This window comes from Molothrus aeneus, chromosome 4, assembly GCF_037042795.1.
Source record: "Molothrus aeneus isolate 106 chromosome 4, BPBGC_Maene_1.0, whole genome shotgun sequence".
Lineage (NCBI taxonomy): Eukaryota > Metazoa > Chordata > Aves > Passeriformes > Icteridae > Molothrus > Molothrus aeneus.
In genome coordinates this window covers 29,487,575-29,631,753 of record NC_089649.1, presented here as the reverse complement: position 1 = coordinate 29,631,753, position 144,179 = coordinate 29,487,575, and the positions used below count along the sequence as shown (strand labels likewise).

The 144,179-nt window shown below is 39.4% G+C and overlaps 2 protein-coding genes across 2 annotated transcripts; one reads left to right on the top strand and one right to left on the bottom strand.

Annotated features, from left to right (window-relative positions):
• Positions 1-55,501: 55,501 nt before the first annotated feature.
• GATB (glutamyl-tRNA amidotransferase subunit B) lies at positions 55,502-97,778 on the top strand. The gene is made up of 13 exons (XM_066549137.1): positions 55,502-55,668; positions 57,565-57,715; positions 71,428-71,541; positions 74,586-74,784; positions 75,765-75,887; positions 78,780-78,893; positions 79,959-80,043; positions 80,404-80,448; positions 82,385-82,574; positions 89,043-89,176; positions 89,564-89,642; positions 94,930-95,064; positions 97,322-97,778. The coding sequence occupies exons 1-13, from the start codon at positions 55,502-55,504 to the stop codon at positions 97,448-97,450; spliced, it is 1,665 nt and encodes a 554-aa protein (XP_066405234.1). The 3' UTR covers positions 97,451-97,778.
• Positions 97,779-109,036: 11,258 nt separating this feature from the next.
• On the bottom strand, positions 109,037-143,291 carry FHIP1A (FHF complex subunit HOOK interacting protein 1A). Its single transcript, XM_066549021.1, has 11 exons — positions 143,190-143,291; positions 141,199-141,825; positions 136,352-136,510; positions 134,147-134,233; positions 123,618-123,785; positions 121,347-121,426; positions 119,838-120,025; positions 118,299-119,339; positions 114,697-114,875; positions 114,271-114,409; positions 109,037-110,229 (listed from the first exon to the last, which is right to left on the bottom strand). The coding sequence occupies exons 1-11, from the start codon at positions 143,289-143,291 to the stop codon at positions 110,012-110,014; spliced, it is 2,988 nt and encodes a 995-aa protein (XP_066405118.1). The 3' UTR covers positions 109,037-110,011.
• Between the last annotated feature and the right edge of the window lie 888 nt (positions 143,292-144,179).

Genomic DNA, 144,179 nt, shown 5'->3' with positions numbered 1-144,179 from the left:
TCTGTTTAGGGTTCAAAGTTATGGGTGTTTAGAAACATAATTTTCAAAGTCACATTGCTTTATGACTGTTCATATGTCTAAAGACTAATTAACTGTGACAAGCTGACCATTAGGGAAAAGCATTCATACACAAGATGACAGATGTTTTAACACAAATATAATGCCAACTTAGTAATATATTAAAAAAAAAAGATATGACAGGTTTAAGTTTCAATTCATTGGAGATGTTTCAGACTACAATAATCGCTTTCAAACTGATGAAGCCTGTTAAACTAGGAACACAGTATTCCTTATTTAAACAGTGATTCCATTCTCAAAATCGAGTGATATAAAGATTTTACTTCTGTGCACTGTGACCTATTCCCTATCTCTATTCAGCCATGACTGAAAAAAGGTTTTACTGCCTTTACTTTAATTTTCCCTAGAAAAATGAGGGACAACAGGAAAGAAAAACATAGGACATAATTTCAAATATTTTTTGATGAGCCACGTAAAATAATCCCCAACTTTATAATCCTTAATTCTAATGCCCCACAAAACTGACCTTATGTTTCTATTTCAGAAATAAAACCTGGAATATTTGAGTGGAGAAAAAAACAAGCAAACTACACCATATATTTTCCTTTCATTTTGTATCCCTAATACCAAGAAAATGAAGGTTTTCCATAGTAGTCACCTATCCTGTCTTACTCTTCTACATTAGGGAAGTTTTGCAAATATGAGTTATTCCAAACTGCAGATTATTCTGGAAGCATGAGAGCTGTTGGGACAGCCTGGCGGGTATGTTTTTAAGATGCCTCTGACCTGACTGTCACAGCTTGGCGTCTGAGCTACCACAAGCCCAGCTCATGCCAAAAATTCCAATAGCTTTCTAAGGAAGTATTACAGCATCCAGCATCTATTGTAAGAAAGCCATAGTTGAATATTTTTCTTTAAATGCAGCAGCTAAGCTCATGTCCAGAAGCTACAGGCATGACTGCAAAAATGTCATGAGTAGCCGAGGCAGCATTACACTTCTGTAAAGTACAGGGAGGAGTACTTTATGGCTAGTGCTTCGTGTGTGCAGCACATTCTCTCAGGATTTTGATTTGGAGGGGGATTTTTTTGAGGATTGAGATATGTTTATTTTGTTGCTTTTATTTTTTTAAGATTAAATGTTTTTGTGGCCAACTAAATGGCAGTTTTCCAATGGGAAAGACTGCCCTCACCTTTTGTCCGGGGCAAGGAAAATGAAATATAACAATTAAGTTTCAGTTGTTGGACCTCATGAAAAGATGCCCAGCTCTGGTCTGTTACCATGCCTCAGAACATAATCTGAATCTAACAAAATTAAATTCCAGTTAATGGTTAATATTTATCCATCCAGATAGTATTCAATCACCTCAAGCCTTGGACATACAAGCATTCTATAAGATTTCTAGTCACAAGATTGTACCACAAAAATCAAATTTTGTAAAGCTCCCCTTCTTGCAACTGTTCAGACTCGACAAGAGCTCACAACACCCCTACAAGTGCAAAAAGAAGAGCTTGGTTGCCACAGCATTTCTCTTACAGCCCCTGAGCCATGTCAGCTATAGATTAAATTTCAATACAACCCAATGGTTTGGGTTTTTTTTAATATTTATTCTAACAAACACCTCTGAGATGCAATCCCAGCATCATCTCCTGTATGGGTCAATGTGCAAAGCACAGAACAGGAGAGAATAACTTGCACTGTGTGAAGACTGACACCGTGGAATATATTCTTATACCACTTTGTGGTCAAGGAGAGTAATCCTTCATATTGTTTTCTTGCATTGAGATTACTCTAAGGCAAAAGGAAAGGACATTGCTTTTCTTAATTGCTCTACCCCAAATGCACATTTTGCTCAATGCAATAGCTCCTGCTTTTTTCCCCCCATTAAGGCCAGACTCCACCCAAAAACATTCATGTCCATGAATTTGTTAGCTCCGTATATGTTCCTTTTGTGGAATCTGGCATCTATATAATAATCAGAGACTATCTTAAGTACTGCACAACAGAAAGTATCAACCATATTATACAGCAATAATGACAGTAACAACTGCTTACAGAGGCTTAAACAATTTTTTAAACCCTGTTTACACCGTGTAGTAGCTCCGAACAGTGGAAAGCTGAGGTAACTTCACAACTTCCATACACTGCAGCAGTGCTGAGACTCCCCTGGAGGGAGGAAGACGTGAGTGAGAAGGAGAGTGCAAAAAGTACAGCAGCAGGGTATAAAAACAGCCCCCCTGGAATATTTATTATAAATAGGAGTTAGCTATGGGACCTCTCTGTGTAGTTTATTTTCTCCAGATCATCAAGTTTAATAGCACTCAATGGACAGTCCTTCCTAAATTCTCTCAACTTTTTTTTTAACCATTCTATAGCTTTTCTGAATGTTAAAAAATCCTTTAACAATTGATGGAATCTAAAAATGCAACCAGTCATAGTGTAAAAAAGCAAAAAAAACTCACTTCCTTTTGTTTAAGTTTTCAAATCAACAATTTTCTAATTTGTATGCCATGGAAAATAGTGTGTGATCTTTCCCTGGCAGGTTTTTATCTTCTTATTTTACAGGTCTTTGTCACATTCTCATTGACTCTTTTCTAACAGGTGCAGCTTTAGTCTCTGCTCATGTAAAAACTATTCCATATCCCTCTTCATTTATTCCTCTCCTACTGCATGTTTTTCAGTTAAGCACAGTTAAGTACACTTTTACTTCATCCCATTTGCAGTTCATTCATAAATATGTTAAATGGCAAACCCTCAGACTCAAAATGCTAGAAGGAAGATTCTCAGTTACCTCTCTCCATTGTGAAAGCTGACTATTTTTACTTCAGCTTCATTTTCTGTCAAGTAACTATTCATCCACAGGAAGACATTTCCACTTACTTCATCAAGCTTAATTTCTTCAAGAGTTGTTTATGAGGGCTCTTTTCAGGAGACCTTTGAAGAATCTCAGTATACTGCACTAAGCAGAGCACACACATTCATGCTCATTGACAAGTCTAAAACTCTAGGGAAAAAAAATCTAGTTGATTAGTGAGGTATAATTTTTCTTCAAGGTGTGCATGGGATAAAACAAATAAGAAATTTCTTTTATAAGCATCTTTAAGCCATGCTTATAAAACAAAATTTGATTTCTTTTCTACCAATATGACCAGAGGAGAAGTCAGATCTTCTGGGGAGTATTTTGCTACAAGCCCTTAAAAATTTGCATAAATTTTCAATTCCATGTTCTGAGGCCACTTTAAGTAACAGATTTCACCTCTTCACTCATTAATTTCATGACTGAGAGATCTCTTAAAACTCATTATTGGATTGTGTCCACCCTTGAGATTTGTAAATATTAATTTTATCTTTTCTTAATTTCTAAAATTACATATTACTGCTAAAATCTCTCTCAATGACAGTTCAACAGGAGTAGTTCCTCAACCTGCCTCATGGAGACAAAAACTCCAGTGTGAGAATACGCTCCTCAACTTGACTACAGGCACTGGAAACTGAATGTGATCATGCTGTATCTTAGACTAAAGCAGACTGCACCTCTACATCCTCTTACTTATTGCAGCTTGTTCTCTTTGACCCAAGTGCCAGACTTGTTCAATTTTCAGTAGGATTTTTTGGGTATATACAGGTTTGGATGGGTTTGGGTTCTTTATGGAAAGCTGATGTTTGGTTTTTGGCTGGCTTTTTTGGGGAGTTTTGTTTTAGTTGGAGGAGAAGGGGTTTGTATATTTGTTTCTTTTTTTTCTTTCTTTTTTTTTTTTTTTTTTTTTTTTGCTTTTATACAGCATACTGTATATGCATAATGCAAGCAAAATAACAAGAATAATTGTAACCACATCTCCCGACCTCAGTGCCAGGTGTATAGTTGCAGAACAATACTAACTCCAGTAGCATTTCTCTAAATTTTCACTGGTATAATTAAGGCCAAAATTAAAGTAAAATAAAATTAAAATAAATTTTAAAAGAGCAAACCCAGAACAAAAACCAAAACCAAACAGCAGTCATACAATGAATTTCAAATTTTACACAATATAATAAATTTATCTTTGTAGTAAGAGGATAGTTCCGGCCTTTTGATTTTAAAATTATAAACCAACCTGGCCTTGAACATTTTCAGGGATAGGATATCCACAACTTGTCTGGGCAACTTGTGCCAATGTCCAACTATTCTGACAGTACAGAATTTCTTCCTTATATGTTTCCTTCCTTTTATCTGAGGTTTATATGTACCCTTACTTTTTCAGAGAATGCATCCCAAGATGATGACCATTCAGCTACAATTCTTTCTATTTTGCACAGAATTAAGGATAAAGAGAAAAGAAAGTCTTGCATACCTAATTCTTGAATGACCAATATAAAAAAAAAGTTATAAACCCAATAGTAGTTGCAGGGGTTTTCACTCCTGGGACCAGAACTTTGGCTGTGACAAAAACATAAGAATGATCTCTGACATATATATGAGGCACTTTCCTCTTCCTCTAATCTTTGTTAGAATTTCCTCCAATGCAAGAGTACTGTGCCCTCAGAGCATAATTATTTCAATACTCCTTTTAAATCCCTGCAGTTGTACATCTTTTACTACACTGAGCTTCAGACAAACACTCAGCTGCTACCTTTGCATAGACTGCATTAGGAGCAAAATTCTTTGCTAGGATCTTTATTAAGAAACATCTGAAATTAATGTCAAAGCATTCAAAAGAGGCTGTTTGACAAACTTCTGAATCACTGCAGTTAAAAACTGCATACTTATTTCTGTTTCTTACCCATTGCTGTTTATATTTTCTAATTCTACTGATTACATATACTTAAAACATTTTAGTTTTAAAATACAATTACTTAAATTCAATTGCATCAGCAGCTGAACGATCTCTCAAAATTCTGGAGTCAGAGGTAACCAAGTTTAGGTATTTTTCAGACAAATTGGCAAGGGATTAATTAAATTTCCAACATTTTGTTTTGCTTGTTTTGAACCCAGATAAACTTTTGTTCTTTTCAGTTGACTTGCCTTCTAGCACTTACAAATGCAAAAAGAGAGATCAACATCATTAGCATTCTTTGCACCCCAACAATATATTAACACATTTTCCTTACAGTGTGTACAGAATTATTCTGTACATCTTGAGGACTATATAGTAGTACATGATATTTCTGCAAGAGTTTTATGAAGGCAAAAGCAAATAAGGGGGAGTGAACATGACTTTTATCATCGCACAGCATCTTAGGCAATTTTTTTGTCTTAAATTTCATTACAAAAATTGGTAATAGGCCAGATCCACATCCTATTGCAGCAAAGGCAATTGCCACTAATATCAACAGGAATTGAAATGTTGAATATTGTTTAATAATATTTTATGAAAGATCCTTGCTTATAAACATCCTTTAAAATTGTTTCTTATGTATTAATGCTAAAACTTGGATAAGATTTTATCTACTTATTTATTAGAAACTACCTAACTACCTACTGTGGCTTTTCTAGTCTGGAATATTTGGAACCTCTTGTTCAAATCAGTACCCCATTTTGCTGCAGTAGCTCAAAATATTTCACTCTGACCACTACACATATTGTGAGGTCACAGCAATGGGACAGACAGAAGGAAAGGAGAAATTTATGGCTCCCTACTACTATTTCCCTACTACTGTTTAGTTAAAAATGTAGCTGCTTTTGCAGAGTTGCTTGTGCCTCCCATCCTCAGGGGATAATTTTTTGTTTTTCTCAGAAACTAATACCAATCCTCAAAACTACAGAACCGTCTGAATTGCATGATGCCTGTTCCTTTTCAGGACCTTTTCCTCTGTATGTGCAATAGATAAAAGCTTTTCACCCCTTTCTCTGACAAGGCAGACATTAATAGGCAATGCTGAACAATTCCTCATATTGTACAGCTAAGCTTTTTAGCAAAAGGAAAGGCATAAGCAGCTCACAAAATAAAACCTATAAGGCTAGTGTCTCACTGACTTGATTTAAAACTGCAGAGTGACAAAGGTTCTCACTGCAGAACTTTTTTTACAATAGTGTGTATGTGTATATAAATACAGACAAGACAGAAATGAATGCTCTAAAAATAGTGAACTAGAATATTTGGAAAAATAAACTACATGCAGGGTGTGCTCTGAGTATCCAAGCACTTCATCACAATATAACACAAGGTTAGCTGAAATAAAGACAATGGTCCTCAGCAGTTTTCCCTACAGACCAATAATTTGTCAGCACAAATGACATTACTGCTCAGAGGATGCTGAGGTTGATATTCGTCATTCCCCAATGGGCAAAGAAGACAAGGTTAATTCTTGGGATCTCGTCTTCCACATAAGAACTCCATGCTCCCTCCACAATACACTGCCTTAACCAATGGAGTTTATGACCATGTTTGTCATCTGTTTCTGAGCTTGAGCCTTTTAATCTTGAAGCTAAAAGAATCCTCTTGCCTGCAATATCTGAGGCACATATATTCCCATGCTATAAAAACCAAAATTTACTGCTAAACTTACTCCAGTGTCTGTGAGGAAAAACTCTGCTTGGAGGTGGCTGGCTCCATGGACCTGTCGGCTGTCTCCATGATCTTGTTGGAGAAAGTCCATAGGAGAGCCACAAAGATGATCAGAGGCCTGAAGCACCTCTCCTATGGAGGCACACTGAAATTGTTCAGCCTGGAGAAGAGCAGGCTCCAGGAAGACATTACAGCAGCCTTTCAGTTCCTAAAGAAGGCCTACAAGAAAGCCAGAGAGGGACTTTTTATAAGGGCTTATAGGACAATAATAAGGGGACTGGATTTACACTGGGAGAGGGTCGGTTTAGCTTAAACATTGGGAATAAATTCTTCATGGTGAGGATGGTGACCTGGAACAGGTTCTCCAGAGAAATTTTAGATGCCCCATCCTTGAAAGTGCTCAAGGCCAGACTGGATTGAGTTTTGGGCTACCCAAAGTACAGTGGAAAGCTCCCTGCCAGTGGTGGGGGTAGTTTGAACCAGAAGGTTTTTAAGGTCCCTTCCAGTCCAAACCATTTAAAAAAATTCAAATATATAATAAAGGAACAAATGGATGGAGTTAGGGAGGACATCTTCAAAATAACTGAATCTGAGCATTCAGTCTGAAGCCTCCCCATCACCAGAAAGATTGCTAAGCACAGGGGATATACTAACATAGCAGGAGTAGTCCATAGCTTCTTATCCAATAGCATTTAGCAGTCACCATGTCAACACTGTACAGTTTTCATATGTTCATTAGAGACAAAAAGTGAATGCTACATCACAAGCAAAGCAGGATGACTTTCAGGACCACAAAAAGAGTCAGTGTTTCAGAAGATGCATACAGGACCCCTTTTTCTGCTGTATGTGAGAATTCTTAAAAACATTACTATTAATATTCAGCATATATTCCCAAGGAGTGTCAGCAAAATGAGGATCACTCCCCTCTTTCAGCCTTTACATCAAGAAAAGCCATAGCAGACAAAATTCACACAAGAATTCTGTCAGTCGGGTGCTGAAAAATCTCTCCTGAATCTCAGCATGACATGGGAATGAAGTAACTCCAGGTCACAATCTGGAATGGATTTTCTCACTGATCAGGAGTGAAAGGGGCTAAAAGGCAAAATAGTATTGGGCAAAGTCAGACTGCTTTGTACTCACTCTGAGCTCTTAGAGGATACTTGTGGTTACAGACAGTTAAACTAAAGAATATTTTCCATTGCTGATAGTGCCCTTTTCCAGTGCTGTTCAAATCCTTTAAGATTTCACAGTTTAGCTAATCCTATTTCTTTTTAAGTCACATTAAGCCCTTCCATGTGTCTTATGGATAGTGAAAAGAATGAACACATACCTTGCAAAGACAGCAGAGTAAGTCTCTCACATGAGGAGAAATGAGCTGGCTAAAATTCAAAACTACTTTTACCTTCAATACCCAGCAGTGAAAGCCATGGTTAAAGGATTGGGCAGTCTCCAAAATACTTTCCAACTCCATTACTACAGCTCTTGGTTATGCTAGGTCCCATCAACTGCCTAAGCAATAGACTTTGCACAACACCTTTTTTCCAGTGTTTTGACATCAGACATAATAATTCCTTTACCAGCCAGAACACAAACATTCCAAATGCCATTGCTGCTGAAAACTAAAAAGAAAAAAAAATTATAAAACACAGAACACTTGTGGGTGTGCTAACAGGGTTTGACTGAAGACAGTTTTGTCCCACCATTCTATTCCAAAGCCATACACTGCTACAACCAGACTATCCCTAATTTTTTTTTTTCTTACATTTGAGCAAGATTTTGTGAACAGCAAATACCTGGAGTTTAAAAGCCACTAAGACAGAATTTAATTGAGAAGCTGAAAGATAGCCATACTCCATTTCCAAGTTCCTGAACTCTTAAACCTACCATTTTTGTTTTTGCTATAGAAAGTAATACCTATTGTAACTGACATAAGTGACTGAACCCTGTTAAACTTTTCTTGCATACAGCCATATCCTCAAATCTGATGCTTTACCTGCTGAAAAATGCTGAGTTTCTGTACATGAAACTTGACTGCATATCCCAATATGCTATTAGCTTTTCAAATACCACAGAAAACTAATTTTCTAGAGATCATTATTCCCTCCCAGACCATAAACCTTGTTCTTTCTGAGCCACTTAATGGATATGTTTCTCACTGCTCTATTCAAAGCAAAATAATTGCTGTACATTTCAAGATTATAAACGTCTTCTTTTTATACCACGAATCATCTCAGAAAAGTTTAGTATGCTATATACTGGGACAGGTCTCTCTATTATCTCTTATAACAGTAGAACTCTACTGTGTAATGCTCTGACTGCTAAATTCCAGTGATAATCAAGTATGAGTTGTAGAAAAAGGATGCTCTGTCATTAACACTGCACTGACCAACGCAAAACAATGCTTTTTAATAATTGCTTGTGTTAAAAACAAACCCTACCTACAATCTGTTCTTTCTGGGTTTGTGTGCTTATTTATGTTGTCTATTGTAATTATTGTATGGGAAGACATATTAGTTGAACACATTTGAAGCCACACTTCAAGTTTGCCACAATTCTATTCCTTCAATTTTAGAAATTCCTATTCTCAGAATTACAGGAGGAAAAAAAAGACCCTAGGAATTGTAAGATGGATAGCAGTTCTCTATGGGCCTGACTCCTCTTAGACCTCAATAATTCTATTAGTACAAAGGAAATTAAATCTACAGAAAGTTTGATCTGAATTATCTAAGCTTATACCTATACATTTAATTAAAAATTTAAGACACTCAGCACCTTGCATAAGACATTCTATATTTATCCTGAAGGATGAGACATTTATCTGTAAACTGAAACTAAATGTCTCCTGGTGAGAAATCCTAGTTAAGTGTACCTACCACAAACAAACTGCTAAGTAAGTGATGTCCAGTTATACCTGGAATAAACAATTTAGTCTAGCTAGAATGAAGACAACCCAGAAAAGACTACCTCAAATGAACATATATAGGAGTGGCTGGGATTCAGACAGCCTACACCAAAGCAGGCAAATTTATAATTGATACACATGATCAATGGAACAGAGATGAAATAGAAAATGGTTTGTTGAATAATTACCTTCATCATCAGCATGTTTGAAAAACAACCATGATTTCAGAGATGCTAAGAAGAGACTGACTATATGGAGTATGATTTACAAACAACAGCCATGGAATAGGTTTTGTTTGCCTGGGCATTATTTGTTTAGAATTTATAGGACCAGACTTTTATCCCTCTAAGAAAAGGAGCAAGGAGGTAACAAAATAAATACGTAAATAAGCCAATGATCACATTTATTGTCCATTTATTGTCTGATGCTCAGTGCTGTGCTCTCCTATAGATAACACAAAACTTGTGTCCATCCTAAGTTTAGGCTGTACAGTCACATTCTCTTCTCTTTTGCCAAACTTTACTATTTTAAAAGACTCCTGCAATGAGAGAAAGCCCTACCCACTAAAGTGAAGACAGAGGTATTATCTGTATTTTAAGTTTACAGAGCGCTATGCATTTCAGTTTTACTTCCTTATTAAATTGCTAGTCTAGAATGATGTGGGGAAAATCATAATTTAAAAAAAAACATAAATGAGGCATTTATTTGAAGCAGAAATCTGTGCAGGAGGAAGATGACAAGAGCTAAGCTACATGTTTTTCTCTCACTACTATCTTGAAAAAATTTAGACATTGAAAATATATCCTAAAAAAAAAGGAAGGGCTGCTGTCCCAGGAGTCCCTTTGGGTTCCTCCTGCCCCCCATATTGCTAAGGATTAAAAGAAAGATTAAGGCAAAGTCAAAATATGTTAATAAATATCTGAAATAGGGGTTAAATAGTAACAGTCTGTGTACCCTCAAGTACCAAAAAAAAAAAAAATCATACTTTCTTTTGAAAAAATTTCAGTCACTCTAATTAGCTACCAGTCTCTGGCTGCCAAAGAAGGAAGTAGAACTGTGGGCCATTTTTCTGAGTACAAAAGGCCAAACTGGAGGGCTGCTCTCTATGCCTAAATTCAGCCAGAGAGGGATTGTGCTGTTCCCCCTAGAGATGAGATGCCACCGTGTCACCTGATGGCTGTGCTCAAGAGAAGGTGAAGAGGGAAGGGCTCTGCCACTGTGACCACAACCTTTGGCAGCCTGCTGGTTCAACCTAGAGCACAGTGGAGTCCTCTCAGTGGAGTCCTGAAGGGAGAGACTGCAGGTCAGATATGCACCGTAATGAGCTCATAAATATAAAACCAGCTAAAATAACATTCCCAAATTGCCTAAGCTTTGAAAAACTTCTTCATTTTAGGGCTTTCAGCAAATACCCCAAGTCACTGTGGTGAAAATGAGCAAAACCAATATTACTCTATGTCAATATTAAATCCAGAGGTGGAATGAAAGGGGAAAAGAAAATAAGGAAAGAAAAAGAACAACCCAGGAAGAAAGCAATTTGTTCTAGAGATTGAATGCACTGCCAATCAAATCTAAGAGCTCTTCAATCTGAAAATTACTATCTAATAACATAAAAAATGCAGAATTCATTTAATTTTTACAAGTTATTATGAACAAAGTGATATTTACTTTTTTTCTTTGAAATATATGTAGTAGCTTAAGTTCCATGCATTAATAAATAAAAGAGTTGAGAATTCAATTTTGAAGTGCAATAAGCTCCATCCAATTATTTGAAAAAGTTTCTCCACTAAAGCTTAATGTTTTGCAAACATTTCATGATATTGACAGGCAGACATAACGCCACTATGAGTATATGGTATGTACCATGTCCAGGTGCCACCTTTTTCAGCTCCATTTCAGCAGTAGCAGCATGGCAAACCTTATCTCACCTACACAAACCAAGTCTGACACCCCCTCAGTTGCCTATAAAAGCACATTTATTACCACAGAGTGAGAGATTTAAACCACATCTGGCAAAAGACACTAACAATGCTTCTCCGATTTAGAGTAGCAGATGGTGATAGCATAGCTGAAAACACATTTGGCAGGACAAAGAGTCATCTGTCCAGCTATTGAAGCCCCACCATTAGTGGCTAGCAAAATTCAGTTTGATTGTGTGAAATGAAATCAAAACAACTAATGCTTGGGAATAGTTTGACTGCTGGACTTACTGATTATATGATAGCAATTCTGACTGTCTAAAATTCTCCATAGTATCCCTCTAAATCCTTCTTTTCTTCAAGATATTGGTTTTCTTTCTGCAGTTTATTTGCTTTATAAGTGATAGGCTTGGATATTCACTCTTGTTATTTTATATCCACTGCAGCAACTTATAAAGGCCCCATTTTACAAAACCAACATTTTTCTACATTGGCACCATGCTTATATTAAGCTTCATTGTACAATTATAAAGAAATTATTGTTTATATAATAAATTGTTTCTAGAATAAAAATCTGCTTCCTGTGCTGTCATGATGCCTAGGGAAGCTATAATGTACAAAATTCTTTTAAGGGATTCATAGTACCATGAAAACAATGGAAGAGTTTTCCTGTTGGACAGTATAGCATGATCAAACAATCTGTAGAGGTGTGCAGCTTGTTGCATATTGTGTTTGACTTAGCTGTACTTATTTCCACGTAAAAATCACTATTTCATCAACAGCAGCTGTCATTTTAAATTAAAATTCAAACTTGTCTTGTTTGCAGTCTAACCCATTTTCTCTATATTAAAGAGCATGCACAGTTGTCAGCGAGATCATGTGAATTTCCATCAATACACAGGGTGCAGAAGTTGTAAGTAGAGCATTCCAAATCTACATAAAACGAAGCATAAACCTTCTGAAATAGCAATGTTATTTACACGCAAGTTCACCCCAAGGATGTCTCTCTTCACAGCACCTCTCATTCTGAATGCCTGTTGTCTCCCCCTCTTCCCTGTCCCTGCATACAACTTCCTCTGCTCCTCCTTAATCACTTTCTCTGCTTCAGTAGTTTACCTTCTCTCTGGATTGCTTGAAGATGAAGCTTTTAAAATACAGCACTTACATGAAGTATTCTTAAGCACAGCTCTCCTTTAATAAACAGCAACAAAGCTCTCATTAAATAAAAGGAAAATCTTTTTCTTTGTAACATAGACAGACTCAAGTACAAGCACATTCCCCAAATGTAAAGTATGGCCAAGATATTATAAATTCTCAGACATTAACACAAATCTGAACCTAAAAGATATGGATAATATGTCCAATCTGGACAAGAATACCACTAAGGATTTACTTTTATAGCTATTACATGACAAATACAGCACAGCCAGGCTAGACTGCTGATATTCCTTGTCAACATCTTCCTGGGCATGCTCATGAAGAAAGAATGTGAAAACATTTGGCAATGCTGCTACAATTTTAGCACATCTCCAGTTTCCTACTTGTTTTGGTATAACTTTTAATACAAATGACTGAGTCAAAATTCCTATATTAAAATTAGGATAAACACTTGAAAATGTGCATGTCCTGTTTGATGTGATATGCAATCCATCCTTAGAACGAAACTCTCCCACTCATAAAAGCATACCTTGGTAGTGAATAAAACACTCCCCTCTTCCCACACATGCACAACTGGACATCGACTTTCAAAGCCAGGAACACTCTTTGCAGCAAGGATCAAAGGAACCATGTGAACTAAAAAGCAGGAGATGGAATGAAAAAAATTCTCCATGGATTTGAGCAAGAAATATGAGTGTTCCATCCCTATACTTCTGAAAGCACTTTACTTGGGGCACTCAGAAAAAGCCTCTTTGACCTTCTATAATCCAGAACACTAATTGTTGGTTTGGTTTTCAAAAAACACCTTGTCCAGCTTGAGCTCAGCACTAGCTGTGTGACCTCACTTAATGACACACCTATCATAGACATCTACATCATGGGAAACAGAGACAAGCAAGGGTGCTGGCCTACAGACCCAGTCCCACAGCCAGGGCAGCTGGGAATAGCAGTGTCCTTAAGAAGCTGTGCCAACATTGCCTTTGAGACATATTTGGGAAGTGAAAAGGCAGAAAAGCCTCAGCAGACATCTGGAATTCCTGTGTGGATATATAATCACAAAACCTGAATGAGAGACCAAATCAAGTGGACCTGAAGGTTCTAGCCACGTATGCTTAACCTGATTTATCAGGTTTCCAAATCGTATCCTTGTGCTGTTTTATCTTACACTGCAGAATCTTCAAGTACACAGCTGGCTTAAAACACAGTCAAAGAATCAAACTACTAATCCACTGTTTATTTCTGCCATCCAAAAACTGAAAAATAACTCACTTGAATGGTCTAGAAAGCTCCATGATTTGCTGGACAGTTTATTATTTCATATAGATGTCTTTTCTGGTTTGTTCAGAGCACATAAAACATGCATAAGCCCTTAGTGTCTATATGCACTCATTAGATAACATAACACCAATCAGCCTTCTCATGAGCAACTAGAAACCTAGCTGGATTTCCAGGGTGAACATCCAATACTGCTAAATGAGAAATCAATACAGCTCAATAGCGTATTTTGCAAGACAAGTGCTGCTTTTACTCCTGACCCCATGCATGGAGCTTAACACAAATATATCCTACCCGAGCAGAGAATGTCTCACCTACAGTCACAGCAGAGAACATGCTGTACAAGCAGGATAAAATGTCAACTCAGTCAGATATTTGATTGCATGTACTTGATAGAAAAACAGACTTTAATTTCCCTGTAGCAAACAAGATATTCTTGGGAAACTTGAATATGCACTTGAGTATCAGCTAGCAAAGATACTGTAGCTTATACAAAATGAATCACAGTACAACAATTTCAAACAGGAACATTCATAATTTTAAAGCCAAAGTCAGTATTGTACATAGTAGTTGTTGAAGAAATATTCCTGGAAGATAGTACAGCCAGAAATAGAAGTATATACATTATATATAAAGCCTACATTGATCAAAGACTGCACAAAAGAGTTTGTCAGATGGAAGAGAATCACAGTGGTGCAAAGCTACTGATTTTAATATATCTTTAGAAAAGACACTTTTTTTCTTTCATCTATATTATCAATGTGATGTTCTGCTCTTGAGATTCAGTGGGCAATGTAGCAGAGAGCCCACAGAACACACCTACACGGCACATCCAGTCTGTGATGCAAGGCTTTCTCACTGTTTCCACAGCCCCAGCATTGACAGCTGCTTCTTGCTGTGCTGTGCTGACTAAGAGCATCTCAGGCTGCAGCAAAGAGGAAAACACTCATCTCAATACTGACTTAAAGCATATAGTTCAAGAGGGTTTTCTACCTCTACAGAGGACACTGCAAAGGGGAGAGACTGGTTTTATTATACATTATAGTCTCTCAAAAATTACTAGACTCTTACAAAATAAAAGACCTTCAGAAATATCTTTTATTTGTGGTTTGTCTAAAGTTATGTGTAACAAATACAGTACTGGAACCCTCACAGTTATAGCCTGAGTAATGCAATTTTTGACCCTTCCTGCAACCCTCTTGACATGAACCTCAATGTAGATGACAACAAATGTATTTATTTCTATGTGTATACATTCCCTCACAGGTTTTTCCCAAAAATCTTAACTACAGCCTCTCTGGCCTAATATAATACACATTCTTGTCCCAGTTCAACAGTAACATGCATATGCCAAACCCATGTAAATTCTGCACTCATCAGTAAAGTTTTGTATCCGCAGCCATTATCTCCAGGCAGTCAGGCAACACCAACAGCGCCACTTCCCTGCCTTTCATTGCTCATGGTGTGACCTCGTGCTTGCCCCCTTGCATTCTGCCACACATGGGCTTACTTAATACAGTTTTCACACACTCATCTTACTTTTCTAAGTCTGGCAAAATGCAGTTTCAAGGGGTCTTACGCTCTTGGGATTTTCATGGGTGAAACTTCACCAACATACTTCCTTTTTTAGAGTTTACTGTTACATATCTAGAAGAAAAGTCTGGGGGAAAAAGAGGACTAAGGGGCAGACCTGTTTTTAATCCTTTAAGTATGGGGAGAGAAAAACTCAAGCTTTTAGACTTGCTTAAGTGCCCCTGTTGTAGCACAATGGAAGTTCTGAAAATTTCAAAGAAGAGTCAAAGAATGGTGATGGTTTTCTTAAGTTTCTTGGATGAAGGACTTTTCTCTGCCAGGGGGCAGACAAGTAGAGAATGGGGGTCTCCTGCAACCTCAGGTCCCTACAAAAATAGTACATTGAAGGCTGTAATCACTTTATTAAACTGGGATCACTCACCAAGCTTTCTTTGAAAGCAAGAAGATAGGTAGCCAACTCATCAAATTAAAATCCAAAATTATAAAGACTGATCAACCCACTTGCTCAGTAAAGCTCTAATAGGTATGAGTTCAAGAACATCTAAGCTTTTTATGATATAACACAAGGGTATATCCCAAGAAGGGTCAATTTCATCACAAAATCACTATCAGATTAACCCAAGTCAGCTTTTTCCCAGAAGATTTTCTATTCCTGAGGCCACATCCTTCCTCAAAGATCTAACACTGAGCACTTCAATCAAAAAGAGAGATGCACACAGGCATGCAAACAGTACAAGTGCTGCTCTACACTGGAGATCTAGGCTTTGCTCTTCTAAATTCAGACTCCTCCTCATGCAGGGTCACAAACAAAGGCTCTGCAGTTTATCACCAGGCAATATTTGGTGTCTAATGCCTTGAAAACTTCAAGAAATGCATAAGAAGGTAGAAAAAGGAAAGAAAGAAAGGAGGGTCATCTTCAGTCACAAAACATCTTCCTGTTATAAAGACATATCTGGAATATGTTCTTGAATAACTCAGAAAATTGTGTCCAGTCTCTAGAACTGTTCTGGCTGCAATAGATAAAAATTTCACTCAAATCTGCAAGTGATCTTGACATGAAATTTAATTGTAAAAATATCTAGGGATTTGAGGTGAGGTTTTTTTAGAGGTGGGTTTGCTTTTGGGGTTTTTTTCTTTTTTTTCCTAATATAAAACTCCTATATTTAATATTGAATACTCAAAGAAAATAAATACATCAATTATATATCATAAAATACTATCTACATAATAAATAATCATTTATCTTCAAACTTCATCAATTTATTTTCCGTGTTTTTTGAAAGCTACTTGAATGTGACTCTAGGGCAAATAACAATGAAAAGCTGGCAGTATGGAAATGCTTTCACTGTCTTACTTAGCATCACAGTCAAGAAATAGCTACACTGGCATCCTTGCCAACTAGGTTCATATGTCAACTGCTACTCAGATTATTTGGAGGCAATAGTCCAAAGAAGCTGTCTTAGTGAGGACTGCAAATTACTGGATCCTTATTCCCCACTTCAAAAATACTTAGGAGTACTGTATGAAGCATCAAATGAAATAAAATTTAGGAAATACCACTACTATATGGGCCTGGAGCAATGCAGCTCCAGAGTTATTAGATTTATTGAAATTATTTTATCTGAAAACCATACACAAAAATCCAATTAAAAATCTACATTAAGAACAAAAACTACAAGGTTTGTGTCTCAGCTTCAGCTCCCCTTCACAGCTCCAGCATACATAGGTAGCTGTGTTCATGGTTAAAAAACAAACGTGCAGGTTCCATTTTTCGGACCTGTTTACAAAAAAACATATAGATCTATGTAAACTCTTCCACAAAAACTGTTTAAGAGAGAGGACACTTTAATTTAGAACCAAATCAAGCTCATGCGTGGCCAGCTCTAACAATGAGCAGGGCAAACGTGAGTCCGTTTGTACCTTGCATCTGTCCCAAAGGATGGCAGAGAAAGGATCAGAAAAAATGTTGTGCCAGCTCCCCCCAGTCTCAGTTCACTGCTTTCCTCCTGTCCTTCACAGGATCAAAAAGATGCTATTTCAGATTTGACAAAAAGATATGTATATCCTTCTTTTGATCTCTTTGGATTCTAACTTTCAGTTCCTGTCCTCCCACACACACCATTTCTGCACGGTGAAACCATGCCAATACCACTCAGAAGACTCCTGCACTCCTACGACCAGAAGCTAGACGTGCATTTCATAAAGGTTAAAATACTGATGCTGAACTGATCTGAGTAGTAGCAAGACAAATACAGTATTCCCTACCAGATTTACTAAAATTTTTGAGAACAAATGAAACCCAGTTCCATCCCACCAGGGAAAATAGGAATGTATGTTCTGGGACAAAACCCAGCAAGGGCACTCTTGTAAATTGATGGTGTTATGCTACAATGTATTAGAAGAGTAGCAAGAAACCCAAATACTCTACAAAATTGAAACACATGCAAAATATTCCAGCTGAATTTGTCTCAGTATTTAAAGATCAAAGATAAAATTATTTCAGACAGGATGCTTCATTTCCAGACAACATGCTTAAGACTAAAAAAAAAAAGCCTGTTTTAATTAAGATTTTGGCACTGGCTTTTGAACATCACAAGTTTGTTAATTTTATGTAAAGCAAAATAAAATTATATTCTCAATGGACTTCAGCAAATTAAATGAAAATATTTCCAGCAGCTAACTTGAAAAAGGATATCATTAAAGCACTGAATTCAATCTTATCTGTAGTTACCACTTAAACTTCTAGTCACGACACATTCATTCAAAACAAAATAGCAGATTGTAATGTGGGCTGATATCTGAAGGCATTTCATAAGCATACTCATGCTGAAGTCTAAATTTTACATGATCACTAGAGAGATTACCTTTGAACTACTTACAAAAATGTTTAAATGCTTTTGTTCTGTTTCTGAATTAGCATGTGGCATTGGAAAATTCAATATTATTTCTTACCATTTACTTCCCTTGACTAGTTAGCTGAAATAATATGCAATACAAAACTGGAGATAATTTTCTCTTCAAACAGGAGTGGTATTAGAGGCAGAAAAAAGATCATTCAGCTATTCAATTTACATAGCTTTCAAATTTACTGTCCAAAAATCCCAGGTTAGGGACATAAAGAATAGATGTAATTGTCATTTGCTGCATTAGGATTATGATTTTTCTGTTTGTACTGGGTAACACTGATAGTTCAATATGTTGTTAAATGAAAAAATTGCTTTGACACTTGTCACTGTATCTTAAGCTAGAAAATGAGTGTGGTTCTTAATCAGAGCAGACAAAAGTACTGTACTGTTTGATGAAAATTACAATTTCTAACTGGCTCTGTGTAAACCATTCTCACCTAATGCCAAGCCCTTAATGATAAGTGCTGCTAGGAAACACTCCTGGGCAGCTCTGTGCATGCAGTCAGTTAATTACGACTTCAGTGGAGAACAGTTCATGAGATTATGTACAGTTGCAACACAATTAACTTGTTTATCATTTCTTACATACCTGTAATGTTTGTCTATGTGTGAAGCACAGCTTGTTTGCATATAATTTTAACCTTTGTTCAGAGGGTTCCAAATCTATAAGGGTTTGTATGCCTTTTCTCTTTAATGGGAAAATAGGCTAAATCACAGTGTTTACAGCTAAGCTTTGTCTCTGTCACTTGGTTTTATGATTCCATATATAAAAATTAGCTAGATCTGTGCTTACTTTAGCCACCTGCTGAAACTCCAACACCAAAATACGATCTATAATTGGATATACAAAAACAGAAGCCCTGAAATTATAGCACAGGCCTAAAATTTGCAGCAGGGATAGTGAAATTCTGCAGCAGTGTTTATATGTGGCTGTCAGTAGTTTTAACACCCACAGAATCTACCATTAGCAGTTTAAAAAGGCCAAGAAATAAAAAAAAAACCCTTTGCACACAACTTTCTAATTTTAGCAGGTTTAATTGTCTGTCCTTGCAGGAGCTTTTCTCTATTCCCTCCACTGTTCTAGGAGAGCATGGACCCCATGCTCTACAGGAGAAATGCATGCTATCTTCTCCACACCATGTTTAGGAATCTAGGTAAAGGGGAGATAAGAACATTTAATTCCTCAAGGCTTCCTCAAAATACAACTGAAAAATACTCTCTTACAGCATGACAACAACATTTTTAGCTAATATATTTTTTAAAAGAACCCATTTCTATTTACTAGCATGTACTAACCCACTTCTATCTACTATACTTCTGCAGTGATTAAAATCCATATACAAGACACAGGTAGTGAAATAGTCTCTTCTTCATATATAGCCTTAGTTTGTAGCTTTATTTACAGAATGTCTCAGCAGTTCATTTTATAATCTCCTACTGAGTATAACCCCAGAAAAGCTCCTTGTACAGAAATACTGGCAGAAGTGAAGGACAGAGTTTTTTTGGACTTTAGCCACTGCATCACTTAAATTCAACCAAATTTTGACTCAACAATACTAGTGGTTAGAATAATAGCAATTACTTTAATTGGCTGTCACTAGCGGCTACAACACACAGGAGTTCTAAATCCATTGGAGAAGAATAAAATAAAATACTTCTGCTATCAAGGTACGGCATGACATGGCTCCGGCACATCCTGGCAACACTTGATACACTACATTTGATACTGGAGACACATCCAAAGCTCACTCATGTTCTAGATCTTACAGACCATGCTCCAGGTGACCTCAAAACTGAGGGCAAACCTCAAAATTCTCCAACATATATTGGGGATCTGATCTAAAATCTCAGAACAAATTTTGCCCCCAATGCTGATGTTGAGCAGAGAATTTAGACTGCAACATCTAGGAAATATTATGCTGACTATGTAGAGCTCTGGTATGACTCAGAAGAGAAGGACAAATCTACTGCAGGCTCTTTTGAATTTAAAGCCCTAGAGGAAAACAGTGTGTTTTGTACATGTTTTGATGTTTGTACAGCCTCTACTTCTGACAGTTCCATTTCCTCTGGAAGCAGAGAAATCAGTCACAGCTGTTAATAGGGCAAGGTAGAACTGATAAAATTATTAAGGATTTTCTCCTTTCTGCCAGTCCAGATAAGGTGGTGTTGACTGGGGAGCTGCTCACACCATTTCCACAAGAACTGAGAATAGCTTTGTCTCACAGAAAATATGGAATGCTCTGGTGTTTTTGCTTCCTCTCTCTCTGGCCTCCAAGAGAAGCAATGGTCCACAGATGCCTAGACAGGTTACAATAGTGCAACATACAAAATCAAAGAAAACCAGTTAAACTGAGGGGGGGGACTGTGAAAATAAAGTTAGTAACCAGAGGCAGGAAAAGAAAATTACAACTTCAGAACCTAAGTGAAGCTGGAAGCTGCATATCACAAGGACACATGAATGTGTGTCCTATCACTTAGCTACACAGTCCAGAGGGGGCTGCTATAAGCACCAAAAGCACATCACAGCATCAATCTGACAGCCAACAGCATTAGCTAACCTAGGAGAAGCCAGGAGCTCAAAAATGGAGAAAGTTTCATTTTATATTGTTAGCACATGTATCAGCTTAAGCACCAAGCCAGTCAATGTTGTGCCTGTGAATGCAGGGACTGACAATCCCATTATTGACAGGTACTTGTGAGTCTCTCCAAATGCTGTGGTACTAAACATCACTGACCTTGGGAGTTGTAACACTCCAGGTGTGCTTTAGCACAGGCAAATCCTATTTGGAGGTTCACTAGGCCTGCTTGGGGCCCAGATAAGAGACTATTTATTCACATCTCCTTTCTGAACAATCTGATCTTCTGCTTCATGGACCTGTTTTCTGAATGCTACAATATTTCCCTCACACCTCAAGCTGAGCAGATAGAGAAAAGTCAGCTCTATCAAGCTCATTAAAGTACCCTTTTGGTTTTTCTTCACTTAGTAGCATTTAGGCTTCTCAAAAATCTTCAGTCATGGTAGCTTTTATATCATTTATACTTATATACTAGAAGCTTAAGCCTCTAATCTATTTCCTCACATTTGCATCAGTCAGAGGGCACAGCAACTGTCACTTACTAATGCTTATAAAAAGTACATTTTAAGCTATAGTAACTGACTGGATAATTTACGAGTCCTAATATCTTAGCAGTAGCAATGCTACTTTAAAATTTACTTTTTTTTCATTTCTAGAGAAACTACAGTATTATCATGGCCAATTAAAACAGTATATTAGCTCAGAGGTTTATTACATTGTATCTTTATTCTCACTCTCATCTGGGACCTTATTGGACCCCTTCTTTGTGTTCAGAGGGACAATCAGCACTGTTTAGTGTGCACAGCTTATCAAGGATGGTAAATTTGCTAAAAGCACGTTTTCCACTGCACAGATTCAAATCTTTGGCCTACCTCGTCTTTCACTGCTTCCATCCTCCAAACTCACAGAACAGAACTTCAGTCCCTACCACTGTGCCCATCGTTACATTTGTGCTTCCCAGCATCCTGTTACTCATCCTTTTCATCTCTGAGTGGAGCATCTTTCAGTTGTCCATTTAACCCATGACCTTGTCCCTGAGAGTGACCGTAGGGAATGCTATTTAGAAAACACAAGAAAGAGTAACACTGCCTGCAACTCATTCCTCTAATAACAACAGAATTCCTCTTTCAACCTCAGAAAGGGTTGCATAAGAGTGGCTAAAGGATACATCCATGCCTAACCCTTTGGTATCCATTTATAGACCTCCTGTATGTTATTTAATCTAATCTCTTGCAAATCTGCTGAAATTGTCTGCTTCTGGAACATGCTGAAAGGAGGTTGTACAAGTTCACTGCCTGCTGTGTAAAATACCAGGGCTTCATATAGTGCCAAGATCCTGCCCTTGTCTTATTATAATAACCCCATCTTGCTGGTTCTTTTGGCTGCTGCACATTCAGCCAGCAATTTCAGCAATCTTTCAACTGACTCTGAGATATTCCCCTTGTGTTGCAATTGCTTGTTCTGAGCTGGCTTTGTGTGGGAATGATTTGGGTGACTTTACTTAGATCCATTAGATCATTTTAATCTGTTCTGAAGCTTAATCTGCTGCCTTCCTCCTCCACTGCTTCTCCCTCCACCCCTGCACTTCCTGAGGTCCTGCTGGAATTCCTCATCCTTAGCATACCACATCTGACCTCTGAAACAAACTTAGTGACTACACTCTTGGGGACTTCAATGTTTATCTCCTCTAATTCACTGACTGTGATTCCTGAAGATTCCTCTCTTGCCTCCTTTTCAACCCATGAAGTGATGACTACTATTACACTCAGATGCCATAGCAACTGAGCTTCTTTGATTGCTGAGAAACCTTCACCTAAGTCCTTGCTGTTCTTTCTAGAAGAGCAGAGCAGGAAGACACTACAGAATTTTTTTCTCCTCTTCTCAATCATGATGCTCAAGTTTCCTTGAGCAAGTGAAGCACAGAGCAGCAACACAACCAACCTGTTACTTCTGAAGTGAGATTAAAAGAGTGAGATTAACAAAGACAGAAAACTGACTACTCAGAATTCTGCCCCTCCCTGCACCTGAGAAAACATTGTTAAGAGACATCTTTCCCCATGTTTCCCCAATAGTGACTTTGATCATTGGCTCTATTTCAGGCCATGCAAATTAGATTGGTAGACAAATTGAAACATGTAATCCCACCTTAACTGAAACCTCTTCTCCTATTATGAAACATTCACAGAATCAGAAGGTTGGAAGAGACCTTCAACATGATCGAGTCCAACCCATGCCCTAACACCTCAACTAAACCATGGCACCGAGTGCCACATTCAGTCTTTTTTTTTAAACACATCCAGGGATGGTGACTCTACCACCTCCTCAGGCAGACAATTCCAGTACTTTATCATGCTTCCCATAAAAAACTTTTTCCTAATATCCAACCTATATTTTCCTTGACGCAGCTTAAACCGTGTTCTCTCATTCTCATTCTTTAATTCTCATTCTGGAGTTGCTGTCTGGACAAAGAGACCAACCCTCACCTGGCTACACCTTCCTTTCAGGGAGCTGTACAGTAATAGGGTCACCCTGAGTGTCCTTTTCTCCAGGCTAAACACCCCCAGCTCCCTCAGTTGTTTCTCACAGGCCTTGGGTTCCAAGCCCCTCTCCAGACTTGTTTCCCTTCTCTGGACACGCCTGAGTGTCTCAACGTCCTTCCCAAACTGAGGAGCCCAGAACTGGACACAGCACTCAAGGTGTGGCCTCACCAGGCCAGGAAGCTGTTGGCCCTCCTGGCCACCAGGGCACTCTGCTGGCTCATGTTCAGTCAGCTGCTCACCAGCACCTCCAGGTCCCTTTCTGACTGGACATTGTCCAGCCACACCATGCCCAGCCTAGAGCGCCACAGGGGGTTATTGTGGCCAAAATACAGGACTTGGCACTTGGATTTATTAAACTCCATCCTATTGGACTCCACCCATCCATCCAACCATTCCAGGTCTCTCTGCAAAGCCCTCCTACGTCCCAACAGATCGACACATGCTCCCAGCTTAGCGTCATCTGCAAATTTATTAATGAAAGACTCAATCATGTTGTCAATAAAAATATTGAACAGAACTGTCCCCAGCACAGACCCCTGAGGAACACCACTAATGATTGACTTGCATCAGTCCTCACCAAAAATACTCCTAAGACCAGGCAATACCATATTTGGATATCAACCCCACCTTGTGAGGGCACATGTGGTAACCACACACAGTTCAAGGAGTCCTGACAAAAAACTGGGTTCCAACAGGAAAAAAATTTCTGAAAGTCATACCATGAAGACACAGCTCTGCATTGCATGCAACGGAACTGAACACTGTAATGCCTGTGGGGAGGAAAAAGACCCATAGAATGAGAGTAGGAAAGAAGCAAGTAGGCTAGCATTTACTGCAAACTAGGAAGAAATCTGCTGACTCGGAAGAGAGAGAAAGATGTGGGTCTTTTTCCTCATAGTCCGATACCTATACAGGCAAATCCTACTTGATTCCTTTTATGAGAGGAAGGAGCATGTTATCCAGACATACATATTTCTTTATTAAACAAGTTCCTGTATGACCAAGCCCTTTTCTTTAAGATCAGAGAGAATCATGCTATGTCCATGTCATTCTTTGACCTTTGGTAAAATAAAACTACAGGTACAATATCAATTGAATGTACCCAAATAATCTCAGCAGTGTTGTTAGAGAGATAATGAAAGTGATGAATTCTTCATAAAAGCAATGCTTGAAGTAAGTAAAAAAGAATGAAGAATAGTGTTTACTTCCTTAATGAAATTGTGGCATTGCCTTCAGGAGAGTGATTTTCTTCAGTGGTGTCTCTTTATCAGCAGCTTCATCTGTTTGCTGAGTTTGACTGTTGGCCTCAATTGGGATGTGCACTTGCTGCTTGACTGGCTTGATGACCTCAGCTTCAATAGCTATGGGCAGCAAAGGTCAGGAGTTTATAATGCTTCCTTCACTTCCTAAAATGCCAGCTTCAACTTGCCTAGAGCCAGGGGTTCATATACATACAGCACATAATTACATTTTAAAGGGTTATGGTTGAGAGACAAGGGAATGTGTGCATTTCAAAAGGGGAGGCAATTATTCCTGGGAAACAGTCACTGCTTTCAGTTCACCCTGGGAAACAATAAAAACATCACCTCTGCATCATGCAGAGGCATATGTTGAGCGCCTTGCAAACGGAGCCTTACTTCTTCATCCCACCAGATATTAAAACACGTAGTGTCCTCAGCTCACCTCATTTTGTACAGCCACTACAGCACCTGAAACTGCCCACCACATTACTGCTACAGCACATTTCGTTTCCTTTAACTCTTTTTTTTTTCCTAATGACTGTAATAAGGCTCATTGGGTTGAGTAGGGGTTTGTACTCAAGCAGTTAAATGAAATTTAAGATTGCAACAAAACGTACAATGCATCAGAGCTGGCATTCTTAACAAACACTGTTTAACAGGAACATTATTATTTATGGGGAAATGGTTCTGAAAATAAACTCCTACGCATGTTTAATGTCTTCTTTCCTTTATTTTTATTCTATGCAGCAGGAAAGATTTAGAAAAAGAACACAATCCAAAACAATGAAAAATGACTTAATGCCCAGTAATGACTAACTATATGCAAAATTGCTTTAAAAACCAAAAACCAGTTCAAGAGTTCTTCAATCAACTATATATCAATAGATAAAACATGACAAAAATGTTCATTCAGAAGAATTTTAAATTAAATTTCAATCTAATAAGGGCCATTTGTCTTCTTGATGACTTATATCCAGGAGTGAAGAAAACACAATGTAAATTCTCTTCATCACGATCTCTTTTTCATTTCTTATTTGCTGATGTATATCACATTATTGAATTTTAGAAAATGATGAGGAGAAGAATTGGTAAGTGCTTCACCCTGCAAACTTTCATTAGTTTTTTTTAAATTGGCATATTTGAATATGCTCAGGTTTCAAATAAAGTTGAAGTATTTCTTTAATTAAGCCATTTTAGCTCTTAAAGTTAACAGAAAGTCACCTGTAAAGACCAATCTAGGCTGTGTTTTCTTACTTGGTTCCATAAATCCGCAATTACGTGCCAACAGGTCACTCCAGAAACTACAAGTTGCTCTTCTATAGAGGAAAACAAACATGGAGGGGTATCAAATACTACACTGCTTTTAAGAGGAGTTGCACATTCAGATCATGAGCCATGATCCCTAGTTCTCCCATGCACAAGTACTCCCTTGTTTCTCAGTATCCAGTGGAACTATGGAGTGTGAGATTCTTGAATTTGGGGCTTGACTTGATAGTGTCATTACATGAAAAACTGCAACGTACCCAGCATTGATCCTTGTGGGTCCCTTCCAACTAAGGATATTCTAATGACTTTATGATTCCGACTTGTAAAGTATCTTCAGTTAATTTAACTTGCAAATCTGCCAGCTGCAGTTAGGTCCATCACAAAATTAATTCTCAAATCAATAATGGACCATAGATAAAATTACACATTCATCAATATGAAAGTTAACCTACTTGACGTTTATATTCCTTAAACAGATAGTTGGCATGTGTCTTTTCTATGAATATTGACAAGTCAGAGGTAAAACACTGTTACAAGAGTTTATGGTTAATGCTATGACAGATGATTTTGACTGATAAATCAAGTTGTAGACATGAGATCTTCGATTTTCTATTACTTTCTACCACATACTGTAATATGTCACATCTCTCTGCCTCAGTGTCCCCGGAAGGGAAACATCTTCTCACCTCACAAAGTGCCGTGAAACAAAATCAATTTATAAGCCTCATGTAATCTAGAAAGCATCAAAATAAGTGGAAGACATTCAGCATTCCTAATAATGCTAGTACCTTGCAGGATCACATGTGTGCAGCTCCTTGAAGATCAAATACATAGCAACAAATTTTAATCTATTTGAAGGCAAAGTTTACCTTCAAAACTTAGAAGAGAAGTGTTATGTACTTCTCACTATTAGTCAAAGCATCATGTTTCTGTTTTACATCATAGCAATCACAGTAAGATCTCCAGATTTGTAAATGATAATAAAATTAGATTGAATAAGAAAAGTAATATAATCAGATTTCAAAGGATTTGGACCATTTTGGTAATAAGGCCAGCAGATGGCAAATGCATTTGAGTGTAGAAAAATGTAAAATAATTGGTCTGCGAATATGTGCTAGGAGGAATAATCATAAGAAAAAGCATTATTTTGGTGGGGGGGAAATAAACCAGAGAAAGAGGGAAGGAGGCTGTGAGAATGGTGTGGTTTAGTCACACCCAGGGACGAAGCACCACGCAGTCACTTGCTCACTCCACACCTCACCTGCCCTGGGAGAAGGGGTAATGGTACTGGAGCATGTCCAAAGAAAGGCAAGGAAGCTGGTCAGGAGGCTAAATCACATCAGGAGCAGCTGAAGGATCTGGGGGTGTTTAGTCTGGAGAAAAGAAGGCCTAAGGAGAGACCTTAGAGCTCTCTACAACTACATGAAAGGAGGCTGTAGCAAATGGGGTTCTTCTCCCATCTGACAAGAGACAGGGCAAGAGGAGATGGCCTCAAGTTGCACCAGGGGAGGTCTAGATGGTGAAAATTTCTTCTGTGAAGGCTGGTCAGGCACTGAAATATGCTGCCCAAGGAAGTGGTAGAAACACCATCCCTGGAAATGCTCAGAAAATGCATAGATGTGGTACTGGGACCCTGTTTAGTGGTCAAGATGCCAGGATTTGTTAGGTTGAGAACTGAACTTGGTGATCTTAGATGTCTTTTCCAATCTTAACAACTTTGTGATTCTAAAGTGGCTCAATTTAGATCAGATATGAGGATTTTTTTTTACAATGAAGGTGGTGAAACACTGGAAGAGGTTGCTGTAATGGATGCCCCGTCACTCAAAACATCCAAAGTTAGGTTGGACAGAGCTCTGAGCAACCTGACATTATTGAAAATGTCCCTGGGCATTGCAGGGGCATTGGACTGCATCATCTTTACAGTCACTTCAACCCCAAACTATTCTATGAATAATAATAATATAATTTTTAAAAACCCAAACAAAACAAAACCAAAACAAGGAATCCCAAATCAAACAAACAAAAAAACCAGCCCAAACCAAAATACCCCATACCCCCAAAAAACTGGGGGGAAAAAGCCCCACAAGTGATGCACAATACAACTGCTCACCATCTGCTGACCAATGCCCAGCTCATCCCCAGCAGCAATTGAACCCTGTCATTCAACTCCTCCTGGATTACGAGCATGACATTTAACATGGAATAACCCTTTGGCCAGTTTGGGTCAGATGTCCTGGCCATGATACCCTGACACTTCCTCATCAGCACAGCACAGAAAACTGAAAAGTCCATGACTTAGGATAAGCACTACTCAGCAACAACCAAAACATCAGCTTGGCATGAGCATTATTCTCATACTGAATCCAAAACACAGCACTGCTTCAGCTACCAAGAAGAAATTAATTTTATCCCAGCTAAAACCAAGACATCAATATATTAGCTAATTTAAAAATGTTAAAAGGATTTGGTAAAAGGAATTTATTAGAAACTACAAGGTATAATGCATGTGAGCCATTTTTTACAATCAAGGGATTCAGTCAGGAAATTATTTAATTAGGTAACAGAACCAACTAGTGTGAAAGTGCAAGTATAAGCAGAAGCATTCGACACCTAACAGGACATATTTGGTATCACGTAGTATTAAATCTAAAGTCAGTAAGGCTCTTTGAAGATCAAGTGCACTAGGATATAACTACGACCTTTTGAAGTTTGAAACCACAAAGAAAAACAAGCCAGGATGAAATGAGAAACACTAACATACCTGATTAATATTCAATATCCCAATGAAGAAATAACTTAGGAGTGTGCTTGTATATGTTGCAGGGTCCTCATCTAAACTAGGCAGACCAAGGACTCTAAAAACAGTCCTGATGACCATATTATCTGTTGTTCCAGAGTGAGTTTCCCAATTCTGTTCTAAAACAAAGGTCCCTTTTCTTAATATAAATTTCATTTAAAAGGCTGTAAATTTAATTTTTTCATAAAACCCAGAAAATTTACACCCAGATTCTCTAGTTATAAACATCATGGATCACAACAGCATGAAAATAATTCACATAGGAATAAAACCTTGGTTACAAGCACTGTCTTGTCCTAAAAAGACAGACCATGATAGCACCAGAAAGTTGTCAGTTCTGGGTTGCAGCAATGTAGAAGTATTGCAGGGTTGCCAGTTCTGGTACAAAGTGGTCCTCTTAAAAATGGAGACAATACAAATGGGAAGACAAAAGGCTAAGTTAAAAAGAAACATGTGTGGAACACTGATAAATAGGCACAGCTACACTTAAAGAATGTTACTCCATGTAATCACTGACATTTCAGGACAACGAAACTTATGCACACAAGTACAGGCAGTCGTTGCCTATTTTCACTGAAAAAGATGGCATGGATTTATGAAAAAAATACCTATTTTGTTACAACTATAGTTATTTGTTTGTTGTTTTTCCACACACTAAAAAGGTAAAAATATCTAATTTTTGAAAATTCAATCTTGTTTGTGCCATCAGGCACATTCACAGGTCCACAGAACTGGAGCAGGGTTCAAGTCCAAAGTTAGAATTTACAGAACAGGAAAGCAAATAAAAGAACAGCAGAAAGGCTGTAAAAAGCAGACAGGCGGGATTAAAATCTCAATAAATATTAAACCCCACATTTCTAATCCCAAAATATCATTATTTCTTGTAATAAAATGGCAAAATTCTTCCCTTACACCATTAATTTCCCTCTCATCTGAACCTGCTAACTTTATTTCATGCTGGCACTATCATATGAAAGCGCTTTGAGTGCTTTTCTCTGATTGCACTGGCAGAGTTATACGAACCATTACCTATCATTACTTTTATTTCAAACCTGTCAGTTCCTCCTCTTTGTAGCCAACAAGCTGTAAGAAGGGAAAAAATGCAGTCTCTGTCAGGGAATAAAACCACACATACAAAAATGAGCTGAAAGGAGCACCTGAACAAAGGAGAAGAGAGGGTGAAGGAAGAGAGAGATAAGAGATTGATAAATCTGCTCACCCTCTCTGCAAAGGACATTCTACTCTCCTGCCATTAGAAAGTAATAAATAAATAAACCCATAACACTAACACACAATGCATGCTAGATGTGGCTTTTGCCCATGACTCTTCTTTATTCTGCCACACCATGTACTCAAAATACCTCAAACATTCCATAAATATGATGCAAATAAAAATAACATCCATGCCACCTCCTCATGCATGGGAAAATGCACATAAATTGAGCTTGAATACATGAGACGTTGTGAGCTCCCCTCAAAGCTGTGTGTATCTTAGGAGGTGCTTTTCAGCAAATCCTTTACGAGCCACACAATGAGCAACAGACAATTAGCGTTAATTAAACAGCCCCCTAACTGCAGTGCTGCCAGGGACAAGTTAATGACCTCAAGATGCACTTGGATTTGAAACTCCTTTCCCTCTGGGTGCATGCCAGGCTGCCTTACCTCTGTGAAGCTGTGGCATGCTCCAGCTGCTAGCACACACATATGGAATGTCATTCCCATTTGGAGTCACATGCACCATTCTCCAGACACTGAAGGGCATTATAGAAAGGCACTGCAGACACAGCTCCAAGACTAAAACATGCCAGTAAGTTCTGATTTGTCTGCTTGAAACACCCAAGGAAGCCACATGCAATGGCAAAGTGACAGCATACTGAGAGGCAGACCACCACGAAGGCAGCCAACTTAATGCAGCAGAAACACATTCCAGAAGCTTATTTATCACACTCAGTGCCCCAGGTTAGTACCACACCTGCCTCTTAACATCACAAAAAAAAAAAAATCAGCAAATTAAAAAAAAATCTTAAGTAAAAAGAGTCAAATCTACCACCACTGCTTCCCTCACATTGTTCATGTTACTCTCCTCATGTAACACCATGGAATCAACACAGGAAACTGAGGTGTCCTACTGCCTCTCAGAAAGTAGGAGACAAAGGAATATAAATGATCAGTTATCCCCGTGAATCTATAGTGGAAGTCACTGAAAATGACCAGAGGAAATAATGTCATGAAGTAAAAAACAGACAGCTAAACTCACAGCTGTTCCTAATTTGGGCATTATCTACAGACTAGACTGCAAACATTCATCCTTGGTATTCAATCAAACTGAATTAACTGTCAATATAGGTTGGAGCTTAGTAGGGTGTTTGACAACTTTTATCTCCAAAGGAGAAGATGGAAGCATGTGGAGTATGTGTTAAAGAATGAGGCTGGAGCATCTGCCATGGCAAGCATGCTACTGGGCAGCTGGAGGAATCCAAAGAGCTGGCTCAAGGAATCTATCAAAGAAATGAACAGGCGGAAAACTCATGCGACTTCACAAGCAAGGATGGGCAGTGGCAGAACACATAGGGATTGCTGAGCCCAGCTGGAACCCCAGAGGTCATATGATGGCACAGAAAAGGTTCATATTTCCCATCTTGTTCTGAAAAATACACCCATGCTCTACAGCTAATATATATGCTCCTCCTGGGCTGTGACTTACCTCAAGAAAACAAAGCCTAATCTGTATGCAGACAGTAGTAATATTTTTCCTCATGGTTGTTTTTTGCTTGTAGGATCTCTTCTTTCCCTCCATCTGTCTCAAATTACATAGTTCAGTTAAAACCCAAGACTTGAATCAGTTGTGATTTTGGTGGGGTTAAGGACAGTAAGGTATTTCCACCTCTTTTCCAAGAACTAGCTAATGGTAAAGTCAAGAATGTTAAGATGTTGGGAGCTTCTTGTCACTGTGATAGAAAGAAGGACAAAGAAAACCTGTTCCAGAAGCACATATGGTGCCAGAAAAAATCTGAAAAATAAAGTAGTAGCTCAAAGCAGAGAAAAGTTATGATAATAGCAGTAGAAATTTCTTGCAGCTAATATGCAGCTTGTCACAGCCCCTAAAAATCACAAGTTATTAAGTATGAAAACTAGAATGTAATAATGACATTTTGCATTCCAGCCAAAACAGAATTCTGTTTTGAATTTTATTTTCATTTCAATAGATGAATAATGCCCACTGAAGAATACAGACTGTGTACAAAAGACCCAGGTAAGTTCAGGTACTTTCATTTAAAAAGGAAAAGAAAGAAAGAAAGAATTTTCATGCTTAAATCCAAAAGTAATCAGTGAGAGAGAAAGAAAAAACCACCCTCATTCAGAGGAACAAAGGAAAAGACCATGGAGAAAAAAATAAAGAGAATTGCAAATTGTACTGCATTTAAAACATTGTAATTTGTTCACATTAAGCTTTGATACATGTGAAATTCCAAATACAGCTAAAGCAAAATGCAGCCCACTACGGGAAAAATTAAATCTTTAATTTGCACAAAGATCCGCTTGTAACAAACATATCAAGGTATTGTCTGCTGCATTACATAGAGTCAGAATATATCAAGTCTTCTTATTATTTCCATTATTTCATTTGAATTACAATTGCACCCATTGTCCAGGGGATAATTTCCAGAGATTCTATCAGTGTTTCAGAGGATTCAGAATCTAAAATAGCAAGCAGCATACACAAGAGAAATGGGAAAATATGAAAGCATATCAAGTAAGTGTTGGCTTCTTCTACCAGCTATCTATCTAGAGAAAAAAGTAACACCTATCTGGTACAAAACTCACATTATCACAGGCTTGGTGAAAATCCATCATGTGTTCATAAGATTTCCCCCCCTTTAAAGAACTGCATATGGAGGAAATGAGAACTGCCTCAAATTTCTGTACTTCCAATAAGGCTCTGCTGAGTGGCTCTGAGCTCCCACTATGCATAGCCATGAAATCAAGACATCTGACATATCTAACATTCTGAGCTTTCAGCAGAGCACGAGAAGACAACAGTTAAGGAATATGCTTTCTGGAAGTGCTCCATCTCGTAGTGCTTCACTGAGTGGCACATCTGCCACACACTTGCACTTTCTCGTGTGGACTGCAAAATAGGATAATGCTGACAGACACCTCAACCAAAACCATTCGCTCTTTCTCATTTGGCCTTATTTACAGAAACAGAGATGTTAAAGTGCTGCCTTGCAAATAAAAGAAAAGCCCAAAATGCAATAGGTATAAGTGAATTGTGTTTCTTTCAGTGGGAGTCATTGGAAAAGTCATCTCTAAGTTTTTCCAGCAGTCTGACCTGTTTGAAGCCAGTGCTGTAGCAAAGCTCCTAATGGGACCAGGGAGCCCAAGTTGTGCACGTGATGCTTCTCAGCTACAGCCATGAATTTACTGCTGGAATACAAAGAGAGAAAAAAGTCAGGTGAAGTTCTCTTCTGCAGCCTGTGTCCTCTAGGAGGTTTGCAAACACACAAAGTGGCAGCTTATGGATGGAAAGGAAAGCTGTAGTCATAAATGCCATCCCTTACAGCTACAGTTATCATGGTGCATCCACAGCCGAAGCCATTCTCTTAAACACTGTATGAACAAAGATGAAGAAGGAAACATAAGTCCACTATCACAACTTGAATGAGAGACAGCAGATGACAAAAGGGTAAACCACAAGGAAACAGTGGAATAGCAGTGGTCTTGGCATAACCCATCTGCTTACGTGGTAGGTAACTTTTGCAGAAATAAACATTTCAGAAAGGCTTTGGGGGAGAGTTTGGAGGCAGTCCTGCATCTGTTCATGAAATCACAGAACAATAGCATTAAAAAAGTTTTAAAGACTTAAATGGTTTATGGAGATTAGCAACCGAAGGCAGAAATAAATGTTTTAATAATGCAGGAGATGAGATATGCAGGAGAGAATAAAGAGCCTTGAAAACAAAAGACAAACATCCTACATTTAATGTGACAGGTTAGGTGGAACTAGCCGATGAAGTCAAGGAAAGAAGTGACAGAGGTCAAACTGAGAGCTAAGGAAATTCTCTTTAGAGTGGTAATTATCACTGACAGAAGTGGCTCAAACCTGCATTGCCAAAGCTAGAAGGATTGTTGGCATAATCAAGGTATACAAGACAACGCTATAAGAATGGCCTGGAAGGCTGAGGGCTCTGTTTCAGCTACACTGAGCTTCAAGAGGTGAACATACAGGTCCAAGCAAAGATCAGACAGGACAAGACTTTAGTTTCCTCATGGAAGGTGTAGAACCTGGGTGATGAAAAGACACAAAAGTAAAGTGTGTGCATTTCTATTCTGAGAATTCTAAAAGACAGAGGACTAATAAGAGGGAAGCTTTTAGAGATTATGCCTATGAATTATGGTGGTTTTGAGAGGGAAACAAAATGAGGATTCAGGAAGTACAAGACAAGAATTCAGTGTATTCTACATAAGAGCCATGACAACACATTTAAAGGAAATATCATTGTTGATCCTTATTAATTCTCAGTCCGTATGAGCCTCACTATTATTCTGCATGCTTGTGTGTGCATGCATTAAAAACCAGGGAGAAAGTAGAATCTCAACTAACAGACTGCTAACTCTTGACTGAAAAAAGGAACCTATTAAACATCACAGGGAAAGCAAAAGAACTTCACAAACCAGCCCACAGAGAATGGAACATGCTTGTCAAATTTGAAACTGTTTTCTAAATACATTAGTAAAAGAAAAAAAATCAAGGGAAAAAAATCTCAAGTGTCACTTGCCAGTTTCCTAAATCCTATACGGGCTTCACAGAATCACAGTATGGCTTTGCATGAGAGGGCGTAGGGAATCCATCACCTTTGGGCAACGTATTTCCATGTTTTACCACCATCATTATAAAAAATTGCTTCATTATATCTAATCTAAATTGACCATATTTCAGAATCACAGGCAGTTTTTTTGGGTTTTGCATCGTAAATCCTTAAGAATGTAGCAATGGACAACATAAGAGCTTCTGAAGATCTGCTATCTCCATAACAGCCTATGACTACTTAGAGAAGCAGGATTTTTTCAAGCTCACAGAGTCATACAGAGCCTGAAGCCCTGAGGCAGCAGAGCCAGCCAATCTGATACCAACACTGTTATCATAATTTATGAAAATTTATTGTGATCAGGCCACTGATAAAACATCTGTTTTAAAAGAGTGCTATGCCAATCCTTTAAAAAAGTAAGGAGCAGAATCCAAAGAACAATCTCATCTGAAGTCCTGGAAATCATGGAACACCTCTTCTTTGAATACATTTCCAAACACACACATCCCCAAGGAAGGTAAACAGGAAAATCAGCATTGAATTATTAAGCTTAAGCCACACTTAGCCAACCTACAGACTAACTATCTGTAGAAAGCAGAGAAAATAATCTCTGTAGAGTTTAGTAAAGTTTTTGGAAGCTGAACAAATATGGGCTGGAAGAATAGACTCCTATGTAGGCTGAAAATAGACTGGACTGCTGGGCTCAAAGAATACTGCTGGGCACCAACTGCTCAATGGCTGGCAGTCAAAAGTGAGAAATGTTTGCCAGTGATTGATACCAAGATCTGTATCATTTAATAATGCCTGGGCAATAACAATGAGCTTCCAGAATAGTGCAAAGTTTTGCACCTGGGGCAGAGTAAACCCATGCTGGGAAGCAGATGGATAAGTTTCAGCTCAGAAGAAAAGGATCTGTGAGATACAGCAGATACTACCCTGAACAGAGACTACAAATGCTCACTCATAAAGACCAAGGCAAACTGAACACTCGACTGTACTGGCGAAACAATGGGAATTATTACCCTCCTCCACATGGTGTTGGCAAAAGCTTCAGGAATCTGTGCCATTTCCAGGTAGGTATGGAGAATTTGAGACCATGCAGAGAAGGAGCATGAAGACGGTCATGGCCTTAAGAGAACATGATTCTTAAGAACCAGTTGAGGCAGCTGGGCTTCTGTAGTTCAATGAAGAGGCTAAGGATTGCTAGAAGAAATACAATGCCAATGGAGTCAAATTATCCTTGACAGTAGAAAGTGAAGTAACAAACTGTCTTGACCACAGTCTGCAGCTTTGGAGATTCCAAGTGGACATGAGGAAAAACATTACAAATTTGTGCCCTAAAGCCATCAAATTTATGCTAGAGGATCAACACATTTCCCAGTCAACCACCTTGTACCCTAAGTGCAGACAATTATGCCACCAACCTTTTTGTCAACACAGAGCTTCTATCTGACTATTAGATTTGATAGGCCAAACATCTCCTGAACAAACTGAAATACCTTTCTTAAAAAGGCATTATAGCAAACATTCAATCAGCATAAGGCCTCCAAAACCTGTACTGACTTACTCTGAATGGTTTTTTGTGCAGGAGATGACAGGAAAAAGGAGTAGAGATTGAAATAGGGAGCATGTTACCCTTCCTACATTTATAATATCCTGTGAAGTTACCACAAAAAGGGATTTGCAGGTCTGAGCTGTCATTGCATAACATTTCAAAGCCACAGTCTTCTTTCTGTGATTCCCTTCCAGCCCAGATCTGTAAGTTTCCCACTCAGAGAAGGAAAACCCAAGGCCCTCTATTTGTAGCTACACACTATGCCTGCAGTCAAACTGTCAACATCTAAGCACTCATGTAAACAGGTACATATTTTAATTCTTTCTCCCACAGGCATAATAAGTATTATTAAGTCTAGGGAAGACAGCAGATTTTTAAAAGGCTTTGGTTATATCAGTAGTAAGTTTGAATGGTTTTTTAGTCTGCTGTAGTAAGGCAGTAAAATATAATAGCCTCTTAACTGACACATTGTTATCAGTCTTATTATGGCTTTCTTCATGTCTGTCAGTGGATTATGGTAATTTTTTTAGTCACAGTTCTAATCAAAGTAGAAGACTCTGAGCTACTGACAGCTCAGGAGAGATATAACTGCTTACATAATAGTGTCATGAAATTCTAACGCAGGCAGAAACTTCAGCATCTCTCCAGTCCAACTCTCCTCCTAGTTAAACAAAGCAACTGTTAAAACAACAGGTTCCTTTTCATTCCAAAGGAACAAAGAAAATCCCATGGTTTCCCTCAAATTACTACAGTATTCATAACAAGAAACCTTTTTCCTCCAGGCAGCTGGTGTGATGCAGTCTAGAGATGGCTTTGTGATCAGGATTGTAAACTCATCTTAATATCTACCTGTCCAAAACAACTCTTTGCTTATTTCCGAAGAGCTGGTCAAGTTAAACCATTACCCCACATGGGAAAAATTCCTTTGTACAACTGAAACACCACCTTCTCATTCAAGCAAGCAAGGTGAAATTTTTCCTTCAAAGAACCAAGGAAGATCTTGGTGCAAGTGTTATCCAGGGGCTTAGAAGGGGAGCAGCCAGGACTGTATCCACGTGCAGGGGGGTGCAGTATGTCTGAGCAGGTGCTGGATTGTATCTTGTGAGGATTTCTGTATTCCTCAAGCTTTGTGGGTTTCTATGGAAATAGATAAAAGATCAGAAGAAGATCCCAACATTAAAAATCTTACAGAGCATAAACCGTTTGCTTTCTAAAAAAATATTGTTAAAATACATAAGTATTTCCAGTGTAGTTTGCACTGAACTTGAGGGCCACAGATTGAAAGCTGATTTGATGCATAGATTTAGAGTGTTTATATAAAACACTACATGAAGGTAGCTCACAACATCTCTCCAAAAGAAGTAAGAAAGTAGAGGAGCTTTCACTTCAGGTGTACCTCACATGCCAGCTGCAGCAATGGTCAGTGACCCACGGTATCCATCACTGCAATCACTAACGTACTTCTAATTGGCTACTAAGAATGAGATTCTACAAGTGCTTTAATCACAGCTGATGGGACCTCGAAGCTTGAAGTACCACCAATCAAAACAAACCAACACCCCCAACAAACAATAAAACAAAACCAAAACCTAAAAGAACCAACCAAAGAAAAAAACCCCCACCAAACAAACAAAAAGACCAAAACAAAACAAACTAACCAAAAAAAAGCCACACCAAAACCCACAAGACATCAAATAGTAGACTGGTAGCACAAATCGCACCAGCATTCTTCACCACTGCTATTACAAGAGAAAACATGAACAAACAAAACAGCAATCAGGAAAGTAACACCTGCTTCTGTTGTGGAAACCAAGAATAACAAATTCTTGAAATTAGTGGGAATGTTGCCACAGCCTGGTTTTCATTCATTTGCCCTCTGCTTATAAAGGCAGGTTGTTAGTGTCCTGAAGCTTGATCTGATGGTGAGTGACATTCCTCCAATAAAAAAATTTCTTGCTTTCCTCAGGAATACGTTGGATGTCAGAACACTCTCAGGCACAGGAGCAATGCACTGTGGAGATGTCTGTGAAAGAACCTATTCAGAATATCTAGCCATTCCTGAACATGACAGAATGGGTCTCAAATACATTTGAGTATTTCCAAGTCTTCTCTTTCTCCTTCAACCATCTTTTTATTTCGTTTGACTTACTATAAAAAGCCAAAATTAAAAACAAGCCTGGGCAAGTGAGCTAAAGATTTGATATTCACATAAAATAATACAGGCAGGTACTGAAATGCTGCCTGATGCTACATTTCTATTATCCAAAATAGCACAAATCATGCCCAAAGAACACCTTTATATAGCAATGCAAAACACTTCAAAAACAATGTTTTTTTTTTTATTCTGGATGGTGCAAGCTGAGAAGAGTCTTATTTTCTAAAATCTGTTTAAGTTCCTGGCTACTTCAATGGTCACAGTATTATCAGTCAAGTATAATAAGAACTCCACAGAGCTTCATGAGTCACAGTATTGGATACAAAACCAACTGATGTCAAGGTGAAATATTATCTTCTCATTGACTTTAAAGGGTTTTGACTCAAGCCTATAGCAAAAGACATGAAGTGAAGCAACACAAAACACTTGAAATATGATAAACCACATCTTAAGATTAAAGACAAATTATTATATGATACAGAATCTCCAGCACTTACAGCTTATCCTTGAAGCATTTAATGCTATTTTCTATAGTTTCTATTCTGCAATGAACTAAGGTTATCAGCAATAAAGATTTCTGTAAGACATTTCACCCTGCTTTTGTAAATCCTTAACCTTTTCCACCAGATTTTGATATAGACTTCAATATCATCTATCCTTTTTAAAAGCATACTAATTTCAGAAACTATTGAAACAAGCTTTAGCATAAACAAATCAAAGTGCAACTTGAGAGCAGAAAGCAGTCAATTCCAAAATATTTTCAAAATAAAAGTGAAACAGGGTTAGCTTTTGTGGCTGAAGGAAAGCTGTTGCAAGTAATAAAATGGGGCTCAAATTATATACCTTCTACTAAAATCCTTCTTTTTATGAGCCTCAGAGTTTACTGTCAGAATTTACTGGGGGAAGGGGAGAGAGAATCTAGTTGTTCAGTAAACAAGTTCTAACTGACCAGCACTACCCAACATGAATTCTAACTAGTGTCAATGAAGTATCTTAAAAGTAGTTTTGAATTGGTTGGTGATAGGCTCTGGGCAAATACTACATGAGCTTTTTTAATTTTTTTTAATGCATTCCTTGTGAATAAGAAAAATCTATCCAAACGGGAAGAAATTTTTTCAAAGCTCATATCAATACTCATCTTCTGTTCATTGCTATAAAATTCCACCACATTAACATATGACATAAATACTGTTGTAACTAATACTTCAGATTAGTTACTGCCCAGCAGCAGTGAGATATCAATAGAAGCAAGGATTGCTTTTCTAAGTGAAAGCCACAGCAAATGTCAAAACTGAAAACTACTGAGATCTAGGATCTAGTCATGTGCCACACTGTAACACACACTAATTCCAAGTTCTGCTCTGACCACACCATGCCCCTATCTTCTAATCACACTTGCCAGCCTGGCTCTTCCGTGCATGTAAAATAACACATTGAAGTACAACAGGATGCCATCTTGTCTTCCAAGTCCTGCCACTGCACAGCAACGCAGTAAAATTAACATTTTTAGTTTGCTTTCCCCATGTGGTAATCTCTGTCTTCCCAGTGACAGGCTTCCTGTGGGGGCATGAGATAATTTAAGGTGCTGGAAGGTTTAGCTGACAGCAAAACATGTACTTCCCACTACCACAGGAAGGACAGCTACTGACTGCAAAACTCACTCTAAACCATGCCCTTTAAAGATAACTGGCCAAATGCTATCAACTCCTCTGAATTCCCTGGAATGGAATTTATTTCCCCCCCTACTCTGCTACCACCCTTTAAGGTTCTGTTTGTAAAAATGGCACAGAGGAGGCAATTTAATTTATGCTGATGTGGGCCCAATAAAGGAGAGACAGCTAGCAGAAGGAGCTAAGAGGAGAAAGGTAGAAAGGTATACAAATTAAATATGGATTACTTGACATCAACTTTCACTAATGTATTCAGGGAACTCAAGACTTAGTCCTAAGAGATTGAGGCTTGGAGGGGGTTTTGTTTGTTTTGGGGGGTTTAGTGGAGAGCGGTGTTATTTATGCCTGATTACTCTATTGTTGGTTTTTTTGAGTTAAGATTCAGTAACAGAGAGCAGTCAGCTTTGAAGGTCACTAGATAAGGACATGACACTAAAGTGTTTTTCTTCCTGCTGTTTTCCCTGTACAGTGCACCTAAAATAACAACATCATCATATGCTACTTAGTGGAATTGAATCAATTATATCAGATGCTGTGTTGTGCTCAAATACATAAAGCCAAATAATGAGCATTTGGCTTATTGTACATCCTTTTCAGGAAACTTGGTCTTGTGGGAAATTGACAACCAAAACAAAACACCACGTTATAGCCTGTGGGGCTTCTGCTCCCTTCTGCTCCAAAAATATGATAAATACCATTGTCTTTCATTGTGGAGGTATCCCCCACTAACACAGGCTACTGCTGATGGCAGGGAAGCATAGAATGAGCCACCTGTATGCCACACAACAGATTTCTGAACAATACCACTTTTAGAGAGCCAGAAGTATCAGGCCACAGATGGTGCTTTAAAAATCATTTCTAGGGCAATTTGTTGCATCTCACCTCAATCTTTATTTTTGCAATTATGCAATAATATATGCAAATCTGTCACTGAATTGTACAACAGCTATCATTCTTTTTCACAAAATCCATGGCATCACAATCATAGTAGTAAAAGATTAATAATCCACATCATTGTCTCTTGAGCCTGCAACACCTCCTCAGATCAGAGATCAGCTGGACAGTGCAAGTCAATATGTCAGACATCTTGGTCCCTATGGAGGTTTTAACATTGTTTACTGATGAAATATGCTGATGGAAACACCCAAGTTACTGAGAGAGGAAAAAGTGCTTCAGGTTTTGGACAGTTCCTAGACTCTTGGGACAACTGGGACCACTTCAGGCTTTTCTCTTCAGTGTTGCTGTTTTTTTTAATTCCCTGCTTAGAAGATTTAAAAACTTGCTGCTGCTCTTTTTTAAGTCAAGCCTCTGAACAAAATCTATGTATGCTATGATCTGAGAGGAGATCATGTTCTTTCCATTAAATCAACCAAGGTTGCACTGTAATGGTTTCCCAAGCACTTTGGGCACAGGAGGCCTTACAATCTATTTATCATATACAGTTCAAGTGCCCCAGCCAGGTGGGCTACAAAAACTTTGTAATCATTTTGCTAATCATTTTCATCCCTCTCTTGTTTTCCATAAAAGAATTTATTCTCTCTAAAACCAGCTCTTTAAATACATACATTTTCTAACACTCAAAGCTACATGCATATTTTAATCCTATAAGGGAACATTCTGAAAATGAAATGACAGAAAAAAAAAAAAAGAGTTGAAAAGGTCATCACATCCCTAAAATTCTATTTGCTTCTGAAATTCTAACGGACAGTTTTGGACCTGAAAGGACAAACCATATTGTGGTTCCTCCAGGAAATTTTGCAGTCACCACTGCTGCCTGTGAGCCCATTGTAAGCTTGCACAGATTTTCAAAACAAGTCTACTTTTTCAACTATTTCAGAGTATTGGGGGGGGGGGGGGAGGGGGAAAGAAAAAACATTCTACTCAAAAGAGAAATCCTAATGTGCCACTGAAAAGTCCATTCAACTTAAATACTAGGAAAATTCCCTAGAGAAGGCTGACTCACCATCTATTTTTTAATTGCCATCATTAAAATTATATCTGTATTGCAAGTATTTCTCTTACATGGAAATTAATAGAATCTGCCTTCTCTCAAGCAGAACAATTAGTCCATTCAGAAAGCCTACATAATTTCTAATAGCAATTTGAAAGTGTTTATACGGTAGATTTATACACTTAGGTAGGGATAATTAACTGCTTAAAGCAAACAGTGGAGGACATCTTTCTAGGTATCACTTGTGTTGGGAGAATCTGGAAGCTACATTGGATCACAAATATTAATTTAATAATTGTTTCTTTGTTTTAGTACCATAAAATAAACATAGATGTTTGTGCCATTTATAGCCATAAATATTAGCTGAAAGAAAAGTGAAGTATCTCTATTCAGCACCAGTTAAGCCAGAATTCCCATCAAGGTGTGACATTTCAAGAAAAACCTAGGCCACATGGAGAGAGTTCAGAGAAGAACAGAGATCAGGAACCTGAAAATACCAGATATGAAGGAAGACAGACACAGGACTATTTAGCTTGAAGAGATCAATGGAAATGTATTAGTGAGAGTCTTACTGGATTATACAGGACTGCTGCAAAGAGAAAGGGATTCATTTGTTCTGCATACCCACTACAGACAGGACAACAAGAAGTTATCTTAATCACAGGAGGGGAAAAAGAAAAAAAAAAGAGTTTGTGGTAAGCAAAATTTTGCATTAGTGAAGATAGTGAAAGACTAAAACAAGTAGGAAATACCTAGTACCAGTGGGCCCTTGAGAACAAGGTAGACAAACACCTGTCAGGAGCACCATCAGACTACAGGCCCAGACACAGATGACTTCATGTAATTCAACAGTATGTCTTGATTTTCTGCATACTCTTTTTCCTATTTAAAGTGTTTTGCAGAATGTATCTGTTATGCATTTTAGTCCATCTCTACTTTTTGGCCTGCCGTAGTACAAGCGCTTATTCGCTCACTGAAAGGTACAGCAAGGAGAACCACTAGGTTTGAGGACTAAAAAAAACATGCCTAGTTTTAGCTGAAATAAAGTCTATTGGATTAAAAAAATATAGGAAGTACCTGAATTTGGGAGGGGAAAAAAAGTAATACAAAAAAATGAAGTAATAACTTAGGGAGTACAATGCACTATGAGGTTTCTTGAGGGGTTGTACAGGCCTGAGAACATTCTTGCTAAACCAAGCATATGCATAATGTGGCTGAGAAGCCATACATCAGACTTGTCAATTTATGCAGGATACTGTATTTTATTTCTCTTTCAAAAAATTTGAAAAGCTAGGTAAATTCTAGAAAGGCACATACAGCATCTGGCACCTGACACTTACATGCACTTACTAATTGTACTTAGGGACTGAAATAAAGGGAGTTAGGAAAGAAATTTCAAAAGTGACAAAAAAGAACTCAGCATTATTTGTATGCCCTATCCTTTCCTGGCTTCATTTTTCAAATAAATCACTACATTTAGCAGATAATCTGACTCCCTTCTCAAAGTGTTTAAGAATTTGTTCACGCCTTACACATGATTTAGCAGCTCTAGCATTTATTCATGGAAGGAGGAGGTGGCAGAGAAGCAGGAGTGAACTAAAAGGTTTGTCAATGGACAGCACAGCCACACTAATAAGTATGGGGGCAGATGGCGCAAATATTTTGGTAATAAATAATAATTGTTTGAAGCCTTGCATACAGGCAAGAAGTCTCTGGGCGTCTCTATAAAAAAAGCTCTTGCATCATTGCACTGATAAACCTCTTACTTCAATTATGTTATCTACCTTTCAGTAAGAACTAAAAAACAACAGGATTCCGACAGGCTCCAGCAGGATGAACGCTACAAAGTTTCAGGCAACTCCACACAACAAACCTAGCAAATTTTATGTTAAATCTTGCTACATTTTAAGCATAGTTTTGTTGAATGTTTCAAGATACATGTGTACACTTGATTAAAAAGTCTCTGAGTGTGAAATCTTACCAGACTCTGTGCAAGGAACTATCCAGGGCAAAAAAGACTGAAGGTTTGCTCCAAAAATATTTTTTCACCCATTTTTGAGACAAATTGTGGAATGAGGTAACAATTCTAGTCCAATAACTATTGTCAGCATATGAAACTTCATCTACTCTTGCGAAGGACAGGGTCAAATAACATATTCATAAAGAGTAGCAATTTACACCTCAGTCTCACTGATTTAAAGGATCAGAGTGAGGCACAGAATAAGTGAATAGCTTAATTCTACTGCTGGAGCAAATGTAGAAGCAGCACAACTGGAATCCTAGACAGAATGGCAAAACCACAACTATCTCAGCCGGCCCCAGCACATCAGCACAAACCTGCCCGCTGCCATGGCTTGTGCCAATACAGCAAAGCACAGACACGTGCCCCGTGCCCTGCTGCAGGGAAGTGGTGTCTACACCTGGCACACAGGTGAGAACAGGGCTGATACAGCAAAAGCCACCTCCCCAGGGGCTGTGGCACGGGTGACAATGTTTCTGTTACCTACACCAGAGACTCATCTAGTGACCGTATCCAGATTGTGTCACACTGTGGGTCTGACTATTTATTTTTCTCCTGCATGAAAAGGGAAGAAGAGGCAGGGCATTCAGTTCCTCTCTCTTAAGTAATTTCCCTAAAGGCCCATTATATATAAATAGATATATGTATATTTTCTACATACATATATACACATTTCAATAAACCACATTTCCTCTGCTGACTATATTTTCTCTCTATTTCCATTCCAACCTAGTTGAATGGGTTGTCAGTCACTGTTTGGCTAACTCTGACTTGTCCCAATATGTAAATTAGACTCCTCTCCCCCCCTACTTTAATTCCCTAGAGTGGTATTTTTCCTGTATTTAAATAATTTTACTACTTATTACTTGGACAATGAATCCAGACCTGGGTGTTTGCCTATGCTAATAAATATATAACAATGAAATGAAGATTTCTTCTGCTAGCACAGTGACATGAGATAAGAAGTACAACGAGAGTTCTAAGGTTTACTAATGATGTACTTATGAAATGTGTGGGCAAACTGTGAAACTGAAGGCTAAAACATCTTTGAATCTTGATCAAAATAAAAATATGCAAAAATCAAATCAAAACCAAACATGCAACATGCAATGCTCAATTACTGTACTGTACCAGTAGTAATTGCTGAGGGAGGTCAGTAGCCCAAGCAGGAACAGCCCAAGTCATAGGACATCAGGCACTACATTCACCAGTTTACTTCCAGACAGCAGAGCAGGTGCAGTCCATTCATAAAATCCTCATAAAATAAACAAACTTTCTGGACTGAATCCCAACCCTGCCTACATTCACCTAGCTTCAGCTGCACCACAGCTCTGTTTTCTGCCACTGATTATGGGAAGAAAACATTCAGCCACATCCACACATCACAAGCACAAAGCACTGTAGAGAAGCAGCATCAATTCCATTTCTGCAATAGGACTTGACCAGTTTCTCTGAAGACCAGGATTATCAACACTCAAAGGAAGAACAGTAATGCTTCATTTCTTCAGTCATTTCTTCATCCCACTTCTTGAGCTTTCTCACACAACTTTGTGACAATCTGCTTACAACTGCAATACCTGAATGGCCTTCCCTAACTGGAAAATCCTCATAGATTTAGTGCTTTTCTGAAGGTCCCACTCCAGGGCCCCAGTATATTTCTTTTGCAATGCCAATGCTACTGCCTCCGAAATCAAGGCCACTGGAAACAATGTGAGCCTGAACCTAGACCTAATGTAACTGTACTAAAAAAAAAAAAAAAAAGGAGATACAACTCCATAACATCTGGGTGGTAGATTTATATTACTATTATCCTCTAGATAATTCTCTATAAAAGCTGAAAAATAATTTTATATATTGGCTATCTCTTATGGAATTAATCTCAGAGAAATAGCCCAATGGACAAATACTGAAGGTCAGTTTTTCTTTTTTTTTGTTAAATAAGCAGGTAGATTAATAGCATTAGACAAGCCTTGTTTAGGAAACCTAAGTCAACAGTACTTAAAAAGCAGAGTGCTGGATAGACAGTCTCAGCCATCTTAGAGCAGACAGCATTTCTCAGCATCCTGAACCACTTGCTAAGTTACAAGTGGAGGGTCTTCTCCAGAGTTTTTGAGAAAGCTACACAGAGTCTGGGAAAAAGAACTGCTGCTGTTTACAGACTGCACTGTTGGGTGGCAGTGGCACTAATGAAGATTGGTGATGGAAATCTGCTGGGCTCATCCATCCATCCTAAAAATCCAAGTAACATTAAGAGCTTTCAATTTTCTATCCCAATATGTACTTTTCTGGCCTAGCTTGGCCTGCCCTCCATCTCATGTTAGTGACTTCCAGCAATTGCAGGGGAAGTCCAGTGCAATTATTTCAGGTTTTCATCATTACTGTGTTGGTTCTGCTTCTCTCTATCCCCCCTCAGATGGATTTAGAATAGCAACCTCTAGATTTCTGTGCAGCAGCAAAGAACTATAAAGGTGCAGCTATATTCTGTCCTAGTTCCATTACAACTAGAGACATTTCTGTGCAAGTGAAAAATAGGATGGATGGCAGAGAAGAAACACTGTCTGCCACCACTATCACACAACTTGTTAAATTTGCCTCACTAATACCAGGACAGATTGTGTAAATCACCTGCCTAGTAAATTTGGTCCCTCGAGTTTACAGTTTGGTATAAACTCCAGCTTGATTAATCATGTAGCAGATCCTTAATCCTGCCCTGTTCACTCAAAGGATAAGCACTAGATATTAATTTTTTAAGGTTCTCTTTTTACAAGCTTCTAGAGGCCCACGTCCATCTTTAATGCACTTTATGAGTTCATTCCTAAAATCCAACCATCTGACCGATTGAAGCAGGTTACAGATGCCCTTGAGCCCTTTGAATAATCACAGTATGCTCCTGACTTGGTTTATTTCCACTTCTGTCGAGAGCATTAAATCAACAGCTTCCGTTATCAACTGAAAATACCTAGTGCTAACCTGGGATCTCAAAGATTCAATTCTCTATGCCCTCATTATACTTACTTTGCAACATTCATAAGAGTTAGTTCAGTATCTTGTAATTCTCAGCTACCTTTTGATATTTGGTATTTAATTTTAAAGTCCTAGCTTTGAGACTTTAGCTGGGAGTTTGGTAGCTTCATGAGAAATCACACCCCTAAATTTGACTTTATATTATGAATTAAAGTTAGTTTAAATAAAAACTGAGACTCAAAATCTTAGCAGTTTTGGAAAAATAGAAGCCAATTAACACTTACTATTAGTTTTAAAAAAAAAGGAAAAGAAAAAATATAGCCTTACATCCTTCTTGATTTAAAGTCAGTCTTGTGATGTGATTTGGGGGGGGTCTCAAGTCTCAACACTAAGAACTGCCCTTTCAATGAATTCACATCCCATGAATTTGGATCCATATTTAAATACACAATAGAAATTCAAGCCTGAACAGCTAAGTGAATATAGCCACACTGTGAAGAGATAAGCTATGAATGAATAGCTTAATTGGACACTTGCAAAATTAACTTGTCAAAAGTAATTACTCTATACATGATCCAACTAGAAATGTTTTATATCATCCACAAGTTGAAAGAGTATTTATGCTATTCCTTGGCCTTTAAAAGATACATTTACAATATGCTGATTATTTACTAAGCTGCTATCACGCATTTGCAAACCTTTCAAGCATTCTGGTAAAAAGAGACAATAAGTTCATTTCTGAAGAGGTTGGCAGATAGGCTGACTATATTTTTTATGAAAATTCTCATACTTTCTTCTTCTTACATTAGAGTAAAAACATCCTGGCTAGAGGTATATGCTTGTTTTCTGTGTGTAACAATAAAAATGGATTTAAAATTAAACAGATGGAGACTGGGAAAGACCAAGTAAACATAATCACACAAGCAAGTGTCCATATTTCAAAAGACTGCAAGGAGAAAAAAAAAACCCCACAAAACTAGACATGCATTGAGAAAGAAGAGTCCAAGAGGAGGTAAAAATCTCTCCCTCACAGGACCTAAAAGAAACAGCAAGCTTTGCATAACCCATACAGATGTAAATAAAATGCTTCCTGAACTAGTTCCCATCTAGTACCAAGAGACAGGAGATCATAATTGGAAAAATAGAATGTGCTGATACACAGATATATGTCTTTCAGTCATGCATAAGGCAACTGCACACCTATTCAAAATAAGGTGCCATAGAATTTCCACCTCAGTAACACAGGAAGACACAATCCAAAGCATGCCTTTGAGGCCATGTAACCTTCAGATATAGCTGCTACTGCAGGCCTGGCCCACCAGAAAGATTCTTCTTCACATGCAGTAATAACACAAGAATTGCCTCGTGCCTTGGCAGAGAATCCCTTCTCCTACAGATACCACCCTGATGGAAAAGGCTTCCATTGCCATCACTCATGCATTGCCTTAATCTACATGGTAGCAGGAAACAACCGAAGAGAGATCAAAAGCATTGTTAGAACAAAAGCCAGCAATGGATTCTTATGCCATTACCATTACTTTTGGCCACTACTGTGAGCATCAGCAGAAAGAAAATACTTCTAAAGAGAAAGCTATGCTACCAGCCTATAAATGCTAACATCTGGAAAGGAAAGAAAGACATATGGCAAAGCTGGAAAGAATAGTCTCTAAAGTCCCTCTGGCAAAGTTGTTATTGCAACTATCCAACACATGCTACCTCCTTTGGGTTTGTTTTAGCAATGGCTTGGGGACTCACACCCAAACTCTTACTCAAATCCCCCAGAGCTCTCTTTGAACAAGTCCTGTAGAAGCAGCCCTTTGACACAGTCTGAGTATCCTGTGCTGCTGTGCATTCCCTGCATGTGCTGCTATCCTGGACAAAGCAAAGAAGAAATACAAACTTCAAAGATTATCCAGTGTATTAAAACTTAATGAGCCATTGCCCCAATATGTGCAAAGCACACAACACCTCTTACATTCTGGCTTCAGACTGCAGTTACTAATCAGCTACTGAAGCACTTCAGTCCCAAAGCAGTTACTGACTGATTGGTTAATAGAAGTTCCTACAGAGAGAATTTCACTTCTATAATGGAAGGATTTCATCTAATCTGAGATGATGAAATCACTTGCTGAAGCACTTCAGTCCCAAAGTAGTTACTGATTGACCAGTTAATAAAAGTTTCGATAGAGAAAATTTCACTTGCACAACGGAAGAATCTAATCTCATCTAATCTGAGGTGATAAAAAAAAAAGAAAAAAAAAGAAAAAAAAGAAAAAAAAAACCACAACCCAACATACAGGACAAACTTCACATAAAATCAAAAGATCCCAAGCCCCAACTTCCTTCCCCCCCACCCCAAACCACTTGAACAACAGAACCAAACCAAATACCAGCACTTTATTATTTTCCTTACCTTTAAAGTAATACTAAAATAGGTATTCTACTATCAATGTATTTTATACACTGCAACAAGACTTTAAAATGCCTGCTCTCCATAAGACTGCACAAGCATTCATACTTTTTTCAAATAATAAGTTGGAAAACAAACTCTGTGATATAACATGCACAAATCACCACGAGTCTTCAATGGGCCAAGTTATTCCATGAGCAAGGGATAACTCAGGTCAAGTTCAACAGAAGGGAGAACTCCCAGGTGAAGTTCATAATGAAATAAAAAGGCTCTGGTTAGTTACCAGCCATAGTTACTGGGGGGATAACAGTTCACACCAGTCAGCATGAACTGATGGCACCACAGAAAGACCAAGGACAGAATAAATTACTCATAAGGAAACCCTTCACTGAACTTTTTTGGCAGTACTAGATACACAAGTAACAAAACAGAAAATATGTTTGTACTGCTTCTGTGTGTTCTGGCCTGTTTTATACCCAAAGGCTCTCATTTCTCCAGCTTGTCACAATCTGTCTCCACCTGCAAGCTCCCAGTTAATGTCTGTGACTAACAGATTATCTTTACCAGGTCCATGGAGAAATCTTAATCTGGATGCAAAAGCAATGAGTCTGAAGGAAAGAAAAAAAACCCAAAAAACCAAAAACATAAAACCCCCCAAAACTGCATCAAATTGTGAGATGAATGTTTAATTTCAAGGGCACTGCCATCCTCTTTTCTTTCTCAGGAAGAAGTGATGGTTACATTTTTTATTTCACTGTAAGAAAAGTTACCAAGCATATAGGTATGGCATAAATACAGTACAGAGGGGGAAAAAAAAGCCAAAGACACATCATAAACATTCTTGTCACTTAATACTAAAAAGCAGAACATAAACCCAGATTTTGCTTTGAATGCCACAGGCACTGTGTGAAGATGAAGACAGCAGTGCAACTATGCAATTAAAGAAAGAAAAATTTATGTTCCAGAGTAAAAACATTATATCCAGCAGGACAAGGGTTTCAACATCAGGCATTCTTCAAGCCTGCCTGGGTTAAACATAACACAATGTATGGGTGTATACATTTGAAGGCAAGGAATACAGAAAAAGTTTTGAAAATAGTGAGCTAACTCCTAAATCAATCCTAAATACGTAAAAAGAATCCTAAATAAGTAAAAATTAAGTAAAATGGAAGTCTGTGTTCCTGCAAAGGGAAAAGATAGGGCTGTCTCACTTCAGGACCTGCAACTTTATTCAATGTTTTGGAACACTTACCTGCAGTATTTTCCTTCATCTACATTTCTGCTGTGCTTTTAGTGAAGTAATAAATCACAAAGTTCCATCTGGACAACAGTTTTAGTTCACATCCTTATTGCTTTGGACAATTAAAATCAATCCTTAGCATTAAGAACAATAAAGGCAGCCCTTGGAAGCATCATACTAAGTTGTGGAATACAATTTTTTTAAATATCACCTTTTCAGATTGGCTTCAACCTACTAGTAATCTCATGTTTTAAAGAAATTGCTCACTTCTAAGCAGCAGCTTGACAGAATTTAACATTTCAGACTATCTTTAGACTGGTTTTGATTAAAAAATTAATTTTAGACTAAATTAATGATATTATTATAACCGGCTTACTCCCAGCATTACGCTGCTTGACAACTCCTTCAAACTATTCCTTAACTTTATTCATGGCAGAGAAGTCAATAATAATTGAAGGCATTGCTGATTCCTAATACTATCTCCTAGTCAGGGAAAACACTTTGATGCATATTCTCAATTTGACTGTTCAGCTAAAATTTTTCTTCTTTAACAAATTTAGCATAGATCTTTGTGTCTATTTTTTCCTAGGTTGGGCTGTCAGCTGGAATCTTATAACTGAGAATATGAAAGTTCTTGTTTGATCATCAGTTATGTGAAACTGTACACTGCTGCGATCTTAGATCCATGACTTTTATATATATATAAAGACATAGACAGCCTGCAAAACAAGAGTTATGGCTCTTAATTTAGGAAGCAACAGGCCTCAGATATAACAGCTCTTTGAAAATTTCAGCTGAAAATTATAAGCAGAAGAACATTACATAAAAATGCAATGCAAATTAAATACAAGAATAAATTAGTCTCACTTCTATATGCTTTTCCTTCCATTCTTCCTTGTTCTAAATGGACTAAAGTAAAAAACCAAAAGCTAGAAAGACATTTTAAAGGTTTTCTTGCAGATACCAATACAATTAGAGAGAACATACTAGTAAAATTTAGATCAGCTGATATATTATCAATCACTTCCTTCTGCATAATAATCACAGACAGTCCTCACAATAAGTTTATTTGACTTTAATACAGATGATTTAGCCTAGTTTCTGCTGTTTCCAAATGTCATTTCCATTGCTAGAAAAATATACTACAAAAACAAACCACTATAACATATTCCTGATAGACTAAGCTGTATCTAAGTATAAACCTGACATAGTTCCAAAATTACAACTCAAACATTTAGAAAACATTGTGCATTACAGCAGGTCCAAATCTAATAGAGTGATCACCCTATAGGTAAATCATATGGATTTTCAACTAAAAGAAATAAATCCTTAGGCAACTAGGAATCATACTAAAGGTAACACAGGCTCATAATGTAGATATTCCAACAACTTAATCAAGATGCAATACCAAGACAGCAGCGGTATGCTAGGAAATCCTCTCATGCCTATAATAATGGAACTTCACACTAGAAAAACAAGGATTTAATTTATTAAAGAATAAGATTAGGGTAGTACTCACCCTCAGACAAGGTTAGTGGCACTGGGCTTCCTCAACCACTACCTCTGAGGTTTGCACAGACTTCAACTAAAACAATCCCAGCAGCTACTTCACTTCCAGCTCAGGGTTCCAAGACAAAGGGCTGTAGTGTGCCCCTAAGTGAGAGCTTTCAGGATTGCCAGCACCTGATTCAAACACAGGTGTAGCCAATGCTCAGTGCAGCTCTCCCAGGCAAGGCACACCAGGTGAAACCAGTACAGAAAGGTGGTAATACACAGATATTACATTGCTGATCCAAGGTTCTCTTCAATTACTCAGCCTTGAGGAATAGTGAATTCACCTTCTCCACCAGGACCTATATGCAATTTACATGTTTTCATTACTGTTCATAGAAATTGCTTGTGCATTAATATTTCTCCTGGTGTTTTATTTGCTATCCATGTCTGGTCCTTATTTTTCAACTTGTGAGTTAAAAGAATTTTGCTAAATAAAATGGCACTACGTCCCAATTAGGAAATTGATGGCACTTTGATACAACAACCCTCAAATCATGAGGCTGAGATTCATACTACCCAATCTCTCACTTCATGTATGCATACCCACATGGTCAGCAGATCATACAAGGCAGCCCTCTTAGGTCACTAAATACTTTCCTGTGGTCAAAAGAAATATCCTTTCCCAATCCTCAAGATCAAGTACACATTTTTGTATTTGCCATGTCCCATTACTGGTAGATAGACAAGTTGAATCCATATTCCAGACGGAAACACTTTATTGTCACTATTAGTTCAAAGTTGCAAGAAAAAAGAAAATTTCTCTCTTTATACCCACAGAGAAAAAAAAAAAAAAAGCTTTCAAGACATAGAGGTGATCCTTGGGGCCTAAAAGTTTGAAAACATCTCTTACCATAGCTTGCTTACAGACTTAGCAATCTGCTTTGTTACTCTTCCCTGCAGGCCAGTGTCTGAATTTTTGATGGACTATGGATCTACTCTTCCAAAAGTCACAACCTCTGCTTCAAAATCTAGCAGAGATTCCTGTCTGTTCCTTATTTCACATGCCGAAATAAGACACTGCAGGCAGCCTCTGAAGTATCTAACAAACACCCCAGTCTGAATATCCCATTCCCTGCCATACCAAAAGGAGACCTCACAGTCCCCAAAAGGAGTAAGTATGGGTGCTAAGGATGACTTGCAAGAAAACAGATTTTAGAGCTCAGACCCTAAAAACTAAAATTCAGAAGGATCTTCTTTCAAATAAATGGGATAGACTGCTTGTTTTTGGCTTAAATGATATGCTGTTGGGTTTTTGCTCTCTGCAAAATTCCAATTTCCTCTCAGACATTGGTTAAATTCCTACAGTAACAAGAGACTCAGAGCAAACTGTCCCCTGGGTCTACCCTCTCTAAGATATGAGTCTACATAGTGCTGAACTATCATAGCACCAATCTTTATGCAGTGCTATTTTCCTATTCCAAACCACAGCATGATCTATAAACACACTGCAGTAAGGAACAAATATGTAGCCTTTCCCACCTCAAAGTAAGCTGCTGGGAAAGGCAATTATTCCCTGTGATTGACCAGCTTCCTGCATATGGATGTGTGGGTTTTCATTTATTACCTACTTGGTTACTGGCAAAAGGCTGCAAAGGTTGTTCTAATGGGATTTTTTTCTGTGAACGGAATTAAAATAACACAGAGATAATTTAAATCGCAAACAATGGCACTTCCCAGTCTTCCTCTCTCTGTAAGACAATATCTAATACAGCTAAAAGTTCCAGAAAAATTGTTTGTGATGGATTTCAACCTTTTTTTGCTGTCTACTCCTTTCTAAATAATATGTGGAAAGGGCAGAAATCCATGCAATCAAGGCAGAGTAAGGTTTTAAGTAACGTGACTTTAATATTCATTAGGTTTTAACTTCTTAGCGTCTATTTATGAAATCTTCTATTACATCAGGAGAACAGACTTAAAAGAAAGTCAAATAAACTGAAATTTACAATTTTTACCCCAGTAGAAGCACTTTGGAGCTATATTTAGAACTTAGCCTGACAGCTGGGTTGAAGTGACCTGCCAATCCCTACACAGTATCAGAAAATAACTGCATCCAGAGCTCATGAAGGACAATTGTACAGAGAATAAATTTGTTGCAGAAGTAAAAACCACATACTAAAGCTTCAGTCTGAAAAACATTTTTCATCACAAGACATTGCATAGGCCTCTGCTACGTCTAAATGAAAATGGGATTTTCCTCAAATCAGAATTATCAAAAGTTCTTCATTGGCTCAAAGACTACTACACAGGGAATTATATTATATATTATATTAATGTGTGAAGAAGTTTCCTACAGGAGAGAAGGAAAAAGGCAACTCCAATGTTCTTTCCATCTCCACAACATGTACAAGATGACCTCTGGTCAGTTCTTGTCAATTGGAAAGGAATTTTACCTTGGTCACTCTTTGTTGTACAAGGGGAAGATATTTCCCAAGAAAAGGAATGTGACAAATTAATTTTAAAAAGGTATATGGTACAAGTAACTATACATCAGTGTCTGATGAAAGGATCTCTCAACTGATTCTTCTTATACAGCACTTCCAGGTAATTTATTAAAAATACAAACATATCAGAAAATCACTGCTACGAAACATTGTTTATAAGACATTTTCTTAAATTATTTGATTGGGCGAATTATCTTCTGCATGATTCAGAACCATTCAGCACCTCATACTGGATCTTGGGAAGACAAGAGGTTGCAAAGGTTCCAGGATACTTCCAAGTGCCTGTGTGCACCACTGTCCTCTGCTGGAAGCGATCAGCCTGAGTGTGTGTGTGGCTGACCATCACAGTGTGTGACTGGCACTCACTGAGTGGGACTGACCCTCACAGTGTGTGACTGAAACTCAGAGTGTGTGACTGACCCTCACTGAGTGTGACTGCCACTTAGAGTGTGTGACTGGCACTCACAATGTGTGATGACACTCACTGACTGTGACTGACACTCAGTGTGTGACTGCCCAGCCTCTGGTGGCAGTCACTGACACAGTGCACAGATGACATAAGCAACTACAGCTCACATTCATTCCCGTTTAAGCTCCACACGCCTGCAGTTTGGGATGCAATGCCATTACTTCTGTTATCTGTGCTACATAAACATGAGAGATGTTTGCAGATGCCCTGGACAAGGCCCTTTATTCCCACAGAGCACACCCAGGCCCAGCCGGGACTGAACCTTGCAGCCCTACTGAAAGTTCAGCTGCCGAGCTCACCGCGTGGCACTGCAGCATTTGATGCCCACGGCCTGCACACGGCCGCCGACAAAACGGCAGCGGGTTTTCTAAAAGCATGAGCCCAGAAGAAAACCACATTCAATGCACCTTAAGGATCTGAGCCCCCTAACGCGTTCTAAATAGCGGCCAAGCAGCGATGCCACGGCTCGCTCCAGCATTCCCGGGATAAGCAGCGCACCCGCGGGCCCACCTCTCGCCGGCGGGGCGGTGCCAGGCCAGCGGCCTGACGGGAGTTGTAGTCCGTCCGCACAACCCGCGCTCCGCGCAGCCATCTCGGACTGCGTTTCCCAGGGGGCGCTGCGGGCGCCGCTCCGCCGCTGGCGGGGCAATGGCGGCCCTGGTGGCCGTGGCGGCGCGGGGGTGCGGCGGGGTCTGGCGTCGGGCGCGGCAGCGCGGCGCGGGGCAGCCGGGGCCCGGGCCCAGCCCTTTCCCCCGCGGGCAGAGGGCTGTCGCCTGTAACGCGAAAGGCGGGGCGGTACCGGCGGGGAAGAGCGGGTACGCTGCCGGGACGGCGCGGGGAGAGGGGCCGGTGGAGCTGGTGGTGCTCTGGAGCCCGGTCCGGGGCTCCGGGCTTGGGCACGGCAGCGGCGGTGACAGCGGCGGGGCCCGGTGTAAATTGGGGCGTGTGAGCGGTGTGAGGCATTGGTGCAGGCAGCGCGCGTTTCTCCCGCATTCCCCGAAGCGCGGTCGGTCGGTGATTGCCGCGGGCGGGGCCGTGACCCTCCGGCGCGCCGGGCTGCCAGGAGAGCCGCAGCTCGGCCAGCCCGAGCGCTCCGTGTGCCGGGAAACCACAGCGAGCGCTGCTCCGGCTTTCCTGAGCGCGATTTCCAGGGTTACTCCAGCCCAAAAGAGGCTTTCCCTTCCAGAGGAGCATTGTGAGATACGGGCGGTGTGCCTGAAGCAGAGCACTTTGTTTCTGCTGCAGCTGAAAGTCACGGGCTGAACAAGTTCTCCTGTTCTCTGGTGTCCCAACGAGGGTGTGCACAGCTGATCGCTTCCAAAAAGTTGTGCAGACAGCGGCAGGAGTGTGCTGCTGATTCTTTAGAGACACAGATAAACATAATCCGTGAACAAACACGGCAAGAAGCTGTAGGTGCCTCACCAGTGCTGTTAGTAGGATTGAGGGACTGACTGGTGCACGTACCTTTATCTCTGAGTGTAAGCCAACATGCCGATTAGGCAAAACCTGGTGTAATTTTTAATACCATGATATGACAGAAAGGCATTTCTGAAGAATACAGGAAGCAATGGAATGAATTTGTGTCCAAAATGTGAAAGAAAGCCCACATTATTTCTCAAACCTCGAAGCATTTGTATGATCAGCTGAAAATACTGAAGAATAATACTATTTCAATGAAAGAAAATGTATTAGCTCCTTTAAACATCTGACCTTAATCTTTCATGATAATATTCTTCTTCCTAAAGCATCAATAGAAGTGGCATCTGCATCACTAGTTTGGTGTTTGTAGGGATGTCCTCAGCTGGTGGAGGGCAGATGGAGAACTAAAATCTTGGCAGTGTAGAATGTTCACCTCTGGAAGGAACACTGTACTTGATATATTTGTCTGATGTTTTCCCATAGCTTGCTTGTCTCCTATAGCTGTCTGGGTACTCATACAGCTGAAGTGTTCTGCCACAGAAACGTGATTTCATCAGTGAAATATTATTCGTGCCACTTCATTTGTACAAGGCCAGATAATTACTTACAGAAACTGTCAAGCAATTCATACTGTAAAGGTGACCTTTTTCTCTTGTCCATATAAAGGTTATGGATGTGAGAATTGCAATTACTTTTTAGATTATATGGAGAAGCTTTATTCTGCAGAATACATTCAGAGAACAGTAGCTCTCTAGTTGAAATGATGATTTCTCTATTACCAGATTACTAATGTTTATGCTAATATTCTACTAACGCTGCTCTGGAGAGCCACCTTTCCCAGCATGCAAGTGTCTATCTGACAGAGAATACATAATTTATTATGCCACCTGTCTGTTGGAGATTTATCAAACTACCTGAGAAGTAATTCATATTTATGATGATTTGGGGATTTTCACAAGGCACCAAATTAGAGTTCATCCAGCATGCAAGTGTGCCTCATTAATTTCTCTGAGATTTCTCACGTAAGGAAAAGTTAAAAGTTTTAAACCATTACATTTTTTATGATATTCTTTTTTGCATATAATGAACACTGCCATATATTCCCCCTAGCCTCCGTTCTCTAGTAGTTACAGTGTAGATGTATTTGAAACATTGTTTACAATTTTTTTACAATTACAGTTTAATTTTTTTCCATAAAGTAAGCGTTCCTGATTCTTCTGTTTCTAAGTTTCCACGGTTTTTAACGTCATCTGTATGTAAATTTTTTCTCCCTTCTCCTCTTTCCTTTTCAGCCTTGCTCCGTGGGTACCAGTTGTGGGTCTGGAAATTCATGCACAGATCAGCTCCAACTCAAAACTCTTCTCTGGTTCCCAAGTCCAGTTTGCAGCACCTCCCAACTCCTTGGTGTCTTTCTTTGATGCCTCTTTACCAGGAACTTTACCAGTAAGTTAAGCTGCATTTTCATTTATGTCAGGATTAATGTCCGACAACTTTGTGTTTGCTTCTAATATTTTTTTCTTTCCAGGATTTGACTAAAGTCATATATATGACTACTTTTCCTTACTTTTCTGGTTTCTGTTTGTTTCATAACATGAGATGCCTAGAATTGTTTCTTTTCCATTTCCTCACTCCCTAGTTACTGCCTCAGATACTTTATATCCCCTCAAAGGAGAAAAATCAGGAGTGTCTCTTCAGCATAGTGAATGGGTTGTGGTATTTCTTTGAGGCCAGAGTGGGTGTGTTTGCTTAGTATGCCACACAGGAAATTCCTTAAATATGAGAGATGCCTAAAGCCCAGTGAGAGAAGAACATCTTAGATTTCTGAGTGGCCATTTGATGTTATTTTGCCATATGTTTGTTTATGTAGCTGTCATTTGCCATTTGGAATGTCTCACTGAGGAGTTTCTTTGCTTCCTGAATAGAAAGTCTCCAATTTAGGAAAGTGTCAACCATTCCTATTTCCAGAGCAAAGTAATTATTAAAAAAAAAAGTAATGTGTGTGAGACATTGGGGATTAATAGGTCAGAATAACTAGCTAGCACATAGCAATAAGGTTTATTAGTGAAAACTTAGTAAGTGTTTGAATTCACAGCTTAATTATAACTGTGATGGCTATGACAGTACTGCTGTGGAATTCTCTGAGTATCTAACAAGTTTAATTTAAAAATAAAAGTTAAAAAATTATAACATAAGCTCTTACAATACAGTGAAAAAAATATTTAATAGACTTAGCATTGCCACATGCAACAACTCTGCAGAGACTAAGATGGAGTCTAATTATTTAAAGCAGAAACATTTCACTGACTATATTCATTAAATGTGCAGATTTGAATTTCAGTTATAGAAATGTATTTTTAAATCTAGTTGAAGTTTTTCATCACCATAAAACAGCCTCAGATAATCTAAAATTGAGAACTAATTTGTGGCTGGGTTTCTAGGGTCTTGATATATGTCATGATCCTTAAAAGGAGAAATTATGTTATTATTATTTTATTTTTATTTCTGTATTTGCAAAGGTACTGAAAACTAAGGAAGTGAAGTTTAGATGCTGATAAAATTGGGTCTTTGCTCTGGTTGCAGTGGCAATTCAGAGCTGAGTTTCAGATGTGACTATATGGAGATAATGGGAATCTTATGTAATAATTTGGTTTTAGAAGAGTCTAGCTAGACTTAAAGACAGAAAATTAGTTCCTTTCATTTGGGGGCAGGACTAGGTTAGTCAAAAAATCCAAAAGAGTTCAAGATTCTGGTTTTGGACCTGCTATTTAACCTTCTGTTAATGCACAGAAATTCTCTTAGATTGTCTAATGCTTATCTTCAGTCAAGTAGAAAAGCTGTTCTTGAGTGAACAAAAATGAATATTTATGAGGAGGTTAATTTTTCTCCATGTTACTGTTTATTAAGGGTTCAATATATGTGTGTGTGTCTTTTTTCTTTATTAATGAGACTTGGTATGACCTTTGTAAGAAGACCCCAGTACATGTGGGCTTTGGTAAAGAAAGTAACTGCACCTGGGAAGAAAAAATCCAGAATAGTTAGGTTAATTTTAAAGTACTGATGCTACATTAGGTTCTATTAGCTGCTGTTATCTATACAGAGAGAGGAAAGATTTTTTCTTACTATAGTACTGATGAAAACAGAGTTGAAAGTGGATGTTACAGAATACATGTTCCTGCATGTTAGAATGTGATGCAAAATCCAATCAGGAGTCATAGCTCTATTTTCCTATTGTACCTGCTGCTGCTGAGGCCTGCATTTGCTCTGGAATCAGATGGGCTTGTTTTCTCTGTGTAAATTTGTACATGACAATAGTATCTGAAGCAGAATTGAATTTTGGTAAATTTTGAAAGATGGAAGGTCATTTTTGAAAATTCAGAGTATTTGTAGAATAAAAACAAACCAACAAAAGCCATTTTAATAAATGTTAGGTTATTGACTAATAAGAGTACTTGGAAGATAGATATTTGGCCTTTCATTTGGACTCTATTTTGTTGAAAAATAAAAAAAAAAAAAAACAGCAAAGTTTTTATACAATAGTTGTTCTGAGTCTAGAATAGAATGACTGTTGTTTTAACCTGAGAACTATAGGGACAGTTTTCAGTGTCACAAGGATTTAAATTTACTGTGTGACAACGAGATGGCTGTGATAGAGAACTGTCCTAGCATTTGCTCCTTCACAGTGGGACCAGAAATGATGGTGCTGAAGGGAGCTTTTCAGGTTGCTGTGTATTTCTGGGTCACAGTAAGTGTTGATATGAGCTTTTGCTGTGCTCTACACAGGAGAGGTGAAACTAGAAGAATGTGTTTAGCCCTCCTCCTGCTTTCCTTTTTATATTTGCTTCCTGTAAGGTTAATACAGCTTATTTTATCCTTCTGCTGCAACTAGGCCTTGGGAGGGTCATCACAGTGGTAGTGTGTTGTTCTCATAAAGTGCCTCTGAGACAGGCAAGAGGAGCTTTGCAGGTGCCCTCCTATTTGGCATGAGACAGAAAAAATTATTATAGAATCATGGGATGGTTTGAGTGCCAGGCACCCTACAGCTCATCTGGTTCCAGCCCCCCTCCCATGGGCAGAGACTCCTTCCACTAGAGCAGGCTCCTCAGAGCTCCATCCAGCCTGGCCTTGAGCACTTCCAGGGATGGGGCAGCTACAGCTTCTCTGGGCAGCCTGTGCCTCAACACCCTCACAGAGTAAGGAATGTCTTGGTAACATCTAATCTAAACCTGCCCTGTGTGAATTTAAAACCATGTCCTGTCATTACAAGCCCTTGTAAAATGTCCTTCTGGCTCTCTCAGGCCCTTTTTAGGTACTTGAAAGTGCTGTAAGGTCTCTCTGGAGTTTTCTCAATGCTGAACAACCCCAACTGTCTCTGCCTGTCTTCATAGGAGGGGTGTTCCAGCCCAGTGCTCATCTTTATGGCCCTCCTCAGACCCTCTCCAGTAGGTGCATGTCCCTATTATGTTGGGGGTCCCAGAGCAGGATGCAGCACTCCAGGTGGGAACTCACAAGAGTGGAGTAGAGGCGCAGAATCCTCTCCCTTGCCCTGCTGCCCACACTGCTTTGGATGTAGCCCAGGCCATGGTTTGCTCTCTGCACTACAGGTGTGCTTTGCTGGCTCATGCTGAGCATTGCCTCAACCAGCACCCCCAAGTCCTTTTCCCTGGGGCTGCTGTCAGTCCATTCTCTGCCCAGCCTGTATTGGTGCTTGGGATTGCCCTGATCCAGGTGCAGGATTTTGCACCTGACTGTGTTGAACTTCATGAGGTTTGCACAGGCCCACTTCTCAAGCCTGCCCAGGTCTCTCTGGATGGCATCCCCGCCCTGCAGCATGTTGGTCACACCACACAGCTTGTTGTCATCTGTGAACTTGCTGAGAATGCACCCGATCCCCCTGTCCCTGTCACTGACAAAGGCATTGAACAGCTCTGGTCCCAGCTGAGACCACCTAACACCACTTGTCACTGGTCTCCACTTGGACACTGAACAGATGACCACAGCTCTTTTAGTGCCACCACACAGCCAATTCCTTGTCCACTGACAGTTTGGGACTACATTTGACTTCATACGTTTAATTTCATTTCATTTAATGAAATTTGCAAAAGCCTGGGTTTTTTACCTTGGGAATGGACTTGGCAATGATCTTGGCTTGGTATCTTCAGAAGACCTATTTTATACATGGTAGCAGGTAGTGCATTACACCTGCAAACTGGACTAAAATTCTTTTGAGGATCCATAAAAGTGGTATTGCCCTCCCAATCTGGTTTAGGCTCTGAAAATTCTGAGAGGCTTTAGAAAGGTTTTTAAAGCTAAAACTGGGCTCACAGAAAAAGAATCCATGATTATCTATTTTTGTGATGGAGGTGGCTGACTAAAAGTTAATTATAGCTCAGCCACAGAAATAAGATAGTAGATCTAGCAGCTAAAGACTGAAACCTTTTTGTCAGTGATTAGTCTTTGTCACACATTTTGGGTTTGTCTCTGGCATGACTGAAGTGAAACCATGATCCTATTGTAGGCAATCCTTTGTAGGTAAGTATATAAAGAAATAATCTAGGATTTACATATCCAAAGTTTAAATTAATAAGATTTGAATTAATATTAGCCCTACAGTCCTAAATATTTTGAATTTTTTTAATATCTTCTCATGTGTTTGAATTTCATTCTCCTCTTAGTGTGAACAGCATCTGTTTTATCTTTTTTTTTTTACAACAGACTTTTCAGAAACACTTGGGGCAAGCAGATCACTCTTTTGCATGGAGGAGAGCAGTGCTAGAGCAGCTCTCAGCCCTTGTTCCTTCTGGCACTGAGCTCTGGCACCCTCAGCTCCAAGCCCGGGCTCATCTGAAGCTGGCAGTTGCCAGTGCAGCACTGCAGAGTGTCTGGGAGCACCTGGATCTGGCTGTTGCCTTGCAGTGCTGGGCTGGTGAGGGGCTGCCCAGGCATGTGACAGGGCTAATAATCAGTTTGGGATTACAGAGGGTGTTTCCATCTGTTCTTGGCAGTGGCAGGTACCCAGTGTTTTCCCAGATGTTTTGGGAGATGGATTACCAGACTTAAATAACATCTAGAATTCATCAGAATATACAGGATTTGTCTGATGCGTTTGCTTTCAAAGGCTTTGAGAGGTTTGTGTGAGATTTTGGTGGATCTGTCAGCTATTCATACTGGAACAGAAACAGCATTTGAGACCAGAGTTTATACTTTACAGCTTGAAACTAGATTTTTTTTTGTATCCTGTGCCTGTTAAATCTGATGATTGCAACAGCTGCTTTACCAACTTGTGATTTCAGTTTTGTTTTGACATTCATGCTGGCATGCAATATGAATTTACTCCCTTCTTCTACTACTTTGTTTTGAAAAAAAACCTGCTTCTTAGCTTGACTTTTGGTAACTACAGTTCTAATTGTGTGCACTTTTCATGGGGAATTAACAATCTTCTGATCTTTGTATGGATGTTTTTTTAGTTTCCATTACATACATCTTCTTCTTTTCTTTGAAACTACGTGATGGCTAGGTTTTTGTATCCATGAGCTCTCCTCTAAAAATAAATTAGTGGCAATGCCTGATGGAAAAAGTGAGTTCATGCTTGTTTTAAGCCATTTACCTATGTCTAGGTTCATTTAAACTCCTCATCACTTATTTCTCTAAAACTGTAGTAATTATACTTAGGAGAAAAAAGAGGACTTTAATAGAATTTGATGGTACGTTTCTGTTGCAATCCTTTCTTTCCTGATAATATTTGGGTTTGTAACATGCTTGGTCAGTGCTTGGGAGTCTTTTCTTGCTCACACTCTTTTTCTTGCTTTCTGGACTGCAAGCTTGCTGGGCTTGCAGTCCAGAAAGCTTCTATAAAGAAAATACCAAATAATTTAGAAAAAGAATAGAGGAGTGAATTAGGCTTTTAAACCATTGCTCTCTGAGGATGCTTTTGTGGTTCATAGACCCTTAAATGTCCAAGTTCCTGCTGAATTAAAGTCTGCCTACCAAATTTCAAACTATTAATCAGTTCAAAGCTGTTGTACTGGTCAGAAGGAGCCTTTGAAAGATGATTAGATGCTGGCCTCAGGTGACTCAGGACTGGGTTATGGTGCAGGTTGTTTCTCATTCTGTTTCTTTGTGCTCCATAGGATCATTCACAGCCCCAGGGTTACCTCTGGTACCAAACTCCTTCACTGGTGTCTGAGAAATGTTGTATTTCCTCCATTACTGCAGCTGCTTAGCTCAACTTTATATCATAGTTGGGGCATTTTTTTCTAGAGACTCTCTGCTCTTGTGTATTGAAGTATTTTGTGACATTTGTTGCTCCTCTCTCAAGCTTTGGAGATGTCTCTTGTAACATTTTCTCTCACTTTCTGCTATGTCTCATATATTTGGGAGTATTTCTGACCCTCATTCTGGGTGTTTTAATCTTTTTGTCAAAGCTAACAATTCAGGTTAGGCTGTCTCCTTAGCACCTCAGTAAGTGTTGAACTCTCTGTTTGTTCGTGTTGGCTTTACTGTTCATCCTTAACAGGTCCCTGTGGCTGATGCAAACTTGCCTGTTAGAATAGCATTGAGTTGATACAACATCTTGTTATCACCTATTTCAGTAGATCCTTCAGTGCATCAATGATGTTGCCTATATTTTCTCTTACCTCCTTTTCTGTTGTTTCTTTTTAATCCCTTTTACCTTTTGTTTTACACAGGTTTTTTTCTACTTCTAAGTGGGGGAGAGGAGTTGACAGTATCTTGTTTCTTTCTTTCACACAGTCCTATTACTGCAATTATTCTGCCATCTTGGACACTTCTGAACAGCACAACTGCATGATGTATCAGTGTGCCTCTTTCTGAATTCATTTGGAAATTGCTGCTGAAATGCACATAAACTTTTTCTAGTAGCTTTTCTCAGTGGGTGGGAATTTCTTTAAGTTGGACCTGAGAGGGAATTTATTGTTGCAAATTTCTATTACCTCTGTTATCAGTCACTTTAGGTGTTCTGACATCCTTAAGTTTTTTATTTGATTTAGTTTTCTCACAGTATGTAGACAGTTTGGTTCCAGGTGTCTCCATCTGAGGAAATCCAAGGTGGTGTGTTGTATATATGTGTATCTTAGCAGTGCTCTCTTAAGCAAAAGTTCCATGGTTCTACCAATATCTTAGCATTTTAACTTTGCAAACTGACCTCTTGCTACTTCATTCTTCTTCTTAGCAATTGTCTCGTTGAAGAGTTTAAAAAAAAATGTGTTTAGGGAAGCATTGTCTGACAGTAATGACAGATAATTGTAGACTGGGTCTTTGTTATCTTATGGTTAGCTGTCTGGTGAGTAATGTTGCATAACTGTCAGGTTTTTGTATTTTGTTGGAAACTTATCTTGGCACAATTAGGCTGTAATCAATTCCTGGGGTAAAATTAATTTCTTTGTGTTCTCTCTGATTATCAATCACCTTGCCACCTTAAATATGACTGTATTTGATTTTGAGAGGATTATGTAAACTTCTGCAAGTGATTTCTGTTAGTTACATATGCAGATTTTGCCAGAAGGATATTGTTTTCTATTTTTCAAGAAATGCTTGTTTTGAAATTTTGCTGCCAAGTTCAGCCAAATTTTACTCCAAAAAATTTTAGAGGGTTTTTACTTCAAAAACCCTTGTAGAGGGTTGTTACAACTATATTAGCAAGCATATGAAGAAGAAGTTATCAATTTAGTCTCCCCACTGATCTCAGCTTTTTTTGGGCTGCTGCTCTTCAGATACTTGTGACACTTTGTACTCATTTTGGGATGTTTGATGAAATAAGGAGAAGATGAGGGAGTCACAGGAGAGAGATTTTTGGGGTCACTGCGTAAGTAAAACAAACTAGGGATATTATTTAAAGGAAATTAGTCTCTGTTGGTTCTGCTATTGCAAAACAATTTTGTTAAAAGCAAATAATTTCTGTTTGCTCTCTTACAATTTCTCTCAAATAATTTGTTAATAGTTCTTTGCAAGACTTGTTGCATTATGTCACCTATTGTTTTCCCAAATTAGTAGAATCTTTTATCTATGTGTAAAAGACCACTTCTGGTTTACTCCTAATTTGTATATTGTGCTCACTTAAGGGATCTGGGTCAGCCTGCAGGGAAAGATGGCTGAGAACAAATAACCATGTTTTGGTAGATAGCTGTTGGGGAAAAAGGAATGAGGGAGTCAGGGCAAAGGGCTGAGAGTTTAGTGTGTGTTTGGTGTGGGCTCTGGCACCCTTAAGTTTTTTATTTGATTTAGTTTCTCACAGTTTGGTTCCAGGTGTCTCCATCTGAGGAAATCCAGACTCTCAGACACACAAAAATTGCAAGGAGCAGAGGGCAGATAGCCAAGACTTTGGAATAATACTAAATGGCAGTAAATGGGGTTCAAAGGTCAGAATTTGTTACAACTCAGAAAACCACAGAGCTGGCTCTCACCAAGCCTATGAGCAAAGGAACATCTGCAAGGAAAAACGGGGTAGGAGTTTGTTTACAGACTATTTTGTCCTAAATGCTCTGAGTGTCTTCATTTAAGAAATTAAACAATCTATGTTGTGTTGAAGAAGGCAGATGATATTCACATTCAAAAGCCTTTTTTTTTTTTGGAACTCAGTGTAGGAAGAAAGGTCTGAGATGGTTCTCCTTAAACATCTTGTTGCCTTTGGGTTTGATCGTAACTTATAACTTAAGTTTTACCCATTGCACTGGGCAATGTCTCCTACCTGCAGCAGCAGTGAGATGTTATCACTGGATCTTCCTGCATGAAATGTGCCCTGGATCACATAGCATTAGCAGTGACTTAAATTCCAGCTGGCATTAGAGAGGGAGCATCCTTATGACAGGTCAAAAAATGCCATGTGGCAGATGCAGAAGACTAATGTCAGCAAGGAGAGCTTGGATGTTAGAGAGGTCCTGGACTTCTTTATGAGAGCACCACATAAGCACAGCTTTTGGTTATGAGTTTCATGAACAACTGTATCACCATTGCATTGTCCTGTCTTCTCTGTGGGTTCTCCTGCTTGGAACTGGTCCTGCAGGGTAGAATATTTTGGTTTTAGATGCTGCTGATGGGATCAAAGATATGATCTGGATAGGCTGCTTCCCAGAAAGCAAATTTATTCTGTTGAGACCATTGAGCAATTTGCCCACACAGTGGTCTGAATAGATTTTTCCTTCTGTGTTTCTTCTAGCAACTCCTGTTGGGCTGAGAAACCTTCAATTCTGTCATTATTGAAATATCTTTGTACCTGGTGTAATGTTCCATTTTTCTTGCTCCCGGGGGTCAGCATTTCTCTCTACTGCTGCTGCATTTTTCTGGTTATCACTGACACTGGAAGATGCTTCCTCCATCCTAAGCCTTGTGATAAAAGCTCTTCAGCTTTGAGCAAGTGTGCCCTCTTACTCTGTTGAGTACACCTGAAGTAGTGTGTTTGGGAGCTGGGTGCTTGTTAATGGCAGAACTGCCTAGTTTTTAGATATGACAGGAATCATTGTGTGCTGCATCACCACAGGCCAGCTTTGCCACTAGACAAGGTTAGCAATAATATGTTTTGTATAGCACTCTATGGGTTTGGTACCAGACTGTGGAAAGGTAAATTTGCAAAATGCATTAAGTATGTTTAATGCCCCTCATAGCTTTTGCTGTTGCAGCTTCTGAGTTGCCATTTTGGGCTCTTAGGCTGGAATCTCTTTTGATAATGCTAAGATCTCAATTTAAACTGTCTGGTGCTCCTTCCCCTTCTTTCTTGCCCCTTTCCTTAGAGATAAGAACATAATGTTCATACTGGGGCAGCAAACATGCTGTGAAGTAGATGCTGGAATAAGTGCAGAGGAGACTAAACTGAAGTTTTTAAAATTTTCCCTGAAATTTGAGACCTCGGGTTTTGGAATGTGGGTTCTTTGAACACCTAAGAAATTACAGGGCTTAAGTTGTCTTGTTTTTTAAATTTTACTGCGTCCTTCGGGGGATGGAGTCTGATTGTAACCCATTGAAATAAATTTGGGAAACGGTCAGCTCTTGATTTATTGTATCTCCATTCTGTACATGCATAGCTCCAGTTGGTCCCTTCTCTGTGTGTGGGAGGATGCCAAGGCAGAATGCTGCAGAGCAGTAAGTACTCATCTACAGAGTCAGACTGAACAGCCTCAATTACACTGGGACTAAGTACATACAAGGGTATTCTATTTTGAAGTTTAACTCATGATTGCACTTCAAAGAACCATATATTGCAGCAATTTGGTGCTTTTAACACAGCTAGAATAGTAAGACTGGGTATATCCATTAGTAGAAGCAAATAAAAATCAGAGTGAGATGAAATAGGAGTACTTGAAAATGTGATTAGATATATCTGTTGAGGTTTCTAAAGATTGGTGTCTGGTCTACAGAGAGCTGGCTGAGTACATTGTACTACTTCCTTCTTTCAGATATTATTTTGAATGAAAAGGAGCTAAAATTAAATATTTCTTAGATAAACAGTCCTGTAGTTAATGTGATTAATGCTGATTTTTTTCCATGATTGTAAGTAGGACTGAAGGTCTTAAGATAGCCAGTGAATATTAAATCTACTTTATTAAAATGTGTGACCTAGAATAAAAAACTTCACAAATTTCTGGGGAATTATTTTGATTTTGCCATTTTTAGTACAAGGAATATTTTCTTCTCTAAGATAGACTTCCTGAGTGCAAATGTTATTGCAGAGATGATTGGTTTTTTTGTAAGAGTTAGCAAAAATAAACTTTTTTCAGGAGAGTTATTTAGATATTTTTTCTTTTTCCCCCAATTATCCTATACAATACCCATTAGCAAAACAAGAAGCTGCCTACCTACCCTCTTTAAAATTTAAACATGGTAATTTACTAAATATAGAAATGTATATCTTTATGTAAAAGGGTGCCAACTTTCTTTAATATATTAATATAAGGACTAAACCTCTTGTTAAAGAAAAAGCTGTTAGAGAATTGCTTTTGGTGGGAATTTGTGCCATCAAAGGTATTGTGTATAGTTTTGAATAGCTATTGAATATTGTATTTAAAACCAAGGTCTTGACTAAACTGAACTTGGAAATAAAGATAAATTCTTAAAAGGAGTCTTTCCACTTGTGGTCTAGATGTAAAGAATAGACAAGTAGCAGAAACAGATCTTGGTTGGACTGTTCTTTCATTCCTTTAGTGCTCAGTTACCATGGTGCTGTAGCAGGAGACCAGAGATACAAGGGAAATGGTGCTGGTGTTGTGATGCCATTGTTAAGGTTTTTCACGAGTTTCTAATACAAACAATTTACATTTCCTTTCGTAATAGCTCTGTAGGATTCTTTTCAAATACTAGGAGGGATGCTTCCCATTAAGAAGAGTATATTGAAGAAATCTTTATAGACACTGTTGTGTTTTGTCCATAGCTACTGCAGGAACTACACAGCTTGCTTTCAAGGCCAGCAGTTTGCTAACATAGCAGACAGGCAGCTTGTCAGTTCAAGCCAGTAATTTAAATCTTTGGTGCTAGTCAAAGCTGTCAACTTAATAACAGCTTACTGCATAAACAAGCTGGAGGGCTTACTCTAGGTCATTAGTATGGGAAGTTTCATGTACTGAATTGATGTTTATCACTGCAGATTATTTGAAAAGCAAGGCTTGTTTGAAGGAAAGGTAGCAGTGATTTGTGCTTACAGCCTTGGTCATGGCAATGAGTAGTAAAAGTCACTTCAGACATGAAGCAGTTTTAGATAAGTTATGATTTTTGAAGAAGAGGAGGGTCATCTAGTTGGGTTTGGGTTGTGTTTTCTTAAAGGCACACAGGGCAGAGGAAGCAGATTGGCATGGTTAGCCATCTCAGTGTGCCATAGCATGAAAGATCTGCTTTGCAAGGCCTTCTCTCACCACTGAGATGGGTGAAGGAAGTTCATGGGAAGTTGAGTCAGTAATGGAGCATATACAGTGATTTGGCTACCGTGATGCAGTACGCGGGGGACACATAGACATCAGAGTCATCTAAATTCTTGGTAATACTACATAAAAAATAATCAGTACTTCATGTTTTTATGCCACTTTTTCCCCAGAGCCGCCAAAATGTTTCATCAGCAGTAGAGCAAAAGATCTCTCTGGTTTAAGTGGTGTATAAATGGGGATTCTTTTTTTCACCTCAAAACAGTTATCCCTTAGGGCAATGAGTAAGATACACACTCTCCTGTTTGAAGTAAAAATCGAAGAGCAATGAAGTTCTATGAAGCTTTCAGTGATTGTGACTCAGGAGTTGGGTTTTGTCTCGTTCACTGATTGCAGTCAGTCACAACCCCTGCACCGTCAGGAACTGTAGCAAGATACTGGCTCACTGCTTTGAAGCTGTGGTGTTTTGAGTCTACCAGGCCTTATGGAGGCTTGATGGGTTTCTGGTGGCCAATTTTATTACAGGACTGACTGGCAAAGGTCCTCACTAATTTGTAAAGCTGAGCAGGATTATGCCATAAGGGTTTAGTAAGAAGAAATTTGCCTATTTATTTAGAAATATGAAGATATTTTAAACATTGAACAGTTTGACTACCACTGTTATCCAATTCCTTAAACAGTAAAAAAAAAAGTGTGCAGTCTGGAAGCATTAATTATTGAAAACAGGAGCATCTACTATATAATGAACTGCAGTTATGCTGCTAAAATAAATTCATATTTTATAGTTATCAATTTTCTTTAGATTAGAGTCAGGACTAATTGCATGCATTTTGCTGTGGATTGATATTTCAAAGGGAGATTGTTCTTCCTTTTTTCTTGTCTGGAATTTGCTTTATGTATCTCTTAAATTTTTTAATAAGTAAAATATGCCTGAACAGATGATGTGTTCTAGTTAGCCATATATAGCTACACTAAAGATCTGAAAGTTCCCTTGTTAAATGTATTAAATATTTCATTTCTTTTCTGTATAAGCAATTTTAAGGTTTTTGTTACATGAAGAGTTGCCTATATCCTCTCTTACTATTTTGATTTTTAAAAAACTAAATGAATAAAATAAAGAGATTCATTTTCTGGCTGAAGATGTGGGATGATGGGAAATGTACAGCTGCTTAATATGTTTTCAGAAATCAGGCTGGAGAATATAAAAAGTAAATACTGTCAGAAGCATGGAAGAAAACTTTATTTAAGCCTTTTATGTTCTGGTCAATGCAGATGAAGTCATGTACATTCTTTTACATAATGTGCTCCTTTAATGGTCCTGCTGGAAATAGACTTCTTGGCAGCTGTACAGTGCAGAACAAGATGGATAAAGTTCTGTTCCTGTTTCAAAATGCTGTAAGTGTGAGCATGTCAGAATGTAGTAAGACAAAATCAGTCTTTTTTCCTTTTCAGTTCCATCCATTTGGTGTTAGTTAAACGAACTGTTAAATTAATGAGAGCACATCTGAAAAAAACATCATTTGTCAGTAGTTTTTGGAGTGGAATCCTCTGGATCCTGACCCTGCTGAGGTGAAGGGTGTAGTGCTGAGAATGATGAGTCCATCCAGTGAAAAAACTGCATTTAACTCCTTTTTTTCTTTGTGAAGACCTTGCTGGATCTTTAGATCACATGGCATTCTGCAACAACCTTTATCACTTGGGTTTCTTAGGTGCTGGAAACATGTATACTTGTAGCCACAGGATCGCTTGTTGTCTTTTGGGTTCTGTTTCAGCAAAGATGTAAGTGTGCATCATTTCATCCTGGTTAAGCAAAGCATTAAAATCTATGGTATGTGTAGATACTCATAAATTCACTGTGGTTCTGTGGTTACAGGTGCTCTGAAGTGTTCTACTGTAACAGCACTGCAGTCCCTAATGCAAATCCTGTGTTTCAAATTCCCAGTATGAGCTGACAGCTGGTTACAAGTCAGTTATCATGGGCTGTGATTTGTCTCCTGTGTCCTCAAAAGATTCAAAAGCACTGAATGTTGCAAAAGTAGCGAGCCAGAGAAGTGCACACCTCCATATGTGCTATGACAAAGTGACTGAATAGCTTGTATTTTCATGGTAAAGCCTTGCAGATTTATAGCTGCCGCAACTTTAATGATGAATAAGAGCTACCCACACAAAGAAAGAGATCTAATGATGACTGAAGGCAAGTGAAATTGAATATATGCTCCTTATACGGCAGTGTGTGGGAGACACATTTGTAACATACTGAGTATCTGAGCAAAACCATGTGTCATGTTTCCTTAGGTTCTCAACAGGAGATGTGTAGAAGCAGCAGTGATGACAGGCCTGGCTCTCAACTGCAGCATAAACAAGAAGTCCTTGTTTGACAGAAAACACTACTTCTATGCAGATCTGCCTGTAAGTATGCAGTGTGGCTGGTCCCTCCTGGGCTCTGGGAAGGACAAGTCTGCAGTATGGATGGCAGTAGGGGAGGAGTGCAGAATGCCGCTTCTGTTTTCACTCAGTGCTCTGCTCACCCCAGCAGGATGCTGCACTGTGCCCTGATGGAACAGGCAGCTGTAGCCTTGTGCTCACTGATTGAATATGATTGCTCTGATTGCTGACTCCTTGCTTAGCTGCACAATTCCAGTAGCCTAATGTAATTGGATTGGGAGCTGGAGCTGCTTTGTCCCTTAAGTTGTCCATTCCTGGTGTTTTGTACTAATTGTCTGTTAGGGTAAAAGCAATCTGATAAAAGTCCTTCATTTAAGGTGAATGTATAACTAACACAGGCTCCAGTGGAATAAACACAGTAGGGTCTTTTTTGTGTGTGCTTAGGGACCTAAAAATATTTAATTTGCCTTCAAAACTTTCCCAGCTGTGGTTCCAATAAATGAAAAAAAACAAAACAATAGGAATAGAGTCTTTACAGTGTAGTTTGTTGGTAGATTTCATATGTGTACACGGTGCCACTGGAAGTCAGATGTATTTTGCTGTATTTGATATGGATGTAGAAATACTGAAATAGTTTAAGAACCTGACTTCTGTCCATGCAAGAGGATGCAGCAGTATTTGGGCGTTTTTTTCTCTCTAAAGACATTAAACCTTTGTAATTTTTTACTTATTTTTGTGTGAGCTTATTGGTACTGAATGTTCAGTTTAACGCTAATCTGTCAAAGAGAGGAAGCTATTTTTAGTTTCTTTGGTTTTGGGGTGAAGATCTGATGACATGAAAATAAAAATATGTGAGTTGATTTTATTTGGGAAAGATCAGGCATGTTAGCTTATCCCCTCTATAGGTGGGGAGTCTCAGACATCCAGAGAAGCAGAGTGGGAGACCTCTCAGATTCCAGACAAATCTGTAGAGGTGCTGTGTTATTAACCAAATTACTTTCTTTCCCACTCTTGTTCAGGTATTGAAAATATTTTGAAGTTGCACAAAACATTTTCAAATACAATTGCTTCCCACCTTAGAAAGAGAATTATATTATAGTTGTCCAGTGGAGACCTGGATCTCAGAAAGGATTTCTGTTTTATTTTTCTCTAGGTTGTGAACTTGTGGCTCTTCTGTGAAGTTGCTATAATTTTGATTTGGTTTCTGGGGATAACTTTGCAAATATTTGTAAGCCATTAAGAGGCTCTTTTATTGGGAGCTGTGCAGTGACCTGCTGGGAATGTGAAAAGCAAACTTAGCAGTTTGAATTGCCAGTACTTTTTTTAAACATGTAGAACTATCTTAAAGCCCACTTCAAGACCTGAAGGGGAAAAGGTGAAATAGCAGGAAATAAATATGACTTTTGAAATTCCTTTACACATCATGGAGGAACATCAAAAACATCACAGACAAATTGTTTGCAATTTACTTTTAGTGCTTACTCTGTTAAACTGAAATCAGTCTCATATTCTTGTGATGTCTGCTGCTATTAGTCTGCTGATAGCAGATTTATGGGTGAATGTTGTCCTGGGAAAGAATCCACGTCCATGTGTCCAAGAGAACAGTTGAGGTGGAAGAAACTGTGGGACTCTGCAGACATGAATTACAGGATCATCCTCTGGTTACATAAGCATGGAGATATGGTCAGGGAGATGCTGACATATTTTATTAGAAACATGTAATTCTGGTTTTTAACTGACTGACTTCTGCAGTTTAAGAACTGACAATAAACTGCCTGACCTACATTTCATAGCGAAGTCTAGTCAGGAACCCTGTAATAAGATGCAGATTTTAGGCTAATGAGCTGAATAGAACAGATAAATCCAGCTCTTAGGGTCATTTGACAATGGGATTATTGTCACTCCTGAAAACAGGGCTTTGGATGGGAAATGGAATTCATATTATTTATTGTCACTCAATATTTCAGGCTGTAAAAAAATTATTTTAATGAGAACTTCTAGGACATGAGAAGAGCCTGTGACTAGCATAGGCTGCATAGAGTCAGTTATTTCTTTTTCTTACAGTGATTATTTCTAGTAGGTCATGCACTTCACTGCATATGTAAATTGGGGTGTTGACAGGGCCAGACCACTGTTCGCCATTCCAGTGCCCTGGAATTCACCATCTCTACATTTTGGAGTGAGCTCATCATCCCTGCAAAATACACAAATACTCCTCCCAAATAATTTGTGTCTGGCAGACTTTTTTTTTCATTTTCACCTCTAGTGCCATAGGCAGGTGAGGAAGGAGGAAGCAAAGGGGACCCCATCTCAGCTGTCATTGACTCACTTCTCTATTTTTACATCATTGCAGTTATTCCAATACCTTGCCACTGTTTTGGCCAGCAGATCCCCCTTTGAGTGGAGTCCCAGGCATGAGGTGGCATTTATCAGCTGTGTGTCCTGTGTGGGGTGGCAGTGTCTTATCTTATAAGTTGCTACATTAATGAAATAGAGCTTTCTCATTTTCTTGATTTCCACACCTCCACCCCTTCCCTCTCCTTCCCTCTAATGAATACAGTTTGGAACAGACAAAGGGCGTGGGCAGCCTGTTGGGAGGATGAGTGATAGCCCCAGCTTGGGGATGGAAGTACAGTAACTGGCTTCAAACAACATGTAACATGATTGTGGGACCACAGGCATGGAACAAGCTCTCCAGTCCATTTCCTGCCCCAGGGCAGTATCAGAGAAGTTTGTCATCTTTGGCAAGACGTTGTGCATTTGATTATTGATTATTTCAGCATTCGTATGGTGTCGTATATTTGTCTGTTATTGAGGAGTTCTTGTTTTTTTTCCAGACTTCCAGCTTCTTACTGTTATGTTGAATTCTAGACTCATCTTCTAGCTTACTTCCTTTCCATTTAAGCAAAGTTACTTTTGAATTTACATGTGCATTTATTCTCTCTTATATAGGTCACTTTGAAAGATGTTGCATTTTCAGTTTTGTTCTTAGTCAGTTATATTAGCACTTGGTCTGCTTTCTGAAAAGTGAATGTTTCAGTTGCGTATAAAACTAATTTTGTTGACAGGCTGGCTATCAAATCACTCAGCAAAGAGTTCCTATTGCAGTGAATGGAAGTCTGTCATACAGTCTCTGCATAGACAACAAGATGAGCCAGATGGTGACCAAAACTGTGAGGATTAAACAAATTCAGTTGGAGCAAGACAGTGGAAAAAGTCTCCATGATGATACAAGGAGCCAAACCCTCGTGGACTTGAATAGGGCTGGTAGGCTTGGAATATTTTCCTATTTTTCTCCTCCTTTTGGGTTAGGATGCGTCTTTAAAGGCAAATAGATGTCAGGAAACAGGCAAAAAATAAAAACAGCTTTTTGGCTCTCTCCTTGAAAAAATAATTCATGAAAATGACTGTTACACTGGAAACAGAGGAATACTTGATTTTTTAATGGCCAGTAAACCTTTCCCATTTGCTGTTGGTTGATGGCAATTGGCAGTAGCAAGTTAGAAATCTCTTGGCTCCAGTTTGCTCAAAATTGTGTCACATAGAGCCACTCAGCTATTTAAGCTCTGCACTGTATGTGTTGTTAAAAAAAGTTAAATATTACAGATACAGTGAATCAAGTTTGTGTATAGAAAGAGCAGCTGTTGGAATCTGTTGGTGCATGAGTCAGACATTTCTCTTAATTATTAGCTTTGAAGAAATGTAGATTTTCTCTTTTAACTTGGAAATTGTAAATGGAGTGATCCAAAGGAGTGCACAACATGGGCAGCAACCTTGCTGGCCTGGCCTAACTGGGACAAAGTACTCTGGTGTCCATTGGAGCTCAGGGCTGTGGCTGCTCAGGTTCCTTGAAAGCTAGGTCCTGAAGCTAAGAGCTAGACTAGATCTGTTTACAGTTCTGCCTGCTCCAGAATTAGTTTAAGATAAATAAACTTGCATCTGAAACCCAATTGGCTTTAAATCAGAGTCCTTCTAGAAGAATGGGTCCTTCTGATCTGCATGTCATCAAAGGGTGGGGGGTTGTCTGCAGTTGTCAGTTACTTTAAAAAAATAGCAGGAAAAGTTTTTCTAGCAATCTGCAGCTAGACCCGTTGTGACAGTTACTAAATAATACATGGGGGTTTATGTGGTTTTTTTGGTTTTTTTTTTTAAAGAAGTCCAAGTTCTTTCATGTGTTAGCCAGTTGCACTCTCATATGCCAAGATCAAAAGCTATTGTTGAAAATCTCCTGTCTTTTTTCCTGGTAGGAGTTGGTCTCATGGAGGTTGTCATGGAGCCTGATATGTGCTGTGGGGAAGAAGCAGCTGCAGCAGTCAGAGAGCTTCAGCTCATTCTGCAAACACTTGGGAGCAGCCAGGCAGTCATGGCAGGTACTGAAGGGAGGAAAGCATGTTCCCTTGTCACCAGTAATTCTCTGCATTTGCAGGAGTTTTGCAGCTTCCAGTTACTTTGCTCTATGGTTGCTTATAATGCATAGCCTCTTTCTAGCTGTTGTTTTACAATCCTCAGTCTGTCCTAATGTCTGCCATGCTTATAGGCCTGTCTTTGTCTGCCGAGCTTTGCCGTACTAGATGTTATGTTTCCTCACACAGTAATTTTACAGGATGAAGCTAGGCAGGAAGAAACATCCCCAGGGTTCTTGTGGTGCTTCTCTCCATCTCTCTCTTGTCTTGCTTGCCACAGCACTGCAGCACAGAAGATCTGTAGCAAGGATTAATTGTAGGGTATGGAAGGGACAAAGGGACAAAGTAGTGGGAGCATGGATCATCTTCTAAGTGTCAGGTCTCAGCTAGTCATAAAATAGAAGTGGGCACTAAACTTGTGCTGGTGTCATGGATGAGATGGAGTAAACAACAGCATGTACAGAAATGGGTTCTGGGGTTAATTTTAGCCAGGATTACCTATCTTTCTGAGACCACTTCCTCTTGCAGGAAACATTGCTTCTGGCACCAGCTCTTTCTGTAAGTTTAAGGCCCCAGTTTTCACAACAGGTGATGTGCAGAAGCATAGCCTGCATTCAGCCCTCCTCACTGGTGATTTTGTCTCATTAATTGTGAGATTCAGATCATGCCACTTAGTTCCTCAGTCTTAATGTTGCCAAAATTTTAAAACTAGCACATGGTTACAGGTAGCATACAGCAGACATCTGCTTAAGAATTTAAAAGTGGTTTCAGGCATTCATCCTCTTCACACACATCCACAATTAACAGCTGCTTATTAGTGTTCAGAGTGTAAGCTATATTTTTGCCTGTGACAGTTGGCCTCACTGTCTGGCAACAAATTCAGTCCATTATACAAGTGGATATCTCCTGGAAAACTGAGTCAGAGTGGTCTATGCATCACACAATAAATGGGATCCAATAAATGTTGTCTACTGATGCAACTTTAATTTAATGTAGCGGGAAATAATAATAGCTAGGCATTATCTATTTCTCTGAATCTGTTCTCACACAAGTGTCCCACATGTCATATAAGGCACAGTTGTCAGTATTAAGCAGCCAGTTTGGATGCTTCTTCAAGGGCCTTTGTGGGCATACATATACACAATCATTTTTCACTACTGAATTTGGCCCTAAGATTGCCATTGGAATTGCATTGTGGTGTCTTTTATCGCAGGGAGATTTCTGTCTTTATATGAGAATCCCAGTATTGGAAATATTTTTCTTTCAGGAAAGGTAGCTATAAAAGTATGTGGATTTTTTTTTTTCTTTCTAAGTGAAGGTTTTAGGGGCTTTTCCATGTACAGTGAAGACGTGCCCAGTTTTATCAGATGTTATTTCATTAACAACAAACAGATGAAAAGATGCTTTCATTGTAAAGTGAAAGAAAAGTAAGCTGGGCTTAAAGAAAAAAAGCCCTTTTTTGGGGGTTGGTTTTTTTGGTTGTTGTTTGTTTTTGTTTTTTTTCTTTTAGGAACTTTTGCAGCCTGGGTCTTTTCCTCATGCCTGATTAAATTCATTGTCTGGTCACACTGACACCTACATCCAAGTAGAAACAGGTCACGTCTCAAATTAAGCAAGGGCAGGACAAGGCTATTCCTTGTTTGGAACAAGTACAAGTTTCACCCCAAAGAGGGAGCACATGCAAAACACTTCCCTTGAAAGAGATGTTGGGTCATTCCAGCATCTCTGTCTCATTTGCATGTCTGGCAAGGCTCTGTGAAGACAGAGGAAATTAGTGTGCTGTCATCCAGCCTGCTTTTACAAATTGTACCAAGGCCTTGTCTGTCAATTTAAATCTATTGACCAGAAGGGATTCTGAAGCTGTAGCATCTTCACAGTTTTATCTCTGAGCCATTTTGCACTCTCATTTAGAATTCTACAATATTATAATGTATCCAATCAGTAGGCATTTGTTTCTTTTTATCTGCATGTAAAATAAAAAAATGAATTAAAAAAAAAACACAGGGAAAGGCTACAGATGTTCACTGTGTAATATGGGGAAAATAATGTTTCTTAAGATTCCAGGATGTAATACAACCTCTCCTGTTTGTGTATTCCCAGAAGTTGGTAACTGTGGCAAGGCTTTTCTTCTCAGAAGAGATGTCTTTAAAGGGGCAATACTTAGAAAGATACAATTATTACTTCCTTGTGGTTGAGTCACTAAAAATTTTTAAGGACATTGATCCATTTTGGACTGAGAGTGCATGATGCTTTTATATAAAGCTTTGTACAGTTTTTGGCAGCCAGGGATATTTTGGGGGTTAAGATTGCAATTTCTTGAAGGGGAGGAAGAAAATGACAAAAAAAATCCACTGCTGCTCACATTTTGTCCTTGAGCTGTAAATTTCCAAGAACACCTTAGTAAATCTGTTGAAAATAACCTTAAGTTCTTGTGTTCCATGCTAGGGTAGTATATATCCATCAAATTGTCATTCCAAAAGGTATTTTGGTGCTGCTTTGAGAGGAATGGAAGCTCACAATCCACCACTTTGCTTGTCTAATTCTGCCCTTTATTTAAGATCTGTGAATCAGAAGCTCTTTTCACTGTATGGCTTAGAGGATCTGTGCTGCACTGCATCATGCAGTTTTCTGAGAGGAATTACGAGCAATGATTTAAAACTATTTTGAATGATTCAAGGCAGTCCCTTGAGATGGAATCACATGCAGAAAGCTATGATTAAGTGGTTGTTACTCCTTTCTGAACATAGAGAAGTCTGCTATTACGGCTTTGCACATAACATGCAGTTTATTAAGCATGCCAAGGTTTTTAGCTCTAGTGTACAGGGCAGACTGTTCTGTTAATAAAATTTCCTTTTACAGAGGGTCAGCTGAGAGTGGATGCCAATGTTTCTGTGCATCACCCTGGAGAGCCTTATGGAGTGAGGACTGAAGTGAAGAATATCAATAGCATACGATTTCTGGCAAAAGCAATAGGTAAATGATGGTTGCTTCATTGCAAAAGCATTGTTGGTATTTTATGTGGTCTGACATGAAATATGTCAGGCTCCTGAGTGCAGTAATTGGCCTTAAATGCCCTGACAGACTTCACCTGGGTGTCTCCTCCATGTGCCTTGCCTGTGGGTACAGGAGTCCCATTGGCTCAGGCTGGGGCCTTCAGACTTTGCCTGAATGGCTGTGTGACAGGTGTGCCAGTTTTCAGTCATGGCTCCTGAAGGACCTTGGACCTGTTCTGTAGTCTTGTTCCTAGAACTTAGCTCCTTCTGCTTCTCCCTGAGCTCCCTGAATGGGCCCTGGACTTAGTTCATCCCCTCACCTCCACTGGCACTGTCAGAGGACTCTGTTGGTGGCACCTGCCCTGCTCACACTGTTCAGACTCATGGGACTGCATCAGATCATGAAGGCATGGCCTGGGCTCTGGCCACCCTTCACTCCTGGCTTATCCCTCTTTATGGAGCAGCCCCACTCTTGCTGCTCCCTGACAGAATAAATCTTAGTATGGCATACTCTGGGAAGAGCAGGAATTTTAGTCTGCAGGTTTTTTGCAGTAAAACCTCTGCCTACAAGAATGAAAAAGGTGGTTCAGTGCCTAGCATGGACTAAAATATGGTAGCAGTGGTTTTGTGTCCTCCAGTGGAGATGATTGTTTTCCACTGAGTATGGTGTGTGATGTCTGTGAAGTTCAGATGCAGCTTGGGTATGAGGAAAAAAAAAGCTGATTGTTACTTCTCCAAAAGAAAACTGAACTGGGTGACTGCAAGGTCACCAGGAATATATGATTGGACTGCAGTGCCTGGGAGAAAATGGTTTCCATTTAAAGGAAATGAAAGCAGATGAGGAAAACACACAAAGAAAGAAGCAGTGCTGGAGAGAGAGACAGTGACTGATAATTCTGCCCATAACTATTGCTGTTGATTTCATTAAGCTTAAAACAACGAAGTCTTCCATTATGGCATAGCAGTGAAAAATGAAATAGTGGAGTGCACTAAAGCTAATACTGTAGTCTAACAAGCTTACTCTTTTTTCTTTTATTACTGTCAGACTATGAAATACAGAGGCAAATTGAAGAACTTGAAAATGGAGGGACAATTTTGAATGAAACGAGAGCCTTTGATTCCAAGCTTGGGTGAGTTTTTATTTTGGGAGGAACATAGGAGTAGCTGCTTTTGAGTGCCCACATATACCTAGTGACACGATCAGGAGCTGTAATATAGTGTTGCTCAACTTGTGTCTTCTGAAGTTAATGTTCACAAGTATAGTCTCCTCTTAGGGAGTAATTTAAGGCTGAGGCTTTTTCACAACAGATTGTGTCCTGCATCAAGCAGTGTTTGTGAAAATGACTGCTCTCTTACATGCACTTATTCTTTGAAGTGGTTTTAATTGGCTCTCCTAATCTTCACGAGGCAAAGGTTTTGGGTTGTGGTTTTGCCATAAAACTAACTCTGTGGTGTATCTCTTACCACATCTTGTTTTGTTTTTATTTTAGGTGCACAGTACCAATGAGAGACAAAGAAGGAAAACAGGATTATCGGTATTTTTTTAATAGACCTAAAATTTGACAAACTGTAAATTTATTAAATTTCTGAAGTGTAGCCAATGTAATAAGGATGTCAAGTTAGTCAGTACAGTGAGTATGTGTTGGAAGTTTACCTTCCAGTGGAAGGGGCAGAGACGTATCAAAATCAGTGCTAGTCTGAGCAGTTCAGATCTGGATTTGTGTCTCAATTCTGGTAAAACCCCAGGACCTTTCCCAAAGACTAGGCTGGGAGTACTTCAGCTCAAAGTGGGAAAGTTGAAGGTTTACTGTATGGCCAGTATAAGTGTATTCTTAAGAATGGCTGACATAAAACATCAGAATTTCTGAGTTCAGCGTTGCACCTGCTTTAAGTAAATACAGAGGGAAGCAGTTTTCAGCTTCAGCCCTGCCTCTCCATGCTTAGATTCTGTGATCACAGATCACAAACGCTGTTTGAAAATCCTAGCTGCTATTGAAAGGTGTCAGCATTTCATGGGGAGGTTTCTACCTTGAAGTTCTTTGTAGACCTAATGAAGGTGCTACCTTGCTAAGTACTTAGCCTTTCACAAGTGTGAGATGACAAACACTGAACCATAAAGTCACCCGGGAAGTATTTAACTGTGAGGCTGAGGGGACAAGGCATGAGTCCTGTTTGCAAAGCAATGCTGCTGGGAATGAGTTCTGAGGCAACGCTGTAAGGCAGCAGCACAGGTGCTTGGGGCCATCATAGTGCCAGTCCTCCCAGTAGTTCCCTAGCTTTGCATCCCTGGGAGAGCTTCCTGTTAATCCCAGAGTTCACCTTCCAGCAGGAGAACTTCCAGAGCCTCTTAGCTTTGTCAGCTCTGTGTTCCTGTCAGATCTTATATTCTACCATTGATTTTGTAACAGCAGAGCAACAATTATGAAAATGTCTCACAAACTTTGAATTTAAATCTGCTTTTTAGATTGTGTTTTTGTAGAAATGCAGCAGTGATAATTTCGTGAATTCCCTGTTATGGTAGGGGCAGGCATGAGGCTTATTTAAAAAGACTAATTTGAAAAAATGCAGAAGAAGATTCATTAAAACCTAGACAAAACTGATGAGTCTAAGATATTTCAAAAAAAGACCATAAAGATTATTACTAGTACTAAGATTATTAACAGTATTGAGCTGTAAACTATGTTTTTTAGGGTTTTTTGTAACTTAGTGCTGCACATTATACATTAATCTTAAAATCTGTGTTTAGGCAGATTTTAAATAGAAGTCATTATAGCTCAATGCCCTTTATTCTAGTGGTTTTGAACCCCTCATTTGATCATGTAAGAGTGAAGTTTCTGCTTCAATCGCAGTTATTTGAGTCATTTGAATTGGCCTTCTCTTTAAGGGAGCCTTTTGTTCTGTGATAGCACCCTGCTGAGCACGGTAACTTTGCTTTTAGCACAGCATGAGATTTCATCAAGATTTTTGAAGTTTGGCTGGAAAAGGTTACAACCTGCCCAGATCACTCCTGGCAGTTGGCTGTCAATCCAAGTTCTTCCCTGCCAGCCCACTCCCATTTTTATCCAGGTCTGTAATTCATGCTTGATGCCAAAAAGAGTGGGCTGTTTCTATATCTTTTACTGGTGCTATTGGGACATTTTATTATTATTTTTGGTGCAGAAATGTTTGAATTACTCCTTTTTGTATTATGAACCCTTTAGCAATTGGTGGAAAATTGCTGAAGGAAAAAGAAAGAGAGGCTTTGCAACAGTTTGGGGCCTGATCTCTTTCTACTTATCAGTGATATAATTTTCAGTATTTTGTTTAGTTATAAAATTACTTATCAATGATTTTTAATTTTCAGTATTTTGTTTAGTTGAAAGGGTGATACAGCTTTCAGGGAATTATAAACTTGAGATATAAATGTTATTCCTTGTTGCTTAGCTTCTGAGTGAAAGTAATTATAAAGGAGTTTTTCTTCATTCTTACTAGGTTCATGCCAGAGCCAAACCTTCCCCCATTGATTCTGTACGATGCAAAATCTTTGCCAGCTAATATGAACCATCAGCAAGTGATAAATATAGATTGGATTCATGAGAGACTTCCCGACCTCCCCAGTGTGAAGAGGAAAAAGCTTGTTGAACAGTATGGGATTCTTCCTGAACACAGCTTCACCTTATTGGTAGGTCTATTGATCAAATGCTAAAATAAGCCTAGAAACTTCAAAGGTGCATGGTTCTTGAAAAGATTTACAAATGTCATATTAAGCAGCTGTCAGTCCTTATGAACATTCTAACTTGGAAGTGTGTCCAATGCATACTTTGTACCATGAGCCATACACATGGAATGGTGGAAAAAATGAACCACACACAGTGTGCCAAGAAGTGTTTCTCATGCAAAGTGCAGTCAGATAACTGGTACTTAATATTGATCTTGTCTGTCTAGACATTGCTGCATCCCTGACTGACTGCAACAAATGTACAACTTCTGGATACTGTCCCTTGTCTGCAAGTGTCTGCTCTTCAGCTCTGGGCCTGCTGCAAGGCTGGGCACATTGACTGTACTTAATAAACGTGAATCAAAATCCAAAGTCTAAATCTTTCAGCTTCATGTGCTCCTTGACCTACCTTCCACATTATTGGAAACACTTCCCCTCCTTCCCCCCACATTTATTCTTAGGGAAATATCCCAAATGGTTGCACAGTATCAACTTTGACCTCATAGTGCAGTTGACCAGGGATAGGTTCAGAAGAGGGGATGAGAAGGGAAACAGTGTGGCAAATACTGTTATAAATAAGGAACTGACAGCAAAATCTCATAACTCCCAAAATTATTCTAGAGGACTATGAGCTTCTTAAATGCAAACTGTTATCTCTCTTTGCCAGTGGTAACTCTGGGGAGGGAGTTAGTATACTCATCCTAGATTAGACATTTCACATACCCAGCTAAGCTAGGAGAATGTCCCACTTTGGTTACCACTGTCATTAGTGGAGACAGAAGGAAAAGGACTTTTTCAGAGTGAGATTCAGAGCAGAACTGTAAGTACTTTAAATTGTCCTCTGGAGGAGATCCTTTCCTTTGACTATAAATGAAGGGAGAGCTGTGCACATAACTACCTCATATCCCATCTTTGTATGTCTGTAATTTAATACACTTGTACAGAGGCTGAATCTACAGGAAGAAAATGATTCTGTGTTCTGAGGAAAGCTGTTAGGAAAACTGCTTTTGTGCTGCTGTGCCATTTTAGTGAGTTGCAGACTGTGTGGTGGGCAGGTGAGTCATAATTCTCATCAATGTCACAAGACTGCAGTCACAGTATTGAGAGGTGTCAGCAGCTCTTACCTTTCTATTTCATTGTATAAGCTGCAAAATATGATTTTTTTGCCAGCATTCCTGTTCATGCCTGCATTTTTTCCCATATTTCTAACCTATTAAATTAAGAGTAAGAGTAGAAAGGGTAGATAAGTCCCGAATCCTTTTTTTCTGAATTTTTCTACTTCTTCCTCTCTGTAGTGCAGTGGTCCTGCCAGCTGCTAAGTACTACAGCTGCTTGCTCATTTTCCAAGCCAGTAGTACAGGGAGGAGATTAGGAAAAGCAAAAGTAAGGCTTGTGGTTTGAGAAAAACACTTAAGTGAAGGAGCGGAGTAGGGGAAAACCTAAAAATGATGCAAATACAATCACTCACCACTCCACAAGTAGACTGATGTGCTGCCAGTCTGCAGCCAATGACACTGACTACAACCTCCAAAATGCACTTCCCTCAGTTTTCCTTGTTGAGCAGGGCAGGGAATATAACCAGTTTGGGTTGGCTGTTAGACTGTCCCACCTGGCTTTGGTCTGTTTGCTGTGGGGAAAGAAAGTTGCTCAGCAGTAGCCAAAACACCTGTGTGTTGTCAGTGTTGCTGTGGTCACAAATCCAAACCACTTTCTTTAGAAAGTGCACCCTCTTTAGAATATAAAATAACATGGAGTTATGGCAGCCATGCCCAGGGTACCCACTCCTTTCACTTGGCACCAGCCCACCTTTTGTGGGTATCAAGTTGCTGGTATGGGTGGTTTCTGTCATCTCTGCCAGTTAGCCCTGTATATTTGCCTCATCGATTGCCCTTCAGCTGTTTTCTGAAATCCTTTATTGCCTTTGCTTTTCCCCATCTCCTTTTTGCGACGTGAAAGACAATTAATGAGCTCCAAGCTGAAATTTGGGATTCAGCTTGTAATAAGCTAATTCATCCATTTGAATGCATGAAGTGAGCACATTCTTTGTTACAGGTCTCCTTTTATTGTGCATTAGAATGTCAGCCTGCACACTCCCCAGCAGAGCTGCTTGCCTGTGCACTGGGACACCCGTTAACCTTAATTCATCGGGAAGCGCCGTGTCCGTCGCTGCCTTCAGCTTGCATCAGAGGCTGCACAGGATTGCTCATAGGGCCAGATGCATGCATCTAATGAGCATTCTTTCAGGTTAGAGTGCCCAGGAGTGCTCATTAAATAAATGGCAGTTGTAGAGGAATGGCTCTAAAATGCAAAGTCTGTTCTGCACCAGTTTGATGGAGAAAGCATTTTGTGCCAAAGTTGCAATCAAACACACGTATTCCAGCATGCAGGCTAGCTCCTGAGCTTGCTTCCAGAGCTTTGTCCTCATACACAGGAGCTGCCTGTACATACTGTGGTGTTGAGAAACTGAGATTCCTCCTTTGCCTAATTACAGGATGTACTGAAAGGGAAGTACCCTATTAATATCCTAATATCTGAAATGCCTTATGTGTAAATGCCTTCATTTTTGGTAGTTTTATATAAATTGCAGAAATAAATGATGTTTGTGATTTTTCTTCATGCTGAATTATTCTTACTCATAATTCTTCGAGCCATGTACACTCCATGGTATTTGGGTACTCAATTTCTTCATGCAATTTCTACTTTGCTCTGTAAACTGGTAAGCTGGCAAATACATCAGTCAAGAAGGATATCTAACAGCTTTGCCAGTTATGGTATTACAATATTTTCATCTTGCTATCTGTTGAGTAAAAAAATAAGCTTTATTGGCATAGACATTAATGTATTAATGCAGACATTAATGTATTAATGTGTTAATGCAATGCTTCATTTTCAAAATGCATGCTGAGGTCCAGGGAGGTCCAACCAGAAAATATATCGACTGTCACAGCACAGCGTGAGAAAAAACAGTCTGATCGCTTCCTTTGCCATGTGAATTCCAAGTTGTCCTGTGGATGTATTAGTCCTCTGCTTACTCAGATAAAAGTGGCTGCTCCGCTTGGGCTGATTGCCCTGGTGGAACAATCACATTGGTGACTCCTTCAAACAGTCAGAAGTAGGGTGCTGGAGAAATTGGTTTTGACCATTTTGTTTCATGCCCTGCCATTCTCAGACATGCTAGTATGCAGGTGAACTTAAGTTTCTTTTAGAATGCAAATAATTTTACAAGAAGCTTTAGGAAAAAGTTTGAAGTTTCTTTGACTGCTCTGCTTTTCTCCTGGATGTTCTGGGGTTTTTTTCCCCTGACAGTCTTGTACATTTTTGCAGCAGTTGTTACCTCATGGTTGGTTATTGTAGGAACTGTGATGGTGAAAATGGGAATAACAAAGAAGCAAATTACATTTTATTTTTGAACATTGAAGCAGTTTTCTTCTTTAGTTCTTTGAGAAACATTACTGGTCTTTAAAAAAATAAGTTTGCATTACAGTCCCAATGTCCCTGGTATTCTGTAAAATAAAGTATTATTTTAAATTTGTTTAAAAGGTTCCTGAAATCACTACACCACTAGAGTTTTTTACATCTCACTGCTATGAAATCATAATTTTATACCATGTTTAAGAAAGAAATTTGCATCTAATTGAAATATTGGTATGTCAGGTTTCATGCCAGTGAGACTCGCATGAATAAATTACAGCATATTTGGTATGTAATGGAAGCACGGAGTGACCTGGATTAGAAACGTGATGCTGCTATTCCAGATTTCTGGTTTCCTTTCAATGAAGTTCAGAGTAGAGTATTCAGAATGAAGAGAGAACAGGCAGTCAGCATTCCTGTAAATCCTGTTGGAGTGTGCAGTTTTCAGCTCAGATTTGCCGCAAGGGACAGGTCTGTGAGTGTGTTGGTAATTGGAGTGAATTTTGGAAGAAAGTTTCCCAAAATGTAAACCAAATTGAAGTCAAGTAGTGCAGTATCTAGAAACTGAAGCTAATTAATTTATCTCTGTATTTTTTTAATATGACAAGAAAACAAGGAAAATGTTTCATTTCTGTCAGTCATTCTGATGTTTTGACATTCTGCTGTTCTCATTTCAGTCTAGCATTACTGGGTTTTCCTTCTCTTTGGCTACAGAAAATGACATTCTCTTTAAAAAACCCAAAATGAAATGCAAGGGAATTTTGGGGAATGTTTCTGGTTATGTGTGCACAAGTAGTGAGTATGGGGTTCAGAGACTTGGTAGCATATGTAAGTCTGTCTCCCTGAGTTCTCCTGGGCTTCTCTGCATTTGCTGCCTGGAAATCATCTGATTAAAATGCGAAGGCTGCATATGTTTGTCCTTGATTTTTCAAAGGTCTGGCAGCAGGATCAGAACTGTAACTCCAGCCAGGCTATAACAATCCAGAAATTGGGATGTGCCCACTGCTAGGGATACACTCTGTAGCCTGTGCATGATGGAAGTGCTGGACGTGCTGTGTCTGAGCTGTGTAGCTGCATTCAGACATGTGGCATTTGCAGACATTATTTGCCTGTGCATAATGTTGAAGCTAGACCTACTTTGCCTGGAATGTTTGTAAAAGCTTCTGCAGCATGTGTAAAGAACCCAGCATTCAGACATGCTCACTTTTTCCTACCTAGATTGGACAATCGTTGCAGTGTAAAGGAACCCACTATTTAAATAATGAGTGTTTGTTTGTGCTATTGAACCCTGAGGTGAATTAGAAAGAGTACAGTACTTGGCAATATATCATTCTAGGAATTCTGCTTAACACACAGTTTTTAATCAAGTTTACTGTGCTTTTGTAAGCATGTCATTCCTTTACTGTTTTTTTTAAGTCAAATTTGTTCCTCTAGTCTATTTAGCCTTAGTTTTGCATAATTTGATTAGAGAGTAACTGCTAGTTAAATTAGAATAGGGGAGAAGAACAGAATTATGTCAATGTGTGTTAGATAGATAACTAGATGGGGGTTAGAAAGTTTACCTTGGTTCAGAAGATACCTCAGTGGTTTCCCAGGCTGAGAACTTGGTTTCTTTGGTCATGATCTCAAGGTGAAGGGGATGGATCTGATTTTTGTCACATCAGTTTTGCAGCACTGATATTAATCTAGGTACATTTTGTTTTGTTTCACAGAACAGAGATCAGTAGTTTGCAGTCTTCTCAAAAACCGTACATCATTATCAATGAAATATGTGGTGTCCGGAGCTTTTGGAAGTTTGTGTTGTGAAAGTTTGGAGAAGGAAAGTCTAAAATTCTGTATTGCTATGGCAGTAAGTGGCCTTTAAAAACAAGGACAAATGAGACTGTTTTGATGGGATGCGAGTGGAGAACTCAGGCTTTTTGTGGTTACCCTGCTCTCTTTTTCCTCATAACTGTTCAGAGATCTGGCTGCAGTCAGTATGTGTATGAGAAATGTTTTTGCTGTGATGACTGTATACTTAGAATAGCTCCTTGGCTATCTCTAAGCTGTTACCTCTTGACTTCTGAGAGCTGGCTTGTCCTCCTGTGTGTTTATGGCACATACTGCAGAAGTCCAGCGGCATGCTGGATTTGGATTCCTCCTTTAAAAGGTAGGAGCTGCCACTTCATACCTCTCCAGCCTTCAGTAAACCTAATGAGTTCTGTGCTGCATTTAAAGGTCCATCAGTGCCTTGATGACAAACAGCACAGCATTCAACAGACTGTGCAGTATGGGTTCTTCTAAAAACAATCTCAGATTTCACTTAAGCTATAAATTGAATCTCCCACTGTCATATCTTCTGAGCTATTAGTGTGCTGTGTAAAAGCTTACCATAGCTTCTCAGAAAAAATATTGGAAAATAAACCCCTGCTTCTTACATATGACCTTTCCATATCTCTGAAGGGTAAAAGCAAGCAAAACTTACTAGTTCAAGCCAAAATAAACAGAAGTGATTTCAAGATCAAGAGTGAAGTAGTTGCAGACAATTTCAGGAAAAAGCTCTTCTTGGTAAAAGGTAGCATGACAGCCTGTGAAAGCATTGTATTTTCTAGTATTATACATAAAACACTTGCAAAGATGAGAAAACTTCTGTCCAAATGCAAATTTTAGGGAGGCATTAAGAGAAAAATGATAGCTCATTTGTTGGAAGTTCCACTGAAACAGACAGGCTGAGAGATGAACTATGTATTCCTGTTCTAGGCATAAGATTGTTGGCTGTTATGTTAACAAGATTACTCCAAAGTCGTATGACTTTGCCATGAATTCACAGCTGAAGTTTACTTTAGGACTGAGCATTTATATGCTGAGTGTAATTGTGTAATTAATTGTAACCTGTGTCACCTGCTCCAGGTGACTCTGCCTTGGCGGGAGGGTTGGACTGGATGATTCCTATAGGTCCCTTCCAACCCTAACAATTCTGTGATTCTGTAATCATGTTTACACTCCAGTATCCCTCTGATACGTTTAACTTTTTATAAACAGAATGAAGATGGACTAGCAGAATTCTTTGAAAGTGTGGTAAAACAGACCCAAATGAAGCCAAAGAAGGTGATCGGCTGGATTCTAAAGGACCTGCTCAGTTACTTGAAACAACATTCCCTTACAGTAAAGGAAAGGTCAGTCTTCTTCATTGCTGCAGTGGTGAGACAGAGTGATCCTTTTCTCATGACTGGTACCATGTCACTCCATTGCTCACGGCTGCTTTAGTTGCTCCCTGTGAAGTTTGTTACTCCAGGCAGTCCTGCACAGGCCTTGGCTCTGTCCTGCTCAATGGAGTTAGACAAATACATGGCAGACAAGAGGATCATGTAGTTAAGAGCAGCAGTGTTTAGTCTTTGGAGTGTGATGATGGTAAGGCATAGTCAGGCCTTACCAATTAGTACTGAACATGAGGAAAAATAGCTTGTCATGCTGAACTGTGTGATCTTTAGGCAAGCAGCAGTAGCACAGATACATTCCAGCACCTTATTCTCTGAGGTAACTTCTGCCCACTTTTTCCCTAGCCCAGTCAGTTCTTTTCTCCTGGCTGACCTCTTGAACCTTCTAGAAAAAAAAGAAATTTCTTCTACAGCAGCAAAGCAGGTAAGTACCTTTTTGATTTTGCTGTACTCTGCATCTTTGGCTGCTTACTTCAGTTGTGTAGCAATTTCATAATCATTGTGTAGCAGTGCTATGATTGCTTTAAAGGGAAAATATGTACACTGTTGATAAAGGACAACTTCTGTATCTATGCTATATAATAGATGCAAATGCCTCATGTTTATATAAAATCTTAGAGACATATCTGCATATTCACTTTTAGAAGAGGGCAGAAGCAAAATAGTAGACTTAAACAATGTGAACTGAACTCAAATAAATCCTGCTTCTGAACAGAGCAGACAGTAGATCTCAATTTCACTATTCCAGTCAGGCCTGCGTGAAAGGTCAGTGGGAGCTAATCCATGGCTTGCAGTTAAGATGAGAGTATCAGTTACTAGGTTCCTAGGGACAGTAAAGTCTATGTTCCCAAGCATTAGCAATGGGAAAGGATAGAATTCATCCAAGTGCAGTCACAAAAAGAGTTCTGCATTGGTGTACCTGAGTCAAAAGTGACAGAGGTCTGGCCTTTCTTTTATCCTTGCTTCTTTGAGCAAGTGCTATCATGAAGCTCTCAAGCAAGTAAAGCTGGGTTGTTTTATTTTCATCTTGCCTAGGACAGTCTGAAAAAGCAGCTCTTGATGATTTATATTTAAAATTGTGAACTGGTTATGATGGGAACAGTACTGCTGTGTTTGTAGACAAAATTTAGAGGTTTTTTGTGATGGGCCATAATCAGTCATTCACCTTAAATTGTTACAAGCTCATTTATATGGAATGATTTGTCTTTTCAGATTAATTATTATACTCTAGTTAAGTGCATTAGGTGACTGTTTCAGTGTTTATCAGTGAAACTGTTAATGAACTGTGAATGAACTTTCTGGTTTGTTTTCTTTTTTTGGAGATGCTTTTGGTTCTTAATTAAGTTGGTCTGTGTCTGTGGATAGCCAGCTGCATAAGACAGACATCATAAATAGGGATTTAAGTGCCTGGCTTCAGGCATGTGTGTTTGGAAATTTTGTATTGGAAAAGTAAAAGCTTCAAAAAGGAGATAAAGTATTAATAGGAAAAGCACTGGAATGCAGAGCAGCTCTTTGCCTGCGGGGTTGTGGCACACCCATCAGTTTGGTGTCTGTGTTTGAAAAGGAAGCTTCAGAACTCCAGTCTGAATCTCTTCCTTGTGGAGGTAGGGACAGGGTACTAATGCTCTTCTATGGGATTTTCTGCTTTGTGATACATTTGTGTGCCAGGCACTTCTGACACATTGTGAAGTGTCAAGAATTTCAGAAATGCATTTTTTGTTTAATTACCAACTCCTTGTAATGTACATGTTGTCCTCAGTGATCTGAAACTGGACCCAGAAGTCGCAGTAGTTTGCCCTCACCCAGTGATGCTGCTATCAAACTGCAGAAACCTTGCCACATTTAGAAAAGTATTTTGGTTGCCTGGATGTCAGAAGAGTAACAAATGTTTATAACAATTCTCAGCAGTAGGCAGAGACACTGGATGGCCCGAGGGCAGAAAGGGCTATATATACACACCAGCAGATGAATTGCAGCTCCTGGGGAGGGGAGCATGATCTGCAGTGGCAGGCACCGATCCAGTGGGAAAGGATGGAAGGGTCTGATGGGGTAAGCACACAGACATGTGTACACATATGTGCTCGCTGCAGGAAGCTGTTAACCACCTAAATTATTGAAAAGGTTTTGTGTTTCGGCTCTGCTGTCGAAGGCAGTAAAAGAGGCAGATAAAAGCTGTGAGCACTGGCTGTACACACTGAGCACTGTGTGGTGGGATGCAGTGCTAAGCTAAGGGCACTGTGTGCTCACATAATTACCATGTACATAATTACAGAGCTCATGTCCAACTTGCCATCAAACATAGCATCCCACTCCAGAGGTCTCCAAAGCAGTTCCAGGCTGGTGTGCCTGTGCAAAGGGGTGAGCAGCTTCCAGCTCCCCCTCGTGGGGCTGTGGGTGAGCACGTCCTGGATCAGATGGATACATGTTGCCTGTGGCCCAGCCCAGAGGCACCATTTCGAAGCTCACAGTGTGAGGAGTCCGTGCTGCTCACCCAGGGCTGAAACCAGTCTGATGGGGAGTGTGCCTGTGATGGGGCCTTGCTCCTCAAGTTGCCAGGCTGGCAGCAGGTCCATGCCTGGTGTAACAGACCTGCCTGTGAGTTATGGCATTATGGGAGGAGGCTGGTTCCTGGGCCAGGGAAGTGGAAACCTGTCCCTGCTGCCAACAACCATCCTGGAGCAACTCCGTATGGACACCCTTGTCGCTGGTTCATGGGGGATCCGAACCCAGCAGGCCATGGAGCAGAGCAGACCTTGGGTTTTGCTGGCTTCTGCAGTTGCATAGGTCACCCACATAGGAATAACTTCAATAGATCTGCTTGGCACCCCTACTTTAAAGTAGATAGTAGGGAAATGAGTACAGTACCCATATCTAAAGAGAACCATCTGCTTTGACAATTATGACTACACCATCTGGAGGACTGGACCCAACCTGCCCCCCACTTCTCTGACAGGCTGAGGGACACCCGCCAGACATGACAGCTTCCATCACTGGAAAGGAGAGGTGCCCACAGGACTTGCTGGAATGGTGCTACCTGCTGCTTTCCTCCTGTCCTTGGCAGCAAATCACTGCAGCTAGGGTTTCCAGTTGGAGCATTCTTAGGCACAGCACTCAGCTGGCACGGTCACCAGCTGCAAAATGTTTGATATGATGCCCATGACAGCCAGACGTGTAAGTCCTGATTAATTCATCTTGACCAATGCTGCTAAGCCTGTATAGGTGGAGACCAGAGAACATCATTAAAATCTAATCACACACAGGCAAGAATCAATAGTAGAAGCTACTGAGATTTCAGTAATGGAAATGAGGCCTGAGATTCACGTTTTGGTTCTGAAGACTTCATCATTTGATCCTCCTGTGCTGGTGTAGGCAGTTTGTGTAAATGAGTTGAAATCGTTTTCTAAACTGCTTTCTTTAGATTTGCACTTCTTGCCAAGTGGAGAAACACATTTTTTAAAAGTGCATCTCTGACAGGTCTTGGCCACATCTCTTTCTGCTTTCCTACATACCTGTAAACAAGCAAGGGCCTTGATAACATTGTTGCTCTACTAAGTAGAGATGCTTGTTACCAAATGGGAAGGGACACATGATGCAGCTGTCACAGAGAAAATCTGGTGCCTTCAAGGTTTCTAATGGGCAAGCTTTCTTCACTGCCAGGAAATATTTGGCATAGGCATAACAGGGAATCGGAGCTGGATCTCTGACTGTCTAGCTGTCCTGCCCCTGATCTAAGTCAGCCTGATGTACGTGTTGCTCCTGGTCTGCCATGGTTGGCTGCACAGGTTTTGTTCGTTGCAGATTTCCCATTCCTGCAGCCCATGGCATCCTGCTTGAATACATACCAGCCCTAAAAATCCCATTGCCTTTTTCCAGGAGAGTGAAAAGGCTTACTCATTGTCCACTCTGATTTGTGCAGTACTTTAGACTGTCCAGGGTGTTTTGCTAGAGGTTGTGCTGTGCCTGGCAAGGACAGGGCTCATTCTGAAAGGTGACATACAGTATGGTTGCCTTGGGAGGCCTCCGGGACAGAAACCTTCCTGCTTCATCCCTCAGAGAAGAAGTAGAAGGGCTGCCAGGAGTAGCAATGGAGTGCAACAACAACAAAAAACCCCAAAAAACAAAAAAAACCCAAAAAAAAACAAAAAAAAAAAACAAAAAAAAAACCGTCATCACAAAAAGGCAAGCAGCTGCAGACAGGCTGAATCTCTGTTGGATATGATATATTTATTTCTAGGGTTATTCCAGCTAGCACTGCCATGATGATTTTTAAATATCACACTAGAAGGAAGATCTTGTAGAAGACATCATATACAGCACTGATTTATTCAGTGTAAAGATCTGAAAGCGTTACTTATAGCTATTGTATCTCTGGCTGCTTATCAGTAACTTCAATATTGTGATCTGCCTTTGGCCCTCTCTCAAGGAAGAATTTAAGATGTAGTTGCCACAATACAGCTGTGTGTCATTACCCTCTCACAAGGTCTCCAGAAGAGTTGATAAGATCCCATAAAAAGCTTCAGAGTGCCACTGGCAAACAAATACCCTCTTGCAGCAATTGTATGAATACTTGCTGTGAATAGAGAACTCTTTAACCAAAGGTCTTTTGTACCGACAAATTTGTCACGCTGAAGCAAATTGCTGGGGTAGTTAAAATCCCATCCCATGTGCATCATTCTACCTGAGTTCTCTTGCTGCCCTGCAAATTATTTAACATGCAGTTTGGATGCCCCTCCTTGTCTTCCCATTGGAGCCTCTTCTTCGTCCTACAGGGGATATTTAATGCTGAAATTTTGACATGACATGCATTTCCATATTGGGACACAGCAATGGCCCAAATATACAATTATATCTTCAGCTCAGGATGGAGCACAACAAGCTGTTTTAATAAGGGTTTTCTTACTCTCCTCCCACGGCCCTGAAATAAAAGCAAAGGGAATACAGAAAATGACTGCCCAAGGAAATTGGTTTTTTATAAATGTTCTCTCCTCTCAAATGTATTCCAGGGCAATAGTCCTGCTGCAGTGTAGGAAAACACTAGCATTAACAAGTGATTATTCCACAGGCCTGGGTTTGCCCAGCAGTCCAGTACTTGGGGATGATGCATAGGTGGGCTGGAGCTGCTGCATTCATTCTGCTTGGCACCATTTTTCTTCTGCTTTGTCATACATACTCTCATTACAGCCTGCTGGCAAGGCCTGGTAATGGGATGAGTTACCTGGGATTGGACTTGGTACAATAGTCAGCTAATCGTCAGTTCCCGGGCAGAGCCATTGCTCATGGAGATGCATTTCCTTGCTGCTCCCAGGCAGGTCCGTGAATGATGTGAGAAGAGCAGGAGTACTGGCAGAGGAGCAGCCTTGCCAGCCCAGAGGAGCAGGGGGTTGTGCTCAGCAATCCCCTCTGCAGAGCCCCTGGCAGTGGGGGAGCGGGCAGGGCCGGGGCTGTGGAGGCTGCGCAGCACCTGCTGCCAGCCATTAACCTGGGCTCGTGCAGGAAGTGGCAATGCTTTGTCTCAGGACAGGTGGCAGAAGAGGAGGGAGGTACAAGGGCTCTTTCAGAGAGGCACATGATTAAATCTTGGGCTTGTTCTCGTTTAGACAATCCGCTCTTAGCAAAACCAGGGCTTCTTGGATCCATAACTGAAATACTGCGTGTAAACAATGTTGGTAAGTCAAGCCACTGACCTTTGCTGCTTTTATTGTGATTTTCAGGTGCTTGCAGAATTGTGGAAGGGAGAAGGGAAGACTCCCCTTGAAATTGTTAAAGAACAGAAACTTGAACTGTTACAGGATCAAAAAGAGCTTGAACAGATCTGCCAGGCAGTGATTGATGGACACGAAAATGAGGTGATTATGATGGTGCTGGGAACTTTCTGCACTGTGGCAGTCTGTGGCACTGAAAGGGGGTTAAAATAGCCTCTCTCTTTTTCCCTTTAGATGGCATTTGAGCTCTAGAGCCATAACAGTAAAGCTGCTGCCAAGATATTATCAAGCTTTTCTTCTTTCTTATTTTACTAAGTGGGTTTTTTGAAACTGAAGCTTACACAAAATGATCTGCAAAACAAATTACCAGTCTGGCTAATGTGCTAAGTCATTCTGAGAGACCATAAAACTTTAATGCAGGAAAGCAAAACTGCAGGGCCCTGTCCCTCTCCAGCTGTACTGCCATTAACCCGACCCTGCCACCCAGCCACATAACTCTGATTTTTATGTCATCTGTTGTGATATTGGGGCAACACTGTTAAACTGTTCTGGAGCTGAAGTTACCTGCCAGCAAGGCATATATTAGTTATGGAATTAGAGACAGTATCAGAGCTGGCAAGGCAGAAATTGTGCTTGCATCTGACTTTTTGCCATATCCCTGTGTCTGTCCACTGCCAAAGAGAGGAGCCTTGCTGGCTCTCCTGCCTGACAGTGGCTGTGGGGTGGGAAGGAGCCAGAGCCCTGTGGCAACAGCAGCAGCTCCAGAGCTGCTGCCCACTCTGCTGTTCTGCTGGGCTGTGGCAGCAACACAAACGCTCCCCTGTGGGGGATGATTGGCTCTTCCCCATCTCCTTGAAAGACACACAGCAGCCAGTGCGGCTCAGTCTAACAAGGTCTGAGCTGGAAAAAAAGAGAAAAAACCCTTGTTGATCGTGAAGGGGAGGAGTGGGAAGGGATCTTGACAGAGTCTATATAATCTGCTTTATAAAAAGCAAAATGAAAACAAGTGCTTATATGTTCTCTGGAGCAAAAATGTAAAAGCAGAAGTGAATAGCCTACTTCTAATATAAACAATGTCTAGCTCCATTTGCCATTTGGAAAAAAACATTAACATCTTTTGAGAACAATACCGCCCACTCCAGATCTCATTGGGGGATGCTAAGAGCTCTGCAAGAGCTTTTGATAAAATGAGCTTGCAGTAGGTCGGCATGACCTCCATCTGACTTGACTCATTTGCAGAGCCTGACAAAAGTGCTGCTGTATTGCCAGGCTGGTATGAAAGCATAGGCAGGGAGGAAGAGAATGGAGAGAACTAACTGGGAAGTGCAGGAGCTGGAAGGTCCATAAGCACACTCCCATTTCAATGTGTTTTGAGAGTAATTTTTTTCAGAACAAAATAACTTCTAAACAGCTGCTCAAACCAACACTGAGCACTTTATGACAGTGCAGGACCAGAACTGTACTGCACTCTGCCCCACATAGGTAATTTCTAGCAGATCCAGAGTAATGAGTCCTTTCCACTGTGCAACATAACAGAGATTTTAGACTGACAATAATTTAGATACTGTAATGAGAAACAGTATTTGCATCTGAATTTGGTATTGGCACAATGCATAGCTCCTCTATTTGCAACCCTTCCCTGAACATCTGCAAATATGTCATCCTGTTTCTTTGCATCTATTGTGTTCTGCCCAGTAACTCTGACAAGGTAGAGAATGCCTTCCCTGCCACACAAACAGTAGCCAGATGCTGGTCTTTCAGCAGTAGCATCTCCTTTAGGAAGGCCCAAAGGTGAAATTTCTGATCCTTTCAGCTTTTAAACATGGCCCTTTCAATGTAGCAGGTGATTGTGCATCAAAGGCTGTCTGATAGGAGGTCGTATTTGACCAATTAATTAATCATCATGTTGCAAAAGAGTACTTGCTTGAAGGAAAGAAAAAACTCCTATGTCTGTGCTTGAAGGACCTCACCAATATTATCAAATAGATTTTGATTCTCTTCAAATTACCTGTTATAACAGGACATTATATTCAGTAAAATGGTAGATCCTATTAGCAAGGAAAGTCCATCTCACTTCTCTGGCCTTTTTCCAGGATGTTGCTGTTCAAGCTGCAGACACTGTAAAATCCAAAAGTATTTTCTGACTCTTTCAATAAGAGGAGCTTTCTCTATTAGTTGTAAGGCCCTGATGCTGTAGGGACTTGCTGTTCTCTCATGGGAGCAGAGCAGGAGCTTATTGCAAGGCTGAAGGCAGTTTTTATAAATAACACTTTATCCCAAAATGTAGTCTTTTATCACAATAGGCGAAACAACAAAAATATTCATACCTTGTTTGGAAATTAGTGAAGATGTTCAGTTTTCCTGTAACAATGGTGTCTGTTGCATTTTTTTTTCTTTAAAGGTTATGGCGGTAAAGGCAGGAAATCCAAAAGTTCTAAATAAGTTAATTGGTCTGGTACAGAAGAAAACACAAGGACGGTCCAATCCTGTTCTGGTGAAGCAATTACTAGAGAAGAAGCTGTCAGGGTAGCCACAAGAGAAAAAGCACACAAGCAACTAAAGAAGCATGTGCTTCGTTCTGTCTGCACATGAACTTTGGTGTCTCCTTGTGCAGTGGTGTGCTTGTTGGATATACTTCAAGCAGCTTGAAGTCCCAGCCTTCCCTGGATGCATCAGCCAAAGGCAGATGAGCCAAAGAAAAGCGGGATATAGACATTTGCATCTCCCATGCTTTGATGTGGCACTTGGAAATGTGATTTCCACACAGCCCTGGGAAACAAGCTCCCAGAGGCGTCTGTGAGTACACAGAGAGCTGAAACCGCATGGGTGAGTTTTCCAATAAAGTGGGTACAAACTCAGCTTTTCTGTCTGCCTGTTTGTGAGAAGGGGGATTCACAGTCTCAAACTCAGTCTGGGCGTGCACACCATAACTCACTGTCATTGTGAGCACAACAGGAACAATTATTAAAACAACCAGAAGTCATTGAGGAGCCCACATGTACCTCGATGCCTTAACAGAAGGGAACAAAAAGTTCACTGCTATCATTCTTCCTGGTTTCTGGGGGAAGGGGAAAGGATGAAGCCATGAGCTGCTTCACTGTGAGCCTAAGGGTAGTGCCACAGACAGAAGTGCTGGCATCTCACCCTGTCAGATTGTTTGCTCACCTTCTCCCAGTTCTGCACCCACATACCTGCTATGTCTGCTCTCAGTTCTGAGGAGTGCCTGAGGAGTGTCTGCCTGAGCCCTTCTGAGGGTCACATCCCATTCTGGCATCAGAGGCTCAGAACAGCAGATGTACAGCCAGCCCTGTACAGCCTACAACAGAACAAGCAGAATCATAGACTAGCTGGAGCTGATTATTGGAGTCCAGCTCCTGGCCCTGAACAGGACAGCCCCAGCTCCAGTTTGTTTTTTTTTCTCTGCAGGCAAGAACTTGGCCCCATGTTACAAACACCCAATGCCCAGGGCTGCTGCTTCTCTGGCACGTGGTTTTCTCCTGTCATCTGGAACTGTACTGCTTTGGATCATGCAGTTTGGAACTGTTCTGCTTAGGAATGGAACATGCAGTTGGCTGAGCTGGATTCAGCTGGGGTTCAGTCCTTCTCCACTACTTAATCCTAAGGGGTGTTTTGTGCTGGTAGTTTTTATTTTGGGTTTTTTACATAGTTTGTTTTTCAGTTCCTGGCTTTCAGTAATCACTGAAATGCAGGGATCCGGAATAAACTTCCCCATCCCAACCAGCTTTTGCTGATTGAGCCTTTAACAGGAAATGCAACAAGAAGGAGCCTGTCAAATTTTCATGTAGTGGGGAAATAAATCCCATTTAGTACCAGATGCTTGAAGTTCTTAAATCCCTCCTGGAGACTGCTAAGCCATACTTTTTAAAGATCACACCTACCTTGGGCCTCATAGCAACTTCTTCAGAACTGTTCTTTAGGATGTGCCTGCAGGGCAGACATTGTCACAGGAGTGCAGCAGGTGTGGCCCTGGGACTTCAGTCACCTTTGGCAAATGTGGTGCTTGCAGCACTAGTTCAAAGTAGGCTGATGGCAGTTCTTCCTCCTGAGTGGCTGATGTTATGTCTTGAGGAGGACATTGCTGTACAAATTGCCTGAGGTTCAAGTGCAAACTCCTTCATTGGAAGGGAAAAACTCCTTTGGTTTTCAATACATTTAATGAATAAAATGTATGCCCATTATTCATAAAAAAGTACCTTTACAATTCAAACATCATCCTACAGCTTATAAAAAGCAGTAACACAACTGCAGTCAAAAACTGTGACCCTTCAAAAGCCAAACAAAAAGCCTAAACCTCCAAAAACTCCTCAAATCACACCATGCCCAGGGTTTTCATGTAATTTGACCTTCACACTAAGACTTCTACTATCACTTTTCACATCATGAGCAAAAGCTACCATTTTTACTTAAAGTGGTGTGAGTTTTCTGTAAGTGTTTAGTCAATAAAGGTTTAGATTATACAACAAAACTACTGGAATTCTGTTCAACTCTTGCCATGGCAGCAAGAAACAAGAAGGCACAAGGGTTTCTCCATGAAATCTTGAATCTTAGAGATCCTCCCTCAGTTTAGAAAAACACAGTTTTCCCAGAGGTAGTCCTCCAAAGGTCACTGTTTGTTGTGGCACAGTTGGATGCTGCTCTGCTGAGTTCCCCACTGCTGCAGTGGGTGCCTTTTAAAAAGAGAAATCAAACCAACAATGTATTTGGAAGAATAATAAATAAGGTGATGAAGGAAGCATCTCAATTAATGTAGCAAGCCTACTGCTGATAATTCTCTCTATGGGCTAATTCTTCTTAGCCACTCTTTTACTATGGAATTATACTTTACTAATGTGTGCAAAACCTGTTAGAAATCATCAGCCAGGTTCTCTCTGAGTAGAGTTTGTGTCAGTACATCATGCACCTGGGCCTGTGCAAAGCACTGGACACTGTCCTCCTGCATGGCATCCTTATCTCTAAACTGGAGAGACATGGATTTGATGGGTGCACTGCTCAGGGGATAAGGAATTGGCTGGCTGGTTGCACTCAAAGAGCTGCAGTCAGTATTCTGATGTCCATATGGAGGCCAGTAATGAGTGAGACTGTCCAGGGGTTGTCACTGGGCCTTGCCCTGTTTCACGTCTTTGCTGGTGATAAAGACAGTGGGACTGAGTGCTCCCTCATCCATCAGCAAGTTCTCTGATGACAACAAGCTGTGTGGCATGGTCACTGCAGGACAGGGATACCATCCAGAGGGATCTGAACAGGCTTGAGAAGGGGGGCTGTGCAAACAAGTGGGACTTCAGGGTGCTGGGGGATGACAAACTTGACATGACCTGGCAATGTGCACTCACAGCCCAGAAGGCCAAATATGACCTGGGCTGCATCCAAAGCCCTGTGGGCAGCAGGGCAGGAGAGGGGATTCTACCCCTGTGCTCTGCCCTGGTGAGACCACACCTGCAGTGCTGCATCCAGCTCTGGGGTCCCAGCACAGGAAGAACAGGCATCTGTTGGAGCAAGTCCAGAGGAGACCATGAAGATGATCAGAGGGCTGGAACATCTCACCTGTGAGGACAGGCTCAGACAGTTGGGGCTGTTCAGCCTGGAGGAGAGAAGGCTCTGGAGAGACCTTATAGCACCTTCCAGTTCCTCAAGGGGGCCAACAAGAGAGCTGGAGAAGGACAAGGGCATTTAGTGGTAGGATGAGGGGGAATGGCTTTAAGACGAGAGAGGGCAGGTTTAGATTGGATATTAAGAAAAACATCTGTACTGTGAACCACTGGAACAGGTTGCTCATAAAAGCTGTAGATGCCTCATCACTAGAAATGTTCAAAGCCAGGTTGGAGGGGGCTTTGGGCAACCTGTTCTAGTGGAAGGTGTCCCTGCCCATGGTGGGGTATCGCCCTGTGCTTCTAAAGTTCTTCTAAGCCTTCTGATATTTACATTTTTGTAATACAGTTTCTCATGCACTTTTCATGTAAATAATGATTGTTTTGCAGTCCTTTCTAGAAAAAGAAAAAAATTATAAACTTCTAGTTTAACCAGTGTAGTTAAAGAAGTAACAATTTCATCCTCCAATCCATAGTCACCTTTAGAATTCTATAAATATTGAAGTAAAAAAATAAACATGCTCTTTTTTCCTTAAGCATCTCAACGTGTTGTTCATTCCATGTTGTATTGCAACAGTGGGGGGGTTAGAATTATATTAAGGTCCCTTCCAACCATTCTGTGATTTAGTCTTAAGTCTCAATCTATTTTCACCTCCAGCTGCCAGAGACAATGGATAACAAGAAAGATTAAAAAGGGATAATTGTAATATTCTTTCCTTCCAGGGAAGGTAAAGAGCAGCCATAGTCTATAAATTTTACACTATATTATGGAACAGTCAGTTCTGAAAATTTTAAAATCTTTTGCAGACACAAAACGTAAATTTCTTTTTGATACGGGAAAAAAGTGGTTTCAGCCAATTGAGATCAAGATAATGAACCTTTTTAACATTTGTGGAGATACCAGCTACCAACTTCAAAGCAGCAGTAGCTGGCAGTGCTCAGACCTAGCAATGGGAAGGCTCATTTGGGCCAGCTCACACTGCTCCCACTATCCAAGCCTGCATTAAGTGGCTCATCAGTCACCTCACACCCCTTTGACTGAACCAATACAGCCAAAACATGGGATCCTTTTTGCCTTCCAAGGCCCTTATACAGCAGCCTAAATACAACCACCACCTTTCCCATTCCCCTAAATGGAGGTCACAGCAAATTTAAAAAAAAAAAAAAACAAAAATAAAAAAGTGGAGCGCTGTACTGAGCAAAACAAACAGCTTTGGTTTATATCTGCTTAGAGTAGTTGATGAGCACATTAAAAAAGCAGAAGCAAGAGCCTCAAGGAATTTAGTTTCTGCTATTTAAAGACAAATAAAACAACCCTACAGGACAGGTGGGTCTGCAGGATAGAAGGCAGAGCCTGACTCTGAAGTGTTTGATGTAGGACATCCTGCAGGCCAGGAGGCTGTCCCAAGTGTGGTTGTATCAAGGCTGGAGCTCTGGAATGAAGATAGAGGCTTTGACCCCAACTTGGAAGTCTCATTTAGCTACTCCAGTGCTCTCTGATCTAATGATTGCAGATGCCATCTGTGCAACAGCATCAGGCAGGGTGAATTAAGGACAGTTTCATGCAGATTTTCAGCAGTTACTATCCACGAACAGAGGACCAAGGAGAATGCTCACAAATTAAAAGCTGACACCAGACACTCACGACCATCTCATCTACTCATTGCTGGAAGTCTTTTAGGAGGTCAGACCTGAGGGTGGAGAGCTGATACTTACTATCTCATATAGCTGAAGTATCCTGTATCTGAGGCTGCAGAACAGGAGAAGAAAGTTGTCTAAAAAGATGCTGGCAGTGCTCTAAGTAGTGAAGAAAGAATTTCTAGCACTCAGCCTTGGCTGCAGAGTTTAATTTTAACTGTGTTAAAAATAGAAGTACATGATAGGAACCTTAACTAAAAAATTATAGCAGAGCATTCAGCTGTGGTTTCAGTGTGGCCCCTTTCCACCCTGCTTTGCGGTGTGGTGTCAGGGTTCCGGGATGCTTTTGTGTCTCTTCTTAGCACCCTCTACCTACACTTACACAACCACTGACCTCAGCAGCACCGTCCCAGGGATTTATGGCCTTGTGTGCATGCTCAGCCTGGAGAGTGTTTGTTTTCTCACACATAAAGTAAAACAAATTGGGTTTTCAGTCAGCTGTCTGTTCTCAAACTGCATGAGGGAGAAGAAATAATAGCACACTCCTGGTTAGCTTGCCCTTGTTGCCAGCATCTTCTTAAAATGCTATTTACACATACTCACACACACTGGATTCTGGATCAGGCAATAGCCACTTAAAACCAAGTTACAGCAGACAGGAGGTCTCCATTTATCAACCCAAATGCTCAGCAGCTTCCTTGCATTGGGTTGGCTTCAAGTGGAAGTTGTCCCCTGCCCCCTCAGAAGCCACAAACACACAGGTAATACACAGACAGAGAGAACTCTATTGATAAACAGTGTGAGGAATGCAGTAAAATACAAAATCCCAAGTTGTCATGACCTGTAATTTGCTGTGCATTTTTCTGCCCATTGTGATGGCAAATTTAGATTCCATCTTCAAGAGCCCCTGGGCCAAGCACAATCAGTAACTAGGGATGACTGCAGTGGAAACACAAAACCACTGGGAATCTCTTCTCTCCTGACTGTACTCCAGCCCACATCCCACATTATGCTACACAGCCTGAATTTTAACTGCAATAAAGCAAACTGCAGAAATGCTCAGGTGCCACCATGAGGGAACAAAGCTGCAGAAAGAAGATAGTTTAGTGAGCAATATAGCTGTGCATACTCCCAGGGGAACTGAACCTTCTGTCCAGGACCATCCTAGTCACAGATCCTTAAGTTCTCCTGTAGGGCATACAGGCATGTCACAACTGTCTACAGCATTTGCTGACCAGCTGCAAAACTAAGTGGTGAGGGATCCTGACCTTTGGTTTCTCTCTTTATCTGTGAGGGGGAGCCCAATTCATGACCCTGTGAATGATTCCCATCTTTGCCTGCTGGCTTTGCCCAAGAAAAAGACTGGTGACAGCTGTGCCAGATCCCATGTTATCCCATTTCATACACAGGCAGCAAACTAACCCATGCAACATTCCCTGCCTTGTCATTGCAGCCATCAGAGAAAGGCCTCCAAGTCCAGTACCTGGAGCTGCAGAGCTGCACTGCCATGAGCCTCACAAGAGCCAACAGTTTCACTGTAGGGAATGCTCCCTCCATGCACAGCCTTTTGTGTAAGCACAAAGCAGTTCTCCCAGCTGGTTGCATCAGCCACAGCTGTAATTGTCTAACCCACTAAGCAGGCATAACCATCAGTAAGTTGTATTTTAGCTGCTCAAGAGGCCACACTTTCAGGCTGGCCCTGGAAGCTGCTAGATTTTTTCCACACAGAAGCTCAGAAACCAATGTTATGACCCCAGAGATTTACAAAAGACACTGATCTGTGTTTCTAAACTCCCAAGTTGTGCTTGGACACCAAGAGACACGAGTTGTTGGCTCAAGCTGCAGCAAGGGATACTGAGACCCAGAGCCACTCCCTCTCCTTTGAGTTCGAGCTGGCATTTTGTCTGAGCTCTGGCCAAACTGACACAGCAGCACTGAGCTGGACACAGTTTAGTTGTCTCGGATTTGACTCGTCCATGTTATTTTTTGGTCTAAATCCAAGCTAGTTATTTTTAAAGCAGACTGCAATAAAACACAGCTGCTGTGGAAATGGCTTCATCAGAGACGAAGGTTTGCAGGTATTTAGTCCACAGTACGTAATTGTATGCGGGCGTCTGCTGAGTGCCAAAGTTGAGAAATGCAGCCTTTGCACAAAAGTTCCATCAGGGCTTTTAGCCCAGAGACTTCAGTCTTAATTTAATCCAGCTGCCACAAGAACCATTATAATCAATGAACAAAAGGAAGATTTGCACAGTCAGCAGCAAAACGCCACTTTAAGCACCTACATATTTAAGAATCCAAGTAATGCTCCTTTTCATACATGAGGCTTCCAACTGAGCATGTAACAAATGAAGTACATTGATGCTGGGCCACAACAGGTTTAGATAAGCTGGGGGCCACTAAAACATAAAGTGCATTTAGTCAGAGCAGGGCTTTAACCTCCAACAAAGCCACAGAAATAGTGCTGCATTCTGTAGCTGTCTGCAGTCAGACAGCTGGCACCACCATCATCTTACCCAAGCACCTACTTATGCAAGTCTGACACCACCTTCACAAGGAACAATTTTTAACCTTCTTTGCACATTTCTGTCCCAAAACATCACACAGCACTGCTGTCCACTTGGACAGGTACTGTAGGACATGGTCATATTAATTTTTCAAGTTTGAGCTTTTTCTTTCTGATAACCCAGAGCAACAAAAACGTAAATTCTGCATTTCACACAGAGGGAAGTGGCCCCTGCTACTCTGTGGCATTTTACCTTTGGTTTGCTCATTAATGTAAGCAGCCCAAGTGCCATGTATCCTCCATTTCTGCTGATAATGCTCAAAGAGTGCAAGAAGGAACATACTCTAATTATCTAAATCAGATCAGGACACAGCAGTATTGTTACTGTACAGTGCCAGAGCTATCTGAGTTAAAGAAAAGAAAGAGGAAAATCCCAGTATTCTACTCATAAACACAGATGCAATTTAAATGTTACAAACGTAATGGGAGCTGTCATAAGAACTGCAGGCATGACATAGCAATTTCAGTTAATACAGCAGAGTAAATTGCTTATTAAATCAAGCCATCCTCAAACAGGAGCTGTGGCTACAAATTCAAATGATACAATGACATAATTTAACTGCAACAAATCACACTGCTCCCATCCTTTTCTTTCCAACCCTGAGATTTTAGAGCATTTTAGAGGAGCTAAAAATCCTTCCCGAAGCATGAAACCTTCTGAGAGGCTTAAGCAGAGTGCACAAAAGGGTAGTGAGTGTGTACACACTGTGCTGGATGGTGAACTTCTCTTGGTAAATAGAACTTAACCTCTTGAACTTAAACCCTCAGAGTCTACAGGATGCTGCAAGTTTGTTTGCAAATGTTTTTCTCTGAAGGACTGAACAGATCACTTGGGTTTTCTGCACAGGCCAAAGAGTGGCATTGGTGGCAGGAATGCTGCTCAGGCTTCCTGTCTATCCAGTCCTGCTCCCATTCCAAGGCATGGCTCCCAGCTGATGTCCAAGGTCCACCTCAATCACACTTTGTTTTCTCCCATCCTAGGAAATTTACCAATCTTACTAAAAATACCAAATCACACCTGAAAGGCAAGTGCTCTGTACCACAGCATGACACCACTGAATTCAGACTTTTTGCAAAGTGACAAACCCCAAAGAAAGAAGCAGCAAGTAATTTATGAACTATATGCTTGGAAGCATGTACCTGGGCCTGCTGGTGGGAGGGACGGTCCATGCTTGATACTGGAGTTTTCTCATCTCCCCAGAATACAGCTGAAAACAGAAGTTCTCATTTCTGTTCTTGAAAACCAAAGTCAGAAGTTACCAGGACAAAATAAGACAATGCATCTTTCACACCTAGAACTGCAACATCAATAACTTGATCCCATTCAAAATATCATAATATTATTTAGGGCACCCATGAAAAAGATCAAATTTAAGAAAAACGCCTAGAATACAATAATATAGGTAGTAAGCACAGCCAGCAACATGTGAACTGCACCTGACTATACATGTACAAAGACCAGCACAAGCATGCATGAAGCTTTAGTCCAATTAATGCAAACCATGTGTATGCTTACTGAGACTAACCCAGAAAGCATCCAAAAATGGCCAAAGGTAAAAGAGAGTGACTACAAATTTTTGAAGACAAAGTGCTCACTTTATAGGTAGGTTGCAAAAACAAAATAAACAAAAACTAAACCAAACCAAAACCATACACACACACATACAAAAGCAGGTTGAAAATGCTGGAAAGATTCCTTGCAATAGCAGAACAGCTTAAAAACACACTCCAAGGCTACATAATTGGAAATGTGGCATTCACAGTTTGAAGCATCTAGTAGGAGCCTGGAAATTCACTTTGGTATCACTGAGCCACCACCTGCAGTCTTTGGAATAGATCTGCCAAGACACTTCATTTGGAACTGATGCTGAGCCAATGTACCAAAGAAGGACTGCTCCAGTCACACACCCACCTGAATGTGGGAAAAACCAGATCATAAAGCACTTCCTTGTTCTTGGACAGAGCAGCATAATGCTGCTGTCCTCCAGGGACCTCCAGGCCGGACCACAGCTTGGACCACAAGTACAGGTTTTTTTTGGGAAAGAATCTATCATTGGTGAGAGACAGGATAACACATTATCTAACTGGAGAGAAGAAGCTGATTAGAGAAGCATTTGGCTGAAGAGCTTATGCACACAGATGTGATTCATCTCAAAAGATCAACATTTTCAAGCTAAATCACAGGTTCTGCATTTTGAAGGCAGGAAGAGGCAATTCCCACCAACAGTTTTTTGTGCTGGCTGCCAGACATTATACTGCTATTACATCTGAGACACAGCTGCAAGTCTGATCCCACTCAGAAAAAAAGCAATGCAAAGGTACACGTATGATCTGCATTTTTACATTCTAAGCCAGCATCACTGCACTCCTCCACCTCTTCCTTTCGGGGAGCTGACAGACATTTCCCATTGGTGAGGGGACGCTGTGCACAAACACAGCTCTGACCTTTCAGCAAGAAGCCTTGCACACAACTCCAGATTTCAAAGGCTGACTTTATCCTACTGGACATAGAACATAAACTCTACTAAAACTTATGAGGAAAATCCTCTCCTTCCTCTAATTTACAGATGCTTTTATGAGCAGTCCACATTTTAAAATACTCATGTAGCTTAACAGACCTGCCAGGATGAAACTGCAGTGATTTTGTCCATTTGCTGAAAACACCAGTTAAAATTAACAATCTCCAAAGAAATCCCTTCTACCCCGCAAATAAGGATTCTTAGTTTAGAATAAAAACAAAGGAAGGAAGTGTTCAGGTAGTAATTTACTGCCTTGAGCACTGGTCTGCAGAGTTCTTTATTTTTAAAAAAGTGAAATAATCTTTCTAATTCCTGTTTAAAAAGTCCTCAAAAAAAGGGATTAGATTGCTTCTGCATTTTAGCAATTGTTTCTGAACCACTAAAAGGGAGCTGATCAAACTTTCCTTTTGCTCTCATGCAGTTTTTGCAGAAGAGGTGAGAAGCAAAGCAAGCACTGACCCTACAACCATAATAGTAAAACACTTCCAACACACACACTGAACCCCCTCAGGCCAGGCCTGTGAGTACAGCATGGAAGGCAGCAGAAATGAGGGAGTGGGAAAAGAACCCACAGTGCCCTAGAACAAGTTTTATAAAAAAAAATAAAATAAAAATCAATCAATCTCATTACTCATTTACAACAACAATGTGAGGCTGGGGGAGAACTGATAAAGAAAGAGCTCTCTTCAACCTGGGTAACTAATACCTAAGGAAAAACCCCACAGCTTTGGCTTCAGCTTCCAAGAAAGCTGGTGAGGGGAAAGAGGGCCATGTGGAGGTCAGTAGGTGATTTGCAGAATGGTGATGCAGTGGCACCTGAAAAACTAAACAAGTCATAAATGAAACCAAACCAGAGAGAGTCAGCTCGGAAGCAACAGGACCCCCAGCCATCATGGAAATGAAGACTGTGCAGCAAACAAGAAAAGATGGACCCAGAGAAGTTCTGGAGGGGATTTTGTTGGAGGCGGATTTTGGGATTTTTTTTTTTCTTGGAATAGCCTACAGCAGGCTGACACAACAAATGCAGACACTTTAATCTATACCTTCTAGATTAAAGGAAGAACTTTTCAGAACTACCTAAAGGATTTAGGAGCTTAAACCGAACTGCATATTCCAGAGGAATCTGATGTGCAATTAATTAGACTGTTCTGGAATGTCTTTGGTTTTTGTTTTTAAACTGTTTTTTTCCCTGAAATCTCTGAGAAAGTGTGTTTCAAATTCAGAATGTGATTAACTGGAATTCCACATTATGGAATTACAATGAGCAGGAGAACTAATGTATGCAAATGTTATTTCTGATTTCTGTTTCTTCACATTTTTTGGAGTCATTGTTAATTTGTATCCTGGGCAAAAGGGTTTATGGCTTTCTTGAACTAAGCCCCTCTTTATGCAGCCAACTACAACACACTGGAAGCACAATTATGCAGCTAAGATAAGACAAAATACAGTGGTGATGCACCAATTCATCATGTTTGGGGTCTTCTAATGAAGCCCATTACTCACAGAAGAGAATTTTCTCAAGCAGTTAGTCACCAGCAGACAGCTTTCTCCATTACTCCTTCCTTTTCTGCAGCTGGTGAATAGCCTGGTCCTCCCCTCACCATCCCAAAAATGCAATATTAGGAAAAGTCAACACCTAAATTACAAGTAAACAAACAGTATTTAACTTTCCCTTAACCTTAAGAGAAATTAACAATAAAAGAGTACACCTTTCATGAGCAAGCAAACCTTTTTCATTTAATAAAAAAAAAAAAAAAGACAAAGACAAAAAACAGCCTGCTGTCCATTTAACACTACAGAAAAATACAGAGTATCTTTCTTTAGCTTATTAAAACAAGCACACAAATAAACTAGACACTAATAAGAGCTTGCATAGAAACATTTTGTTTTGTACTTTGTGCAAATCTTACTAAATAAGGCATGCTGGCAGGCTTAGGTAGCAATGCAAGAGTTATCAAAGAATGCTGAGGAACTGCAAGGAAAATTCCAGGCAGTCTGCAATCCACATCCACTTACACACTTCACTGGACTTCAAAGCCCAACAGCTGATAGCTGCAGATCTGTCTGCAGCATAAGGCAATATGGTATGTGTAGGGCCCAGCACCTGCTTTCAGCTACTCAGGGGTTTGCTACACTTAAGATCACTTGAATTCAGAAAACCTGAGCCAGTTAAAAAGGGGGTTTTGGGTGGGGATCAGTAAGAACCCGGCTTCAGGGTGAAGCAAGGGAAGAGGCAAAGAGGACAATGACATCAAGAAACACAGCCCTTCATATACCCCCTTCAGGTCTTGTGCAGATTTTGCATGCTTTTTTGTACTGTGAACTTTTCCCATGGAGCAATGTTTTTTCAAGCAAACTTGTCTCCTAACAAGTTATCCAGAAGAGTATTTGTGGAACAGAAAAAGCTAACATGTTTATCTTAGCCAGCCAACAAGTGCCTATTGTAGAAATCCAACAGGAATTAGTGACACTGAAGAAGGGTGGCTGTGTAACGAGGAAGGGATGAAGAAGGAAGCTGCAGTAAGAGCAGTATCCGAAATCTCAAATAAGTTATGTAGCACAGAGGGAAATTATAAGGCCTAACTGGAATAATATTTTGCCTCCTTCTTCCCCCTCCAAATCAAGTATTTTCAGGAAATATTGAAGTACAACCTTCTTTTGAAAGCAGCTTTGCATTAATAATCTGTTTAAACTCCAAAAGCTTTCTCAAAACACATTTTAAAAACCCACTAATAATAATCTTCAAAATCCCCCAGTATTTTTTAACATAAAATTGAATGTTCCTGGGCTAGAGCTGCCAGCTCCTTCAGGAACTCTGGGAAAAGGGCAGCTGCAAGTACGGCGTTCCTCACGTGTGCAGGAAGGCTGGGATGAGCCAGGCCTTTCTTTCCTTTCTGTCCCAGGAAAGGCTGCAGTACAGCTGGGTAAGCTTCAGGAAGATTCCTTCCTTTCCCTGGGTTGCTGCTGTGATGGACGTTACCTAAAGACAGGAGGAGAGGGAGAGGAAAGAAAAAAGACTGTATATTAAGCACACAGAGTACTTGTATAGTGTCTAAACCCAGTTTATAAGGATTGTGTTCAGAGCTGTAATTTACAGTACCCACACTGTGCAGGGAGATACTGCACTAATCCAGCATTTTAAAGTTCTACATAGCCTGGTTCTATTGCATTTTTTATTACCTATCTTTCCCCAGGTTATATATCATTCAGTTACAGCTCTGATGAGAGAAATATGTGGGCAGAAGAGGAGTCAAGGGAAAGAGTAATATGGATTTACCTTCTGAAACAGCAGATAATATCTACCGTCTAGAGCCAGGATGGTTGTCTCCATTTAGACGATACTATGCTCTATCCCTCCCCCACATCAAACTGTTGTTTTGATTTTACTTCTCTTTCTCTATCCTCTCCCTGTGAATCACCATGTCAATGGATTCGAGGCCGAGCTATCACATCACCACATGAGTTGGAAGCAAGTTAGAAACTAAGGGAAAAAAAATTTAAAATTGGATTTTTCTGCAGCTATAGGCCCTACTAACTACTCTTACTTCCCTGTAAAGCAATTAACCATTAAAAAGAGAGCAAGTGAAAGGCACTGTGTGTTCTGCTATATGATCTCTGCTGCCAGAGTTCAGAGGATCAAAGCTCAAGTATCAGAATGCATGGAATTACAGTGACAGCAGCACTTAAATTTCAATCAATTGCTCCTTGTTTCAACCTGAAGCAGAACTGCCCTTTAATTAGATGATAATTAATTCAGTGAAACTAAAAAGGTGACAAAATCTAATGCTGATGGAAATAAATACTCTACAAAGAAAAATTAACCTGTAGAACTCACTGCTACAAGATAGAACTCACTGCTACAAGGTATCATTGAGGCCAACTCAGCGGAGACAGATGAAGTCCCATCTAACTCACAAGTGGGATGCTCTCCTGAGATGTACAAGTAAATCATTAAAAAGAAATAAAAGGGCTGTTATGTTAATTCACACACTGCAGACAAGCCCAAAACTGCATTGCTGCCTTCAGAAGGGGTTTCCCTTACTCTGCACACAGTTTATGTTAAAGTAAGAGTCTCAAGTGATGCCAGCCTTGCTCTGAAACCCCTCCAAAGCAGCGAACAGGGGGAGCTGTAGATGAAGGCCTCACTCGATGCTGCACAGCAATCCGCTGTTCAACAGCTCTGCACTTTTGTTCCTTGGCTGTACTTCACCCAAGGCACTGTGGAATTACTCTACTCCTTCCAAACACTTGAAAAAAAAAATTCCATCTCAATCATTTAACAGACTCGTACTTTTCTTGAGTTTAAAACACCTTTCCAACTCCAGACTTATCAATCATTCATGCTGTTATTCTACAAATTTCTACCTACTAGAGACAGAGTACAGGAATTTCTATTCTGTGGGAAAATCTGACTGTGGGAGGAAAAACAACTTAAATTATAGATTACAATGAAAAGATAAAGTTTTAAGCTTCCCCTGAAGATTTTTTTCTCAGATTTTCTAATGTTAAAACATTTCATAATTAATATTTTAAGTTTTTTGAAATAGTTTAGGCAATATAACCAGAATGCTAGTACACTGTGAAAGCTTTCCTCTTCTTTATACTCTTCCTTTTAAAAAGAATCAAAACTGATACATCTCTAAAAATATTTTTTGTTTAGATTCAACTGCTTGTTTGGAAAAAACCCCAAAAAAACAGAAAAGCACAGAAAGCTGATCTAGGAACTAGAGATTTGTTTGGTTTTTTTTCTTTGATCAGGATTGTTCACTTCTCTCTAGGGTCAGGATGCTATCTGAGTCATACAATTGAAAACTGAGCAAATGAGTACTCTGAAGATTGCTACCAACACACTGAAAAAGGGGCAGCTTGCACATGGAGCTACATCATGACAGCTCTAGATGTGTAACCAGAGCCCAAGCTGCTGTGGAAGAAATCACACACTACTGCAAGCAAAAAAGAACAAATTGTACCATTTCTGTTCAAAAACCTTCTGAGACCAACCCTGTAAAGTGAGAGAAAATTCTCTATAATATTTTGGTTTTACATTTGTATTCCTCACTAACTCTGCCTTCAGGTTTTCATATGTGAATTCTGTAGGAGGCTGGCTATGCTCAGACCTGCAGAGAACACTGGGGTTTATTCACCACTTCTTTTCAGGGGAAAAATCCCTCAGAGAGCAACCAATATGTCTGACAGTCAGAGATGGTGTTCAAGCTAATGCAAAGAAGTCCATGGGGAGTTCCCAATTTGTTTTTTGGTTTTGGTTTGTTTTTATTATTTTTTTCATTTACCATTATTGCAGCAGTTCCTACCTTGCACTTTTTAATCAACATAATGAACTACTGGTTGATAGGCTACTGAGCCAGCTCTCCCCCAGGATTACATTCTGATGACTTGCATCACTAGTCCTGTAGGGAACCAAATCTGCAGTTATCCAGAAATTTACTTACTCTCCATTTATTTGCCAAGACAAGCCTTCTCTGCAGGAGTTGCCACTATACAGAACAAAGTGCACTAACAGGGTGACTAAGCAGCCTTGTTTCAAATTCCTAAATAATGACCAACATGAGTCAACCTGGCAAATTCTGAAGCCCACAGAAGAAAACTGACGTAAAACAGGAAGTATAAATAAATGTCATTGGGAATGCATTATGTGAAAGTTCTTATTGCCAGCACCTGAGAAAAAAAGGACTCTGAATATTGCCTCCTAATCTCATCTCCCACACGCTAGCTACAATGACATCTAATGGTTCAGCTTTCTATTCTATGACACCAAAATGCAGAGCCTAAAATGCTACTGACATGTGCAGGACACAGCTTTTTTACAGCAGAACAACAGACCAACTCTTTAGGATGCAGCCTTAGCAAGATCATAATTTTACAGACTAGATATACTGCAAACCTTAGAAACACAGACTATGCTGACTACAAACTAGGTAGATTATTCTTCAGAGTCTTGAAAAATGAAAACACAATTAAAATGGCACATAAAGACTCCTGATTTCCACACCTCTGGAAATCCAAGAAAAGCATCAACATCTTCACAGAAGTGTGGGCAGAGTGGGTGATTATTAATGACTCCCAAAGACGAGTAAGCACACACCTGTAAATGCAGCCTCTTCTGAATGCTTACAGAGTCAGCTCTTCATGACTCACCAAATCCCATCGTGTGGCAAGCTGGCTTTTAAGAGAAGCCTGCATCCAACACTGCCTGCTCAGAAGCAAGCTGAGAACAAGCATGTCCTCAGGGCAGGGCTTCAGCTCTATCCATTGCCTGCCTGTGTCTGGAAGGTTCTTATTTGGCAGCTAAGACTTCATTTTGTTTATTTTTACTAGCTTGCCCCACAGTGGTAAAAATAAGTAGAGGTAACTGTAAAGACAGGTGCAGTATGCGCTGTGCTTGAGAAGCAGCAGATGTTACAGAGTCCCCTGCAAAGCTGGCTTGGTGGGGTGATACCCGTATAAATCCCCACTGCTCATAGACACACACATTTTGGTTTTTTCTGCTTGTTTTGGTTTGTTTGTCATACAAGAAAGATACTAGCCAGAAAACTTTCAGTGTCTTATCTCCTTCAGTGGTAGCCGAAACCATGACACCAAGCCTTATTCAATTGTTGCAGAAACCAGTTCATCCTGGACTTCTGTCCTAGCTAAGATTTATCAAAAAAGAACCAATGACCTAGCTGAAGGTCAGGCTAAAAATAAAATGAAATCATGCACATAAGCCACCTCACCTCATGCTTTGAAAGTGAGTTTGTTTACTGACAGCAAGCCAAGAACTGAATTTGTTACTTCTTTAAACAGACATTTTATATACCAAATAAAAACTCATAAACAGGAAAGAATATCCAAATAGACCCATACACTGTGGTCTACTGAGCATCATCACTTTAAAGTCAGGAGAATACAGCTGGCTAATGACATTCACAACACACCACACCTTTTAATCATCTGCAAAAAAGGACAGGGGGAATTGGTAAGTCATTCCACCAGCCCTCCTCTGAGCGTGCTTATCATTTACCTTTGGTGAGCAATTCTTCCTCAGCATCAGACATGTCCACACGAAAAAGCAGGTACTGTTGGGCCTCCAGGAGAAGACCTGGGAAGTCTTTTTCAATGGAAGCAAAATGTTCAATCTTATTTTTCACAGATGCCAGCACCTGCCAAAACAACAGTAGCAATTACTTCTTTCTCCTTTGCTCCCAGTGCAGCCACAGACTGAATATTCAGGCTTTCTCTACCTGCATTAAACTAGAGTTCTGACAAAAGCTATGGTCATACGGAGTTTCCAGTTCTTTGCACAAATGCAATTAAAACATGGAAATGAAATAAGAAGCTCTCAGACAGGTAGGAAAGCTACATGTGAAAGTGAAAGGAGCTAATGTAAGGTTTAAGGAGCCACTAAAGACACTGCTCCAGTAGGCATGGCTATCACCTGTGTAAATACCTGATAGAGCGAGCGCACGCTAGGCTGAAACACCATGTTGGTGTTGAGCAGAAAGGAGCGGAGAAGCGGCTGTGGATAACTTGCCAGCTGAGTAATAATCCCAATAAGCAGCAAATTTACGTGCAAGGAATTCTCCAGCATGTTCTCCAGCTTCGACAACACTACGCTGATGAATGGTCCTGCAAGAAAATAAGAAGGAATCAATGCTTTTGTTTTCACAGAAGAAAAACCCTAAGATCCAGGAAAAAGGCATTTAAAGGGAATTTTGACCATCATAACCAACCAAATTAGCCCTCCCACACAGTAATTAAAGACAGCAGGGAGAAAACCCAAACTGTAGCTGAACAGAGAAAGCAGACTTTACAGAGGTGTTGAAAGCTTTTGTGGTTAGCAGCACAATGGCTACCTAGACAATCAGTTTACATTAATGGTTTATTTAACATGCATGACTATTCCACTTGTATGTGCCAATAAGGATTTAGCCTAGGACATTACAGTCTACCACTCTATTCCCCTTTAATAAATTGGAAGGGTACTACTAGTTTTAATGCAAATAGAATCTGCTCTTTTTACTCTTCCTATGCCTTATTTCTAAGCTGGGCAAAATGAATTATTGCTAGCTTTCTTGTTCTATCTAAAAACTGGTGTTCTAAAGAAAATATGAAAATGCTATTCTAAACATAAAAATCAAGCGGTGATATTTCCCATCACAAGAAAAGGCATCTTCAGTATACCAAACACTCACACAAAGCAGGGAAGACATTAAAATAGATTTATAAGCATAATTGCTGGTAGACATAGGCGTTATCATATAAATGTCACCAACAAATAATAGCTTTAGTTTGTGCATTCATGCTGAAGGACAGCCACTGAACTACAGAAGCATTTACCATGAAGTACATAAACCTTTAGTGCTCAAGCTTATGAAACCTTTGCAAGGCTGAGAATGACTTCATTCAAATACTATCCTGTTAGACCACACAGCTGGGCAGATGCTTGAGGCAGCCAGTACAAGGGCAAGGGACCTACTCACAAGTAATGTCCCTTATCACACCCACAGTCCCACCACACTATTCCAGTTGCATAAGAGCTAGGAAAACCATGCAGAAGGAATGATTAGCACTGTTATCTTTGAATATCCCACCCTCAAACCTGGCAAAAGATACATGCCATGGGCATTTCTAGGGTCAAGCAGGTGGCCATAATCCAACACCATTCCAGCTCCCCTCAGTTTGCACATGGCTGCCATTGGAGCTGGCTGGGCACAGGCACAGCCCAGTTCAATGTCCCTGCTGGAAACTACAGCAGAGGCTAAAGCACCTCTGGCCCAGAGCAACAGGAAGGATCAAATGAGGAGTGCCCCTGCTGCCATTTCACTTAACAGAGCTCCACTAAAGGCTGGAATCTGTCATGCTTTACAGCAACTGTGAGCACAAAGGCAGCACTCCTTCCAGACTCATCTCTCAAGGCTAATGCTGGCACAGGAAAGGTGGGAGGGCCAGTGCTGGCAAGGCCTCAAGTGGCTGCTGCCTTTCAACCAACACCCCAGCCATCAGAGCCCGAGCATCCAGTGGAGCAGCCAGCCCCACACACTTTTGCTGAGATACAGTTTCTTCTGTCCCAACATAACCTATCCTGTCCATGGCGACACTTTCACAGAGCTCCTGAAGGGAGCTCTACTGTATGAAAAGGGATGGCAGAAGGAGCTGAGATGTGTCACTGTTTCTCTTCTCTAGGTAACACTTCAAAGCTGACTAGGTAAAGCTGAACCTGCAAGGGACATTACCAAATACATAAAAATTTTTTTTAAAAGTGATAGCATGACTTTCACTCCTAAGAATTTATTGAAATGAGACTCAGAGGATGCAAGCAGAGTTTAGAAGCCTTGTAAGAAACAGGGTAACTAGATGAGAAGTCAAAAAATTACTCCTTTCATGGCCATGAAGTCAAGCACTGAGATATGGAGAAGGAGGAAACAAAATACAAATTCCTGTTCCTGAACATCACAAGTGAAAATAGAGATGACATGCTTTTACCATGGATATAAGACACCGAGAGAGCATTTTCTTCACAGATCCACAGGCCTGAAGGGAGCATCTTTGCATTGCTGACACTTACTGGCTGTGGGAAACTTCTGTCAGAGAGAGGCCTCATCCCTTAATGCCATCCCAAAACAGTAAAGCAACCTAAAAACTTTATCAAACACATCTACAAGCATATTAGATACAGAATCATAGAATTTGGGTTGGAAGGGACCTCAAAGACCATCTAGTTCCAAGCTCCCTGCCCTGGGGAGGAATACCTTCTATTAGACCAAGCTGCTATCTTTGAAAGGCCCTGCAATTTTAACATTTCCAAGGTGTTGTTGCAAGTACCTCCTTACATGCAATCACTAAGATCTCCATTAAAGCCAGGTAAGGAGTCTAAGAGCAAAACACACTGTAGATAGGTAGCAAACATCTAGGCTTATTGTGTTTAGCTTTTTATCTTCATTTTCCTCAGTTCTGAGGTTTTCATGGGTTTGGGTGAGGGGTGGGTTTTTGAAAATGAACAAATGGAGAGGGACTAGATGAAGAATGAGAGACAGAGAGAACATTTTTTGAGCTACATTTGACAGCAGATAACACAAAATAAAGATGTGGATACAATTAATGTACCACCACAGCAAAACCAGCAAATTAGTTGAAAAACAGACTGGATTTTTCAATTAAGAAACAGTGCCAAGCATTCTGGCCACAGCTGACCAGAAAGGGCTGCTTTTCAATGAACACACATTTTCCCTTTCCAAATGAACGAGAAGCCATCTTATAGAGGTTTTTGTTGGGTGAGGAAACCTAGTACATTATTATTTTTTATTATTTGCATTACTCCGGTATCTAGGAGACCTAATTAAAGACCAGGAGCCTGTAGTGCAAGGAGCTGCACAAATACAGATCAAAAAGCCCACTCTGACCTCCAGTAGTAATGCCATTCCTGAATAGCTTGGACAGTCAGCAGAGAGCAATCTTAAATTGCTGCCTGGCACTAGAGAGAAAAGCATGCCAACAGCGAGGGCAGACCTGACACTGGAGAACAGGATGTCAGGGCAGAGCAGGGAGACAGGCACGTACAGACATGGCACCAGTGCTGACACCTTCTGCTACAATGTGGAATAGCAGAGAGAGGAAAAATGGCACTATAATATTGCATCCATCCCATCAGAGGTGAAAGGTGCCAGAAAAAAGAAATTATTTACCTGGGCTCTGTATATTAAAATAGCTACTCTGAACACCTTTCAACTGAAAAAGTTTCCTCTAGTGTGACAGAACTCTCACATACAAACAACATAACCCCTGCTCAATGTTCTAAACAATTACCAAGGGAAAAACTCTGAAACACTACCATTTTCTTTCACCACACTGATGACTCTGCTGTATTTTCACTCTGGATCTCTCACTCTCCCGGGAGTGGTTTCAGCTATGTAGGCTATACCCTGTATAGTGCCAAGACTCTTCCTTCCTCTATGCTTGTATTGTGTACCACACAGTGTGATCTCATTTGGCCCCCTTTAATCACCATGCCTTCTTATATTTGTTATGTATGTAATTAACAGGACATTCCACCTGTAAATGGAGCACTCTGGCTCCTTGGAGAGTGCTTGGGAGAGACATCATCCTTTGGTCCAAAGGGAGATGATATGCTCTCTGCAGAAGGGGTATCTGCTGAGAAATTCTCAAAGTCCTCCTCTTCTTCTGCTGGAGAGACAGGATCAGGAGCATCCAACTTCTGCTCCTCCATGCTTGCACTGTTTGGAACCAGTTCCTTAATAATTCTGTCATACTGTGCAATGAAATCCTCACCATCTGTGCTCAGCAGTTTTACACTTAAGTTACAATCTGCCTCCTGAGAAGAAATCTTTAACTCTAAGTCTGGCTGTGGATCAATCTCAGTCATTTTCTGGTTTATTTGTTCTCTCATTACACCTTTAGTTGAGCTTGAATTTCTCTTACTGTGCTCATCCAAGTCCATTTCCAGCTGGGTCTTTGCAAGAGACCCATTGACTACGGTCTGGCTCTGCACCTTGTGTTCTCTGGCTACATTTAAAGCTTTCTCCTTGGAGCTGTCATCATCTTGAGTATCCTTCTGGGCACATAACCTGTAAACCATAACATCATCCTGAAAGTCTGACTCCTCTATGTAAGAGCCTTTGATGAGCATAATGGCATTTTTTTTCATTTCCTGAATGTGTTTTGGTGGCTCTGCAGGTGGCTGCATTTCTGTGCTTCCCAGATCATCATACGGTCGTGGTGAGCTCACGTTAGAACCAGGAGAAATCCCTGTGTCATAGCTATCATCCCATTCTAGCTCCAGCTGCATCTTCTCACTAAATGGGGTTGCTTGAGCAGAGCTGCACGTGCTAGGAGTCCTTTGCTGGAGCCGAAACATGGGGTACTCCACATCCGCACTGTTCTCCTCTGCAAGCGTCTGGATAAAGGTGTCTGGATCAGGATTTACTCCATCATACAAGGCAGACCAAACCTTACAATCTTTCATGCACTGGATGATGGCTTCTTGAGCTTCCCCCAGGTACTGCAAGTAGCTGATGTCCACAGCTCTTCCATATTCCACGATGCAAACAGATTCAGAAGAGCGTCTATCAGGATCTGGAAGTAAAGAAGACGACTCGTATCAAGAGTAGTGCATCAAATTTTCTCCAGCAAGGCATCCACTAAGACATTGCAGGAAGAGTCTTTAACCCTAACAATCCAGTAAGGCAGGAAGACCAAAGCACAACAAGTGAGATGTGCTCATAAACACACCACTTTTTCCTATCACAAAGACAGAGCTGTAACTCAAGATTTCTATGAGAGCAGCCTGCATTTAAACCTTAATGCAGCAAGGACACTGAAGCAGCCTGAGTTGCTGCCATGTATCAGTACACTATTGTCATGAATGCATATTCAAGCTGGATAGCTGTTAAAACAAGGTTTCAATAGACCTGGACATATGGAAGGAATTAAACAAACTTTCTACTCCAGGCTTGCTCACCACAGTTTATTGTTGCCCACATTTCCTTCCCCTTCTATTCCTTCACAATTCCTCCCATAAGGTGCTACCAAATCAAACACTAATTATTTCAACTTCCCCTGAGCACCAATTACCTTTAGTTTGTGCTGGTTTTGTCCAGAGAATACAGTCTTTTCCTTGGCTTTCAAGTGTCAAAGTGATTCCAGTGGAGCAGCAGAGAGGTGTCAGGGCCAGCAGTTTTGCAGCAGATACAGAGTAACAGTCTCTCTCTTTCACAGCCCGCCGCTGGCTCAGCATCATGTGGTTGCAGGGGATCAGATACCTGAAACAGCAGTGCCCAGCATCACTTATCCTTTCATGTTAGAGAAAGCAGCAACACACAGAATTCCCTTCCCATCTTCCTGCCTTCTCAAAAAACAGCAATAATAAGGAGACAGTTGCATCAGAACAGGGAATCCTTTGGAGGTCAGAGCAAACCTGTTTTAAGAAAGTATGGAGGAAGTGTGGGACAGGCAGATGTCAAAGGCCGGCAGAATTGTTTGGTCTGGCTATGAATGCATTCTGTCTCAGAATTCTCAATTTATTTGTTTTCCTGGGAAATCCAGAGAGAGTCAGTTTGCCAGGCAAGTAGCCAGAAAAAAAAAAAGGAGGGAAGGGTCATCCAAGCATTTTACTGCAATAGATCAAGGCTGAGCTCTTAGGCAGACGAGGGAAGAAACTAGAGGAAGCTAAGGAACAGAGAAAGTACAGTCTCATGTTGAACTTCTTTAGAGAACTTTGGTTTTACTTTTTAACGGCACTTACATAAGAGCCTCAGTGTTAACTGCACCAATGATCTGCCATTTAAAATGCAAATAAATTCTAAAGGATTCCCTAAATAAACAAAAGGATCAACCACAGCACTCTAATGCTAGAGTGGTGATGTACTTGTGCTCACAGAGATCTACCAGTATTTCCAGGCACCACTGCCAGATCTATAGGGAATTTCACCTTTATGCCTGTGTGTGGAGGGAGAGACAGTACCTGGAATATTCATGTGATCTGCAATGCTAAAAGCCCAAATCAGTTACACCAATATTTCCAAATAAATGACCAGTCCTCATCTAATAAACATACCCAAATTATGAGTATTTTGAAGCAATGTATAAAATCACAAATTAAAACCAAAAATTATCGCTTCATTTAGTACATCACTTAATCTACCTACAACAGTGCAGGAACATGAAGAATTCTCATTGAGCAAGGAATCAAAGAGGTGGAAAACAACACGAAGGGTAGGAGCTGCAAACAGTATACAGGTCTGTATCACAGTGCATAATACAGTAGAGAAAACATGCAGGAGGGAAGAATTATGCATTTAAAAGCAGGGAATAAGGACTTTGGAGGTGATAAATATATTCTTAGTTTCTCTCACTTGTATAGAAATAAATCACAAGAAAAATCTCTTGCTCTGGAGATCTCAGGACGTAAATCAAACTTCGTCAGGTCTGGTAGACTTTTGTTGGAACCATAAATATTCTTATCCCTGTAGTTACTTTGATTTCTGCTCTCTTGGAGAACTCTCACCCAGCTCTGCATCCACAGAGAGAGACCATATGTCCCAGAGTTAGCATTAAAAATAAGAAAAAGAGTTTGGGCTTTACCTTAAAACTAGCTGTAACATCACATCTTCACAATGCAAGCCAATGAGCGTTCTGAACAATGCCAAGGAGACCACACAGAGCTGGAAAATGATAAACATTGTCAGCTTTTGATCTGGAAATTTTATCTTTCCAATCTTCCCTGCATACTACATTACAAAATGGCTCTGCCAGAACATCATGATTTATAAAACACTCTTAGAATGACACTTCATTTAGTGAGCACCCCATGAGATTTTTTTTCAAGTTGTCAAGGGCTATACATATATTATGTTACATTTTAACAAAATACAATCCTAAACAGAACTTTCCTTCAAATAAGCTATTTAAAAAATCAGTCTTAAACATTATTCAAATTTATTAATTTAAGTTGACTTAGCATGAACTGAACCATGTAACTTCCAATACAGAGTTTTAGTTTTTACCTGTGACACAGAATTTGAACCAATTTAAGGTCTTTTCTGAAAAAAAAGTTATAAATCACTTCAGTTTCTGTTGCTTTAGGTATAAAGAATTATTAGTGTTCTTCGCATTAAGAAGCTGAATGGTTGAAGAGCTTCACAACAAGCCTTTGGAAGAAGTCAGATTCTTGCATAAATGTCTGTTTTAACTGGGGGAGGGACATAAGAGGAAAGCAGATTTCCTGTTTTTCTCCTATGAAATTTACAAGGAGTCAAGTATAACTTTTCTTCATGGCATGAAACTTCAAAAACACCTGCTGCTGCCTCAAATTATCCTGTATTTAAGAAATTTAAGTTTACAGGGAAATAGTAATCATTAGTCTTTGCAAATCTGGAATCTTCTGAATAACTAAATCCAAGTATATTTTTGTACTGTGTAAAAAGATAAAATTTAAAATATGCTCAAGAAAAAAAGAGGATAGTATTTCTACAAGTCCTTTCAGGCACCTGTCTCTAAATAAATTTAACTCTGTGAATTATTAATTAGTATTTTCATCAATAGTAATGTACACAGCTTTTGTGCTATGATTGCACTTGGCTGAGCTATACTGCAGAAAACTCCTTTAGCATCATAGCACCACTTTGGCTGAGATCCTGAGCTGCTCAGGGCTGCAGAATTCTTTACAATTCCCATCTTGCTTGCCTATGGAATAGTAATTAATGATCAGCAGAGACAACAGAATTTGCATTTTTGTTGACAGAACTGTTTCAGTTTTCAGAGTTAATCCATCTCAGAGATGCACTAACAGCAGCATATATATCAATATTTGCATGCACTTACATTTCAAAACAATTTTCAGATGAAGCTACTGTCCCTAATACACAAATTTAATGCACATGCTGGTGTTCTGGCTTCTCTAAAACATTACTGCACATTCTAAGCATTCATTTGCACTAAAACAGTATTCTCAGCTTCATCCATGAAGCTCTGCATCACCCAAGAGTCAGCCAAGGTTGCCAGTCAACCCAGGCTCACTCAAGTAGTCCAGTGCAACAAGTAGTCATTTTCTCATCCAGAAGATCCAACTGTTGGCAAAGGTAACTACTCTCTCTGGCAGGCAGCCCTCCAGCCACTGTGCTGCTCTGTGCCTAGGCTGAGAAGGGGCTCAGCACAAAGCTGAGATAAACCCTACTGCACAAGGGAATGAAGGCAAAGAGAAGGAAGCAGCAACCTCATCACTTGAGCAAGAAAGTGTGTTCTTTTAATCAAATAAAGCAGGCAACATTATAGTTCAGTAAACATGCTACAGAAATACAGACTGTAGATTCCTGAGAATTACATCAGTGAGATCACAGTTAACAACTGGGATCCATTTGGAGACTTCCTTAGAGAGCTCCCATTGTTTCCCCAGACAGACCTTAGAGAGCTCCCATTGTTTCCCCAGACAGACTATTTGAAAAAGCTTGTTGCTTGGCAAAACTCCCAAGATCAGAAATGCTCCTTACAAGTATATTTATAAGTCCCAGGGAGAGTTATCTATGATAGCACTAATCCAGCACTGGTCAGAATAAAAATGCTTCCAAATTTACCTTTTATCTTCCAACAGGATTCAGACTTCCAGAAGCTCTCTTTACCTCTATCCCATTTCCTACAGATGTGAAACCACCTCACAGGTTTATTAGCTTTGTACAGTGGTTGCTAAATGTCGAAACACGCACACAAAATTGAGAGGGTGCAGAAATCATACCATTGGGTGGAGGGCAGAAAATTCCTAGCTAAACAAGTACCCAACTGTAATATATGAAATCTCCCCCTTGAACATTGAACCTACATCCATGATGAGTTCCTGAACTTTCTTTCTGCTTGTCTTACCCGGAATGGTGTGTTGATTCTGCTGGTAAGTGTATCCAGGATATGAACATTCTCATGTCGGTGTAGCAAGATGAAGCGGAGGAAAATCTTGAGGAGGGCTGGCTCTGAAACGCTGCGCAAGAAGAGATCCAGGTACGCAGTCGTAGTCATCACTTCCTCCACAGTCACCTGTAAGCAAAAGTAATGCAAATACTGCAAACACAAACATACTGCACACACAAAATATCCCCCCACCCATCCTCTGCCACAGTACATCCAGCAAAGCTCTCCATCCATAACACTGCCACAAAAACACTGTCTTCACGCTTAAACTGGCCTTGCAAGCATTTTGAACACATTTCCTACCTGTCTTGCATCCCCAGGAAAAATGTCCTCCCTCATGACACCCCAGATCCCACACAGAGTGAAAATCAAAGGACCAAATCATGCTAGAAGATCCCCAACAACTTTCTGCTCATGTCATCTCCTTTGCATCACACTTCTGTTATCCCTCAGAAGAATTTTCAGATGTTGTGAATGCCTGCATCTACCACTTAATTAAAAATAAATGTCAGAGCAGAATCAAAACACAGTACAAAGTCATGGTCGTGCAGCCTTAAAGAGAAAACTCCCATAGATATCCAGAATTTTGTCATGATTTTCCTTCTTTTTATTTTGCCACAGCACAATTTCTCATTTTACTCAATTTTTAAAAGGAGTATATATACAAATATATTCACACATAAAGCCCAACCCAAAATCTTCACTACTGACTATTAGTAGATCAAAATAGAATTCATGGTCCATGTGACATTTGCATACCATAACCCACGCTGCTCTGCTTACTGCAATCCCTTGGAGATTATCTATTCACAGAACACACTGGCAAAGCACAGAAAATTCCAAAGCCCACCTCTGCACCATGTACTGCTCTTGCAAAGTCAGCATTTTTTAAATAGTTACCCTGGAATCTAATAAGCTTAAGTGCACAAAGATAAACCCTTAAATACAAGAATCTGTCTATATGAAAGGAAGTATTAAACATCTTTTGTTTACCAAACTTAGCTGGATAAATGAAAAGACTGATTTTATTAAAAAAAATCAAAGCTGTCACTTAAGACCTAAGAGGATTTAGAAAATACTCAGAAGGGCAACGTTTACGTAACATGCTGTAAATATTAAAATCCCTGTTCCATTATGCTGCATGTTAGCCATGTACACAGTAATGTCATGATGCAAACATTCTCTTTAAAGCATTTAAGATCACAAGCTGCTTCTGGGTGGTTACACAGAACATAGGAATGGAGTATGCAGCCTGCAGACCTTATGGAGAGAGAAGCTCTAAAGCTAAGGTCATTGAATCACTCTCAGTCTGAGGCTTTATTCTAATACTCAGCTACACCATCATTAATACAGTGGGATACTAGCTCATTCTGGCATTAGAAACAAAGCCCCAGTGAAGTAGCAACAGTCAAATTTTTCATCAGGAAATAGAAGCAGCCCAGCTCCAATCAGAAACTTGTTTTTCTTGGAATAGGTTTAGGGAGTTGCTGTGTAAAAAGGAATAGCCTTCTGGTGAAAGTTAGTGTCTGTTGTCCCAAGAACTATCTTTTCTTGCCTTTTTTTCTTTTTTTTTGCCTTTTTTTATTGCAGTGAGTGGTAAAAAGCAAAGCCAAAGAAATCCATCATGTGACATCATTATGACACCATACAGTTCATGGACAAGTTTAAACTCTCTGCCAAGGAAAGGCCAGACAGAAGCAATGCATCCTTACATCTCCATGTCACTTCTTCATCCTTTATGGAGAAAAGGAAGCACTTTCTTGGCTGTCAGTTTCACCAATGTTTGCTGACAGAATGTATATGTATCAAATACTGCAGCTGTACAAGAAAGCAAGAAAAGCCAGCACATTCACAAGGGCAATAACCTTTTTCTAAAACCCACACTCTTTGGACAACATCCTACAATTTCTATCAGTGAGAGAAACCTACGTGCTTTTCAAAGTGAGTATCATGAATGAAACAAAGAGCAGCAGCAGAAGAAAGCCAGCTGGAGAGGAGCTTAGAAAAGAAATGGTACATTCTGAGAGTGTGTTCAGTGCTCCTAACAGCTTGGGCAGTAGACAAAAAATGAAATCATGTTTATTAGCCAACACCTTACTGATACCACTAAGCAGAGCTAGAAGAACCAACTAATGATTAATGAAGCCCTAATAGTTCATAAAGGTGTTACTTGTAATCTTGTTAAATCCTAATGTTTTTTTTAATGAGGGGGTTTTTTGAAGGGTACCACATTACATTTAATTTTTATTTCTTCTTGGGAAAAACGTTGGTGAATCTGATAAGCCATTTTCCAAGAAAGAGACACAATGACTGAGTCTTGTCAAGATTTAAATGGATTTGTCAGAATCTTCTTCAATTGTCAGTGAAAACACATTGCCTTATCTACAACACTCCTTCAAATTTCCTCAAAAAATGAAGCTAGGGTCTATTTTGCAGGGTCACTGTGCCACACTAAAAGTAGGCACATGAAAGTTGCACAAGTAATTTTTATGCTATAGTGTTCTAGAAGCTCTAGTGTTCTCTAAGTGTGCCTTTGTGTGCAACTTGTCCCTCCAAACCAGCTAGAAGACCAACCTTCTGCTTCCTTGCAAATCAAACAAAAATACTGCTGCTGGGTACTCAAATGCAAGCCAGGTATGCAGCTTAGGAAAAACATTGATTAACCTGGCAAGCAGATGTCTGTGCTTTTACAAATACTGTATCTTATTTTGCCATCTTGCACTCTGTGTTTGCTTCTCCCTTTTAGCATATCTGATGGTGAGTGTAACATCTGAAGATTCAAAGCACCTAGAGAAGTATTCAAGAAAGCCAATTTTATCTCCACAAGGCTAATTTTCCTTTTACTCTGTAGAATACATTAGTCTGCTCTGATTGAGCCTCTGGAGAGCTGACTCTTTGCAATTAACTAGAGAAGGATGCTGGAGAAATCAGTTAGATGAGGCTAAACCCAGCCCTGGCAAAAATCCTTTTAACTCTGCACACCTTCTCTACAGACTGCATCATACATAAAACATGGAGTGTTGAAAGTGAAACTGGTTCAATTTGTGCAGTTATTATTGAAGATTTCTGTTTTCTACGATACCAAAGCCACGCTATTAAGCTTCATTCAGTCTACCTGCTGGCTGTCTCTTCTTAAACAAATGTCTCGTGAGACAGATTTGAGGGAAGAGGGAAATCATCTCAAATAAATTCAAATCAGTACTCAGATAAACAGCAAAAGAAGAAACATTCCCAGAGAACTAAAGAAGTGCTACTCATGTCAAGTATGTCCACTACAATCAAATCCTGAGGCAGTTCTACAAAAACTGTTATTGTAAACATTGTATACACTATCATTCTCCCAAGTAAGCTTTTAGTTATTAGCCCTCGGAAATGAACATCTTTGAAAAGATGATAAATGGCAACCCAAAACTTACAAAAATCTTACATTTAATTTGAAAATTCTTCACCTTTGGTAATTCAAATGTCAAGAAAAATACTGTAACAAAGGGAGACTAATAAAATCAAGACATGGGTTTCTAGAAAAACCCTTTGTTAAGTAATTAAATTTCAAGTTTGGTTTTGATAAAATTTTTATTAAATTTTTATTAAATTTCAAGCTATGTTCTGATAATACCTTTTTCATAAAGGTATTTCAGCAATAATAAAATCCACCACTTCCTCAACAGCAAAAAAAGAAAAAGGTCTAATTGCTACCCACCAGTAGCAATTAGATCCTTTCTGCTAATGGCAGAGACCAGGGATATCTCTGCTCTTAAAATAAAACTACAGGATTAAAAAAAAAAAAACAACAACAACAACAAAATAAATTAATTTCCATTGCATTAATCAGACCACTACTCTACCATTTTAATTTTGATTACCCACAAACACAACAACTAAAAGTTGCTGGATTTTTTTTCAATATAAATATAAAGTGTCTGTCTAAAAATACCATTTTAAAAGCCTCATCCATATGTTTTTCTATACAAAATCAGCTGTTACAGATCTCTTTTTGAGATGTAAACTGCAACAAAAAGGACTAGCTGAGAGTCTTCATGGCCAGAGAGATACTTGACTGGAGATTATTGAAAAGACAAAGCCACTATTAGCCATGTAATACCTTTCTATAATTATGTCATAATTTTCAGCAAATCTTTCCTCGCCTCCTCTGATGACTGATTAGATGGTGAGGCAGAAACACTGTAAAGGGATCCAGCTTTTACAAGTCACTCTGCCAAGTAATAGCAAAGAGCTAGAAATTACTGTCACTACAAGCTCAGTTTAATATATTACACTCACTGTGTTAGACCAATCACATGGATTCTTTATTACTGGCCATTTTCCCTTGGGAATCACACATATATTTTCTAATTTACAGCTTCATGCCCACTTACATGAATATGCCTACATGATTCCTCCTTTCCACCACATATCCCTTCTTACAAGGACTTCATATTGCCCATGAAAAGACCACAACTGTTCTTATTTGAACTTATCCTCTAGATCCATTCACAAGCAGTGTCAAACTGTGTAAGTTCACCTCACTGATAAAAAAAATCCAACCATTTCCAGCGTCTTCTATTAATTTTCAACTTCTTGCCCCCTACTTATACAGGCAGAAGGGTTCATGCTGCACAATGAATTGGATCAGGAAATTGATTCAGATTAAAAATATTCAGAAATAAAGGTGATTTTTAACCTCAATCAGTTTCAAGTACAAACAGCTGTCCTGGCAAAAGAGAGGGACAAGCAGGGTCAGGGACAGAGGTTATTTGCCCTCTAGGAGAACCAGAAAACCCAAACTGTTTCAGCTTCTTTCGGCTTACTTTTATAAAATGCTTCAGTTCATACCTGGTTAAAATCCAATTGAACTGCATGGCTGAAGCAAGCAGTGAGAGGGATATTTACATATATCCACACTATAGCTGGTAAAATTAAGTTTTGTAGCTATTAATGGGCTTCTGCAAAGCACAAGGCTATTCAAAGTTTTCCAGTGACACTTGGCTTACATGTTTTTACAGCAGCTGTCCAAATGCTTTTCAGTAAGGTGAAGGATGGTATTATTCCTAAATGGGAACTGACAGTCTTGTAGGATATTTATAAAGATGCTCCTTCTAATCTGTAGAGTATAATTTACAGGTCATTTCCCCCTAGCTGAGCTGTGTAATCATCAAGCATTATTGAATTATCACAGTAGCACACCATGTCAGAGGCTCTTTTTAGATGGGTTAGTGTGCAGCAGACTTGAGGTCCATTTGACAGAGCTTATTTGACAGGACTGTGCCAGCACCTCTGTAGAGCAATTCTGTTCACTTGGCCAACAGCAACGTTTTATGTCAAAAAGCTGGTACAATTTTCCATTATTCAGACTAAACCAAGCATATTCAGATTAAAACAAGCCTTCCAAGTATAAAAATAATTAGATCATAGTTAGCAATTAAATGCTATGTAGTAGAGGAGTAAATGCTGACATTAAAATTTTGCTTTTATCATATAATTTGTCAGATTTTAGTGCTTTCTTCAATAAATTGAAGTACCACAAATTACATAAACATCCAAGATAGTCTGAATAGCTGCCTGTGTCAACCAAATTCTTTGAACACCAAACTAAAATGAAATCACATGTGTTTACAGTGAAAGGATGTATACAACCAATTTTAATTGTACCAAAGGAAACAAAATATTTATAAATGCCAAAGTGTGGCTCCTAATTATCTAGAATATGGTCTTGACTGCAAAATATATACATATTCAAGATCTTCTGAAAACTATTTCACTTACATTTCTACAGAAGTGCTGTAACTACCTAAAAGAATAAGGTAAATAAACACAGTCTACTAACAACTACATAGAGACCAAAATAAGGCAATACATCCTCTAACAGAACCAGTAAAAATAACTTCAACAGGGTTATTCTGGATTCATTCTGGGATGTTCAATGAGGTTTCAACGAGGGGAAAATTAGTCTTATTCAATTACTTAGACCTTTATATAATCTGGCCCCAAAAGACCTTGTATTTTATTGATAGAGCTCAATGTTAGTTTTGAAAATGCAGCAGGAAATAGCCACTGAAGTATGTCACAGAATCCAATGCTATGGCTCTGTACCATTCTCTGAACAGAACCATACCTTCTCCCGAGCATGTTTTTCCCTACTTATCAAAATACAAGGAAGAACATACAGAGCTGCATAATTTCAAGTTGTAACTGACATGCCATCAGAAGTTGCCAGTCATAATTTAAGAACAATTTCTGTAAGATAGTCTTAATTTTTTCTAAATCCCAGACACTTACACCAGAAAGAATAAAAGACGGTTTGGGTAAAAAATTAAGCAATGGAAAAAAAACTACCAAATTAACATTTTCTTTAGCTCTGTATCTTTACAGACAAACCATTTATTCATCTGTTTTCAAATGAATTTCTGACCTTGAAGAAAGACATGCATTCTTTGCTAACAGTTTCATTGAACCACTTTTTTGATGTCTCAAGCAACTCCTGTGTCAGAAATAAGGGAGGTAACACTTCTGTAAAAAGTACAATAACATCCAGATAACCAAAGGACAAGGCAGGGCTTTCCAGCACAGGCAGCTAATGCACATGCCCAGCTACATAATACAAATCTGGGCTCTGACTAGCCATTCAGCAATGTGCAGCTTTGGAGATAGGAACATGCTTGTCAATCGCTCATTACACATGTAGGTGGGATAACCCACACAAAGTGACAAGACTAGGACAGACAAGGTATAAATTAGGCTACAGGAACATGCTATATTTATCTTTGAGAAATGAAGTTAGGGAGTCATAAGCTTGAGAATGTTTGGGTTATTTAAGCACATCGCAGTTAATCTGCTACAAAAATAACCTGTACAGAGCTCACTGTGAAAAACAGGTTATTTCAAGCTAGCTAGCTTGCCTGATCAATTTGAAACTTCCTTAACTGGAAAAAACCTGAACTACAGTACTCTTTTTTTCAACTCCATACTAGCTTCCCAAGATAAAACCAGAAAAATCACACCAAGAAAAATATATTGGTCTTCCCGCCCCCAGACTTTTTCATAGAAACATCTCCATCCTCAACAGTCTCATACTGTTTCATTCACACAGTGAACTGTGTACATAGTAAATATTTATAGGGAGACAATATGCAAAAAATTTTAAAAGGCATAGCTTACTACATGGTTCCATAAATGTCACAAACATTTCAAGATCACACATTAGCATATCTTAAAGTTTTGAACACATAGTGAAAGTCTAAACACTTTTTAATAAAATTTTACTTACTGAAATTTTAATGATACTTTTACCAAAAGTCTTGTTTGGTAGTCAGATGTTTTAAGTTGGGAGAAGAGAAGGAAATTGAGCAAAGGAGGTAAGAGGCCTGGATGAATTAAGAGCTCCTAAAAAGTCTGAAACATGAAGAGACAGAAGCATGGAAAGGCGACCCAAGAGGAATATGGAAAAAGTGCCTGAATATGCAGAGAAAGGATGAGGAAAGCCAAAGGCTAGTTGAAGCTGAAGAGCTTCAACAGCAAAAGAAAGATCATGACAATGCATGCTCACTGCTAAATGGGGATGGGGACCTGATGACAAAATACATTAAAGACATCACAGTACTTAATCACAGAATAACTAGAGTTGGAAGGAACCTCTGGAGATACCTAGTCCAATCCCATTCTTGACTGGAACTGTCTTTGCATAAACAATGCTAGTCTGTGTCTTGCTGCAGAGCAATTTTTTCCCTCAGAACATACTTCTTGTAGAAAAATTAGAATATAGTACAGAAAGACCAGGTTTGTAGTAGTCTGCCTGCCCAAGCCATTCTAAAGCAGAGGCAGTTAAGACCAGTGTGCTACATGAGGTCTAGACAGGCTGACAACCTGACTGACTTCCTTCCATCCTATCACCAAGAATTATCAGAAGTAGCTGTTCCACACCAGTTAAATTCTAGAAATAAGATTTATAGAAACACCTTAGGAAGATGTGCCAGTAATTATCATCATCTCTTCCTACCACCCTTTAACCTTGCATTGATCTGTCTTCCTCATCAGGTATTTATACCATGCTTCATTACACACTGTATTTGAACTCAAGCCAGAATGAATCAGAACAACCCAAACTGAATGACTGAATTAAAACTAAAACCTTCAGCCACAAGTAGACTTAATGACACCAAATGAACTTCAATTGGTTCAAAAGAAAAAAAATCAAGATACATTTAGTATTGTGCTAAATGAAAGAACTTCTGTTTTAAAAACTGTCATGAAACATCTGGACTCTCATTTTAGTCCTTTCCAATTTTTTATTAACCTCAAGGTTAATTACAACATTAAGTCCTCAAAAGGGAGATACAGTTTTCAAAGTCCACTCTTCCCCTCAGTATTAATGTTTTCAATGGCAACTAGAAATAATTTTAATGTATGAAGGAGCTGTTGCAGCATAATTATCATAGTGCATAGACATATGCCTCAAAAGCAAGAAGGCAAAATATTTATTTCCTGGTATTAACGTGGAGCACAGGACAGAAAGACTGAAAAGGTCAAATTGTGCCTCAACTTACTTAATTCCCTTTGCTACAGAGTTTTGGTCTCACCGACATGAGAGCCTTGTATCAGATCCACTAGATGGTGCAATCCATCTTCTCCATTAAAATCATTTGAAGTTTATACAGAAGAAGGTAATTTTTAACTAGGAAGAAGTCAATTTTAATGCTAATCAAGGAAAGGTTTATTATTGGAAGAACAAGGCACCAACCAGAATATCAGGATTCAAGAAAGATCTAGGCTATGAAAGTCACCTATGTTAGCAGCCAACATCCCCATTTTCAAGAGAAATATGATTTCACCCACTTTCAGAGTATATAAACAAAATTTTCATCAAAGGAAAAAAGGAATCACAACAGCCATCTCTAAATTATTTAACATCAACAGGGAAGTAATCAACCCAATAAGAGGTCAGGAGATTTACTGACTGGTAAGAATGGCTTTCAGAGGTATGGTTGTATTCAAAACAATCTAAGATTAATCTTGAATACTTCAGAGATAAAGTAGTACTCACTAAGACTAGAATCCATTCTGATATGTCCCTCATTATCCATAACCTTGACCTGAAACTGGTTAGGCTTTTCACTTCTAATTCCCAGTCTTGGTAAGGGATTAAGTCCAGATACAGGAATAGAAAAAATTACTGCCAGGTAAGGAGGTGAACTACCTCAGGACAGACTAAAGCTTTGATCTGGATCACAGCCAAATTTTACGTCAACCCTCACCCAATTCCCAAGTGTTTGAGGTCTGCCAAATCGTTGGGAAAGACTCTGCATTGCTTATGACTTTCTTGGTGACTATTTACCATGAAGAACTGTGTGTGCTACTGAAACAAGTTGTGAACAAGAAAGCAGCGTACAGTGTTTCACTGTCCTCCAGAAAATGGAACAGCTGCAATACTTTGTGCTTAGTAGGCTTTGTGAGAGTAAGGAGACCTTACAAAACTAATTTTTTTGTTTGCTTCTGAAAATTTTTTGTGGATTTTTACTCCCAGCTGTTTCTACATTTTCTCCTCAAAAGGAGTGTTCTTTTACAGAGCAATGAAGACTTGATTCATAAAATCACAGAACCATATGGTGACCTGGGTTGGAAGGGACCTTAAAGATCATCGAGTTCCAACTCCCCTTCCAAGGGACACTTTCCACTACACCAGGTTGCTCAATGTCCCATCCAACCTGACCTTTAACATTTTCAGGGATGGGAACTGACATAATTGACACAGTGTGCAAAAGCTGGAAATGTAGCTTTTTGCTACAAAAGTGGCTTTTTGCAGCCTAACCAAAAAAAAGTAAATACATAATTCACTAATATTGGTGACATATTTTGCAAAGGATAAACCCTAAAATTCAAAGAAAAAATGAATTCTTTTTCTTCAAAGTAACATAAATTGCACTCTAATGCATTAGAAAACTGATACCAAACTCTACTTAGGAAAATAACTCTACCCCATATGATAAGGAACTACAAAACTACAGCAACCTTGCTAAGACTAGCATAATATTTCTTGACTAAACATTTTCCTTGTGAGCATCTTCCCTTAGAAAAATATTCATTTAGGAAAAAGAATGCTCATGGAAACATGTCTGCCGTGATGAAATGTCTAATATGTCACTGCTTGTTTGATCATATGTGAGTCTAGAACAACACAAACATTTTGGTTCTTCATTACACTTAAGAATTTTAAACATTTCCAGAAATACTAATATGTTGCTTAAGAAAGTATATGGAATGAAAAGATGGAAAGTTAGTCTAGAAACATAATGAATTGCATGGAAATCACTAGTGACAATACAGTTGATATTATTATTATTATTATTATTATTATTATTATTATTATTATTACTACTACTATCTGATATTATTATTATTATTTATTATTACATCTGATAGTATCTTTATACAGAGATCTTCCATAATACTTTTTCCCATTATTCTTTTGTGCCATGCTTGCAGACATCACTGACCTTATGGAGTGCAGGAGCCATTACTGGCACCAAAAATCCATTGTAAATGTAATTCACAAGCTGGCTGCGTATCAAGGGATGTGCCACCTAAGAGGGTGCGGGAGAGAAAGACACAGAACAGCTCCAGTGAGATTTAAAAGACAGGGCACAGAATGCTATTATTCACTACCAAAACCCGTTCCCATTTAATTAGACATTCGTTTGTCCTTCTCACCAGCATTTGATATGATTCTAGTTCTTAACAACTGTTTGTTCTACAAAGAAATACACACACCACATTTAATTACAGTAAGTCTGCCAAACTCAGAGACATGGCTTTTCAATCTTCCTGCATGCTGACAAAGATGAATGGATGGACAGAGAAGTGTATACAGTCATGCATCAAAGCAAGATCTGAAATTCTAAATTCAGCTCCTGCAACCTTGTTGGGGTCACTTGAAGGTGGATTTGCCATTGTTAATTTGTCCTTCTACAATAAAGAAAAGCAGAACAGCTGCTTTCGTATAGTTCAAGAGTAGGTAAATCAAAGCACTCTCCAGCTATGGGGTAAGAATACACTGTTCACATGCCCTTCTCCCAGCCACTGTAAAACAAACAGAAATAACAACAAAACCTGAATAGTTCATTCAATGGGATGGTTAAGAATTTTAAAACAAAGAAACAAACTCCCCCAAAGTATTATTAGAGGCCAAAAATTTATAATTAAACATTCCTTTCGTCTTTGCAATGAAAACACATCAATTTATGTATATAAAAGCAAAATGAAATTCCATTCAAAAGCTTCCAAAACCAATATATTATGTTTGAAGTTCACAGAGACTGGAGTGTCACAGCCTACACATGGCCTCAAATAGATTCTCCAACCTGCAATTCTTACCAGACTTCCTTTAACTTGTAACTCTAAATTTGGTAAGAGGAAGAAAAAGAGTGGCCCTTCCTATGCTGTGGTCCAGGGACAAAGCAGTAAATGGCAAGAGGTCTTGGCTACCCTATTCCTTTTTAATCTCTGGCCAAAGTTTTTGGGTGAACACAGACCATTCCATGTGCAAAGCAAAAATTCCTACTGTAATTGAGCTTTCAAGTCAGCTGAAGACTATACAGACACAATCAAGCAGCAGTCAGAAACTGCTCATTCTGCATGTCAGCTGATATTCTTAACCATTTTGAATCTATTTGAACAGTGTTTTTTTAAAAAATTCATTCTTTAACTTTTCTGCAGAGCCCTTTATGTAATTTTTTATGACAAAGGTATCAATTATGATCTCCTGCAAACGTAGATATGTAGAATAACTCTGGTTAGACACCAAAATTAATATTGTCTCCTCTTCATGTTTAAACATGCATGCTAAAAATCTTGTATAGTGCATTTGAACAATGACAGCTACTATTATTTTTGCTTGTTCAAGGCTTTAATAGTCAATCAGTTCCTTTACTGTACTTTGCACGCATTGCACCGAAACATATCTTTTATTTAACAGTAAATGTGACTAAATTTTCAATCCTATCCAGCACATTCCTTCAAATAACACAAATCCACAGTTTCTGTAGAATTTAGATCCTGTTTTAATGAAATACTGGATTTGGGTTCTATCAAGCATTCAAGCCTTAAAAAACAATATATAAAGACACGAATTTTATTTTACATTTAAATCAGAAAAATATAGTAAGGGAGCAAAACACTGAAAAGAAGAACAAAATAGATTCAAAATAGGCCAATCTAAAATTAATTTATACTTCTAGGAGGAGACCTAAATAATTCTGCTTGGAAGGCTTTCTTTATGTTGTACTCACCAACAGGCAAAACAGACTATTTTCACTATTATCTTCTGTACGCTGTTATGAGAACTTAAACAAATACAGATACAAACCCTATTTTTTCCCACATGTAAAGGCATTGCATTTACTTCTAGGATCAACAGTGGTATTAAAATGCAATAAACATTTGTTTTTCCTTTTAAAAGAAAATGCTCCCAATATCAAGCTTTCATTTGAAACATCTGGCACCTGAAAACCACAAATATATTAGTTCATCCTTATAACCAAGACAGACAGCACAAGGCATTCATTATATACACAGCCTATTTTAGTCTAACTTTAATAGTTCATGCCATTAACAAAAATAAATAAACTCTATGACTTACAAGCTTCTGCAGGAGCTGTATCTTACTACTACTTCTAAAGAATAGGCTAACTCTATTCAGTTACCTGTATCACAGCATTGCAAAATTCAAGGGAATTCATGAATTGTACAAGGGCTGGTGACAAAAGCCAGTCATCTTTCATCAGACAGTGCCATTCTTCTCCTTTTTCTTCCAGCTTTGTAGGCAAAGATGAATAGAGGCCACTTAGTCCTGTTGCTAGCACCTGTATTTCAGAAACAGAAGAGGAAATAAGTTAACTTTTCATAAGTTAACTTGAATGGCAGTACCACAAATGGTTTCTCCTATTACTTTTAGTAATATAAGAAAGTGTTAAGATTAATTTAATTTCCTTTCAAAAAAGTCCAGTGGCAGAAGACATAAATATTTTAAAGAGCCTTCCATATAATATGCTTCTTTCAAGATCTGGTATTTAGGAGAAAGTGATGGATAAAATCAGGTTATCTTGTTTTTTTTTTTATTAATCCAAAGTTATAATTTCTTTTTAAATTTTTCTAGACTTATTTTGTGCTTTCCTTTAGTACCTTTTAGAAACAGCCATCAGTGCCATTATCTACAGCTTGTCTTTTGTTGGTGATTCAAATGTCACTGCTCAAACATGTATGAAGTCATGTCACTCAGAAACACGAAACATCAGAAATGGAGGGGGAAAGTGCCCCATCAACAAAAATGAAGTTCAGACCACAGATACATAGTGACTTTGACTGTCAGGCGCTTAAGAGTCAGCTGAATCTATTTTTAAAGAAGTAAATTTAACTGTTCATAATTTCCCTTTTTCCTTACTTATTTATTTGAAGAAGGGATGCTGAAAAATAAAAGAGTCTGAAATCAGTTATTATTTAATCAATGTTTTCAGTAATATTAAGCCTTACAGGTGATTTATGTAGAATTTATCACCAAAGAACAAGAGAGCATTTTTAGTTACAATTTAGAAAGCAATTTCCAAAAAGGTTTTTAAATTTTGCTGAATGTATCTAGAGTGCAGTATTTTCAAATGCACTCTTTAATTATTAAAGTTATTTGAAGCCAGAAACTTTCTAAATATTACTTAGGACTCTTATCCTTCAGAGATCACTTCACAAAACTTCATGATAATTTTTAAAATGATTCTTATTTTAATGGGAACATTATAATTCAGCCCAATGGAAATCTTTTTAATTTTCATTCAACAGACTCTATATCCTCTTACAAATGGCTACTTGTCATCTACAGGGCTAGACTGTCAAAGCTCAGACGAAACACAGATCTTATCTACTAAAACACTGGAAAGCAAACAGTTGGCAATGTCCAGAACAAAGACCAAGGGTTCACAGACAGTGATCAGGTTTTGGTCATACACAAGCACAAGCAACTGTAACTGTTAATCCATACAGTCAGACAAAGTCTGTCTTTCTGAATACTTTTTATTCTTAATGCACATAACCTTGAAGATGGATTTATTCTGGCATAGGTAAGTAAGCCAAATATTAAAGGGGAGGGGAGAATACTGTGGAAATTGACTACTTTAGTAGTCACAGTCTTATATACACAGCTAGATGAAGGACAAAGCTGGACATATGTTAAAAAACTGAGAAGCTAAAGCTATTGAGCAAAGCTTTATTTGTACAATCTCATTCTTCTACAACCAGAATGTCTTTGAGGTTATTTCTTTCTCATAGTAGAAGAGCTCAGAAAAAAGCTCATACAGAACTACCTATACATAACCCACATAAACACTTACTCTCACAAACCCAGGCTTCCGACAATGAGAGACTTTGACATTTGTTTGTCTTGTGAACTTTTAATTAATGCACACTTGATTTTCCATTGTCTGCTTAAAGTTTAATTGCTATTCATAAACGCAAACACCCTCTCAGTATGCAATCTGATTCTCAGAGCTGTGTCCCATCCATGGTTCTCCTTCATGTGGGTATTAGCCCTTAAGCACAAGAAGCTGACCTTGAACAAAACATACTCCTCTCCACTAAAAGGAGCAGTAAACTCACAATCAAAGTCTTGCATTCTTTAGTCTGTCAGACTTACTAAGTAAGAAGTTACAGATGCAGCCGCTAAAATCTGTTAAGTTTACGAAGCTCTTATTTTTGCTATGAAGTACAACACAAGTGGCTCTGTGGAATTATGTTTCTTAAGCACTGAGATAGAGTAGCCACAGGAAGCAACTTCATCTCTTCAGATAAAAAATATTTTAAAATGTTCATGAAGTGTATGGTATAAATAAGGTTACCATCTGAAATTACCAAGAGAACAGAGTTCTAATCAGTAATGAAACATTAATGAAAAAAATAATCTGAAAGGGAAGGAAATGAATGCATTCACATCCTGAAAAGGCAAGATTGGTTTTATTTTTTGTTTTATGCAAGCAGTGTCCTTTTAAACTTCTTCTAGCATTTGTCATGTCAGCCTACATGCTCATCTACTTTTACAAGCATCCTCAGCATTTTCTTTCTCAACATTGAGTCATGAGTCCCTCTACAAACCAGTTTCTTTGATTTATTTACTTTCTCTTGACTCACAGAAGACACTGACTACATGATTTGTAATCCCAGGCCTATTATGTGAGTATAATGTGTTGTTAATGCATAAACAATTGCTATCTGGGCAATTATTTCCTTTTAATAATTCTCTCTCCTCCCACATCCATAGTCTTTCTCTTTGCAGCCACAACTTTTCAAGGACACTGCAGAGCCATCCCTCCTCTGCTGTAACAGTAGCTTTCCTAAGCTGCAAGGTATTTCCAAAGCTTTGTCAGGGACTTTGCGATATGACCCTGCTCAGAATTCTTGAGACACATTTTTTTATTATTATAATGCTGAACAGATAGTATCTTCAATCATATCCAGAAAACTTTCACATCAAAGCATGATAAAAGCTATTTGGTGTAAAATCAGAAAACTTTGTCAAATAGTTTTCCCACACATTCCATGTTAAAAACATTTGTTAATGATGTAACCCACTGCAAACTGTCTCCTTCCTTCCTATCTTATAGTTTTTTCAACAACAGTTTTGAATACTGTGGATCTATGGACAGCCCAGTTTTTTAAAATCTGTTAACCAAATTTATGCCAAAAACCAGGAAGGTTCACATTGGCACAGATCTAACACTGATCTGGGTACATGAGGCAGCAGAGATTTATGGCCACATCCCGCCCCATGGGGATACCTATATTATGCAATAAGGCATGGTATGGTAAAGAAAACCCTACATGCCACCCCATCCCCAGAAACAAAGATAACATCAACACAGTGCCACCCAAAATGTCTCTGCTATCAACACAGGACTGCATTAACTGTTTTGCAGGGTACCTGAGGTAATATTTGCACTGATTTCAGTGATATACAGCAATGTCACTGACACCTACAAAATCCTCCATCAGAACAAAATCTGTTTTTCAGATCATCACAACTCAAATTCAAAAAAGATATTGTGCTCGTAAGCTAAATATATGGCATTACATTAAAGTCTTATTATAGACTTAGGCCAACCTCATTACTGTTCAGTGAAGTCTGATTTTAGCACATTTTGACAAGAAGCCTTCCTAATTGGAATGATCATCAGTCATGGCTCCCTGCTGTTGAAAGCTGGCTTTTATCTTCAGTGTAATAAGGCTGGTTTTTTGTTGTTTTTTTTTTTTTTAACTAATTGGAAAATGTAATTATGGAAGTTATAGCATGGATCCAATAACGGCATGTGTCTTGGGGACAGTTTGAGAATCAACACCATATTCTTTGGCAGTATCTATTAAACCAGGTCAACTGGAGCCTCAAATTGATGCAATATTTACAACTGACAAAAGAAACCATTTAGATGTTTTGCTGTGGATTTTATAGGTTTCACCTACCCTACAAATGTGGCTCTGCCCTACTGCTCAAAGCAATCCCAGAATAAATGAAAACCTAAGGCTGGAGCAGCTGTCAAGCAGTGGCAGGGATTCCAGTGCTCTCTCTTCTACAACTCTCTGCTTAATAGCCATGTAAGACTCTCCTCCACTTCATTCCTCCAGGATTTTAAATCAAAATGCAAGCCAGGTAGAATATAAAAGAATCCATCCAAAAACTGACCCATGAGAGCAACTTCTGTACAGAGTGATACTTGGGTTTGAACACACCCACTGCAGATCTCAGACTGTGATAAGGCATGAAGAAGCAGGTGTTGTTATTCCAGGCTGCTTCAGCTTTAAAACTGCAGTAGCACAGCTTTCTTAGTTAAATCAGATTACTTAGTTAACAGCAAGGTAAGTAAAGGTTTTCTATTCATGTAGTAAGATCAATTTGCCAGGTGTAACAATGCAACAGTGCTACCAAGTTTTGTAACAGAGAACAACATAGCAAGATGGTGGTTAGACTGAGACAGCCATAGAAACCTCCAATTTTGTGACAACGAGGAAATACCCCTTTTATCTTGAAAAAAATGTAATATTTCTGTAACACTCTCACTATTCTCATACTTGTTTTTTGAACTGTTGAACTGATGTCAGTGTGGGAAGCACAGCCAGCTTAAGCTTGTGCTGCCACCTGAAACAACCACTCTCAGGACACCTTACTCCTCACTCCCTTCAGCCCCAGAATCTCAAAGGTGCCTCACAGTAAGACAGAACAGATTTCCCTCCCACTACGTTCTGCTATGACTTTCATCAGTTTTCCAACTCAATTCACTGTGTGAATGCAAAAACATTTGTGCTGACCCAAAAGCACGAAAGTATGGAAACAAGAAGCAAGACTATGTTTGGCATTGGGGATGGTTTAAACAGCATTACCATTTATGAAATAAATAGGTGTTAGCACAAACAAATGTGTTACAACACTTCTTTACCAAAAATGATAGAAAAGGAGGAAAGAATGCAGGAAGGACAGTTAGTTTAGCACTGAAGACCATGTAAAATAAAACCAACTTACTGGGCAAAAATAGGTGTTTTCTGCTATGTGACTTGCAACAAGGTTGTTTTCTGCAGACAGAGACATAATAAAAAGCAGGGCATCCCGGGCCTGTTGGCCTACTGTTCCTTCTCGATGGATGAAGGGGATCAGCAGGGAAAAAATGAGGAAATTGGCAGCTCCTTGGTCCTCACTAGTGTGGAAAAACAGTTCTAAAATAGAGGGATCTTTGGCTATTATAGAGCAGAGCTGGTTCAAGAGGACAACCAACTCTGTTTCCACTGTTGGAGTGGCTGTTCCTGAGCAGGAGCTCAGCAACATCATCAAAGGCTTCAAAATGGGCTTGTGATGCAGCAAAGGCTGGTGAGACTGGGTTACGAGCATTTCATACATTTTGAGTTGCTCAATTTTTGTCTCATCAGTGAACTCTCGCCGTAGGCTCCAAAGGAAAAGCTTCTCCATGATGTTTTCTGAGACCACAAACTCCAGAATAGGCCCCATTGAGGCATCCTTTGCTTGCTCCTCAATTAATAAGAAAAGCATGTGCTCCACGTAATTCTGGACAGTGCTGGCCTCATCAGGTGAGATTGCACCATATTTTGCCTGAGTATTTTTCAAAGGATCATGCTTTTCTAAGATTTTCAGAACCTAAAGAGAAACAAAGACAGATCAGTTTTAATGCACTGGAATGCATCATAAAAAGCATGGACCTATCACTACAAGGAAAAAAAAAATCAAAATTCTTTAACATAAAAAGCATTAAGTCTTTTTATGTTTTCAAATTTAGGAAGTTTGACAGACAAGACCCGAAAGTTTCACATTTGGTATGTACAAGGCAAAAATAGACTGTTGTTGTTTACCTTTTTTAATAAGCACCTAAATTTGTCATTTACCCTATTCCTGAAAACCAGGGGTTCTCTCAAATAGGGATAAATTAGGTTTCCTTAGTGTTGAGAAATTGAGCTTCCATGATGTTTGAAACAAGTTTGTCATGGAAGACTGAAATCAAAGGGCCTGTTCTCCAGCCAGAGTAGCTGTGCTCAGGAATATCAATATCATGGGATGATTTGCAGTAATAAAAGTAGCAGCAGCCCACAGTGCTGTTCTTTGCTTGACACCTTTTACATGATACCAAGTGGCCATTGAACACCCACATACTCTTGCAACTTTCAATATAGTAATAATAGTCATACCAGCTGTTGTGCATGCAAACAATAAAGCTAATTGTCTGCAAAAAAACCCCATTGTCTTTAGCCTTTTTCCTACAAAACCCTAAAGGAACAGTGGTTCCCCTAATATGACACATCACTAGTTAGGTGAGAAAAGGTGATTCTTGAACAACAGCTCCTCTGACTCTGGAACACCTCAGAAACACCACCACTTGTCTGGCTGGTTTCTTGGGAGAGCCAAAGAACAACAAGAACAGCAGCACAGAAATTAATTTTATCTAAATTGTTAGGTTATTAATATTACCGCGGCAAACAAGAACTGATATTATGATGCTCACAGCAAAACATCTTTGCTTAAAAGCAATTACAGTCCTGATGACATGCAAACAATTTTTAGAATATGCTGAAGTGTATAATCTACATCTATCCATAATAAACAAGAGTGCATACAGCTTTGCACTGTGCATCTAATTCACTTTAAAAAGGGTAAGCAAGACTTACCCAGCACAAGGAAAAGAAGCACAGAAGTCTGCAACAGGGTGCAAGTCACAATGAATCAATAGGAAAGCCAGTAAGAAGATCTAGGCCTTCAATAAGATATTATCATGTCCTATCACTTCCCATTTAGATGCAAATCCAGAGTTCCAAGTGTGATTACTAAAGGCTAACCATACCTTGAAAGGTCAATTATCTTTGCATTTGAAAAACAGTTCAATGTCATCTACTACATTTTGCATGAAAAGACATTTGTTCCTGAGCAATTCAGGATTATCCCAAAAGAAAGAATGAAGCAAATTTGTATTAATGCAGCTTACTCCAATCAATAAAACTAATTAACATTACCTGTGCCCAATGTGTTCTAAACACTATCATGCATGTTTCTGGGTCAACACCCTGCAGGCTGGGAGCCTGCCTGTTTCTGCTGATACTTGTTCCAGAGGACATTATAAAATTTCCACAGGTCAAGCCAACTAGGTCATGCTGAATTTCTTTTTAAAATCCTCCAGTGAGCTACAGATGTTCAAGCATTGTGATGAGACTGATACTGCGTCCTGAGCTCTGGTACCCACAGAAATCTGTTAAAAAGAAAACAAAACCAGAAAGAAATGGATCACACATGTACCAGTGCACATCAAATCATAGTGTCTAACAGAAAAGAATAGTCTTTAAGAGAATACAAACTTTTCTTCTTTTAATTCAGTTTGAGGATAGAATTTTTTAAAGTATGTTATATGGGATCATACTTTTTCTCATGATAATAGCTTATAATGCTCAAACTTTTGAGATCAGTGACTGTAATAAGGTGCTACTGAAATAAATAAGCCCAACAGAAGTTTATGCAATAAACACTTTATGCAGATCACTGCATTTTTAGTTTCTCATTATGGCGCTTTTGCAATCTGACCATGTCTGTTCAGAGTTACTTAGTAACTAATGTTGAATAAACTGCACAGGTAAAAAAAGTAGATGTTATTTCTCTATTTTTTAAAATAACTTCCAGTAATAGATAGAATTACAAATTCTTAGAAGTGTTCCGCCAGAAACCATATCATAAACAGTTGAAAAAACATCTGCAGAGCACCATATTCACATAGAAGGGTGTATCTCTATCAATACCAAAAGTAAACAAACCCAAACAACATGAAAGATAAAACTTTCATGTATCCAAAGCCAAATAAATTGAGATGTCATATTAAAGGACTATGTGAATAGGATAAAACATTGAAACATTCAATTCATCCATTATTTAATATCCTAGATATATGAGTATCAAAGCAGTTGCACACCTGCAGGGGAAAGTTAAAATGAAACAAAGATTGATATCTTGCAGAT

Excerpts from the sequence above, each read along its gene's own strand:
- GATB (XM_066549137.1), top strand. The coding sequence starts at position 55,502 with ATGGCGGCCCTGGTGGCCGTGGCGGCGCGGGGGTGCGGCGGGGTCTGG. Across the intron at positions 55,669-57,564 it reads GTACCGGCGGGGAAGAGCGG|CCTTGCTCCGTGGGTACCAG; the intron begins GTACGCTGCCGG and ends TTTCCTTTTCAG. Across the intron at positions 89,177-89,563 it reads TCCCTTACAGTAAAGGAAAG|CCCAGTCAGTTCTTTTCTCC; the intron begins GTCAGTCTTCTT and ends CTTTTTCCCTAG.
- FHIP1A (XM_066549021.1), bottom strand. The coding sequence starts at position 143,291 with ATGTCCTCTGGAACAAGTATCAGCAGAAACAGGCAGGCTCCCAGCCTG. Across the intron at positions 141,826-143,189 it reads TTAGAACACATTGGGCACAG|GTTCTGAAAATCTTAGAAAA; the intron begins GTAATGTTAATT and ends GTTTCTCTTTAG. Across the intron at positions 114,876-118,298 it reads CCAGAGTGCTCCATTTACAG|GACCATTCATCAGCGTAGTG; the intron begins GTGGAATGTCCT and ends ATTTTCTTGCAG.